Raw genomic sequence first — 144,179 nt, 5'->3', positions numbered from 1 at the left:
AGATCCGTGATCATCTTCTTCTGTCTCCTGATCAGAAGAGACACACAACTGTGATGCGTTTCAAACCTTGTTCCTATGAATTTTAAGTCTTGAGAGGGGAGCAGATAAGATTTCTCCCAATTTATAAAAAATCCATGTGTTTGAAGAGTGTCCAAAACCTTGTCTCTTTGCAGCATCACCTTTTCTGCTGAATTTGCATGGAACAGCCAATCATGTAGATATGGATGAACCAGGAAGCCCTCCTTGTGAAGAAGACCAACCAATGGAGTAAGAGCCTTGGTGAACACTCTGGGAGCGGACTTAAGCCAGAAAGGAAGGACTGTAAATTGGAAATGTTGACCTTCTATTGCAAATCTTAAATACTTTTAATGTCGAGGAAAAATGGGAATGTGGAGGTAAGCGTCTTGCAAATAAACCCACAAACATCATAAAATCTCCTGGTAAGACGATTGGAATTATCTTTTGAAGACTGTCCATCTTGAAATGGATTATCCTCACCCATTTATTGACCTTCTTCAAATCCAGTACTGGCCTGAATGCACCTGATGTTTTTTGCACCAAGAACAGTATTGAGTAAAATCCCTGTACCTCTTTTCCTAAGGGAATGGGGACTAATGCTCATTTCTGTAAAAAACTTTGAATGCCGTCCCAAAAGGCTGCTGCTTTTTGCAGGTCTTTTGGCATTGGCATAAGGATGACTCCTGATTCTGGAGGCTTGGAGTCGAATTCTATCACATAACTTCTGAGAATGATATTCTGAGCCCATTGATCGAAGACGTCTATTTCCCACTCTGGCAGGAAAAATAGAAGGCAGCCTCCAACCAGAAGGTCCTCTCTCCAGGCATAGTCAGGATTTCTGCTGCTTCTGTCGTTGTTTGAAATATAAGGACTCTGATTTCCTATCTTTCTTCCTAGGCTGAAAATGTCTCCTCTGGGGTGTAATCATCGTTCCTCTTGTAATCTTTGTAAGATGTAGATGTTCCAGATTTCCCTTTGTAAGGAAAGGCATGCTTACAGTGCTTAAAAGCCTTGGTCACCATCGTTCAAGCTGATCCCCCAAACAATGTATTGCCTTGGAAAGGGATTGTTAGCATGGCTGACTTCGATGCTGTATCTGCTTTCCAGTCCTGGGCCACATATGCCTGCAAGCCAAGACCGAGGCCCCAGAAGCCATTGCAGCTGACTTAATTAAGTCACACAAGATATTTGACAGGAACCTAGCTTGCTGTTCCATACCAACCAGAAGTTCGGACTAATCCTCCTCCTCTTGCATGGCCTCTGCCAACTTCTTAAAATCTATCACAAGGCTTTGGGCTGTAGAAGCTGCATAAGTTCCTGCCCTAAGGGGCATATTATTAGCTTCATATGACCTCTTTAGAGCTTTCTCAATCCTTTTGTCCACCTGGTCCTTCGGTGAAAAATCCTCAGGATTGATAAACATAAGCCCTATTAGATTTGCCAGCATGGCATCAATCTTAATATAATGGCAAAAATGTAGGTAAATTGACATGTTCCAAGTACTTCCATTCATGTTGTACCAGAGATTTGATTTTCTCATGAAACAGCATTCTCAGTGGAAATGATTGTGAACACTGTGGGAATAGATCATCATCATCAACTTGAGGCTGAGAAAGCTCTCAGAAAACCCAAGTTATTTCTAATGTGCTACAGAACTTGGTAGACCTCTTCTCTCCTGATAAACTTGCCACTTGCTGAAGTGCTAGTACCAGGGTCAGAATCTGAACAAGAATCATTGAACCTAACACCTCTTTTATGTTTGACTCTTTCTTCTTTTATTGTTGCAGAAAATCTCTCTCTTTAATCAGGGACTGGACATCTGCTGGAGACACATACTTCTCCTCCTGGCAAGCCCTCTTGCCCTGGTAGCTGGAACCACTTCTGGATTGGTGTCTCTCCTCCTCAGCAGAAGAAGACTATGAAGGACAATGCCCTCTCTTTGATGCACGCTTTCCTTTCATGTTGAACAAACAACCAATGAAACAGAAAAAATGAATACTATATAAATACCCACAGTGCTCCTAGAAATTGACCAATAAAAACTTGAGGTACAAACAAGCTTCAGATGAACCACAATCAGAACACCTGTAGCACTTGAAGTCCTACTTTTATTTTCCCTTCTTTTATTTCTTCCCTCTTTTTTTTTAATGGCTGCCCTTCAAGATGCTACCACCCTGCAGCAACTCAAAAGGTCACAAAATGCTACTGTGGCTTAACCAGAGAACATAATTAATCTCATCTGCCCCCTTTTTTCATCATGCAAAACAGGATGACAGAAGAAATGCTTGTACCAGAGAATTGAGCCATGCCTACCTCTGAAGACTCTCTTCAGAAAGGCAGGTTAAAAAAGAAACGAAGTGTGACGGGATTAGCAGAACCAAGCATTTGTTTTAACAGTAAGGAAAATCATCCTGCAAACAAACTAGTAAAACACAAACTTCATGAGCCAGTTTTAATAACTGTGACTCCCCAACCTGCAAACTCTACGGTTATCCCCTGACAGCAGGAAGCATGAGTCATCCACAGAGCCCTGTTGGGGAAGCCATGAACATCTGCTAACATAAACAAACAGTTTCCAGGAAAATACCGGAGTGAGAGGATGGAAAGAAACAACACTTGCAGAGATTACTGGTCCAAGGGATGAATCGTAGCAGCCTGTGCCCTGCAGGCAGCTGGCCTGTGAAGACAAAAATGAACAGGCTGTTTCCAGGTAAGCCAAAGCTATATGTACCAGGAGGGAGAAGTGGGTTTTGTGTTAAGTATATTTTTTACAGTAATTTGGGCTTATGAAAGTGTCTCTGGAGTCATTAATGCCTTATTCTGTAATGAGAGGAACAGGGAAGGGGATGAAGAGATAATGGGTCTCATTATGAGTTTGGCGGTCGGCGGACTGCCAAACTCGTTAGGACGGAAGACCGCCACGCCAGTCTTCCACCCGCCGGCCCTATTACAACTTTCCCACCGGGCTGGCAGGTGGAAACAGCATTTCCGCAGGCTGGCCTAGCGGGAAACAGGGCCTTTACATTGGGCCGGCGGCAATGTGGCAGTGCGTCGGGTGCGCCAGGACCCATTGTGCTTTTCACTGCCCATATTTCAGGCAGTGAAAAGCGCAATAGGACTGTCCATGGGGGCCCCTGCACTGCCCATGTCAAGTGCATGGGCAGTGCAGGGGCCCCCATGGGGCCCCAGATGCCCCCATTCTGCCAGCCTTTCCATAGCAGCCCGACCGCCATGAAAAGGCTGGTGGAATGGGAAGTCGCAGCAGCACCCTAGTGGATTATGACCGCCGAGACTGGCGGCAACCTGGAGTGTCAGCGGTTGGACCGGGGCGGCTCCGCCATGGTCATAATGTAGCAGCCGGACCGCCACTACTGTGGTGGTCCGACCACGAGTGTGGCGGGCTTAAGACTGCCACACTCGTAATGAAAGCCCATGTATCTATTCTTACATGAGTAACAATACAATTCACACATCAAAAGTACACACCAAATGTGAAACTCATATACATTTTTATAGTTCACTTTACACCTGTCTTTTGCCACATGTTTACGCAGAATTGTATTAGCACCATAGTGAAGTGCCTATGTAAATCACTACACATCAATAATCATCCTATCATGTGCAATGGATTTGCACATGAAAATCATCACAAATTACCTTCATAAAGTTCATGTGAGAAGGAGCATACATACCCGTCGGGCCAGCAGGTCTGCCTCAAGTGCTATCACATATGCCCATCAGTTTGTGGACGGTGGATTTCACCAATATGACTGGGAGCAAGTATTTCCTGACCTGCTCCCAAGGAGACTTCTCTCTGTTGTTCCATAGTCTTGGCTTATTCTCCCTCCAGCCCTAAGCAAATGAAGGAGGTAGTGCACAATAATCTACATTAAGGCCCCCTACCTCCCTCACATCAAAATTCCTGACTCTCCCCTTATCAAACATACTACTCACAATGACTATACCTAACTACAAATAGAAAAAAGCCCAAACACTCCTAACTCCCTTTTTTTGTGTACATCTCTGTACAGGGTGTCCACTGCCTGTAGTAGGGACTTAACAATATCAGCCTAATTTTGTGATCACAATCGAGCTTCTCTGCAAAGACCACTACATAGGGCGTAAATGCCTAGGGGGCTCTTTCTTTTGTAATCCATGTAATGGGGCTTGGGTGTTCTGAAGGACTGATTTGTACATGAAGATCTCTGTAAAGGATGGTGATGCTCTGCATTAATGTATCATAATAAAGTATTCTAATTCTGTGACACATTTGTAAATCACAAGGAACAGTATTAAACCTTTAGACAACCATTGTGTTCCTACTTTCAGTTGTTATGGTATGGCAATTAATTAAAAATGTATGCCTTAGCACATGTTCTGTGATGGATGATGCATTAGAATTATGTCAAAAGTGGCCTTGCGCTCTTGATAAATCTCATCTAGGTTTTGCGTCGCCCTTGCCTCCCCTGGTGTGGCGCAAGGGCAATGCAAAAGCTTGATAAGTGTACACGCAGTCTACTTGTATGTTTTGAAAACCCCACCTCCATTACACTTGCAGATGACTTCTTGTGAGGGAAATAATACCTAAAGTGTGACTATGGAGAGCCAACTTATCTCATTTAGTGACTACACTTATCCTGCTGTCCCTCGATATGTTACTATACTGTTTGTCTCATATGTGTTGCTTCTGCATATAGAAAATGTAATCATTTCCAATAGCTCTTGAGGACCTTCCCATTTCTCTATGGAGCAGTTTGTTGCAGTTGAAGAAGGTCACCAAAGACTATGGGGGTTATTACAACTTTGGAGGAGGTGTTAATCCGTCCCAAATGTGACGGTAAAGTGACGGATATACCACCAGCCGTATTACGAGTTGCATAGGATATAATGGACTTGTAATACGGCTGGTGGTATATCCGTCACTTTACCGTCACTTTTGGGACGGATTAACACCTCCTCCAAAGTTGTAATAACCCCCTATGACATTTTTCCTGTCAAAAAGAATGTCACAGTGAGTTAAGAAAACCTCCTGCATTCCCATTTGAACAAAGGCTAGCAATAAGTTTGAAACCATGCTAACCTCATTGATGATGAAAACCTTCAAGTGCTTAAGAAAACTTGAGACGTCATGGCTGGCTTCACTGGATGACTTGAGGTTCTCCAGTGGTTGTCATTCTCCACAGTCAACTTCTGAACATGATGCATAGTAAAACCTGTTATGTTGTGTCGAGCAAGACCAGTGGGTGTGTTTACAACACAAGAAAGGGTACAATCTGTCTTTTTATGGACATATGCAGTAAGCTATTTTATCTCGTAAGTTTTCTCAGATGTCTGCATGACCACTAACCTACGGAAATGTAGGTTTGAATGTGGTGCATGCGATTCAAATTTTTCACATAGAATTCCATGGTGTGCTTCTCGTTTAATTTGCTAGTAAATCTGCAGCTGTTACCCATCATACTGAACTATTAAAACTTCTAAGTCAATAAATCACTCTTCACTTGATCCATAGCATTTTCCACCTCATTCGTGGCTATGATTGCATCATTATTAATAAAGACTGGCCTCGTGGATCTTGGGTACCTCTGCCTGAACTCTGGCTGACTTGAGAACTGTTTGCAACCTCAGCTGCCATCGTTCCCTTTTGTTGAATTTCATCGTCCAACATTTTCAGATAAGGAGGAAACACTGGGCATTGAATGTGGTCTTTACCTGTATTGCAAGCATCCTCATGACCGTCATAGTGACCTGACAGATCATCCTCAGTATGCCACGGTTTAAATAGGTTCAGAAGAGCCACATGGAAGAACTCTCTTTTATATGCAGTTTGGCAACTGAGGAGCTTATTTACAAGCCCAGTTGGCGCAGGGTGGCGCAGCAAGTGTCTTACTGTGCCGCCTGCACCATCGGGAAAGGGCAGAAATGCACCGCATCTACAAGATACAGCACATTTCTGTTCTTTCCTTCTGCACTGGTGCTAAAACTGCTGTCTAGCACCAATGCAGGCACCCTTGCACCAAAGTGCAAGAGTGCCTGCTTTGTAGGGAATGATCATTTATGTGCAGGAAGGTGTCTCTTCATGCACATAAACAATCAATCATGCCATTTTGCTCATTCTATTTGTGCTGCAGAGTGAAGCACACATAGAAAAAGCAAAAACAAGGAGAAATAAAAGTATTTATCCTCGTTGCGCCATGCTAACTCCATCAGGCAGGAACTCCATCAGGCAGGAAATTCAAAGCACTTCAAACACAATCTCTCAAAACTTTTACTTCAAAGAAGGCACCAGGTGTAGAAATCGGACCCTCAGACCCAATTGTCAGTTTACTTTCTGGACCTGTGCAAGAACTCTCAGAGGACTGCCTGCTGCTGTGGCCTGCTGCTGTGGCCTGCTGTGTACTTCAGAAGACTGCTCTGCTGCTCCCGTAAGGACTGTTCTGCTACCTGAAGCCTGTATTGAACCCTCAGAGGCATGCCCTGCTGTTTGAGCCTTGCTCCACTGTTTGAACCCAAGATTACAGTGACTCCAAGAGATAGTTACCTGGCCTCCTGATCAAAGCCTCAGGGTCACAAAAGTCTCCAACCATCTTGAACCTGAGAGAGCGTAGCTTATATAATCTATATTAACATGGGATGTTTATGAAATAGTGTGCAATAATGCTGCATAGAAACCATATTACTAGGTTTTGCTTAAACGTGCATTTAAAATGTGACCACGGGAGTGGCCGCCAATGTATACCTGGACTAATGAAAACGACTAATGTTTATATATTATATATTAGTTGAATAGTTTATTTTAATTATTAATGATTATGTTATTGAAGTTTTGCTAATAAACCTTGTAGGCCTTAAGTTAGCATGAGCCAAAGCTTAGCTGCCTGGCTCTCATATTAAATGTATTTTTCCTAACGTGCAGTGTGCTGACTCGCAAAAGGACATGCCCTCTTGTTTTCTTCAAACTAGAAGCTGAATGTAACCATAGTAGATCCGTTCTCATGAAATTCATATTGCTTGTAGAAAAGTGTTAGCTAAAATGCAACAGTGTAGATTAATGTAATGTACAAGGTCGCTCAAACCGGTACAGACAATGGAGCTACTGACCAAAAGATGTGCAAAGAATTACAGAAGGATGAAATCATACCGGACGTGCCACCTCTGAAGACGTCAATCATATGGACCAATAAACTGTATGTGAACTAATGTGGGGTGAAAGATTTTATGACATAATCCGTTTTGTATTGGCTAAAGATAGTGGGCTGCAACATTCATTCAATTAAGTTTTAGGGGAATGTACAATGAAAAAGGGATAAAACCCCTGTCACCAGGAAGTGAATTAGAGAATTAGGGAGCAGGAGCCATTTAGATTTTGTTAGGGAAATGCCGTCGATTTGATCCAGAAACTTTGTCACTTATTGGTTTTACTTAAACCATCCTCTTCCTTAGATTGACCATTTTACACTTTACCTCCTTATGAGGGAAGTGCCCCCTTTTCTCCTGAGAGCTGAGTTTTGACTGATGGCGAATCTACTGATGTCCTGAAGACGAAGAACGAACCTGAGTGCTGACCCAAACCTTGGAGGGTAACTATATGACAATGAAATTGTGATTTGTCTGTTTGCTTTTCGTTTCTAGGTACCAACTGCTTACTTTTGACAGAGACCATAGCTAGATGTTTTCCAAATTGGTGTTCTAAATTGTTTTGCATGAAGCCCAACATGCTAATGCTAATCAGTGGTTAGGACAGGGGTTCACTAAACTGACGCAAATAGACAAATGACTGAATCTATGCTTTGTTGAACTGACGTGTTAATGACACTCTGCTGAAGTTGATTTATCTTGACGCTGTGTTATGTTCTATTAATTGCATTCTTAAAGTCTTATTCAAGTTGCCAAATTATGACAATGTTATTGAGTGTTTTGGTTTTGAGATTAACACACCTGCTTTTAGAATTGTAATCAATAGGGAATAAACTTCATAAAATTCTACAAAACTGGTGTGGTTATTCATGACTGCAAGGTCATGGTAGCGTCTTGAGTTGATTAATGTCTTTGACTAAAGTGAAATGCATTGCTGTGATAAATATTGATGACATTATTGACGTATTGACTGACATATTAATTAGCTATCTCGTCCTAAGGTGTCTCTCAACTGGGTCAAAAGATTAATTGGCCTAAAACGAGTCCTGATGTGTAATAAATTATCATAGAGGGACGCGTTAGAAAACCCAAACCTGTACCCAGTCTGAGTGAGTCTTGACCTTACAAGTGGTGCCTGGACCCTTGGAAGTGGTGCTACAGGTGCCCAGATAGTCAAAATCCAAAACATGGGACTTAAAATGTTTGGCTAATAAGTGCTCTCAGTACCAAAAGGAGAACAGGTCCTACCTGATCACTGATTCGCCCGAGGTACATCGTTGGTCCTGTAATAAACTGTTGCGGCCAGCCAGTCTCATCACAAGCTCTCATCAGAGCGTTTTGCTCCCAAAGGAGCAAAACAGCAACTGGAAAAAACACTTACAATCAGGGTGCTTTTAGAAATACATTTATACCCGCTGGACTCCCTTGGGATACCTGTTGGATCTACTCTCAATATATCTTTGACTTGTGAACCATAATTTCTCCGAAACTACTGAACAGCTTTACACCAAATCACAAAAATAACACTTTTTGAATATAGGTCTGGCTTTCGGCTGTAGCAATGTCCAAAGTTACTTATGGAAATTGTATGCTGAAAGTGCATTTTGAGAGCCCCTTTTTTTTTAAACACCACTTGACACTTCACCCCGAAACTTTCCAGAATAGAGCTGAAACTTTCCAAGAAGACGCAGAGGTGGGTGGACCTTTATTGGGAAGTTTCATGAGGATTTGCCAAATGGAGACTGGTAGACCTGGCCTCTTTTGGCATGTATCTGCTATCTTTTTGCTTTCTGACCTCCAGTTTTTATGGTATGTTGGACTCTGTTTTTGCTGGTTTATTGTCTCTGCACACTTTACCATTGCTGATCAGTGCTAAAGTGCAAGTGCTCCCTGTGTAAATTGTGTTGGTGATTGGTTTATCTATGATTGACATATTTGATTTATTAGTAATTCCCTAGTAAAATGTACTATGTGTGCCCAGGGCCTGTGAATTAAATGCTACTATTGGGCCTGCAGCACTGATTGTACCAACCACATGAGTAGCCCTGTAAACATATCTCAGACCTCCCACTGCAGTGTCTGTGTGTGCAGTCTGACACTGCCAATTTGACCTGGCAAGTGTACCCACTTACCAGGCCCAAACCTTCCCTTTTACTACATGCACTTCACCCCTAAGGTGGGCCCTAGGTTGCCCCATGGGCAGGGTGCAGTGTATTTAAGAGGTAGGACTTGTACTGGTGTGTATTACATGTCCTGATAGTGCAATACTGACAAATTCAGTTTTCACTATTGCAAGGCCTATCTCTCCCATAGGTTTACATGGAGTCTGCCTTAAAATATCTTTTAAGTGTAGTTTCACATTGGGAGCAGATAGAGATTTGGAGTTTGGGGTCTCTGAATTCACAATTTAAAAACAAATCTTTTGGTAGAGTTGGTTTTTAGATCGTCTGTTTGAAAATGCCGCTTTTAGAAAGTGGGCATTGTCTTGCTTAACTATTCTGTGCCTCTGTCTGCCTATGGAATCTGCGTCTGGGTCAGACTGACATTTGGGCTGTTTGTGAATTCCCTTTAGACATGACACAAAGGGAGCTGAGGAGTGTCCAGCATATCCTGATGAGTCTCCTGGGCTAGAGTGGGGTGGGAGTTGCTGACACTTACACCTGAAAGGGCTATGCCTGTCCTCACACAAGGCAGTCTCCAATCCAATGGAGTGTGTCTGGGGCCAGGCCTGGGCAAGGCAGGATCTTATGAACAACAGAGACTTTCTTTGAAGTTTGCCTACTTCAAAGGCTGAAATGAGTATAAGTAGTGGACCCAAAACCCCAAACTTTTCTGAACACTTCTGGATCAAGAGGAACTTCAGCCAAGGAGAAGAACTGAAGAGCTAGAGGAGGAGTACTGCCCCTATGCTGTGTGTGCTTTGCTGGGTTGGCCTGCATTTGCTGTTTCTGCCTTAAAGATGCCATAGACTTGACTTTGCTGTGTATCCTGCTTGTGAAGTTTCTCCAAGGGCTTGGAGTAGAGCTTGCCTCCTGTTGAGGTCTCAGGGATATCAAAGACTTCCACTTCATCTACCTACAGCACTGGGAATGGTGTGTTTTGTGCTGCAACTGAAGAAAAACCAACATGATGCCGCCAACAACATCGCTGAGTGCACCGTGGCCTGACGACGATGCACGTAGCTGTGCCCCGCTTCATCACCACAACACTGTTCTCACCGATGCCGTGACTGAGCAGCCGCTTGCACCGTGAGCCCCACACTCCGTATTGCCTAGCTCACATCGCAGCCTTGACATCCCTAACTATGACACTCCATGCTGACAGCGACGCCACTGCCTGCACCGTGGCCTGAGACACCGCTTGTGAGGTACACAATGCACCGTCCCCGCAGCCCCGGTCCACTGATGCCAGCGCCATCGACTCCAGCATAGTCAACAGATGCCCCTGTCTGCACCGCGACCTGTGGGCGCCGCATGGAGCCTGCCCTCGTCGTACCGTCACCCTGGGTTTTCTGTAAACTTTTCACTTGTATAGCGCACTACTCACCCGTTAGGGTCTCAAGGCGCTGTACTCATACAGCTATGGAACCCCTCCTGGCTTTTCCCTGTGAGGTGCCCACCCCAGGGTGAAGCCAGGCATCCAAGCGCTGTTGGGGCCGTTGTGGAGATTAAGCAAGCTATTGCCCAGAGTTGCAGAGTGGGACCCATTAATTAGATTAGGCACCGAGGCGAGAATTATCTGGTCCAAGGGAATTGAGCCCAAGACCTGCCGAAGCGGGACTTGAACCCTGGTCTTGAGCCAGATCTCTGCTTCAGGGTCTGCCACTCTAACCATTGTGCCACACTTCTCCTGATGGCAGCGCTTCAGCAACGACTATGCTGCTGCCTGCACAGTGACCTGAAGACGATGCACAGAGCCGTGGCCGCTTCATCACTGCAACCCTGTTCTTACCGATGCTGCCACCTGACACCGTCACTGAGCAGCTGCTTGCACCGTGACCCGTGGCCGAGCACTCTGCATCATCTAGCTCACATCGCAGCTTTGAGATCCCCAACGTCGACGCTCCATGCTGACACCGACACCGCTGCCTGCACTGTGACCTGAGACACCGCTCGTGATGTACACAACGCACCGTCCTGTCCCCGCAGCTACAGTCCACTGATGCCAGGGCCATTGACTCCAGCATAGTCAACTGATGCCCCTGTCTGCACTGTTGCCCTTTGGCACAGCACGGAGCCGGCCCCGCATCGTACTGTTGCCTTGGGTCTACTGACGGCAGCGCTTCAGCAACAACAGTTCTGCTGCCTGCACTGTGACCTGAAGACACCGCACGTCGCACCTCCCCACCTCATGCCGCCGCCCTGGTCTCACTGATGCCGCAGGACACCGTCAACGAGCCGCTGCTTGTACCGTGACTTGTGGGCACCGCACATTGCATTATCCCACTTTGCGCCACAGCCCGATACCTATATATGCTTAGTACTATGTCTGACTACCCATCTAGGTATGACACTTAATTACAAATATGAGTTTCGCATTAGAGTCCAATCAGGCAAAACATTTAGGCCCTCATTATGACCCTGGCGGTGAGTGATAAAGTGAGGGTAATTACCATCAAATTATGACCATGGCAGAGAAAACTCCCACAGACAGCCAATGTATCACACCAACAGCCAGGGTGTTAACTACATTCACCAGGGTGGTAGCCAACAACAGACAGGCGGAAGACAAAGTACCACCCACCATATTTTGACCCTTCAATCTGCCACGATTTCCAGGGTGGTACCAATGCCATCTAAAGCCTGGAGGAAACACATCACAGAAGAGCAAAGATTCACCATCGGAGACACAGGGAAGAATAATGCCGCCATGGAACCGGAACTGCAAGTCTTCCCGATGCTCATCTACGTCATGCTCCACCTGGAACACCAACGCCGAACGGTGAGTACAGCCACCTAGCACACAAGGGAGGGAGGAAGGAAAACGAGAGTGACACACACACACACGCACAAAACACACCATACACATGCACACCATACACACAACCAGCTGCAGATGAAAAACTATGGCACATGATACACAGCACAATAATGCAAGGACAACAAGAATGCAGTAATGAGAATGTATTGATATAAACAGCTACCAAATTAACCAATTGTACAAAAAAACAATATGTACAAATGTACATAAAGGGCCAATACCCAGTCCAATGTACTAAGGGCCCACATGGCCACAGGGCACAGTCCAAAGCCCAACTTGAATCCTGACTTCATCCGGATAGAACTCTGCAGGGGTATCAGTTTGCAAGTGGGCAAATACCTCATGGGGATGGGGGGTGCAGGGGCACCTCCGCCGAATACGGGAATATGCCTACTGGTTCTGGAGGGGGCTCCATGCCCATTACTCTGTCCTGGGGAGTGCAAGGGCACAGTCTCTCAGGTGGGTGACTTTCCCACTGGTTCTGGAGTGGGCTCCATGCTCATTACTCTGTCCTGGGGAGTGCAAGGCCACAATCTCTGGAGTGGGTGACTTTCCCACTGGTTCTGGAGAAGCTCAATGCCCATTTCTCTGTCCTGGGGAGTGCAAGGCCACAGTCTCTGGAGTGGGTGACTTTCCCACTGGTTCTGGAGCGGGCTTTATGCCCATTACCCTGTCCTGGGGAGTGCAAGGCCACAATCTCTCAGGTGTGGAACATGCCCACTGCTCCTGGAGGGAGCCCCTTGTACAGCAGTCCCTAGAGGGTGCCCCACATGGCTTCCGTTGGTGGTGATGGCTGCACTGTGTCTTCTGTAGGTGAGGGCTAAACAGTGTCAGCAGGTGAAGGTACCTCCTGGGCAGCCTCTGCTGGAGGTGAGGGCTGCACTGTCTCAGCAGGTGGAGGTGCCTCCTGGGCAGCCTCTGCTGGAGGTGAGGGATGCCTCCTGTTGGCCGGAGGAGGTGCCTCCAGGGCAGCCTCTGCTGGAGGAGAGGGATGCACTTCCTCAGCTGGCGGTGGGGGCCCCGTGACCACTGGTGGTGGTGGTGTCACCCTCACAGACTCTGCTGGAGTCGAGGGCCTCTTCCCCTTCATGGCAGGAGGCGTTGGATCCTTACCCTTCCTAGCAGGGGTTGAGGGCTTCTTCCCCTTCATGGCAGGATGTGCGGGTTCCTTAGCCTTCCGGGCAGGAGTCAAGGGCTTCTTCCCCTTCATTCCAGGAGGTGGGGGCTCCTTCCCCTTAATGTCAGGAGGTGTGGGATCCTTAACCTTCCTGGCTGGTGGAGTGGGATCCTTCACTGACTTTCCACCACAACTAGGTGGTGCCACCACTGTCCTTGTGGACTGTTTGGCTGAGGTGCTGGGCTGGGTCATTGGGACCCTGCTCTTATGGGCAGGACAGGGGGGAGGGGGAGGGAAGAGGTCAAGTTGGGCAAGGAAAACTTGCATGTGGTGGGGGTGGTTGAGGAGACTGGGACTGGGAAGTGGTAGTTGGAGGGGGGACGGTAGGGACAGGGACTATGGCTGCCATCAGAGAGGAGGCCAGAGCCTGAATCAATCTCTGTTGAGCTGCCAATTCACAGTGAATGCCCTCCAGGAATGCATTACATTACTGCATCTGGGATGGCAGCGCCTGGATGGCATTCAGTATGGTACAGAGATGGATCTCAGGAGGTCAATAGCCTCCTCACTCAGGGCAGCAGGGCTCACTAGCGCAGGGCCTGAGGTGCCTGGGGCGAAGGAGATGCCCACCCTCCTGGGTGAGCGGGCAACTCGCTGAGGGGCTACTGGGAGGGCGGTGCTGGCATGGGGATGACGGCTGCAGTTGGGGTGGTCACAGAGGTGTCCACCACCACCAGAGAGCTTCCATCGGAGGAGGTATCTGAGTCTGTGTTGTCACCTCCTGTCTCCACCGTGGTGCTCCCCTTGCTCTCCGTTCTACTGGTTCCCTCGGCGTCGGTGGACTCTGCCTCCTGGGTCCTGTGAGATGCACCTCCCTCTGTCGCTGGTGCCCCTGCTCCTCCGCCAGATGATGCTAATGCACACATGGACAGGATGACAGAAGAAAAAAGGGGGGGGAGAAAGGAAACACTGGGTCAATTACTGCACCAATATTACAGTTGGCATACACAGCACCGTCACACACAGGGATCAGGCTTGAGCACTATGCATTGCACTGCCAGTGATTTGGCTAGATGCCACAGCACCACACACCACCAACTACACCCCTCCTGCTACCCACAAAGCCCTGACTGACATGGAATGCTAACAAGCTAGGTTACCTGCATTTGCCATACACCCATCCCCTATGAGCTTGCTCATGCTGCAATGTCTGGCCTTGCCTGTGGGGCACCCACTAAGTCTCATCCAGCACCCGGATCCGATGCCACCTGCCAATTATTGTTGTACTCACCCCCTTGTGGCTGCTGTGATGCCCTCAAGCGCCCATCCAGCTCTGGGTAGGCCATCGCCAGTATGCGGACCATCAGGGGGGTCAGGTACCAATGGGCACCCCTTCCTCGTTGGGAGGCCATCCCCAGCTGGGCCTCCGCGGTCTTCTGTGCCCAGCATCTCAGGTCCTCCCAGGTCCTCCCACCGCTTCCGACAGTGGGTGCTCTGCCTGCCATAGACCCCCAGGGTCCGCACGTCCTTGGTGATGGAATGCCATAATCCCTTCTTTTCATGGGCACTGACCTGCAGAGGTAATACAGACAGGAGGACACCATTACACATACAATCCAGCCTGTCACACATATGGCCCACCAATCCTGTTTCCGTCACCACTGGCAAACACATCAGCAGGCGCACACCATGTTCACCACCACAAGACATTCCCCCTCCCCGATGACACGATGCTTGCACACACATCTCCATGCATCCTTCCCACATGCATTGTGCCCAAGGTGTACTCACCTGTTTGTCTGGAGGCCCATACAGCAGTCCTAACTGGGGTAGTACCCCATCCACCAAACGCCCCAACTCCTCCGAAGTGATAGCAGGGGCCCTTTCCCCGGTCACACGGGCCATGGTAGGTTCCAGACACAGGTCACAGCAGCACACGCAGTGTAGGTGTTCTCCTGTTGAAGGTCAGGAAACAAGTGAGGAATCAGATAGGAAATGGCGGTCACGTCTGCGGCGGTGTACACCGTCACCGCCGGCGCAGATCCCCATTGGCCACTTTACTCCATAGAGCCCTATATTATCCAATGAGGAATTGCACAGCGGTGCAAGACCGCCTTCCACTGCAACACCCAACGTCGGCGGAGTTACCTCACTTCCACCTGTCCCTAAATACAGGACAGGCGGTCGCCATTTCATGGTGGCAGACAACAGTCTACTCACTCTTATGTCCCTTAGATACCTGCTGCTGCGAAAAAATAGAAGGGGGAGACATACCCCTGTGTACAGACCTCTTGTGGACTTGGCTATACTGAAGGACAGGCACATTATATTCACCTATAGACTGGATAGGGCCACAGTCACAGATCTGTTTGCCCAATTAGAGCCTGACCTGATCTCTGCTATCCGTCATCCGACTGAGATCCGCCCTCTTGTGCAAGTGCTATTAGAGGTCCATTTCCTGGCAACTGGTTCTTTCCAAGTGCCAGTGGGCTTGGAAGCAGGAATGTCACAGCCAATATTCTCAATCATGCTGGCAAGAGTTTTGTCTGCCCTGGTAAAACACATGTGCAGCTACATAGCTTTCTCCCAGGTGGAAGATCTGGCCACTGTGAAGGTCGGATTCTATGCAATGGGACATATACCCAATAATATTGGGGTGATTGACTGGACACATATTGTGTTAGTCTCCCCCGCCAGAATGAATAGGTGTTCAGGAATCAGAAGAGTTTAAACTCACTGAATGTGCAAATGGTGTGCCTGGCGGACCAATACATCTCCCACATCAATGTTGAGTATCCTGGGTCGGTGAATGATGCCTTTGTTCTGAGAAATAGCAGCGTCCCAAATGTGATGGCCCAATTACAGACGCACAGGGTGTGGCTAATAGGTTAGCTATGCTCTCCACCTACTGTGTGTTAGTGTATGCCTTCACGTGTCATCCCCAAATCATTGCATGAGCTAAATGTTGTCCCTCAATACTTGGATAGACTCTGGCTATCCAAACCTATCGTGGCTGCTGACCCCTGTGAGGAATGCCAGGACAGGGACTAAGAAATGTTATAATGAGGCACACGGGCTCAGATGCCTCCATCTGACAGGTGGATCCCTGTGCTATTCACCCAGGAAGGTCTGCCAGATAGTAGTGGCATGCTGCATGTTGCACAACCTGGCCCTCAGACGGCTTGTACTCTTTCTGCAGAAGGAAGAGACTAGAGATGCCCCTGTGGCAGCAGTGGACCCGGAGGACAGTGAGGATGAGGAGGCAGAGGATGAGGATGAGGACAACCGAACATCAGTTATACGTCAATACTTCCAATGACACTCAGTTGAGACAGTGCAACTGACCATTCCTCTGACTATTGATGTTTTCTGTGTTGCTGTAGCATACACATACCATTGCATCTCAACTTACTGTCACCTATGGCTTGTCATTTTACAGATGTTGGTGAGGTAAGAACTGTGTACTGATGTGATGAGTACAGACAGCTACAGGTCAATATTTCTATGCTCTCACAGTGTTCAGATCATTTGCACTAGATGTGACTGTTTCCACAAAAGCACATTTTCAACACCAACACATATAATACTAGTAGTCAAGTTGTGTTCAATGGTGTTTATTGTAGTGCTTTGAAATTGAAGGAAAAGTGCAATGGAAAGGGGTGATGATGGTGGGAAAGTCCAGGGTATTGTTCCAGTCTGTTTGTAGCACAGGTCCAGTGTCCAGGGGGCCATAGGAAGGGGAGCAAAGGCAGTTCAAAGTCGACAAGGTGGGACACAAGGGGGACAATCAGGAGAGTCTCATTTCTTGGCGGTGGTCTTGGCAAGTGTCTCTGGCTTCTGTCTGGTTTGCAGGGAACGTTTGCAGGGTGGTTCACCTTCTGCAGGGGGAGGGGTGCTGGTGGCCTGTGGGTCCTGTGGTGGGGCCTCCTGCCCACTAGCTGCAGCAGAAGTGGAGGGCTGGTCAATGGACTGGCTAGTGGTAGGGGCCCGCTGGTGTGATGTTGCTTCCCTCATGATGTTGGCCATGCCTGCTAGCACCCCTGCTATGGAGACCAAGGTGGTATTGATGGCCTGCAAGTCTTCCCTGATCCCCTGATACTGTTTCTCCTGCAGCCGGCTGTTCTCCTGCACGTTTTTAAGGATCTGGCCCATCGTGACCTGGGAATGTTGGTAGGCTCCCAGGATCTCGGTAAGTGTCTCCTGGAGAGTTGGTTCCCTGGGCCTGTCCTCCCCCGGTGCACAGTTGTCCTCCCAGTGTCCCTGTTGGCCTGTGCCTCTGTACCCTGAATGGTGTGCCTACTGCCACTGACCCAGGTCCCTGATTGTCTTGGGGATGAGGTGTGTACTGGGGTCCCTGTACAGGTGGGCACACTGCTGATTGACATGTCCTGGGGACAGAGGTGTGGGTACGCTGGGTGGGTGCTGTGGTGTTGGATATTGATGGGGGAGGCTCTGTGGTGGAGTGTGAGTAGGTTTGGGTGACCGACTGTCCAGAGGTCCCTGATGGGCCAAGTTGTTGTTCCAGATCCTGAAGTCCAGAGTGACTGTCATCACTGGTGGCATCTTCTGTTGGGGGACTGGATAGTCATGGCACCTCCTCTCCGCTGAGATTGGCTGGGGCACCTGTGGTGATGTAAGTGATGTATTATGCTTCATGTCTGTGACATATTGTACGTCCCTGGCTTCCCCTCTATCGTTGCTGTTGCCCTGCTACCTTGGTTTGTGTATGGTGATGTATTGTGTGATTGTTAGTTTCCCTATGCTGTGCATCCTTTGGTGATGGGTGTCCATGCAGGGCTGGAAGGGCTGTCCATGCATTGGTATGACATGCAGGGCTTAGCATTGGGGTTAGTCATCTGCGTTGGTGCAGTGTGTGGGGTGGAGTGGAGTGATGGGAATGAGGGTGAGGGGGTGTGATGGCATGCAGGTATGGGGGTGATAAGTGGTAAATGTTGACTTACCAGTGTCCAGTCCTCCGGATACTCCAGCGAGTTCCTCAAGATGCAGTAATGCCAAGATTTGCTCCTGCCATGCTGTGAGCTGGGGGGAGGAGGTGGGGATCCACCGCCAGTTCTCTGTATGGCAAGCTGGTGCCTTGCTGCCACGGAGCGTACCTTCCCTCTTAGGTCGTTCCACCTCTTCCTGATGTTGTCCCTTGTTCTTGGGTGCTGTCCCATTGCGTTCACCCTGTCTACGATTCTCTGCCATAGTTCCATCTTCCTGGCAATGGATATCTGCTGTACCTGTGCTCCAAACAGCTATGGCTCTACCCTAACAATTTCCTCCACCATGACCCTCAACTCCTCATCTCTGAAATGGGGGTGTCTTTGAGGGGACATGGGTGTTGTGTGGTGTGTGTTGGTGAGAGTATGTTGAGTAATGTGGTGGGGTGTGTGTTGTGGGGTGCGTGAGGGATAATATGGGTGTATGTGGTGTGTGTGTGTGTCTAGTTGTCTCTGTGCTGTTTGTGTCAGTCTCCTAGCAGTAATTGTTGTTTGTAAAGGGATGTGGTGTGTGTTTTATAGTACTGTGGGTGGGTGTGTGTGGTGTGGGTATGAGTGTCAGGTGTGTGTTTTTGGTATTGGCCAATGTAGTGTTGTTTTGTATGTGGGTGTCCATTCTGAGCGCGGCGGTATGTACTGCCATTGGTTTACCGCCATTGAATGTCCGCTGTGGTGATCCGTGGGTCAAAATGTGATGGGTGTTGTTCTGTTGGCGTATAGGTATGGGTGTTGGTACTGCCACTTTATCACTGACCTTTGGGCTGTTGAATTTGTGTATGTGGTTGTTAATAAATCCAACACTGGCATCAGTGTTGGTTTATTATTCCGAAAAGTTTGATAAAAAACTTCCCAGTATTCAGTGTAGCCACTATGGAACTGTGGAGCTCATTTTGACAAACTCCCAGACCATATACTTAATATGGCCACACTGTCCTTACAATGTCTAAGCATTGACTTAGACACTGTAGGGCATATTGCTCATGCAGATATGCCCTCATCTGTGGTATAATGCACCCTGCCTTAGGGCTGTAAGGCCTGCTAAAGGGGTGTTTTACCTATGCCACAGGCAGTGTTTTGTGGGCATGGCACTCTGAGGGGGATGCCATGTCGACTTTGCCTTTTTCTCCCCCCCAACACACTCAATCTGCAATTGCAGTGTGCATGCGTTAGGTGAGGGGTCCCTAAGGGTGGCACAACACATGCTGCAGCCCTTAGGGACCTTCCCTGGTCATATGGCCCTTGGTACCACTGGTACCTTTTACAAGGAACTTATCCGTGTGCCAGGGGTGTGCCAATTGTGGAAATAATGGTACATTTATAGTGAAAGAACACTGGTGCTGGGGCCTGGTTAGCAGGGTCCCAGCACACTTCTCAGTCAAGTCAGCATCAGTATCAGGCAAAAAGTGGGAGGGGGGGTAACTGCAACAAGGAGCCATTTTCCTACAATGCATATCAGTTTTAGGTAGAGAGCATGGGCACTGGGGCTTGGATAGCAGACTCCAGTGTACTTCCAGAGTTATAAAGATCAGCATTGGAGCAAAAAGTGGGGGGTGACCATACAAAAGGGCTCCTTCCTGCAGTACCCTGCCCTCCTCAGTGCCTGTATACCAACCTCCTGGTGATACTCATTGGGTTAATTCCATGCTTATTCTGTATGCGCTCTTGAAGTAATCTGATTTATATGGCAGCTCTTCCTTATCACAAGACACTGACCATATGATACATTTTCTTTCATTGTAGTCGGGTGGAAAGTTGTGAAATGAAACAAAATGTTGTAATCAGTGAGCTTGGTAGATTCGTAGGAAAGCATTTTTCCATCTTCTCAGAAGACCAATAAATTCAGAAGGTTGATGCCTGACTGAGGTAAACTTCAGGGCAGGAGTCCTATTGTTGAGCAACATTGAACACATTATGAATAGTGGGCTGAAGCAGTGTTGAGTTTCTTCGTGCAGTGCCTTCTCACAGCTAGTGGGCTCCAGCAGTGTTGAGTGTCTTCCTTCAGTGCCTTCTCACAGCTAGTGGGCTCCAGCAGTGTTAAGTTTTTTCGTGCAGTGCCTTCTTACAGCTAGTGGGCTACAGCAGTGTTAAGTTTCTTCGTGCAGTGCCTTCTCACATCTGGTGGGCTCCAGCAGTGTTGAGGTTTTTCGTGCAGTGCCTTCTTACAATTAGTGGACTACAGCAGTGTTGCGTTTCTTCGTGCAGTGCCTTCTCACAGCTAGTGGGCTCCAGCAGTGTTGAGTGTCTTCCTGCAGTGCCTTCTCACAGCTATTGGGCTCCAGCAGTGTTGAGTTTCTTCGTGCAGTGCCTTCTCACAGCTAGTGGGCTCCAGCAGTGTTGAGTTTCTTCCTACAGTGCCTTCTTACAGCTAGTGGGCTACAGCAGTGCAGTGTTGAGTTTCTTAGTGCAGTGCCTTCTTACAACTAGTGGACTACAGCAGTGTTGAGTTTCTTCGTGCAGTGCCTTCTCACAGCTAGTGGGCTCCAGCACTGTTGCGTTTCTTCGTGCAGTGCCTTCTCCCAGCTAGTAGGCTCCATCAGTGTTGAGTTTCTTCCTGCAGTGCCTTCTTACAGCTAGTGGGCTACAGCAGTGCAGTGTTGAGTTTCTTAGTGCAGTGCCTTCTTACAACTAGTGGACTACAGCAGTGTTGAGTTTCTTCGTGCAGTGCCTTCTCACAGCTAGTGGGCTCCAGCAGTGTTGCGTTTCTTCGTGCAGTGCCTTCTCCCAGCTAGTAGGCTCCATCAGTGTTGAGTTTCTTCCTGCAGTGCCTTCTTACAGCTAGTGGGCTACAGCAGTGCAGTGTTGAGTTTCTTAGTGCAGTGCCTTCTTACAACTAGTGGACTACAGCAGTGTTGAGTTTCTTTGTGCAGTGCCTTCTCACAGCTAGTGGGCTACAGCAGTGCAGTGTTGCGTTTCTTCATGCAGTGCCTTCTCAGGGCTAGTGGGCTCCAGCAGTGTTGAGTTTATTCATTCAGTGCCTTCTCACAACTAGTAGGCTCCAGCAGTGTTGAGTTTCTTCCTGCAGTGCCTTTTTACAGCTAGTGGGCTCCAGCAGTGTTGAGTTTCTTTCTGCAGTGCCTTTTTACAGCTAGTGGGCTACAGCAGTGTTGAGTTTCTTTCTGCAGTGCCTTCTCACAGCTAGTGGGCTAAAGCAGTGTTGAGTTTCTTTCTGCAGTGCCATCTTACAGCTAGTGGGCTACAGCAGTGCAGTGTTGAGTTTCTTCCTGCAGTGCCTTCTCAGGGCTAGTGGGCTCCAGCAGTGTTGAGTTTCTTCCTGCAGTGCCTTCTCAGGGCCAGTGGGCTCCAGCAGTGTTGAGTTTCTTCATGCAGTGCCTTCTCAGGGCCAGTGCGCCCCAGCAGTGTTGAGTTTCTTCCTGCAGTGCCTTCTCAGGGCTAGTGGGCTCCAGCAGTGTTGCGTTTCTTCGTGCAGTGCCTTCTCTGGGCTTGTGGGCTCCAGCAGTGTTGAGTATCTTCATGCAGTGCCTTCTCAGGGCCAGTGGGCTCCAGCAGTGTTGAGTTTCTTCATGCAGTGCCTTCTTAGGGCCAGAGCCCCAGCAGTGTTGAGTTTCTTCCTGCAGTGCCTTCTCAGGGCTAGTGGGCTCCAGCAGTGTTGAGTTTCTTCATGCAGTGCCTTCTCAGGGCCAGTGGGCTCCAGCAGTGTTGAGCTTAGTCGAGCAGTGTCTTCTCAGAGCCAGTGCCTCCCAAGCATAGCAGCTCAGGCCCAAAACGATAAATACAGTTCAGTTTGTGCATCCCAGTGCAGTAAACAGCTCAGTGGACTGTAACCATAAGAAATACCATAAACGGAGTTGCAGAGCTGCTAATAGTCTCCCGCTCTCTGGAAAGCAGGAGCTACGCTTTTCTCGCTTACGCCTCTTCCTCCATCTTGCTGCTAAGCACTGCATCCCATGAGAGGATAACCACCAGTCATGCCAAGTGTCACGCACCTCGCGTTAGCCTAACGCATTTCCGGTCATTTTCTCGCATTACCGCAATGCCTGAGATTGTCACACAAGTCCTAAATTGAGTAAAACCTTCCGGTTTTTCGCTTTGCTAGGTAAACTCCGAGTAGTGTTTGTCAAGGGTCACAAGGTGGCGGTGGTGTACAACGGGAGGTATAGGATTCTCGATATATTACAATATTTATGTGGTTCCCTCGTCTTCATCGCTTGATTTTGCTTGCGAGAAAGTGTCACTCAGAGTCGTTGAATGTCACTCATAATTATACTGACATTATGAAAATGTCACACATAGCAATCTGAAACCTTGGCAGCTATGAACTGCACCTCGGTGGTCATCATGCACAACATTAAAACACTTCTCACATAGAATCGAAGTGTTATATCCTAGATCCGGGTGGGAGCGCGAGAAGGCGAGTGTTGGAATGTCTGTGTCGTGTGTGCGCGAGGAGAGGAATGTGAGTTGGAGCGGGAGGAGAATGTGCGAAGGAGGGCGGACGACGGTTGCGGAGAGAGGCGGAGGTCGGGATGTTTTCTAGACAGAAGAAGTGAAACTCAATGAATAAATAACTCGAGGCATCTTTGAAGGCGTGTTTTGGTTTCAATCTCGCTTCGATATTACACTGGCGACGAGAGGCTTTTCCCACGCCAGCTTCGGAAAACATCCTGACTGGAGAAGACATATACGGAAGGAAAAGGGAGATGTCAATGAACTTGCGTGAACTGTAACCGTAAGCTGCCTACAAGTTCAGGGTTTTCTTTGTTTTCAAACGTGTTTCGTTCGTCTTTCATACGTTTGATTTGAGCGCAGATGGTGCTCTCCTCGAGCTCACGGTTACTAAGACAACAGAAATGCTTGCTGATGTCAGAAGGATTCTCAGGCAGATGCCAGCGCATATCTAACCGTTTTTTAAAGCAACTTACATGCTTTTGAAACTTAAATCCTTCAGCGTTTCCCATGTCCAGGATAATTCTATTTCTTATCGTTGGAAGTTATATAAAGTGCTAATTTCGGAGTTCTTTGCCATCACGCAGTTTTTTTTGCCGTTCCTTCTTGCGTGCCATCTCTCCTTCGATTCCCTCGCAATATTGCCAGAAACAAACCTCTTTGGTCTAGTGTTACACTACCTAATTATATATATATTATTGTTTTTCTCCCCAACACAATGCAGAATATTGCTGCTCCACCTTTTTTTCTCTCCACTCATGGAGATCCTCCAATCAAGTGGAGCAAATGGAAGAAGGTATTTGAAAGATATTCTAGAGTTTGTGGTACATCACTTAGTACTGAAAGGAGGACTGCTTTGTTACTTCACTGCCTAGGTACGGAAGGTCAAGAGATTTTCGACCATCTTCCAGATATTCCTGACACTGATTCTATTGCCTTAAATGAATATGAAATTTGTATTAAAAAATTAGACTTACATTATCTACCGAAAATCAGCACAATTTTGGAGAGGTACTATTTCGGTAGGAGACTACAAGTTGAAGGAGAAACAGTTGAGAATTACTTAACAGACCTGAGACGTTTGGCCTCCTCATGCAAGTTTGGCTCTACTTTGGATGAACGGATTCGTGATCAGTTCATGCTAGGATGCAAAATGGATAAAGTACGCGACGAACTATGGTTGTTAGATGATCCTCATCTAGATGATGTCATTTTACTTGCAAAGAGAATTGAACACTCAGTAAAGTGTGTTGATGTCATGAAGAAACAAGAGTATAAGGAAGTTTCTGTAGTGCGGAAAGATAGTAGACCCAATAACTCCTTTCAAGGGTCTGCTAACAATAAAAGATGTTTTAGATGTGGCAAAGAAGGACATTTTGCCAATGATAAATCATGTCCGGCTGCTAAAGCTTCCTGCTCCTACTGCAAGAAGAAGGGTCATTTCTTTGCGGTGTGCAACCAAAGGAAGTTTAAGAAGTCTGTCAACTCCATTGATATTGACCTTGATGAAACTCAGAGAGTTGATGACTTCCAGTGTGGTCAGATTGTTTTACAGATTTCTGACTGCAAAGTTAAGGGTCCAGTAGATTACGTATTAGTAGATGGAGCAAGAACCTTAATGCTTTTTGACTCTGGCGCCAAAATAACAATAATATCTAATCAACTGTATCAGGAACATCTAGAAGGGAAAGTTCAACTTTTCGAACCTGACATCAGACCATGCGCTTATGGGGGTGAACCCATAGAGCTACATGGTTACTTCGTAGGTGTACTGGAATATGCTCAACGATTTGCTACGGGGAAGGTGTATGTTTCAAAAAAAGGGGATAGCATAATTAGCTGGTGGCATCAAAAAGATTTGGGAGTGATGCTTGACCCCAATAGTTCTCCTTCTATTGTTCTTAAGGATCTGCCGGATGTGAGAGAAGTAAATAACACTGAAGTAGTTCCAGATTTCATTTCCACTCTTCGTCAAGACTTCAGAAATCTATTTAGTGACAAGATAGGTTGCATGCGAGGTTATTCACACAAAATCAGATTGGTTCCTGGTTCTGTTCCTGTTTGCAGCAAAGTTCGTAGTGTACCTTTTTCCATAAGGGATGATCTTCAAACGGAGTTGATGAAACTAAAGGATCAAGGAATAATCGAAGAAGTGGAGGGCACAGAATGGTTGGCCCCCATTGTTATTGCAAGGAAAGCTAATCGCCAGATCAGACTTTGTGTGGATCTCCGCAGGCTTAACAAGTGTGTTGTTGTGGATAGGTATCCTCTTCCTAACATTACGGAATTGCTGTCTACAGTCTCAGGGGCTAAGTTTTTTTCTACAATAGATCTCACATCGGCTTATCATCAAGTCGAACTAGATGAATCATGTAGAAACTACACAGCCTTCATTACTCCATATGGCACCTTCAGATTTGTACGATTACCGTTTGGTCTGATCTCTGCTGCTTCTGTTTTTCAAAGGTTGATGGAACGTGTGTTAAAAGGTTTGTGTGGAGTATGTATATATCAAGATGACATACTAGTTTATGGTAAGGACTTCAAAGAACATATGACAAGACTCAGAGAGGTACTTAAGAAGTTAACAGAAAGTGGTCTAACAATAAAGGCTGAGAAGTGCAAGTTTGGAGTGGAGGCCATTGATTATCTAGGGCACACTATTTCTGGTGGGGGTGTTTTACCCAAGAAAGAACTGGTTGACTCTATTCGGTGTTTGTCTTCCCCCACTTCGAAGGAGGAACTAGTGCGATTTCTCGGTATGGCTGAATTTTACGGTAAATTTGTCAGGAATTTTGCCAGTTCATGTTTTCACATGAGAAGTTTGCTAAAAAAGGGTACTGATTTCAAGTGGGATGAAGAGTGTGAGAGGGAATTTAGCAGTATCAAGGAGTCTTTGGTGATAGCGCCTGCACTCAAGAATTTTAATCCTAATATGCGTTCTATTTTGACGACCGATGCCAGTAACAAAGGGTTGGGAGCAGTTTTACAACAAGGTGGTTTAAATCCTGAAAATACCATTGTCTTCATTTCTAGGAGTCTTAGAGGTGCTGAGAGCAAATATTCTGTGATAGAGAGGGAAGCACTGGCGGTATTTTGGGCGATTAAGAAGTTAAAAAAGTTTTTGTGGGGAGGTTCTTTTGTCGTGCGGACTGATCACAAACCTTTATGTCAAGTTCTCCACTCTAAGGGAATTCATGCTGTCTCTAGTAGGATCACTAGGTGGATTGTTGGGTTACAGGAATATGATTTTATTGTAGAATATGTTCCTGGTTCTCACAACTTGTCGGCTGATGTTTTGTCTAGATTGGTTTCTACAGAAGGTAGGAACAATGAGAGTGAATGTCTGGAGGGTGATGATACAGAATGTTTTGATCAAGTGTGTGAAGTCAGTTTTGAAATAATCCCTGAGGTCAAATGGCGTGAAGAAACCTTAAAAGATGTGGTGCTACAAGATGTCATCAAGTTGATACAAGATGATTGGAGGATTAAAAATAAAAGTTGTGGTGGAAGTGCTGAATTTTGGAATGTGAGAAATGAATTGGTTTGTGTTGATGGACTGTTATTGAGAGGTACGAGGTTGGTTCCTCCTAGAAGTGTGAGGAGTCAATTGGTAAATCAGGCTCACGATAGTCACATGGGCATATCTAAAACCAAAGAGAGGTTGCGTTCCTCCTATTGGTGGCCAGGAATGGACATGCAAGCTGAAAGGGTTGTCAGAGATTGTCTACAGTGTGCGGTGAGTGAAAAAGCTTTGAAACCTCGTTTAACCCATGGTCACTAAGGAAACTCCAAAAGGACCGTGGCAAGATATTGCACTTGATATCTTAGGACCCATTCATAGTGGTGGTATGGCTGAATACGTGATTGTGGTTATTGATATGTTTTCAAGGTGGCCTGAGGTAAATTTTACTGGTAGTATCGAAACTAACAAGGTGATTAAATTTATCAAGAAGTTAATAATTCAAGAAGGCTTACCCACTACCATTCTCACAGATAATGGAGTGCAGTTAGTTTCAGGAGAAATGAATGAGTTTTTGCATGGGTGTGGTGTCAAACACAAACTCTGTTCGTTGTATCATCCCGAGGGTAATGGTATGGTGGAACGTTTCAATCGAGTTCTCAAAGAAACTATTTCAATTGCAAAAGATAACCAATTGAATTGGAAGGAAGAAGTGCTAAAAAAGGTTTATCTCTATAGACATACCCCTCATACGTCTACAGGGGAAACACCTTTTACTCTGTTTCGAGGGAGGCGTGGAAACTCTGAATTGGAACCTTCTTGGGTTAATAATTTACTTGATGGCAGGGGTAGGATGATGGTGAATGATGAGTGGAGGTCCAGGGAGTGTGCAAAGAAGGTGAAGAGTAAAATAAATTTTGATAAAACCCATGCTGTGAAGAAAACGGAAGTTCATGTTGGTGATTATGTTCTTATCAGAAATCCTCTAATGAAAAAAAAACTCTCTGGTCCCATGAAGGTTGTGAAGTTGTTTACTAATGCTGTGAAAACAGATGATAATAGAGTTTGGAATTTGAATAGAACTGTGAAATTTAGAGGAAATCTCAATTCCTTGTGTAGGAATGTGTCTCATAAGAAGGCCATTGGAGTCTCCACGCAGAAATCAGACTCAAGTAGTCGGAAGGATATCGCTGAAGAGTTGCCGTGCGGTTCAGATGTGAGGAGATCGAACAGATCTGTCAAACCTCCGTCATATCTCAAAGACTATAACTTGTCGTGAAGAATCTATTGTACAAAATACAGTAATTATTTACAATTAGTTTGCATGTTAAAAAAAAAAAAAAGGTTTATGTTCTGTTACTGTTGTTTTGGTTAAGGAAGGGAGAAGTGTTATATCCTAGATCCGGGTGGGAGCGCGAGAAGGCGAGTGTTGGAATGTCTGTGTTGTGTGTGCGCGAGGAGAGGAATGTGAGTTGGAGCGGGAGGAGGCGGAGGTCGGGATGTTTTCTAGACAGAAGAAGTGAAACTCAATGAATAAATAACTCGAGGCATCTTTGAAGGCGTGTTTTGGTTTCAATCTCGCTTCGATATTACACGAAAACAAAGCCAACAACCGTTAAACCATCACAACACAAGGGGTTGCCTCCTTTCCCAGAGAAGCATATTGGCCATCTGATCAGGTTTTAGCATTCTAGAAAGCAGAGACATGATTGAAGCCAGGTCCTGACTATGAAAAAGGAGAACAACTTTTTTATGAAATATATAGGGCCATATTTATACTCCGTTTGCGCCGAAATTGCGTCGTTTTTTTTGACGCAATTTCGACGCAAAACTAACGCCAACTAACGCCATATTTATACTATGGCGTTAGAGGCGAATAGCGCCAAAGTTCCCGGAATGTGCGTCATTTTTTAGCGTGAACCCCTTCCTTGCGTTAATGATATGCAAGGGAGGCGTTCCCGTCTAAAAAATGACTCCCAGGCCTTTACGTGGTATTTATACTCCCGGGCAAAAGCGACGCCCGGGAGTGGGCGTGGCTAAAAACGGCGCATTTGCGCCGCTTTTTAACGCCTGGGTCAGGCATGGCGTTAAGGGACAAGTGGGCTCAAAATGACCCCAGAGTGCCCTCCCCTGCCCCCAGGGACCCCCCCTGCCACCCTTGCCCACCCCAGGAGGACACCCAAGGCTGGAGGGACCCACCCCAGGGACATTCAGGTAAGTATTTTTTTATTTTTTTTTTATAAATTTTTTTGGCATAGGGGGGCCTGATTTGTGCCCCCCTACATGCCACTATGCCCAATGACCATGCCCAGGGGACAGAAGTCCCCTGGGCATGGCCATTGGGCAAGGGGGCATGACTCCTATCTTTACAATGATAGGAGTCATGTTGATGGGGGATGGGCGTCGTTAAAAAATGGCGCAAGTCGGGTTAAGACGATTTTTTCGACGTAACCTGACTTGCCCCATTTTAAGACGCCCATGCGCCATTTTCCCCCTACGCCGGCGCTGTCTGGTCTACGTGGTTTTTTCCCACGCAAACCAGGCGGCGCCGGTCTGATTGCGCCGTCTAACGCCATTCCATAAATACGGCGCCCGCATGGCGCTTCAGAATGGCGTTAGACGGCGCAAAACTTTTTGACGCTAAACTGCGTTAGCGCAGTTTAGCGTCAAAAAGTATAAATATGGGCCATAATGTCCTTGTTTACTTTAATTATCAGTCAGGGGCCATAAGGAGAGCTCTAGAACACATCCTAAAGTGTTTTCATCCTACATTTACCATTTACCTATGTACTCAGAAGGGAAGAATGCACCATGCATGATAACATGTTGAAACAGGAGAGGGAGATTAGTAAAAACATCGGGGTATTTATTTTTCTGATTGAATAACATGTAATCACTGCAGAGAGAACAAGGTTTCACTTTCCCTTTGCACCGCGACCACGGCCGTAGGCTGCAGAGGTCCTGTGTTGGTCTATGGCGCCCTCGTGCGGATAGTGTAAGCACAGCGTTGCAAAAGCTTCCTTTAAAGTGAAGGGGATTTCCAGGGCGGAGCTGGGAGAAGCTGGAATTTACAGCAAAGGTCTCCAGGCAGTGATGAGAGCTGAGTGCCTTGGTGTGACATCACAGCCCCCCCAGGCAGGTAAGCGTGCCTCTGCAAGGCTGGTGTGACACACTGCCCCCCAGGAGGTAGGCATGCCTCTGTCAAGCTGGTGTGATATCCCAGCCCCCCCCCCAGGCAGGTAAGCGTGCCTCTGCAAGGCTGGTGTGACACACTGCCCCCCAGGCAGGTAAGCGTGCCTCTGCCAGGCTGGCGTGACACACAGCCCCCCAGGCAGGTAAGCGTGCCTCTGCCAGGCTGGTGTGACACGCAGCCCCCCCAGGCAGGTAAGCGTGCCTCTGCCAGGCTGGCGTGACACACAGCCCCCCAGGCAGGTAAGCGTGCCTCTGCCAGGCTGGCGTGACACAGAGCCCCCCAGGCAGGTAAGCGTGCCTCTGTCAGGCTGGCGTGACACACAGCCCCCCAGGCAGGTAAGCGTGCCTCTGCCAGGCTGGTGTGACATCACAGCCCCCAGGCAGGTAGGCGTGCCTCTGCCAGGCTGGTGTGACACACTGCCCCCCAGGCAGGTAAGCGTGCCTCTGCCAGGCTGGCGTGACAGCAGAGATGTGTTTGCTAGACCTGGTTCTGTTTGCTTCTGTATTGTTTCAGGAAGTGGGCGGTGGTTTCCTTTCACTCCGGTGCGTCAGGGCTAGGTGTGGTCGCCACCTTTGCAAGAGAAAAAACATTCCAGCCAAGTGTTGTCAAGCGCTTGATACAAACTCCAACTGTAAACAAAGGTGTATGTATTCATTTGTAACAGGACGTTTCTCTTTGTTTACTTTCACTATTAGTCACGGTCACTAATGCAGCTCTAGTACACGTTTAAAAGTGTTTTTATGTATTTGTATTTGCTGTATTAAGTATGTGTAGATGAAAGCCAAAAATACCAGTGTTAGGGGCTAGGGCATCAAAATAGCCGTGGTGCCAGTAGAACCATGGCTAGGTGCAACCCTGGGTACCCGCTGGACCCGGTCAACTGCCTCTCAGCACTGTTTCACATCATCTGCCTGAAGCTACTTGGGGTGAGGTCAGCCTTCCCCTTCTGTGTCTGAGGACCTAAGGGAGCTGCACTGCAGGTAGTGATGTCTGTTCAATCAAATACATGTCAGTGACTTGCCATTTGGTGCTGCTGGGAAGCAGATGCATAGTAGGTGGAAAGTTCATGGTGGTTATCAGATATGGAAGGGAAACCCAGGCCCTGCATTCCCACCAGAGACGGTTTGAGGCCTGGGGCTAGTGGGCTCCAGCAGTGCTGAATTTCTTCGTGCAGTGCCTTCTGAGGGCTGGTGGGCCCCAGCAGTGTTGAGTATATTCCTGCAGTGCCTTCTCTGGGCTAGTGGGCTCCAGCAATGTTGAGTATCTTGCTGCAGTGCCGTCTGAGGACTGGTGGGCCCCAGCAGTGTTGAGTATATTCCTGCAGTGCCTTCTCACAGCTAGTGGGCTCCAGCAGTGTTGAGTATCTTCCTGCAGGGCCTTCTCTGGGCTAATGGGCTCCAGCAATGTTGAGTATCTTGGTGCAGTGCCTTCCCAGGGCTTGTGCGCCCCAGCAGTGTTGAGTATCTTCCTGCAGTGCCTTCTCTGGGCTAGTGGGCTCCAGCAGTGTTGAGTATCTTGGTGCAGGGCCTTCTCAGGGCTAATGGGCTCCACCAATGTTGAGTATCTTGGTGCAGTGCCTTCTCAGGGCTTGTGGGCCCCAGCAGTGTTGAGTATCTTCCTGCAGTGCCTTCTCTGGGCTAGTGGGCTCCAGCAATGTTGAGTATCTTGGTGCAGTGCCGTCTGAGGACTGGTGGGCCCCAGCAGTGTTGAGTATATTCCTGCAGTGCCTTCTCACAGCTAGTGGGCTCCAGCAGTGTTGAGTATCTTCCTGCAGTGCCTTTTCACAGCTAGTGGGCTCCAGCAGTGCTGAATTTCTTCGTGCAGTGCCTTCTGAGGGCTGGTGGGCCCCAGCAGTGTTGTGTTTCTTCCTGCAGTGCCTTCTCACAGCTTGTGGGCCCCAGCAGTGTTGAGTATCTTCCTGCAGGGCCTTCTCTGGGCTAATGGGCTCCAGCAATGTTGAGTATCTTGGTGCAGTGCCTTCCCAGGGCTTGTGCGCCCCAGCAGTGTTGAGTATCTTCCTGCAGTGCCTTCTGAGGACTGGTGGGCCCCAGCAGTGTTGAGTACCTTCCTGCAGTGCCTTCTCACAGCTATTGGGCCCCAGCAGTGTTGAGTACCTTCCTGCAGTGCCTTCTCACAGCTAGTGGGCTCCAGCAGTGTTGAGTTTCTTCGTGCAGTGCCGTCTCACAGCTAGTGGGCTACAGCAGTGTTGAGTTTCTTCGTGCAGTGCCGTCTGAGGACTGGTGGGCCCCAGCAGTGTTGAGTTTCTTCCTGCAGTGCCTTCTCACAGCTTGTGGGCCCCAGCAGTGTTGAGTTTCTTCGTGCAGTGCCGTCTGAGGACTGGTGGGCCCCAGCAGTGTTGAGTTTCTTCCTTCAGTGCCGTCTCACAGCTAGTGGGCCCCAGCAGTGTTGAGTTTCTTCGTGCAGTGCCGTCTGAGGACTGGTGGGCCCCAGCAGTGTTGAGTTTCTTCCTTCAGTGCCTTCTCACAGCTAGTGGGCTCCAGCAGTGTTGAGTTTCTTTCTGCAGTGCCTTTTTACAGCTAGTGGGCTACAGCAGTGCAGTGTTGAGTATCTTCCTGCAGTGCCTTCTCACAGCTAGTGGGCTCCAGCAGTGTTGAGTATCTTCCTGCAGTGCCTTCTCACAGCTTGTGGGCTCCAGCAGTGTTGAGTTTCTTTCTGCAGTGCCTTCTCACAGCTTGTGGGCTCCAGCAGTGTTGAGTTTCTTCCTCCAGTGCCTTCTCACAGCTAGTGGGCTGCAGCAGTGTTGAGTATCTTCCTGCAGTGCCCTCTCACAGCTTGTGGGCTCCAGCAGTGTTGAGTACCTTCCTGCAGTGCCTTCTCACAGCTTGTGGGCTCCAGCAGTGTTGAGTATCTTCCTGCAGTGCCTTCTTACAGCTAGTGGGCTCCAGCAGTGTTGAGTATCTTCCTGCAGTGCCTTCTCACAGCTAGTGGGCTCCAGCAGTGTTGAGTATCTTCCTGCAGTGCCTTCTCTGGGCTAGTGGGCTCCTGCAGTGTTGAGTACCTTGGTGCAGTGCCTTCTCAGGGCTTGTGGGCCCCAGCAGTGTTGAGTATATTCCTGCAGTGCCTTCCCAGGGCTAGTGGGCTCCAGCAGTGTTGAGTACCTTGGTGCAGTGCCTTCTCAGGGCTTGTGGGCCCCAGCAGTGTTGAGTTTCTTCATGCAGTGCCTTCTCAGGGCTTGTGGGCTCCAGCAGTGTTGAGTATATTCCTGCAGTGCCTTCTCACAGCTAGTGGGCTCCATCAGTGTTGAGTTTCTTCCTGCAGTGCCTTCTCAGGGCCAGTGCCTTTCAAGCAAAGCAGCTCAGAACCAAAACTATAAATACAGTTCAGTTTGTGCATCCCAGTGCAGTAAACAGCTCAGTGGACTGTAACCATAAGAAATACAATAAACGGAGTTGCAGAGCTGCTAATAGCCTCCCACTCTCTGGAAAGCAGAAGCTACGCTTTTCTCGCTTACGCCTCTTCCTCCATCTTGCTGCTAAGCACTGCATCCCATGAGAGGATAACCACCAGTCATGCCAAGTGTCACGCACCTCGCGTTAGCCTAATGCATTTCCGGTCATTTTCTCACATTACCGCAATGCCTGAGATTGTCACGAAAGTTCTAAATTGCTGTAAAGCTTTTCAGATTTTCACTTTGCTAGGTAAGGTCTGAGTAGTGTTTGTCAAGGGCCACAAGGTGGCAGTGGTGTACAATGTTAGGTATAGGATTCTTGATATATTACAATATTTATATGGTTCCCTCGTCTTCATCACTTGGTTTTGCTGGCGAGAAAGTGTCACTCATAGTCGTTGAATGTCACCCATAATTGCACTGAAATTATGAAAATGTCACACATAGCAATCTGAAGCAGCTATGAACCGCACCTCGGTGGTCATCATGCACAGCATTAAAACACTTCTCACATAGAATCGAAAACAAAGCCAACAAGTGTTAAACCATACACAACACAAGGAGTTGCCTCCTTTCCCAGAGAAACATATTGGTAATCTGATCAGGTTTAACATTCTACAAAGATGAGGCATGATTCTTTAGTATAACTTTGTTTAATTAAACTTAAACTGAAGTCAGGTCCTGACTATGAAAAAGGAGAACAACTTTTTAATGAAATATAGGGGCACATTTATGAGCCCCTAGAGCCATTCAAACTCCACATTAGTGTAATTTATTACGCTAATGTGGCATTAGAAGGCCAATACTTCTGCACCATATTTACAAAGTGGCGTTTCCGCTACATTGTACCTGCGGCAGGCATTATGAATGCAAAGGGGATGCTTCTCCATTGGGGAGGGGGGCTGAAAAAATAGTGCATGGAGATCTAAGAGATTTCCTTGCACTATTTTTTTCGGCACTTTTAACGCCTGCTCAGGGCCGTCTCCAGCAGCCTCGGACGGCTGCCCACTGGGGAGGATGCTGGTGACTGTAGTTTTGGCAGCTGCCATGCAGGTGGCGGTGCAGATGGCGGTGCAGGTGGCAGTGAAGGTGGCGGTGCAGGTGGCGGTCGTTGCAGCGGTGCTCACCATGGTACAGGTTGCTGGCCTGTCATGAGAAATGGGGTCACCAGTCCCTCACCAGGAGGCTCCGTGCCCTGAGGTGACTTTCTTTTGCTTTTGTGTCCTTTCCCCACCATGGTAGTCACTGCTGGGACCTTGGCACTGTCCTCTTTGGTTCTGGATGAGGTCTTGCTGGGTGGCTGGTGCGTCTTTTCCCTTCTGCATGCTGGCCCCTTTTTTACCTTGGCAGGTGGCGGAATCGGGTAGTCCTTAGCTTCAGTAGTTGGCACACTGGCAGCCCTGATGGGTGCCCCCTTTGATCCTCCCGGACTTGCAGGGACCACAGTGGACGCCAATTTGGTGGCTGAGGTGCTGGTCTGGGCTCTGGACATCCTGGCTCTAGACAGGAAAGGTTTATTTGACACACTGGGACAGGAAGATGGAGGGGGTGTGGGAGTGGAGGAAGAGGTAGTGGTTGTAGGAGGTGTACGTCTGCTGAGTTTGGGTGAAGGTGCATGGGCTGGATGCTGTTGAGAGGTGGATGGCTGTTGGGTGGGTGTGTACCTGAGTTTGTGTACCTTGGGAGGAGGGCTCACAGACACACTGGGAAAGGACACTGGGGATGTGTGAATGGTAGTGTGGGTGGTGAGTGCATGTGAGCGGTGTGTGGTGATGGGCGTGCTGGTGATGGAGGTAGTGGCTGAGGATGTAGTGCATGCAGGTGTGAGTGGAGACGAGACAGGGAGGGAGGAGGGAGACGTGGAGGAGGGGGACACACTGGGGGGAGTGGATGTTGGTATGTGTGCATGGTAAAGATGCTTGTGTGAGTGCCTGTGGGATGTGTGGTGCTTATGTTTGCCTGAGCCACCTTTGTGTGTTGATGTGTGTGCATGCTGGTCTGATGGTGTGCTTGGGATAGGCAGAGGTAGAGGGGATTGGGTCTGGGTAGTGGAAGTTGTAGGGGGGAGGCTTGACACAGGGACCATGGCTGCCATCAATGCTGAGGCCAGAGCCTGAAATGCTCTCTGTTGGGCCACCACGCCAGAGTGAATGCCCTCCAGGTATGCATTTGTTTGCTGCAAATGCCTCTCGACACCCTGGACGGCATTTAGAATGGTTGACTGCCCAACAGTGAGGGTTCTCAGGAGGTCAATAGCCTCCTCACTGAGGGCAGCAGGGAAGACTGGGGCAGGGCCTGAAGTGCCTGGGGCGAAGGAGATGCCCTCTCTCCTGGGTGAGCGGGCACAGGAAACACACTGAGGGGCTGCTGGGAGGGCGGTGCTGGTAGGGGGGATGGCGGCTGTACCTGTTGTTGCAGTGGGCACATAGGTGCCTGCCACCGCAAGGGAGCTCCCATCAGAGGAGGAGTCGCTGTCGCTGGTGTCCCCTCCTGTCCCCGTCGTGGAGCTCCTCTCGCCCTCTGTCCCACTGGTGCCTTCAGACTCCATAGATTCACCCTTCAGACTCCATAGTTTCAGACGCATAGGAAGTGGAGCAATGGCGGTTTAAGGTGGACAGGGTGACATAGTGGGACAGAAGGGTGACAATCAGGAGAGTCTTATTTCCTGGCGGGGGTCTTGGAAATGTTCTCTGTCTTGTGCCTGGATCGCAGGGACTGTTTGCGGGGTGGTTCTCCTTCTGCAGGTGGTGGGGTGCTGGTGGCCTGTTGGTCATGGGGAGGGACCTCCTGTCCACTAGCGCCGGCGGATGTGGAAGGCTGTTCATCGTTCGGGCTGGTGTCAGGGACCCAGTGGTATGCCACTGTCTCCTTCATGGTGTTTGGGTGGTGTTAATGGACTTCAAGTCCTCCTGATCCCCAGGTCCCGTTCCTCCTGCAGCCACTGGGTCTCCTGAAACTTGGCCAGTACCGTGCCCATGGCCTCCTGGGAATGGTGGTATGCTCCCATGATGTTGGAGAGTGCCTCATGGAGAGTGGGTTCCCTGGGCCTGTCCTACCCCTTTCGCACAGCAGTCCTCCCAGCTTCCCTGTTGTCCTGTGCCTCTGTCCCCTGAACCGTGTGCCCACTGCCACTGACCCCAGGTCCCTGATCGTCCTGTGTTAGTGGGGTTGCCTGGGATCCCTGTAGTGGTGGACAAACTGCTGATTGATGTGTCCTGGGCACAGTGGCATGGGCCCACTGGGTGGATGCATGTGGAATGCAGCTCCCTCGGTCGCTGGTGCCTCTGCTCTTCCACCAGATGATGCTAATGCACACAAGGCCAGGGTCACAAAACAAGATGGGGGAAAGACAGAGGAGACACATGGTAAATGCCAGCATCATCACTACTGTTGGCGTACACAACACACAGGGAGCAGCCCTATGCACTAGGCCATGCACTAGCAGTTAGTAGGAAAAACACCTGCCCATGGGGGACTATGCCTGACCCCATTTGCTGCACACCTGGAACTCACAGGAGGCTGACCAGTTGTAGATGGCTACTACCACCATTGGGGTTGGAGTGCCACAGAGCCTACCCTACGAAGTTCGCCCTGGCCTAGGGGAACCCACAGCCCACATCCCCCACCCAGACATCTCGTAAAGCGTGCAGAGTCAGCTGAATGAGACTGTACTCACCCCCTTGTGGCTGCTGTGATGCCCTCAAGCGCCCATCCAACTCCGGATATGCCACTGCCAGGATCCAAAACATCAGGGGGGTCATGGTACGACGGGCACCCCTTCCACGTTGGGAGGCCATCCCCAGCTGGGCCTCCGCCGTCTTCTTGCTCCAGCGGCGCAGGTCCTCCCATCTTGCGGCAGTGGGTGCTCCTTATATGATAGACCCCCATGGTCCGCACTTCCTTGGTGATGGCACGCCAAATACCCTTCTTCTGGTGGGCGCTGACCTATAGGAAAGGTATTGGATGAAAGGAAATTACTCCCCCATCCGGTTCGTCATACTCATTGCCCACCACTTCCCACCCATGCCCTGACACACATACACTCACCATCCTCACATGCTGGCCTCAGCCCCCAACCCCACATGTATCTTCCATCCACACCACTCCATACATTCATGTCCCACACATCATGCTCACAGTGTACTCACCTGTTTGTCTGGAGGACCGTAGCGTGTACTGGGGGAGGACCCCATCCACTAGTCTCTCCAACTCCTCTGAAGTGAAGGCAGGGGCCCTTTCCCCAGACACTCAAGCCATTGTCACCTACAGACTTGATCGTGCCACAATCCAAGAACTGTGTGCCCAATTGAAGCCTGACCTGATGTCAGCTATCCGCCATCCCACAGGTATCCCCCCTCTAGAGCAGGTCCTGTCAGTGCTCCATTGCCTGGCAAGTGGTTCCTTCCAAACAACAGTGGCCATGGCATCAGGGATGTCTCAGCCAATGTTCTTTAACGTGTTGACCAGAGTGTTATCTGCCCTGCTGAAACACATGAGCAGCTACATCATTTTCCCCCAGGTGGAGGATTTGCCCACAGTGAAAATTGACTTCTATGCCCTGGGACTTATCCCCAACATAATTGGTGCCATTGATGGTACATGTGGCATTTGTTCCCCCGCAGGAATGAACAGGTGTACTGAAACTGAAAAAGCTACCATTCCATGAATGTGCAGATGGTGTGTTTGGCAGACCAGTACTTCTCTCATCTGAATGCCAAGTATCCTGGCTCTGTGCATGGCGCTTACATTTTGAGGAATAGCAGCATCCCTTATGTGATGGGGCAACTCCAGAGGCACTGGGTGTGGCTAATAGGTGAGTCCATGGTCCCCACACAGTATGAATAGGTGTCTGGGTATGGGGTAGTCCCTAAGGGTTAGTGTGTGTCTAACAAATATCCATCGACATTTGCAGGTGACTCAGGTTACCCCAGCCTCTCATGGCTACTGACCCCAGTGAGGAATACCAGGACAAGGGCAGAGGAACTCTACAATGAGGCACATGGGCGAACTAGGCGTATTATTGAGCGGACTTTCGGCCTCCTGAAGGCCAGATTCCGGTGCCTCCATCTAACAGGTGGCTCCCTATACTACTCACCGAAGAAGGTGTGCCAAATAATCGTGGCATGCTGCATATTGTACAACCTGGCTTTGCAACGCCAGGTGCCTTTTCTGCATGAGGATGGGCCTGATGATGGTATTGTGGCAGCTGTGGAGCCTGTGGACAGTGAGGAAGAGGAGGTAGAGGAAGAAGATATTGACAACCGAAACAACATCATCCTGCAGTACTTCCAGTGAGACACAGGTATGAGACTGAAATATCTGACTACTGTAGGCCATTGTATAAGTCAGCCTCTTAACCTCTGTGTATGGACCCTGACAGTTCACTTTGGCTTTCCATTTCACAGATCTGGGGATCTCATTCTGCCTTCTGCTATGTTTACTGCTGCCCAAGAACTGTTATACATTGGTATGTGCAAATGAACATTAACATTGATATTTGTCGAAGAAGTTGTAATAATACAGTTGTGAAAGTACAGACTGACTCCAGATTGTTTTGTGATTCAAGGGTGTTTATTTAAGTGCTAATAAGTAGAGGGGGATGTGCAATGGGCTGAGGTCTTTTGGTATCACAGGTGCATTGTCCAAGAGGGCATAGGAAATGGAGCAATGGTAGTTCAAGGTGGACAGGGTGACATAGTGGGACAGAAGGGTGACAATCAGGAGAGTCTTATTTCCTGGCAGGGTTCTTGGCAATGTTCTCTGTCTTGTGCCTGGATGGCAGGGACCGTTTGCGGGGTGGTTCTCCTTCTGTAGAGGGTGGGGTGCTGGTGGCCTGTTGGTCATGTGGTGGGACCTCCTGTCCACTAGCGCCGGTGGACGTGGAAGGCTGTTCGTTGTTCGGGCTGGTGTCAGGGGCCCGGTGGTATGCCACTGTCTCCCTCAACGCATTGGCCATGTCTGCCAGCACCCCTGCAATGGTGACCAGGGTGGTGTTAATAGACTTCAAGTCCTCCTGATCCCCAGGTACTGTTCCTCCTGCAGCCGCTGGGTCTTCTGAAACTTGGCCAGTACTGTGCCCCATGGTCTCCTGGGAATGGTGGTATGCTCCCATGATGTTGGAGAGTGCCTTGTGGAGAGTGGGTTCCCTGGGCCTGTCCTCCCCCTGTTGCACAGCAGTCCTCCCGGCTTCCCTGTTGTCCTGTGCCTCTGTCCCCTGAACCGTGTGCCCACTGCCACTGACCCCAGGTCCCTGATCTACCTGTGTTAGTGGGGTTGCTTGGGGTCCCTGTAGCGGTGGACACAATGCTGATTGATGTGTCCTGGGGACAGTGGCATGGGCCCGCTGGGTGGGTGCAGTGGTGGTGTTTCCTGAGGGGGGAGGTTCAGTGGTGGTTTGGGACTGTGGCACGGGAACCGACTGTCCAGAGGTCCCTGATGGGCCAGGCTGGTCGTCTTGATCCAGGCGTGCAGAGCTGCTGTTGTCATTGTGAGCCTCTTCTGTGGGGGGACTGGATATGGCTGGCACCTCCTGTCCAGTGATGTTGTGTAGGGGTCCTGTTGGGGTGTAAATGCATTGTTATTGTATCTGTGTGTGCCATTTGTGCAATGGGTGTGTTTCCCTCTACTACTGTACTTGCAATATCGCCTTGGCCCTTGTGGGAGTGGTGATTGTGTGCCCTGGGTGAGTCTCTCCCTTGGACATGCTTTGGTGATCGGTGTCTATGCAGGTCTGTGATGGGTGTCCATGCATTGTTGTCACATGCAGGACTTGGTTTGGGATGTGTGGGTTGTGATAGTGGGGTGTATATGTGGTGTTGGACTGATGGGTGTGAGGGTAGGGGTTGGGGTTTGTGATGACATGCAGGTAGGGAGGGTATGATAGAAAAGATATGACTTACCAGAGTCCAGTCCTCCTGCTACTCCTGTGAGGCCCTCGGGATGCATGATCGCCAAGACTTGCTCCTCCCATGTTGTTAGTTGTGCGGGAGGAGGTGGGGGTCCACCGCCAGTCCTCTGTACGGCTACCTGGTGTCTGGATACCACAGAACACACCTTCCCCTGTAGGCCATTCCACCTCTTCCTGATGTCGTCCCGTGCTCTTGGATGTTGTCCTACTGCGTGGACCCTGTCAACAATTCTCTGCCATAGCTCCATCTTCTTTGCAATGGATGTCTACTGCACCTGTGATCCGAATAGCTGTGGCTCTACCCAGATGATTTCCTCCACCATGACCTTGAGCTCCTCCTCAGAAAACCTGGGGTGTCTTTGAGGTGCCATGATGTGGTGTGAGTGATGTGTGAGGTGATGTGTGATGTGATGTGCGGGGTGATGTTTTGGGGTGTGTGGTGTGTTGTGCGTGGATGGTGTATGAGTGATGGTGTTGTGTGCCGCTGGATGCCGGTTTTGTCTTTGCGTTTCTGTCTCTCTGCTTCTTCCAAAAATTTCGTTGTAAGGGGTTGTGGGCAATGTGGGTGTGTGTTTTATAGTGGTGTGAGTGCATGGGTGTGGTGTGTGTATGTGTGTCAGGTGTGTGTATTTTGAATTGTCCAATGTGGTTGTATTTTGTAAGTGTGTGTGTATTTTGAGCACGGTGGTGTGTACCGCCAATGGTTTACCGCGGTTGAAAGACCGCTGCATTGATTCGTGGGTCGTGATATTGTGGGCGTATTCCTGTTGGCGTGACAGTGTGGGTTTTGGTACCGCCAGTTTATCACTGACCTTTGGTGTGGCGGACTTGTGTGGGTGTCTGTATTGTGGAGGATTTCTAAGTGTGGGTCATAATACCCGCAGCAGATTTCCGCTGTGGACACGGTGTGTTGGCGACCATCAGCACAGCAGTCAGCAGACTTTACCGCCAGGGTTGTAATGAGGGCCATTATTTTGAAAGTTCATGGCGATTATCAGATATGGAAGGAAAACCCAGACCCTGCAACCCCACCAGAGACGTTTTAGGGCATAGCAAAGTGGACAATTGCAGAGGGCCCCCACTTTCCAGAGGCCTCCAATAGTTCTTAAAATGACACTGCCGCAGACAGCAAAGAGGCATTTGTCACCCACTAGGGAACAAACCTCTGAATTATTAGAGTCTGACATGCTGGTGATGCCCGGAGCAACAATATTTGTTGGCACCCTCAATGACCACCTCCTCCACGGATTCTCTTGCTATCACCCTTTAACAGCGCCCCTCAAGTCTCCACACCCACTCGCTCACAGGTGCATTTATTTATTTTTGTAGTACCACTCATACCAGTGTAAGGTGTCAGAGCACTTTACATTACACACACATTACACGGAGACAATCATGATACATGTGTGTAAATCAGTGTACAGGAAATGTTACACCAGACAGAGGACTGCAAGATGTAGGAGTCACATGTCATCAGTACCGGTAGGGAGCTTAGTCTAGAGAACCACAAACTCAATATTTAAAACGTAACACCATGGTTGGGGGTTCTCTTTGATAATAAGAATTGATTTCTACTCAAATGAGCCCGTTTTCCAACATTAGTTTAATAAAAGCCTAGAGAAAAGATCATAACGCTCTAATCTATCCCTTGCAGTGTGCATGCAGCTTTCCGATGATGATTAGGATCTTAACTTAGAAACTGCAAGCAAAAAAAGGATCTCTCTGAAAAAAGCAGTAATGCACTGACCTATTCACATTATATGCAGTTTGTGATCTGCATGGTAGACCTTCTTTGCAGCAGGCATATTAACCCACTGTGCTACCTTATTATGAGTCCAAGCTTCCACTAGAAAAAAACTCCATCCCTCTCCAAGAAGAACATTAATCACCAGAGTGTTATCTTGACATTTTTATTGTTGCCTGAAAACTTCATGAAGACTTCAAGAAATGCAGCAACAGGTGCTTTTGAGACCATAATATAGTTGCAAACACTGCGCCACCCACCCTTGAAATCAGCACCCAGTGCAAAGATTGAATAGCCCTAGGGGCATATTTATAAAGAATCCATGCAGAGCAGCAAGTAAAGTTGCTGTGCTGCACTGTGAGAAAGGAGGACCGCAGAACTGTGCCATATCTGCAGAGAAACGGCACTGCCCTGCACCCTCCTGGTGCTGGCACCCTTTCTGCTGCCTAGCGCCAAGGCTGGCACCCTTGTGCTACAGTGCATGGTGTCTGTGCTATGCGGATGATGTGTGTAGAAAGGGGCTTTTTCCTCTTTGAGTGCAACCTGCAGAATGCAGCAGACCTGCATAGAGGAGAAATAAACATGTTCCTCATTATTACCCCAGCCTAATGCAGGCACACCAGCCCAACTCCATGTATACATCTCTTTGTAAAGTGGGTTTTCATAAAAATTCTATGGACGACTCATGGAACGCTTACCTGATGCAGAGTAATGCAAGGCTGTGTTACTTTTCCTTACATAGCCACACAAATCGACTTTTGCGCGGCTTTGTAAATTCCAAAAAGGATGTTGCATCAGGATGTGTAAAAAAATGATGCAACACTGACACAAAATCTTTGTAAGTCCTGGTCTAGGTTTGTGTTTTTGTTTTTCTTCATAGTGACTAGACCACTGGGATTTGACTCATTGATTATTCCACAGAATCTATTCAGGGTGAGTGATGGTCACCGGGTTTTGAGGGCTGGGTAGACCAGAGCCCATCATCACTTGTGTTCACCATCACTTGTGTCCACCATGTATCTGATGCTTAGCATCTACTAGCAAAGATCTTGTTTATTGGCTGCAGCCAGTAACAGGTATCCTAGAAGTACAACACGGCGTATATTCTCAGGAGACTGCTCCCCTTGCAAAGCTAACCTTCTCTTTTATACAAAATATTATGCTTTAGGCAAACATTCCTTATTTTACAGTTGACCATTCACATATTTTCACTACAAAGAAATAGCAGGGTTATGATGACAAGCCCATATTTCAGTTTATCCAGCCCTCCATCAATTACCCGGCAAGGCTCAGTACTTTCATCAGATATCGACGGACCCCCAATATAAACAGGCACCTCCTCCTTGTAAAGCAAGTCATAAAGAAAGAAACAGGGACAGGTGTGTGTAAGATTAGGCATGGTTTGTGTGTGATGAAATGTTAATGATGTGTTGTGCCTTGATACTAATCTCATTCGGCCACTGGGAAAGAAACTGGCCGAACAGGTTTGGCTTCAGGCAGTGGAGTCAGCTTGCCCAGGTCACAGAGGAGTCAGCAAAGGTGTACGTGTCCTTCAGACTCGTTTTCAGCATTAGACATTGGCCTATGTGAGGGCAATCACAAAATGGCTGTCGTTTAAATGGAACACGAGGGTTCAGGACGGAAACTCTGATATTCGGGTGATTTCGTTACCCAAATATGAATACAATGCTTGTGCATACTATTCTAATCATTTTCGGTCTGCTGATACCAAAATCGTTGTGATACGACGATGTTTATAACACGGGTCCAGAATTTTCAGTACCACAGACCCTCCTTTTGCCCTTACATAGGCAATAACCTATACTCGCGCTAATCTGAGTCTAGGTCTATATTCATAAAGTTGTTGAGATGTTGCTGTAGCATCATCCTATTACTTAGCTCGTCCCTTGATACAGGTTTCCTTACACACGATGTAGCACAGAGGCCACATATTGCAGGAGCACACTGTACACACAGACAGGACAGGAAAAGAATGGCTAAGATCATCCCAATGACTACCAGAGTCTTCCATCCCCAGGCGGATATCAGCTCCCAGAACCACCCCATCAATGACCAATCTCCTTTATCCACATGAATAGATTCGGAGATCTTATGCAGTTTGGAAATGGCCTGGTAGACTGTCGGAGCGTTATCTGGGATGAAAACACAGCAACTTGATTGGATCACTTTACATACCCCACCTCGGTCTGCAAGTATGACGTCTAATGCGACCCTGTTCTGAAGAGTCATAAGGCGTTCCGACTGGAGCTCAGCAGTCAAATTACCAAGGGCACCGGCGGTTTCAACTACCGTGGATTCAACCACCTTTGTCAATTGCCTTATGTTCCTGCTGTTAACCATAGGACCCCAAAACGGCAGAAAACCCTTTACGAAATCTCCAAATTCTTGTCCTGTAGTGTCTTCTTTACTTATGACACCTCTAACTATCCTTGTCTTATGGTAATCTGCCGCGGCCGTGTAGGTGGGAGGTAACAGGAACGAAACAAAACATGTGCCTGAGAAGTCAGGGGGCAACCATGTATAGGCTCTATTATGGCAGATGAAATAGGTACCCTTAGCTGCTAAGAACGAAGGAGAAGTCTGAGACGCAAAACATATGTTTCAGTGCAGATACTTTTCCCTAACTGAGCTCTGGGATTCTTGCCATTACCTTGCAGACATAGGTGACCCTGAAGGGGTACAATCCAAATCGGGGAGGATCTCTTTGCTCGCTGGTTCCCACTCAGAGTAACTCCATATCCTGTTATGTTCCATCCAATATATGCTAGTGTCTCATCTCTCGGGATAGTCTCATAGAAAATATCTTCCCTAATCATAAATCAAATCAAATCAAATCAAATCAAATCATTAACATTTATAAAGCGCGCTACTCACCCGTGCGGGTCTCAAGGCGCTAGGGGGGAAAGGGGGGGTTATCGCTGCTCGAACAGCCAAGTCTTTAGGAGTCTCCGGAAAGCGGAGTGGTCCTGGGTGGTCCTGAGGCTGGTGGGGAGGGAGTTCCAGGTCTTGGCCGCCAGGAAGGAGAAAGATCTCCCACCCGCCGTGGAGCGGCGGGTGCGAGGGACGGCAGCAAGTGCGAGGCCAGCGGAGCGGAGGGGGCGGGTGGGGACGTAGAAGCTGAGGCGTCTGTTGAGGTATTCCGGTCCCTTGTTGTGGAGGGCTTTGTGTGCGTGGGTGAGAAGACGGAAGGTGATCCTTTTGCTGACTGGGAGCCAATGCAGGTGTCTCAGGTGTGCGGAGATGTGGCTGTTGCGGGGTACGTCGAGGATGAGGCGGGCCGAGGCGTTTTGGATGCGTTGCAGGCGGTTTTGGAGTTTGGCTGTGGTCCCGGCGTAGAGGGTGTTGCCGTAGTCCAGGCGGCTCGTGACGAGGGCGTGGGTCACGTTTTTTCTGGTGTCGGCGGGGATCCAGCGGAAGATCTTACGGAGCATGCGGAGAGTGAGGAAGCAGGCGGAGGACACGGCGTTGACTTGCTTGGTCATGGTGAGAAGAGGGTCCAAGATGAAGCCGAGGTTGCGGGCGTGGTCTGCGGGGGTCGGTGCGGTGCCGAGGGCCGTGGGCCACCAGGAGTCGTCCCAGGCGGACGGGGTGTTGCCGAGGATGAGGACTTCCGTTTTTTCAGAGTTCAGCTTTAGGCGGCTGAGCCTCATCCAATCTGCGACGTCCTTCATACCCTCTTGTAGGTTGGTCTTGGCGCTGGCGGGGTCCTTGGTGAGGGAGAGTACAAGTTGGGTGTCGTTGGCGTAGGAGGTGATGATGATGTCGTGCTTGCGTACGATGTCGGCGAGGGGGCTCATGTAGACATTGAAGAGTGTCGGGCTGAGCGATGAGCCTTGAGGTACGCCGCAGATGATCTTGGTGGGTTCTGAGCGAAACGGAGGGAGGTAAACTCTTTGGGAGCGGTTAGCGAGGAAGGAGGCGATCCAGTCCAGGGCCTGGCCTTGGATCCCGGTGGAGCGTAGGCGGGTGATTAGGGTGCGGTGACAGACGGTGTCAAAGGCAGCCGAGAGGTCGAGGAGAATGAGGGCGACTGTTTCACCGTTGTCCATCAGGGTTCTGATGTCGTCTGTGACTGAGATGAGGGCGGTTTCCGTGCTGTGGTTGGTTCGGAATCCGGTTTGTGAAGGGTCGAGCAGGTTGTTGTCTTCCAGGAAGGTGGTCAGCTGTTTGTTGACGGTCTTTTCTATTACCTTGGCTGGGAAAGGTAGAAGAGAGATGGGGCGGAAGTTTTTCAGGTCGCTTGGGTCAGCCGTAGGTTTCTTTAGTAGGGCGTTGACTTCAGCGTGCTTCCAGCATTCGGGGAAGGTAGCAGAAGAAAAAGAAGAGTTGATGACGGTCTGGAGGTGCGGGGCGATGATGTCGTCGGCTTTGTTAAAGATGAAGTGCGGGCAGGGGTCCGAAGGGGCGCCGGAGTGGATAGAGTTCATGATGGATTTGGTTTCTTCCGTGTTGATGTGGGTCCAGTTGTTGAGGGTGATGTCCGGGGAAGCGGGTTCAGTGGTGTATGGTTGGGTCTGGTGTCCGAAGCTGTCGTGGAGGTCGCTGATCTTGCGATGGAAGAAAGTGGCGAGGGATTCGCACAAATCCTGTGAGGGCGTGACGGCGTTGGCGCTGGCGCTGGGGTTGGAGAACTCTTTGACGATGCTGAAGAGTTCTCTGCTGTTGTGGCTGTTTTTGTCTAGTCTGTCGGTGAAAAAGTTCCTTTTGGCAGTGCGGATCAGGTGGTGGTGTTCTCGTGTAGCGTTCTTGAGGGCGGTCATGTTGTCAGCGGTGTGGTCCTTGCGCCAGGCCTTCTCAAGGGCACGACAAGTTTTCTTTGATTCTTTGAGGGTGTCGGAGAACCAGAGAGGTTTTTTGGTGTTGGTCTGTCGATGCGTGCGTTTGAGGGGAGCAAGGTTGTCAGCGCAGTTGGAGATCCAGTTTGTGAGGTTGAGAGCTGCGTCGTTGGGGTCGGTGGTGAGGGTGGGTTGGTTGGCGGCGAGAGCGGAGAAGAGTTGCTCTTCAGGGATCTTGTTCCACTGTCGATGAGGGATGGGTTGAGTGCGGAGGTGGGAGGTCTCGCGTCGGAATGTGAAGTGGACGCAGCTGTGGTCGGTCCAGTGTAGGGCAGAGGTGTGGCTGAAGAAGACGTGTTTGCTGGCGGAGAAGATAGGGTCGAGCGTGTGTCCGGCGATGTGGGTGGCGGTGTTCACTAGTTGTTTGAGGCCGAGGTTGGCGAGGTTGTCGAGCAGGGTGGTGGTGTTGGGGTCGTTGTTTTGTTCCAGATGGAAGTTGAGGTCGCCTAGGAGGATGTAGTCCGGTGAGGCGAGGGCGTGCGGGGAGATGAAGTCGGCGATGGCGTCGCTGAAAGAGGCGCGAGGTCCGGGAGGACGGTAGACGAGGGATCTTCTGAGGGTGGTCCTTGGGTCGGTGCGAATCTGAAAATGCAGGTGTTCAGCGGCGAGGGGGGGGTCTTCGGTGGAGGTGGTGACGCTGATGGAGTCTTTGAAGATGATGGCGACACCTCCTCCTACTTGGTTGGTGCGGTCTTTTCTGGAGATCTTGTAGCCTTCGGGGATGGCGGGTAGCGATGTCTGGAGCAGAGGAGGCGTTCATCCATGTCTCCGTGATGAAGGCGACGTCCGGGGCTGTGGAGTCCAGGAGGTCCCAAAGTTCAACGGCGTGCTTGTGGACGGAACGAGCGTTGATCAGGATGCACTTGAGGTGGTTGATGGCGCGTGGGCTTGTGGTCGTGGTAGTTGCGTGGTGGAAGATGCGTTTGCAGGAGTTGCAGGCGAAGGGTCCATGGGTGCGTTTGGGGTGAGCTAGGAAGCAGGTTTTGGAGCGCCCTGGGTTGAGGGCGTGGAGGGTGGTGGGGTCGTAGCGGATCAGCGGGGCTTGGGGGAGCTGGGGACCAGGGGTCGTGGCGCTGGGCGCGGGCCAGGCGCGGACGGGCGCAGACGGGCTTGCCTCTGGCGCGCCTCTGGCGCGCCAGCGGCGTGCCCGCTGCGCAGTCGCGCAGCGGCCGCCATAAGAGGTAGGAGGGGGGGGAGGGGTCAGCTGGGGGCGAATGGGAGCTGGGGGGCGGGGGCGTGCAGGAGGTCGCGGCGGGAAAGCGCGAGGGAGGGGGGGGACAGGTAGAGTGAGAGGAGCTGGGGAAGGGGGTTTAGGGTGGAGGAGGGTGAGTGTTAGGAGGTTTGGAGATTAGGGAGAGAGATAGGAGTAGGGTTGTGAAGATAGGGGAGGGGGGGTTGTAGAGATGGGTGAGGGAGAGAGGTAGAGTGAGAGGATAGGGAGATAGGTAGTAGAGGGGGTGGCGGGAGGGGGGGAGAGATAGAGAAATAGATAGAGAAAATAGATAGAGAAGTCGATAGATAGGGAAATAGATAGATAGACAGATAGGTAGGTAGGAGGAGGTGGAGAGTGGGGGAGTTAGATAGTGAGATAGGGAGCTAGAGAGATAGGAAGATAGGAGGAGTGAGGGAGGTAGATAGCGAACGGGTTAGCTAGGGGTGAGAGAGGGGGAGGCGAGTGAGGGAGGGGGATGAGGAAGGAGCAGGAGGGCAGGCTCGGGGGACGAAGACGGAGGAGGTAGAAGAGCCGAAGACAGGAGAACAGAAGACAGAAGAACAGAAGACAGAAGAACAGAAGACCGGAAGAGCAGAAGACAGAAGAACAGAAGAACAGAAGAACAGAAGAACAGAAAAGAACAGAGAAGAACACAGAAGAACCGAGAAGAAGAACACAGAAGCACCGAGAAGAACAGAGAAGAAGAACACAGAAGACCGGAAGAACACAGAAGAACAGAAGGGAAGAACAGAAGAACAGAAGAGAAGAACAGAAGAACACAGAAGAAGATTGCAGAGGGGGAGCGAGGAGGAAGAGACAGAGAGGAGGAAAAGAAGCAGGAGCAGGAGAGAAGGTGAGTGGCGCGGGGCAGGGCGAGGGGCTGGGAGGAGGGGGGTACTTACAGTTAGGTGGGTCTCAGGAACACAGGAACTCGGGAACTTGGAGGAGCTGCAGCGGCAGGGGGAGCGACCTACCCTTGGGTCAAGGGTCGCTACCACTGTCGCGCAGCGGCCGCCATAAGAGGTAGGAGGGGGGGGGAGGGGTCAGCTGGGGGCGAATGGGAGCTGGGGGGCGGGGGCGTGCAGGAGGTCGCGGCGGGAAAGCGCGAGGGAGGGGGGGGACAGGTAGAGTGAGAGGAGCTGGGGGAGGGGGTTTAGGGTGGAGGAGGGTGAGTGTTAGGAGGTTTGGAGATTAGGGAGAGAGATAGGAGTAGGGTTGTGAAGATAGGGGAGGGGGGTTGTAGAGATGGGTGAGGGAGAGAGGTAGAGTGAGAGGATAGGGAGATAGGTAGTAGAGGGGGTGGCGGGAGGGGGGGAGAGATAGAGAAATAGATAGAGAAAATAGATAGAGAAGTCGATAGATAGGGAAATAGATAGATAGACAGATAGGTAGGTAGGTAGGAGGAGGTGGAGAGTGGGGGAGTTAGATAGTGAGATAGGGAGCTAGAGAGATAGGAAGATAGGAGGAGTGAGGGAGGTAGATAGCGAACGGGTTAGCTAGGGGTGAGAGAGGGGGAGGCGAGTGAGGGAGGGGGATGAGGAAGGAGCAGGAGGGCAGGCTCGGGGGACGAAGACGGAGGAGGTAGAAGAGCCGAAGACAGGAGAACAGAAGACAGAAGAACAGAAGACAGAAGAACAGAAGACCGGAAGAGCAGAAGACCGGAAGAGCAGAAGACCGGAAGAACAGAAGAACAGAAGAACAGAAGAACAGAAGAACAGAAGATCGGAAGAGGAGAAGAACAGAGAAGAACAGAGAAGAACACAGAAGAACACAGAAGAACACAGAAGAACCGAGAAGAAGAACACAGAAGCACCGAGAAGAACAGAGAAGAAGAACACAGAAGACCGGAAGAACACAGAAGAACAGAAGGGAAGAACAGAAGAACAGAAGAGAAGAACAGAAGAACACAGAAGAAGATTGCAGAGGGGGAGCGAGGAGGAAGAGACAGAGAGGAGGAAAAGAAGCAGGAGCAGGAGAGAAGGTGAGTGGCGCGGGGCAGGGCGAGGGGCTGGGAGGAGGGGGGTACTTACAGTTAGGTGGGTCTCAGGAACACAGGAACTCGGGAACTTGGAGGAGCTGCAGCGGCAGGGGGAGCGACCTACCCTTGGGTCATATCATATCTACTATACCCTTAGCTAGAGCACTATTCTTAGAATTATCTTTCACAGAACGTAGGGGGTTGGCTTCATACGCGTATATGAACACCGTTCTATATGCCCATACAGAACCATTATGGCTGAAAGGCAGGACCAGATAAGGGATACCTTTATCAGTAGTATGAGGCATAAGACCACACACCCAACAGTTAGTTGTGTTCACTACTAGTTGGTGTTGGTGTAGAAGCTGAATGAATGAATTGTTGACAAATTCTAATCTTCTGGCAGACTCGTGTTCAGGCAGGGGGTGAAAAGAATGCGAGGAAACAGTAGAAGGAGGTATGGGCTGTGTAATGGGTGCAAATGTCACTTGAAAAGAGAATAAAACATATCCTATTAAAAACGTCATTACACTAAGCAAAATGAAAATACATAATATCAAAAATCGTTTCTTTGTCATTATTATACACATTCTGGCTTTAAAGTCCATCTGTCTGGCAGATCTCTCATTCTTGAAAAACTCCATCCTCTCTAATTGCTGCTCGTGGTGGTAGGGTGTTCTATGCTAGGGAATGCTTCTGTCAGTCCAGGGCAACTCCCTTAGACCGACCAGAACTGTCGACCTAACGTCTTCAGCTGCACTCCAAAGACTTGGGCAACCACGACCCTACAGCTGAACCCGGATGGCGGTTCGAAAAGAAGAAAACAAAAATAAGAAAGTTTCTCAGATGAGAGAGCCGCACTTTAAAAAAAATAGCAAGGGAACGGGAAAATAATTATTTGTCCTTAGTTCTTGGTCTCAAATTATAACGGCTTTTTCCAGGTACTGTCTGGTTCTGGAACAAGAGTTCAGGCTCTGTAGTGTTCAATCGAATTGACGGTGGCACAGCTTCTTGCAAATTATTGTCACTTTCTCGTTCAGAAATTGTTCCTTTTACACGTGCATCGCTAAATGGCAAAAAACGAGGCACAGTCTCAGTCTCAGAGTCAGCGATCCCCTCCTGGACCCATCGGTCGTACGGTAGAGGAAAAGGGACTCTCTTGCAGTGTACGCCGTGTATCCAGTTCTTTTTCCCTTCCACTCGAACAGCTGATCTTGTTGAGAGAAGGACGAGGTAGGGGCCGGTCCAACGGGGCTGGTCATTCTTTGTCCGCTGGAAGTTCTTGACCAGCACCCATGATCCAGGATCGATAAGATGTCCTGGAGCTTCAGAGACCTGAGGCAGAGTATCGTGAACCTGTTGGTGTAGAACACGCAATTTAGCCGTCAATTCATACAAATAATCAAGCAGTACAGGGTGTTCGATCTCACTGAATTTTGTTGGTCTTGGCACTCCCCATATGTTGGCCGGGCGGCCGAACACAATTTCATAGGGACTAAGTCCCACTCGCGAATGCACAGTCATTCTTGTTGATAGGAGTGCTAGAGGCAGAGCGTCAGGCCATATAAGACCAGAGCTCGCTTGTATCTTTGCCAACTTCAGTTTTAGCGTGCCATTATAGCACTCTACTAGTCCAGCTGATTGGGGGTGATTTGCAGCGTGGAATTTTTGCTGGATACCTAGCCCCTCACATACTTTTTTCATCACTCGACCCACAAATTCACTCCCATTATCACTCCAGACCATTCTCGGCATTCCAAACCTAGGGAAGAATTCTTTGGCAAGGGCTTTAGCTGTGGATAAGGCAGTGTTGTCTTTTAAGGGATATGCTTCTACCCATCTTTTAAAAGCACAAACAACAACGAGTACGTATATCAGATTGTTGCACCTTTCCATGTGGATGAAATCTAGCTGCAAAACCTCGAACGGATACGTTGGAGGCGCAAAATGACCAGCTGGAGTTGGGGTTCCCCTACCAGGATTGTATTTCAGACACACCATGCAACATTTAGGAATTCCAGCATTTTGCCATACTGGAGCCAACAACTTACAAATCCCTTTCACACTGATATGGGCCATTCCATGAGCCATTGTCACCACTGCAAGCACATACGCATCGGGTAACAACCATCGCTGATGTTCTGACAAGTCAACCCAACAACCATTTTCATCCAATTTACCCGTACTTTCTTTCCACACACTCAACTCTTTCTCTGAAGCTTCAGCTTGAAGAGACTTCACACCGTCTATCGTATCTTCACATATTCCAACGTCACCAACCCATCTTGCGGGGCCTGCAACATACATTCGATTCATCACATCTTTTGCTGTTTCTTTTGCGATTTCGTCAGCAAATGCATTGCCACGACCGACATCATCAGTAACCTTCTTGTGTGCACTGCATTTCACAATCGCAACTTGTAATGGCAAGGTCAGTGACTCAAGAAGCTCATTCACCAACTGACCATGCTGAATTTTAGCTCCATGCGAAGTCAGGAACCCACGTTCTTTCCACAATCGTCCAAAACTATGGGCCACACCAAACGCATACTGGCTGTCGGTATATATGGTCACTTTCATTCCTTTCGATAACACACACGCTCTCGTAAGTGCAATCAGCTCTGCTGCTTGAGCTGAATTATGTGGTATACGTGCAGCTTCAACAATCGTATGCAAAGTTGTGACAGCATATGCTGCAGTCGTATCACCATTCGGAAGCTTGAAGCATGAACCATCCACCCATAAGGTACCATCACACTTTACAAGAGGAGTATCTTTAAGATCTACTCTCCCTTTCATTTCTTCTTCTGTCCTAAGAAAACAATCATGTTGTTCAACATCATCTGTCTCTACTGAAATCGGCAATAACGTGGCTGGATTCAACGTACTGCACCTCTTTATGTGCACATGACTCGCTAACAGTGTCAACTCGTAACCTGACAATCGAGCACTAGTTAAATGCTGTGTCTTGGTCCTGTTTAACAACGTGTCCACTGCATGTGGAACCATCACAATCAACATATTATTCATCACTAACCCAGCAGACTGTCGAATAGAAACAGCTGCTGCCGCTGTGGCTCTCAAGCAACTCGCCAATGCTTTAGCTACCGGATCCAAAGTCGATGAAAAATATGTGCATGGGCGCTGCTTGTCTCCAAAAGACTGTGTCAGCACTGACAATGCACAACCCTCTCTCTCATGGACATACAGTGTAAAGGGCTTACTGTAGTCGGGGGTACCCAACACAGGAGCCGAACACAATGCATTACGCAATTCGGAAAAACTTTTCTGACAATCTTCAGACCACGGAACGGGGTTTGGTGTATCTTTATAGGTCAATGCTACCAAAGGTTTGGCCAGCAAAGAAAAATTCGGTATCCATTGTCTGCAGTATGATGTAATGCCCAAGAAAGCACGTACTTCTCTCTGTGTCCTTGGCACACTCAATTTTGCAATTGCCTGAATTCTTTCTGAGGTCAGTTTCCTTCCCTCCTTCGATAAGAGATGACCTAAGTAGGTCACTTCTTGTCGACAATATTGCAGTTTTGAAAGGGACACTTTGTGATGTAAATCAGATAAATGACGCAACAACGACAAGGTGGCTTCTTTACAAATCTCTTCAGTATTTGTAGCGACTAGCAAATCATCGACGTCCTGAATAAGGGTAGCGCCGTCAGGTAAAACAATTGCATCAAGCTGTGTTTTTAAAGCCTGACTATATATTGATGGACTTTCACAGTAGCCTTGAGGAGCGCGTTTAAAGCGGAAACTTCGGCCTCCTAAACTGAATCCAAAAATATCCCTGCTCTCCTCGGCAATCGGGATGCTGAAGAAAGCATTCTTTAAGTCAATCACCGAGAACCAGGTGGCGGAAGCTGGAATCATAGTCAATATGGCAGTGATATCAGGAACAACTGGAAACTGTGGCACAACTATTTTATTTACCTCTCTAAAATCAATCACGAGCCTGTAAACAGGTGGCTTAGAGGGGTCAGTACGTTTCAAAACAGGCAGAACAGGACTATTACAAACATTGCCTCTTGTCTCTTCAATTACATCTTTTTCAATTAAATCATAAATGATCGCTAGCAACGCCTTTTCACCTTCACTAGAGATCTTGTATTGTTGAATGAGTGGTAATTTAACATTGGCTTTCAATGTCACAACATAAGGCGGTATTTCCAACAGACCCACGTCATTAGGACCAGTAGCCCTAATGGCATCAGGAAGAAACGACAATTCGGTCGGAAGTTTATCCTTCGACAAATACATTGGAGAGACCATTTTCCTACCCAGTGTAAGTTGTACTCCTGAAGGAGAACAATATAATGTTGCATACAATCTTTTCAACAAATCCAATCCTAACAAGTTTTCACCACAACCTGTCGTCAGAATAAGGGGTGCTTCCAATTCACAAGGTCCAACAGAAAGGGACATAGGACTAGAAATCGGGTTCCTAACCGGGGCGCCAGAAAAACCTACTGAAACATTCATCTCGCCAGACAAAGGTGCGCCAGGGAGTTTTGAGTGCATAATAGAACTCTTTGTAGCACCAGTATCCAACAGAAAAGGCTCCGACACACCTGATGTAATCACCTTAACATAAGGTCCATTCTGATCCACTGGAACTAAAAAAACTCCCTCTCTTCGTCTATGGCTGTCCTAGCAATTATTACCTTCCAAGTTCTCATCTTCTGCATAGTAGTCGTCAGCATAGTACTGAGCCGTCCTACCAGAAGCGTTATGTTGCTGGTCAAAACTATTCATTGAGTTTTGAGACGGAAAGGAACGCGTGTTCTGGGGGAAACTTCCACGTCCTCTACCTCTAGGAGCTTGTTGAACACCTCGACCTCTTGCGCCAGAAGCACCATTTGTACGCTGTAACAAAATAGGACAACTATACTTGAAATGACCCTCTTCTTTACAATATGAACACTGATTGGGACCTACAGGAACACGTGGTTGAGAAAACTCGAACCTTTGCGAGTTTCTCTGGAACTGTTGAGGTTGCTGATAGTTACTCTGACCACCACGTGGCGGATACGCCTGTTGTAAAAGAACCTTCTTCTTTAATTCTTTAGTTTTCTTGTCTGCTCTATCCTTCTCATCTTTATCCCTATTTTCGTAGTACTGTGCAGTAGCCAATATTTGTGCTGAGGAGGAAACGGCCCAAGAACTCTCTGAATCCTTCAATTTCTTACACAGCTCGGCAAGCAAATTGTGCACAAACTTGTCGACGAACAACCGTTGACCACCTTCTGTACTCATATCTTGACCACTGTGGTCAATAAACGTTTCCTCAAACCTGGTGAAGAAATCAGACACTGTTTCATCTTTCTTCTGCTTACACGCAGACAATTTATCCCAATTCACACGCATCGCAGGCATTAAAGTCTTCATGAAAGTAATGATCCTAGCAGGCAGTTCTGCTACCAAAGGCTCAGGCTTGGCACTACCAACTTGTCTATCATTTGCAGCACTAATATTAGCCCATGAGTCACCTAACTCTTGTGCATGATCTGTATGGCGAATCAATCCCCACAAAGGCTGTGGAACAACATTCCCAAATAACATGTCTATGTCGGCTAAATTCATAATGCATGAGTCTGCAGTCTGTGATAATTCCTTATAATACCCTGCAGGGTTTTTACGGGGATCAGGCAAAGTCTGCTTAAGGGCTAAAACTTCAGCTCGCTTCCACGGAACATGTACCCAAACACGCTGAAAATGAGCTGGGACAGCATCAATTTGATTAGCAACATCAGCCTCAACGGCGTCCTTCTATACCGGAGAGACTTCTCTCATTGGGTACTGTTGCACCTTTTTTTTAACAGAAGAGTCATGTTGGAACAATGACTGAGAAGGATCCTTATTCCTAAAGGACAACAACGTCGCAACTGCTGTTTCAACATCGGGACCCACAATCGTGCAAACTCAAACCGTACACGGCACAAATCAGGCGGATTTGTTTCCAAATCATTATCTTCCAATTCCTCACAAAGGAATACACACATTTTCTCAAAAACGTATCTTTGTTTTGGTGCTCCCCATTGACGGAAGACATCCATAACAGACTCTACATCGTATCTTAAAGGGTAAACAACCCATTTACGCGCCATACGGTCAAACATTTCTCTTTCTTGAGAATTAGGCAGTTGACTACGCAACTGTTTACGCTCCGAATCTGGGGTCACACCAGACGACCCAAAGAGAGGAAATATAAGGCTGGCAAAAGTATCTGTCATTCTCTGTCGGACAGAAGGAGAAGTTGATGAAAGAACAGGAGGAAAAACAGAGGGAGGCAAGGCAGACGCAGAAGCAGACGCAGAGGCAGTATCAGGAAGAACACCAGAAGAGGCAGTCGATGTAGTACATAAAGTCGCAGGAGGTACAGATGGAGCAGGTAGCGAAGTCGGCGGCCCTTGAAGGGGCTGCGCCATAGTAGTAGGAGCCAACTGAAAAGGAGCTGGCGGCTGTGGAAGAACCTGAGGCACAATAACCGGAGGTTGCACAGCTAAAGGTTGCGGAGGTGCTGTAGCATTCTGCGCATAAGGGGGTGGAGAACTCAACAAGTGTGACATTAAAGGATCTTTCTCAAGTTCTTTTGCTGCATCTTGCTGAAGAAGCGGAAGAACTGGATAACATTTATCGGTCACCAATTTACGTTGCCTGTGCAACTGCTCATTCATCTGTTCTTCTTCATCATCTTTAAACTGCATAGCAGCTTGCATTATCGAGATACCCTCTTCCCTCTTATTTCTCTTTGCTAATTTAATTTCCTTCTGTTTGGCTTCCTTACGCCATAGGCGGAAAGAGTCAAACATCGCCGTCCGGGCTTTCTTCTTAAAAAGTTTAACCTCCAGATTATCCAGAATCTCTGTGTCAAAACTACCATATTGGGGCCATTTCAAAACTCCATCTTTCCTGGTGTATCGGATCCATACTTCATTATATATGATGGGGCCTATGCCATGTTTCACATATAGTTCATAGGTTGGAGTTCCAATCGGAGGAACCGGACACAAGTCCTCCAATCGGGAATCCCTATTATAACCAAGACAAAACAAATTTCCATATCTGCTAAGACCAGGCATCTTCGCTCTCTAGTCTAGCTTCAAACTTCAAAGGATTATCGAATACGATAGTCTCGTGAATACACGAATCCCTTGGCTTTGGTACTTGCAAGTTCCAAATCAAAGATCCCAAGGGGATACCAAGCTAAGAACCAAACTAAGGACTGGGAGACGCTCCACTTATACTTAACTGAGGTATCGATGACGTCACCAGAAGACTCGTTTATCGTTTCGCTCTGCCAAATCATCAAGGGTCCAAAACAGGGCGATAGTCAGGGCAGCAGTCCTTCGTAGCTGTTGGAAAGCAGGGAACCTCGCAGCAAAAACTTTCGGACCACGTCGACATACAGGGGTCGATGAAGTGGCGGCCTTCCTCCAGAATTTTCACACGAAGCTCCTCACGAACCTCTAGCTTGGGCCGGTACCGCTGAAATCACCCCCCGTTGGGCGCCAACTGAAGTACTTGGTTTTTCAGAACCCAGCGGTGCCAGGGAACACACCCTAAGACTTCGAGTCCTTCCTGTTTCAGACTACAGAAACACAGAGTCTTCTTGGTGAAGTCAAAGATCTTGTTTATTGGCTGCAGCCAGTAACAGGTATCCTAGAAGTACAACACAGTGTATATTCTCAGGAGACTGCTCCCCTTGCAAAAGCTAACCTTCTCTTTTATACAAAATATTATGCTTTAGGCAAACATTCCTTATTTTACAGTTGACCATTCACATATTTTCACTACAAAGAAATAGCAGGGTTATGATGACAAGCCCATATTTCAGTTTGTCCAGCCCTCCATCAATTACCCGGCAAGGCTCAGTACTTTCATCAGATATCGACGGACCCCCAATATAAACAGGCACCTCCTCCTTGTAAAGCAAGTCATAAAGAAAGAAACAGGGACAGGTGTGTGTAAGATTAGGCATGGTTTGTGTGTGATGAAATGTTTATGATGTGTTGTGTCTTGATACTAATCTCATTCGGCCACTGGGAAAGAAACTGGCCGAACAGGTTTGGCTTCAGGCAGTGGAGTCAGCTTGCCCAGGTCACAGAGGAGTCAGCAAAGGTGTACGTGTCCTTCAGACTCGTTTTCAGCATTAGACATTGGCCTATGTGAGGGCAATCACAAAATGGCTGTCGTTTAAATGGAACACGAGGGTTCAGGACGGAAACTCTGATTTTCGGGTGATTTCGTTACCCGAATATGAATACAATGCTTGTGCATACTATTCTAATCATTCTCGGTCTGCTGATACCAAAATCGTTGTGATACGACGATGTTTATAACACGGGTCCAGAATTTTCAGTACCACACGGCGGGCGGAAACCAGGTTTCCGCCCGCCGGCCCAGTGGGGCTCTCATAATGGCTGTAGCGCAGGTGCGGCTGCATTGGCGGCCGCCCGGCGGTCAAACCTTGGCGGGCGGCTTCAGCCATCCGCCAAGGTCGTAATGACCCCCTAAATCTGTCTTATGCTTACCAGGACCAGATAGTTATTGGGGACAGCAGTTTAGGGTAAGGGAGCTGACTGAATGCACACCCACCTCTCTTAGCCTGGTGGTGTTCAGCCTCTGCTGGTGACGTGAATACATTCTCACACTATGTCATGTGCAGGGCATTGATCATTAAAGGGTCAAGCCCAGTGTTCCAGTCCAGTCACTGCCACTGCAGTCAAGTGGGTAGCACATAGTTCAATATGACACCACTACACGCATGTTTAACATGCTCTGACCATGACTGTGTCATCAGCCACTAGATAATTGGCAATGGCAGTAAGGAGCATCCATGGTCCTCGTTAAGGCTGGCTGTGCATCACTGTAAGACAAGGAGAAACTGTTAGTAGTCGGCTTATCAGTACTTCTGATTTTGTGATGATCTCAGATCCTTGCAGTGATACAAGAAAACATTGCAAATGCGTAAATCTAACATGATGTGTAGAACTTGGCAGCACTATTCCAGAACTTTCTATTATGACGTGGGTGAGGTGCCTTTTCTGTACTGTGTGTAATGATACATGGAGGCTGGTCAGGAGAATGCAAGAACACAAAGACGCTTGTAGCTGGTACGAGTAGTAGTACAAGGAAAGAAGACAAAGACTCCACTCAGCTCAACTTTGATCTTTCTGCTTTAGACACACAGCTCAGAACCTCCAGCACATCACATTCTGTGATGTCATGGGGAATGGAGAAGGAAAGATAGTGCATCTGGGACATATGTGAGGAAGGATACCAAACTGTGTTTGAGAATGTGGATGTTGTCAGCCTTCCTCTAGTATATTTCAGGGCTGGGTATGGGACATCCATGTACTGTGTTCGAGGACCTTCTTTCATTACTGATTTGGCAACTTTTTTGAGATGTCTCTGTACATTGCATTTTAGGTTACTGACAGGGGCTACTCGATCTGTGTGGGACAACCTTGTGAGGTGCCTTCCGGCAGTGTGTTAGTAACCCTGGCCTGTGTTATAGGGCATACTGTGTTATGGGCAATTTTAGACACCCTGTTTGTGTTTAAGAATCTGAGTGAAGTACTTTCCTGCAGTCCTTAAAGACCTGCCTGGGGAGGTCACAAGTGTGTTTATGCAGAAGGATCTGTTTTGCTGTCTTTAAAAAACTGGAGACACTACAGAGAGCTCCACACTTTATACTCTGGGTTTTGTGAGCTGCAATAAATCCTCCCTATCTAACCTAGAGGTAATGGGGTGTTGTTTGGTAAATTTAGGGCCATGGAGGAGAGCAGGGTGAGCTCCAAGATACGGTTTGCAAGATGGGTCAAATGAAGGCCCCTGGTGCAGCCTTTAGCCCTTTGAGGTGCATAAATTAAGTACCATCATTCAGTATTTTTATCACCTCCTTGGAAGTTACATGGCCTGTTATGATCAGTGCTGAGCTACATGCCTCAGAGGCAATTAGGCAATTTATCTTTAGTCTTTGAGCTATAGATAGTGACAAGCGAAGCATTGTTTCCTGGAGATGGATTACATTTAGACACTCAGGGCCTGATTTGGAGTTTGTCATCCCGGCCGCTGTATTACGATTTCCATGGGATAAAATGGACTCATAATATGATGGACACGATATCCATCACATTTGTGACGGAGTAACCCCTCCTCCAAATTCTAAATTAGGACCTCAGATACAAACAAGACATTAATGACAATCAGCTGACTCCCAAGCAGTAGTATTGTTGGAAATGGCCTTTCTGCAGGGTCCCCCCAAACTTTTTGCCTTCTCCTTCTTTTTTTCTGACACTGTTTTTGCTGGCTTAAGGGCTCTGTGCACTTTACCACTGCTAACCAGTGCTAAAGTGCACATACTGTCTCCCTTGAAACATGATAACATTGGTTCATTCCCAAGTGGCATATTTGATTTACTTGTAAGTCCCTAGTAAAGTGCACTTTATGTGCCAGGGCCTGTAGATTAAATGCTACTAGTGGGCCTGCAGCACTGATTGTGCCACCCACATAAGTAGCCCCTTAACCATGTATCAGGCCTGCCTTTGCAAGGCCTGTGTATGCAGTATCACTGTCACTTCGACTTGGCACTTAAAAAGTACTTGCCAAGCCTTAAAATCCCCTTTTTCTACATGTAAGTCATCTCTAAGGTAGGCCCTGGGTACCCCATAGGGCAGGGTGTTATGTAGGTAAAAGGCAGGACATATACCTGTGTGTTTTATATGTCCCAGTAGTGGAAGACTCCTAAATTCATTTTCCACTACTGTGAGGCCTGCTTCTTTCATAGGCTAACATTAGGTCTGCCCTCATATACTGTTTGAGTGGTAGATTCTGATCAGAAAGGGGTAAATAAGTCATGTTTAGTATGGCCAGAATGGTAATAGAAAATCCTGGTGACTGATGAGGCTGGATTTTATATTACTATCCTAGAAATGCCACTTTTAGAAAGTGAGCATTTCTCTACACTTAAAAACATCTGTGCCTTACAGCCTGTCTCCAATCCACATTTGGGCTGGGCTGGTTGACAGCTCACTTGTGCATTCCACACAGACAACCACAAACACAGGCTACTCAGTCAGACCTTCACTCATCTGCATACTGAATGGGTCATCATCATATACTTTATTCGACCATAGGTCATAAAAGTTACACATTAAATCGTACAAAAAGGGTGCGTTTGTTCCATTATGCTTTCACACTGGCTTAAAATAAATTTTAGAATAAAAATAGCTTCTCTAAAACCTTCAAAATCCGACCAAGATTTAAAAATTTAAAGTGCTAGGTTGATGTTACATAGTGATACAGTTCCTTGATAGTTTAGATAGCATACTTTGACATGAAGAGCCTGCTCCCGGCGCAATCATCATATAATGGAACATTTTTTCCTAGGTCCCTTGGATAACACCATCAGTTTGGTTTTGTTAATATTAACCTCCAACCCATGATCGCTACAGAATTGGTTAAACCGGTCAACAAGGGTTTGCAACCCCATTGGTGTCTTAGAAATGAGGAGTGAATCATCAGCAAAGAGCAGGATAGGGATTTTTTGTGTATTCAGGGAATGGGCATCATTCTGGCCTATGGACACAGCCTTTACTACTTCGTTGATAAATATGGTAAACAGTAGGGGGGCTAGCACACAACCTTGGCGAACTCCCCTTCTGATTGGGATCCGCTCTGTCAGTTCGCCTTGTTCACCCCACCTCACTTGGGCATAAGTGTTCTCATGTAGTCGTTTTAATAGGAGTAATAGATCCTCTGGGACTCCCAATCTACCCAGCACTTCCCACAGTTTGGCTCTCGGGACCAGATCAAAAGCCGATCGCAGGTCTATAAATACCACATACAGGCATTGCTTGGCCACAAGAACATATTTCCAATGCAATATGGCCAATCGGAAGACCTGGTCTATCGTGCTAGTTTTTGCACGAAACCCTGCCTGTAAATGGGAAAGGATTTGATACTCCTCAACCCAATTGATTAGCCTCTGCAAAATTTGTGTAGCAAAGATCTTTTGTAGGTTGTCTATAAGGCTAATTGGCCTATAGTTAGCTGGAAGATTAGCATTTCCTTTTTTATAAATGGGTATGATCTCTGCCCCCTTCCATGTACCTGGAATTTGCCCCCCTGCAGCTATGCTATTTGAAATGGCATTAATATACCAGGACCAGATGTATGGTTCCGATCTATAAAGATCTCCAGGAAGCTTGTCTGGTCCAGGTGCTTTACCAGGTTTTAGGCTATTTATAGCCTCAAGGGTCTCTTCTACTTTAAAGATGAGGCAACCCTCAGGAACACACTGGGCCTCCACTTGGAGGGCCATGCTGGAATTTGATTCCAACAATTTTGTTGGAGAGTGGACCACATTGGTGTCCATTGGGCCCTCTGGTAGGGCGTAAAGAGTAGTAAAATGCTCTACCCAGCTTTCTGGTTGAATGTGGTTGCTGGGACAACTCCTACCTCCATTTTCTCTTTTAGACAGGAGTTCCCAGAAACACTTGTTATACTTCTCTACGGAAGCGTCTAATAATTCCTGCCATAGGGAATCCTCCCACCGCTTTTTTGCGTTAGACAAAGTTACTTTGTAAAGGGACCCAGGCCCGTATTTATACTTTTTGACGCTAAACTGCGCTAACGCAGTTTAGCGTCAAAAAATTTTGCGCCGGCTAACGTCATTCTGAAGCGCCATGCGGGCGCCGTATTTATTGAATGGCGTTAGCCGGCGCAAGCAGACCGGCGCTGCCTGGTGTGCGTGGAAAAAAACCACGTACACCAGGCAGCGCCCGCGTTGGGAAAAGTGGCGCTAGGGCGTCTTAAAAATGGTGCAAGTCAGGTTGACGCAAAAAATCGCCTCCACCCGATTTGCGCCATTTTTAACGACGCCCACACGCCATTTACATGACTCCTGTCTTAGTAAAGACAGGAGTCATGCCCCCATGCCCAATGGCCATGCCCAGGGGACTTATGTCCCCTGGGCATGGTCATTGGGCATAGTGGCATGTAGGGGGGCACAAATAAGGCCCCCCTATGCCACCCAAAAAAAAAAAAAAATTTTTTTATACTTACCTGAACTTACCTGAATGTCCCTGGGATGGGTCCCTCCATCCTTGGGTGTCCTCCTGGGGTGGGCAAGGGTGGCAGGGGGGGTCCCTGGGGGCAGGGGAGGGCACCTGTGGGCTCATTTTGAGCCCACAGGCCCCTTAACGCCTACCCTGACCCAGGCGTTAAAAAGAGGTGCAAATGCGGGGTTTTTTGACCCGACCACTCCCGGGCGTGATTTTTGCCCGGGAGTATAAATACGACGCATTTGCGTCGCCGTCATTTTTTTAGACGGGAACGCCTTCCTTGTATCTCATTAACGCAAGGAAGGCGTTCACGCAAAAAAATGACGCTGTTTGCCCATACTTTGGCGCTAGACGCATCTAACGCCAAAGTATAAATATGGCGTTCGTTTTGCGCCGAATTTGCGTCGAAAAAAACGACGCACATTCGGCGCAAACGGAGTATAAATATGCCCCCTAGCTTGTTTAATTTCCCCCTGGGAGCCAGACATTACTGCTACTCTTAACCCAGACTTAGCCTTTGAGCACCTCTCGTCAAACCATCCCTTGCGTGCCCCTTTCCCTTCATGTGACTTTGACCGCCCTGTTTTATAAAAGAACCCCCGTAGCTGAGTTGTCATGCTGTCGTGTATTTCGAGAATCGGAATATTCCCCACTGCCTGGTCTTCATACTCAGCCAAACTATTTAAGAAAAGCTGATATATTGCCCTAATATGGTGAGGGTTGGACATCACTTTTGGCCAAGTAATCTTGGTTAATTTATTGTTCCAGCAAGGTGGCGGAATTGTTGTAGCATAGTTGTTAAGTGTTCTCCTGAACATTTGTCCAGAAAGGGTAAGGAGCAAGGGGAAATGGTCACTATCACATCTAACTTCTACTTTCATGTCTACCAAATGGGGCCACAACCTAACATCGACCAAGAAGTAATCAATAGTGCTTATCGACATGCACCTTTTAAAAGTAGGTGCGCTGTTCATATCGGATGGAGTTCTACCATTACAGGCCCTAAGGCCATGGTTTAAACATAATGTGGCTAGTTGCATGGCCACCCGAGATTTTTTGCAAGGCCGGGTAATAGATAATTGTGCTATCCCCCACTGCTCATCTTCTTCATCAGTTAAACCACTTGTGAGAATAGAAGGCTCGAAGGTACAGTTAAAATCTCCAGCTATGATTAAAATAGTTGAGGGGTGGAGGCTTCCCACAAATTCGGACAGAATAGCCAGGGTGTGGGACTCGGAGCCATATGGGACCGATCGTATATAAGCATTAACAATAACAATTGATAATCTTCTGTTGAACGTAATACACATGGCTTTTAGATCTACGGAATCAATTTCCAAAGGCTTATAGTCACACTGCAGATTCTTGTTAACAAGTAATAAGAGCCCACCTTTTGCCCGGCACCTCCCCTTCTCTGGAGGTATAGCAGGTGCACTAAATGAGAGAAATCCATCTATATAAATAGCATCCTCCGCCCAAGTTTCCTGAAACAAACATATGTCTATTTTTTTAATAAAAGAGGCCCATTCACCATCATCTAGTTTCTTTGCCAGGCCGGCAACGTTCCATGAGAGTTCCGTATTGAGAGTACTGAATGAGTCATCCTGGGCTGAAAGGGTGGAGGGTCTGGCACTTACATTTCAAAGGCTAGTGGCCTGCCCTCACACAATGGACTACCAAACCCCCTACTGGGACCCTGGCAGACAGACTTGTACTGAAAGGGGATCTTGTGCACTTCAAAACCACTCTTTGAAATCTCCCCCACTTCAAAGGCATTTTGGGGTATATAAACTGGGTCTCTGACCCCACCAACTGAGACACTTCTGGACCAGATCCTGCAACCTGTCAAGAGGAACTGCCTGACTGCACAAAGGACTCACCTGGACTACTTTGCTGTGAAGGACTGCTGCCTTACTGTTGCCCTGCTGCCTTGCTGGCCTCTGCCTTTGCTGAGAAGTGCTCTCCAAGGGCTTGGATTGAGCTTGCCTCCTGTTTTCTGAAGTCTTAGGGCCAAAAAGACTTCCTCTAGGTACCGACTGAAAATTCGACGCACATCCATACCAGATCGACGCACAGCAGCCAGACTTCCTGAGGGAAGAATCAACACAGCGCCTGCCGTGCGAGGGAAAATTTGACACATCACCATACCGGATCTTTGCAATGTTTTGTTAAATAAGCAATATTTTTTAGGACTTTCAAAACAGAGTGGGTGAGAGTGTCTGTGCGTTTTTGTCTGTGTGTATAAAAGAATTCCTGGTGAAGCCCGACAGACATCTCACCGTACCTGACTGAAAGCACCTGTACCCAACTATTTATCAGAAATTACATTTATTTGGGGGGTGTAACACGCCCCCTGAAGCTATGCCCCTGCCAAGAGCATGTTTGGCTTTCAAGGTTACAAGAGACTTGAACCCATAGCAGACATGTTATTTACCACCCAATTTGGCATTTCCCATTCTATGACAATAATTATTAAACTCCATATCTAAGGTATGTGAGATGTTAACCAGACAGAACTCCAGTCAAATCTAAATGGAAGGCAGCTGCTTGGTACATTTAAAATATTTCCAGTGCAAATTCTTTCCAAGGCTTTGATTGAGTCCGTCACCAAATGTGAAAGCCCTAGATGTCACAGATAGAACATAGAGCTCTTAAAATAGAAAAGACTGAAATACTCTGTAAATTAACGTAAAGTCTTCTTAATGACAGTTGAAGAAAAGCTTATTTTAACTTGGTTCAGATGGGGTTTGCGACCAACCTCCTATCCTGCTATCCATGAAGGTATTACCCAGAGTCCACCAGTCTATTTTTTTCAGTCCCAAATTCCAGTTAAATCAATCAATCAATCAATCAGGATTTATAAAGCACAGCAAATCACCCGTGAGGGTCTCAAGGGACTGGAGTTGATGGCTGCTTCGTGGTGCTCTGTTTATTCGAACAGCCATGTCTTGAGTACTTTCCTGAATTCACAGAGCGGTGCATTTCTGAGGTGCAGGGGCAGGTTGTTCCAAGCTTTGGCCACCAGGGGAGAGAAGGAGTGCCCTCTGCTGTTGGATCGGCAGATCTGGGGGGTGTCTGCGAGGAAGAGGGAGGCAGATTGCAGATGTCTGGTTGGTTGGTGGAAGGTCATTTGTTTCTTGATGTATGCTGGTCCTTCATTGTGCAGGGCTTTCTATGCATGGGTCAGCATTTTGAACAGGCATCTCTTCTGGTGCGGGGTGATAAGAGTCCACCTGGGGAGGTTAAGGATGAGTCTTACCACTGAATTTTGTATTGTCCTTGGTCTCTTCAGGAGGCATCTAGTGATTCCTACGTAAAGAGTGTACCTGTAGTACAGCCTGCTGGTGATGAGAGTTTGAGTGATGGTCCTTCTAGTGTTGATTTGGAGCCACCTAACAACCTAGGCTGATAGAGGTAGCTATAGCAGAGCAGCTTAGGCCAAACTAGGGGACATGCAAAGCTCCTACTATACCACTTATATCATAGAGCACTATATCATAAGAATCACAATACTCAGAGTTCCTAAAAATAAAGGTACTTTATTTTAGTGACAATGTGCCAAAAATTTCTCAGAGGATATACTCCCTTAGGAGGAAAGTAAAATACACAAAATATACACACAAACCAAAATCAGGCAAGTAAACAGTTAGAAAAGTAATGCAAACACTGTAGAATACAATAGGATGCAATAGGCCTAGGGGCAACACAAACCATATACTAAGAAAGTGGAATGCAAACCACTTAGGGACCCCAGGCCTAGTGTAGTGTGTAGAGGGTCGCTGGGAGTGTAAGAAAACACTAAGGGTGTCCAAGATACCCCACCCCAAGACCCTGAAAAGTAGGAGTAAAGTGACCCTACTTCCCCAGAAACACACTAAAGTTGTGATAGGAGATTCTGCAAAGACAACAACTGACTGCAAAGCACTGGAGACGGATTCCTGGACCTGAGGACCTGCAAAGGAAGGGGACCAAGTCCAAGAGTCACGCAAATGTCCAAGGGGCGCAGGAGAACACTAAAACCCGCATGAAGGTGCAAAATGGCTGCCTCCGGGTGTAAGAAGCAGAAGATTCTGCAACAACATCTCCTTTGCACAGAAGATGTCCTACGGCGTGCTGGAGGATGCAGAGTTCTTTCCACGCAGAAAGACCGCAAACAAGCCTTGCTAGCTGCAAAGGTTGCTGTTGAAGAAAATGGATGCTGCCCGCACCCAGGAAGGACCAGGAGGTCACCCCTTGGAGGAGGAGAAAGAGGGGCCTCTCAGCAAGACAGAGAGCCCACGCAGAAGCAGGCAGCACCCGCAGAAGCAATTGAAGAGGCGTTCAAGAAATCTGAGCACGGCAGTCATCTCAACACTACAAAGAAGGGTCCTACGAAGCCGGTGATCCACTCAGCGAGTTGAGCAATGCAGGACAAGTGCTGGGGACCTGGGCTGTGCTGTGTACGAAGGATTCCTTGCAAAGGTGCACAGAAGCCCTAGCAGCTGCAGTTCACACAGTACACAGGATTACTGTCTGGTGTGGGGAGGCAAGGACTTACCTCCACCAAATTTGGACAGATGGACCACTGGACTGTCGTGGTCACTTGGATCCAGCTCCTGTGTTCCAGGGACCATGCTCGTCAAGATGAGAGGGGGCCCAGAGGACCGGTGAAGCAGAAGTTTGGTTCCTGCGTTAGCAGGGGGAAGATTCCGTCAACCCACAGGAGATTTCTTCTTGGCTTCCAGTGCAGGGTGAAGGCAGACAGCCCACAGAGCATGTACCACCAGGAAACAGTTGAGAAAGCCGGCAGGATTAGGCACTACAATGTTGCTGGTAGTCTTCTGGCTGCTTTGTTGCAGTTTTGCAGGCGTCCTGGAGCAGTCAGGGGTCGATCGTTGGCAGAAGTCGAAGAGAGAGAGGCAGGGGATCTCTGGTGAGCTCTTGCATTCGTTATCTGAAGAGAAACCCACAGGAGAGACCCTTAATAGCCCTCAGAGGAGGATTGGCCACCTATCCAAGTAAGCAACTATCAGGAGGGGTCTCTGACGTCACCTGCTGGCACTGGCCACTCAGAGGCCTCCATTGTGCCCTCACACCTCTGCATTCAAGATGGCAGAGGTCTGAGACACTGGAGGAGCTCTGGGCACCACCCCTGGGGTGGTGATGGACAGGGGAGGGGTCACTCCCCTTTCCTTTGTCCAGTTTCGCACCAGAGCAGGGGCTGGGGGATCCCTGAACCGGTGTAGATTGGTTTATGCAAGGAGGGCACCATCTGTGCCCTTCAAAGCATTGCCAGAGGCCAGGAGAGGCTACTCCTCTCAGGCCCTTAACATCTATTTCCAAAGGGAGAGAGTGTAACACGCTCTCTCAGAGGAAATCCTTTGTTCTGGCTGCCCAGACCCCAGGAGGGCAGAAGCCTGTCTGTGGGTTGGCAGCAGCGGTAGCTGCCGTGAAAATCCCAGAGCGCTAGTTTGGCATTACCCGGGGTCCATGCTGGAGCCCCGGGGATGCATGGGATTGGCACCCCAATACCAGATTTGGCATGGGGGGACAATTCCATGATCTTAGACATGTTACATGGCCATATTCAGAGTTACCATTGTGAAGCTACATATAGGTATTGACCTATATGTGTTGCACGCGTGTAATGGTGTTCCGCACTCACAAAGTCCAGGGAAATTGCCCTGAACAATGTGGGGGCTCCTTGGCTAGTGCCAGGGTGCCCTCACACTAAATAACTTTGCACCTAACCTTCACCAAGTGAGGGTTAGACATATAGGTGACTTATAAGTTACTTAAGTGTAGTGTAAAATGGCTGTGAAATAACGTGGATGTTATTTCACTCAGGCTGCAGTGGCAGTCCTGTGTAAGAATGGTCTGAGCTCCCTATGGGTGGTTAAAGAAATGCTGCAGCCCATAGGGATCTCCTGGAGCCCCAATACCCTGGGTAACTAGGTACCATATACTAGGGAATTATAAGGGTGTTCCAGTGTGCCAATCAGAATTGGTAAGAATGGTCACTAGCCTGCTGTGACAATTTTAAAGATAGAGAGAGCATAAGCACTGAGGTTCTGGTAAGCAGATCCTCAGGGGCACAGTTAGGCACCACACAGGGAACACATTCAGGCCACAGACTATGAGCACTGGGGTCCTGGCTAGCAGGATCTCAGTGAGACAGGCAAAAACAAACTGACACACAAGTAAAAATGGGGGTAACATGCCAGGCAAGATGGTACTTTCCTACACTAACTATCTGCCCCTATCTCTTCCATTTGCAGTAATGTTGTCTGTATTGTTGATCAATACCAAATGCTTGTTTTGTTATATTTGTACAGTGCACCGAGAACCTTTGCAAGGTAAACTGAGTCATCAGCATACTGAAACTTTGGAACATGTTGGCCTCCAATTTCCAGCTGAAAAGTTCCAATTCTCAGTCGATTTGCTCCCATGTCAGCTGTGATAGCTAACAGAAGGGTGGCCAGTGCACAAACCTACCTCACTTTGCAATTTGTTGCAACTCTTTTGGTCACCCTGAGGTTGTTCCCCTATTTACGCACATCCATATGTTAAAATAAAGCTGAAGAATGGGTCTCAGAAGCCAGAAAGGGGTTCCCCATTTGAATAATTTCACCCTATCAAAGGCTGAGCAATAATCTACGAAATAACCATGAATCAGGTTTCTGGTACCTCCAACTACTCACTGAGCCCACACATTATGGTTGATGATGTTATCAGGAGTCTGCCATCCTTTCCTAAATGATCCTTGGTGGAATATCAGGTGATTGGCTTCGTCCACGCCAGCTTCCAGTTCTTCCAAGAGAATCTGGCACTAACATCTCTAGCCCAACCTTCGGCCTGTACTGAGTTTATCTCATTCTTGGCTGCTTTTCTTTCTAGATCTGCAGTTAAATCACAGAATTTCTTTGAGCCTTGTGCCTGTGCCAGTCTCATTTTGTCTCTCCATCGCTTTAGCTTTGCTCTTGTTTCGTGGTTTCAATGACGTTTCTCCATTTTCTTTTGGTCCTCTCAGATCTTTACACCCAGTATTTTTTGTTGTTATTTTTTTGCTGTATTATTTATTTGCCATTTCCTCTCTCTCAACTCCTGTGCGAACCCAGAGGTTCCAATTATTCTTAGAGAGCTTTCTGTGGATCTTAGTAGTATTTAGTTTCAATGAGACACTGTTGTATTATTTAGGTAGGGCAGCAATATGGCTATCAATTTTCTCCATATGCTCATCAGTTTGTCTGCTGGAGACCCTGATGATGTTAGAAGTGCTGTTAGAGGTCACATTGTTACTGTTTCCAAACTTCATGCTCATCCCTGTTGATATGAGACCATTTTAGCCATTTTAACATACTGAGAACCTCAAGGTGACCCACTGCTTCAGGACTCTGGTCACGCTCAGTCCCTTAAATTAAAATGGGCAAAAGGAAAGAACTTCTCCGAATAGAAGCAGAGAAGGTAAGGAGTAGTCAAAGATATTACTTGTGGCTCTTACATCGTGGGAAGCTTTTGCAGGCATGTCTGGTTGTGATCCTACATTAAGATATCTCGGGGGAACCCTAAAAACTCATACCAAAATTGATTAGTATTGCCATTTGTTTTTGACCCTGGAGAGAACTGCAGAATGATGCAGATGGTGTCAACACTCTTGGTAAATGCTGTCACTGGATTGCATGGCACGTAAACATCAATGATTAGCATGTTAACATTTCAGGCCACAATTAGCATTTTACTAATGATGTTAGTAAGAGCCTTTTGAGTAATTTCTTTTTGAATTTGTAACAAAGGATTCGCATATTAAATCTGATAATATTTAGGCACTGAGCTCTAGTAGTCAGTTTAACCTTCAGCTTCACAGCCTGGATGGAATCTGAGTCAGTATTTGCAGGGGTAACATTCAGGTACCATGAGGATTGAATAAATTTAGGTCACCCGATGGCCATCCTTCACTTGAAAGATGCAGAGACAGGAAGACTTCACTATTGTATCAAAATACAATTACATGCATTTGCTGAACACACTGGCGTACTTCGGCATTGTTGAATGAGACCTGTCTGTGGTGTCTGCTGTGTGGAAAGAAGTCAGTACTTTCTAGTTTGTAGTTGTCTCTGGAGTGTTATTGCTGTTTCCTTCAGCTCCCCCCCAACATGCTCAGCTCCAGCTTGGGAATGATGGCAGCTCTTAACTGGTGTGTACTGGAACAGAGGAATCTGGAGTCTTGGAGGGCAAAGGGGGGGGGGGGGGGTGCAGTCATTACCTGTAGGAACATAAGTATGGTTGGCATCCAGATAGATGTTGTAGTGTCATAGGCCTGAGGCAACATCTGTGGTATGGAGGTGGGGGACAGCAGAGGAGCAATTGTAAGACAAGCACTAAGCATAACTCAGCCTCACAGGTGACACCAAGGTGGGAGGAGTATGGTCTCTATACTCTTCTTCTTCACACCTCATGGATTCAGCACAACAGAGCTTCTACCTCAAATAGGCGTGAAGAGAATGTCAACAGTCTGAGTACCATTGGGTATGTTTGGGCATTAGGTACTACAGGAGTGTATTAGTATTTTACGATGGTTCCTGGGTAGTCGACACAGTAATACTCCGATCTCAGGTAAGCTTCTCCTCCTGGCAGCAGCATCATTCAGAGCTGCAAAGCACAGAGGACCATGTATCTCATTCTCCTTCAGACCACAGCAGCACCCTCAGTCCAAGCGCCTGGACCTCATTCTATGGGAGAGCAACTAAGATTCCTGTTTGTGGTCCAATCTGCTGAGTGGTGCACAGATTCTACTGAACTTGACATCCACTGCCAGGGTCAGTTTACAGTGCTAAATTGTTTCATTGTTCCAGCCATTCAGATCCTGTGCAGCACCTAAAATGTTGGAGGAATTCAATCAAAGCAAAGTGGATCTCCATTTATGTTTAGTTTAATCCTGTTCAACATCCCATGATGTTTACACTGTCTATCGCTGCATGGTGGTTTTGGTGTCTGTGATTACCTACATCACACAACACTTCTACTGAATGCCTCCATCTTTCTCTCTCTCTCTATCTCACTGTTTCTTGCTCTCTCTTTCTCTCTCCCTCCCTTCCTCCCTTCCTCTCTATCTCACTATCTATCTATCTAGCTATCTATCTTTTTCAGTGTCGTTCTCCCTATCTGTCACTGTTTCTTTGTCTCTCACAGTTTCCCTCTCTCTATCTCACTGTTTATTTCACTCACTCACAGTTTTCCTCTATCTCTATTTCACTGTTTCCCTCTTCACCTCACTGTTCCTCTTTCTCTCTCTGCCCATCACTGTTTCTCCGTCTCTCTCTCTCTCTCTCTCAGTCTCTCTCTCACTAGCTATTTCACTGTCTCTCTCTCTTTCTCTCTACCTCACTATTTCTTTCTCTCTCGCTCTCTCTCTCTCCCTCCATTTCAGTGTCTCTCTCTCTCTCTCTCTCTCTCTCTCTCTCTCTCTCTCTATGTCACTGTTTCTTTTTCTTTCTCTCAAACTGTCTCACACTGGCTCTCTCTCTCTCTCTCTCTCTCTCTCTCTCTCTCTATCTAACTCTTTCTCTCTCCCCTCTCACTCACTGTTTCCCTTTATCCCCTGTCTCTTTCTCTATATCTATTTCAGTCTCTCTCGCTCTTTCTGTCTTCATCTCTCCATCTCAGTCTCTCTCTCTCTCTCTCTCTCTCTCTCTCTCTCTCTTGCTGTTCTCTTTGTCTCACACTCTCTCTCTCTCTCTCTCTCTCTCTTTCTATCTCACTGTTTTTTTCTCTGTCTCTCTCTCCTCTCACTCACTAGTCCTTTCTCTTTATCTCCTTGTCTCTTTCTGTATATATATATATGTATATTTCAGTCTCTCTCTTTCTCTCTTTATCTATCTCACTGTTTCTTTCTATCTCACTGTTTCTCTACTTCTCTCTCTCTCTCTCCTTATCTCAATGTTTCTCTTTATCTCTCTCTCTCTCTCTCTCTCTCTCTCTCTCTCTCTATATATATATATATATATATATATATATATAAACAAACAAATACAGTGTCTCATAACTCCCTGTCACTGTAGGAAAGCACCCTCTTTCTAGCTTGGTTACCCCCAGTTTTTGGCCTGTTTGCCAGTGTGTTTGTGTTCACTGGGATCCTGCTAACCTGGAGCCCAGCGATTATGCTCTCTCGTTTGAAATTGGTTATTGGTAACATTTCATCCCACAATTGCCATACTGGTGTCCCCATGTAAGCCCCTGGTATATGGTTCCTAGGTACCCAGGGCATTGGGGTTCCAGGGTCCCTATGGGCTGCAGCAGTTATTCTGCCACCCAGATGGAGCCCATGCAAAGGGTTCTGCAGGCCCACCCTTTCAGTCTGCGTGAACTGGGTGCATGCACCCGTTTTCACTGTAGGTCACTGCACCAGGTCACCCTAAGTCACCCCTAAGGTAGGTACTCTCAGCCAAGAGGACATGGTGCAGGTACCAGTGTGTGAGGGCATCCTTGTACTAGCAGAGGTGCCCCCACAAAGTCCAGCCCCACTTTGCTGGACTTTGTGAGTGCGGGGACGCCATTTTACTTGTGTACTGAACATAGATTACTACCTATGTCCAGCTACATAATGGTAACTCCGAACCTAGGCATGTTTGGTATCAAACATGTTGGAATCATACCCCATTACTTTTGCAAGTATTGGTTGTATGATTCCATGCACTCTGGGGGCTCCTTAGAGGACCCCCAACATTGCTTCCACAACCTTCTGAGGTTTTCCAGCTAGCCCCAGCTGGTGCCACCTCACAGGCAGGCTTTTGCCCACCTGTTGCTTGAGCAGCTCAAGCCCAGGAAGGCAGAACAAAGGATTTCCTGTGGGAGAGGGGTGTTACTCTCCCTTTGGAAATCAGTGTTTCATGGCTTGGGAGGGGCAGCCTCTCCAAGCCACTGGTATGCTTTGAAGGGCACATTTGGTGCCCCCTGTGCATAAACTAGTCTACACCAGTTCAGGAACCTCCAGTCCCTGCTCTGGCACGAACCTGGACAATGGAAAGAGAAGTAACCAGTCCCCTGTCCATCACCACCCCATGGGTGGTGCCCTGAGCTCCTCCAGAGGGTCCCTGGGTTCTGCCATCTTGAGTCCAAGGTTGGCAGGGAACTCTGGGAGCATCTGAGTGGCCAGGCCAGGCAGGTGACATCAGATCCCCCTCCTGATAGGTGGTCACCCAGCTAGGTGACCAATCCCCCTTTCAGGGCTATTTAGTCTCTCTTTTGGGTGGTTCCTCAGATTCGGCTTGCTAGATTCCAGCAGGATACCTTTGCATCCGTTACTTCGACTTCTGACCAAAGAAAGTGCATCTGGACTCTCCAAGACCTGACAATCTGCAGCAAAGACCAAGACTTTGCCTGCAATATTGTTTCTCCGTCTCCTTCCAGCTTCTGCAACATTTCCCCAGTCGTGCAACCTCTGAGGACAGCTCATCTTCAGCCTGCACAGGAAAGAAGGAATCTCCCTTAGAGTGAAGGATTCACTCCCCTACATCTGCAGGCACCAACAGCAATGACGACCGGCTGTGTGGATCCCCTCTCTTGCTGAGCTGTTGGATCCTGAAACATGGGTGGTGGTCGGAAGTGGTCCACACGATCCTCTCTACCAGCTGTCCAACGTGGGTGGAGGTAAGGCCTTGCCTTTCCAGGCAGGACAGTACCCCCATTCACCGCGTCCTTTGCAGATGCCAAGGCTTGTTGGCACTCCTCCAGCCCCCAGCACTCCTTCCTGCGACGCACAGCTCCCTGGGTGATTCTCCTGCGGCGTGGTACTTCTTTTCTTAGTGCTGCATGGGCTCCATTTGCACCTTGTGTGTCCCCGTCCTGTGGGACTCCTGTTTGTGGTGCTTGTGCTTCTGTGGGCTCTCTGCAACGCTGAGGGTCCCCTCTGGCTCCCCCTCCTGGGTTGAATCCTTCTGGCCCTTGCTGGTCCATCACTTTCCACCAACCGCAGGTTTTGCCTGTGCCAAGGCTTGTTGATATGCAAACCTGACTGCAGTCTTCCATCTGGCGTGAAACATCACCGCATCATCCAAGAACTCGACTTTGACTCCAGGGCTGAAGTGCACACTTTCCTTCTTCATCGTCGACAAACTCCTGCAGTCCTCAGCTTGGTGGGTAGGGGCTCCTTCCCCACTGGACTCAGCTGTGTCTTCTGGACTTGGTCCCCTCTTTCCACAGATCTTCCTTTTCAGGAATCCACTGTTGGTGTCTTGAAGTCATCTTTTGGTTTTGCAACTCTCTTCATTTCTTCTAAGTGGGTGTTCTGGGGAAATTCTAGTAATTTACTCCTGCTTTCCTGGTTGCTGGGGGGTGTTGTGGTACTTACCTTTGGGCTTTCCTGGTACCCCCATCGACCCTCTACACACTCCACTTACCTGGAGTGTGAGTTCCATTTTTTAGTATATAGTTTGTGCTCCCCCAGGTTTACTATTCTTTATTGTGTTTTACACTATTTGCACTGTTTTTGAACTATTCTTATGCCCTTTTCTGACAACAAAGTGTATATATCTTGTGTATTACTTACCTCCTAAGAGAGTATTGCCGCTAAATTAATTTTGGTGTTGTGTTACCATAATAAAGTACCTTTATTTTTGTAACACTGAGTGCATTCCGTCATGTGTGTAAGTAATGTGTGAATACAGTGGTGTTGCATAAGCTTTGCATGTCTCCTAGATAAGCCTTGGCTGCTCATCCACAGCTACATCTAGAGAGCCTGGCTTCTAGACACTGCCTACACTACACTAATAAGGGATACCTGGTATAAGGTCTAGGTACCTTAGGTACCCACCACACACCAAGCCAACCTCCTACAATCAGTTCCACCCAAACGGGAGCGGGTGTGAAAAAATGGCGATGTGCCACCGTATAAATGAAGAAATGTTTGACAATTCGCTTCCGGCCACAAGCTTCTTAAGGAGCTGGTTCTTCAGGGCACAGGCTGTCTGTCCACACTGACTTCTGCCACTGAGGTGAACACAAAGACTCCTCCCCTCCTCCTCGGGCACTGTAACCGGACCTGGTTACAGTGCCCAAAGAGGGAGAGAGGCCAGCTGGATTCAATTCGGTGACAAGTTACTTAAAATGCTCACAAGCCAATCAATCAATACTTGTAAAGCCTGGTTTATCACCCGCGGGGTCTCAAGGCGCTGTTGTAGGCATGCTAATCACTCAAAGAGATCCCTCCTGAATTGCTTCAGTAATGCGGCCTGTGTGAGGTTGAGTAGGAGCGTGTTTCATATCTGGGCTGCGAGGTAGTAGAAGGATCTGATTCCAGCTGTGTTTTTCCTGATTCTGGGGATGGCGGCGAGAGTGAGGTGGGAGGGTCTGAGTTGCCAGGCAGGGGTGTAGAAGGTTAGGGGGTGGTTGAGGTAGTTTGGCCTGATGTTGTGAGGTGCCTTATACGTGTGGGTCAATAGCTTGATGCGTTTGTCGACAGGGACCCAGTGGAGGTCTCTGAGGTGGGCGGAGATGTGGCTGTGGGGGGGATGTCCAGGATGAGTCTGGCTGCTGCGTTCTGGATTCTCTGTAGTCCTGCTTGTAGCTTCGTTGTTATGCAGGCATAGAGTGCATTGCCATAGTCGCATTTGTGGCTGACAAGAGCGTGGGTGACCATCCGTCTAGTCTTGGTGGGGATCCACTTGAAGATCTTTCAAAGGAGACACAGGGGGTGGAAGCAGGCCTATGAGACGGCGTTGACTTGACGGGTCATGGAGAGGTGGAGTCCCGTATGATGCCCAGGTTGTGTGTGTGGTCTGTGGGGCGGCTGGCCACCAGGAGTCATCCCAAGCGGAGGGGGTAGAGCCAAGTGCTAGGATCTCTGTCTTGTCCAATTTGAGCCTGAGGCAGCTGGCTTCCATCCAGGTGGCAACTGCACTCATACCGTTGTGGAAGTTTCTCTTGGCTGTGGATAGGTCGTCGGTCAGGGAGAGGATCAGTTGAGTATCGTCGGCATAGGAGACAATGTTTAGTCCATGCTGTCTGTCGATTTTGGTGAGCCGGGCCATATAGATGTTGACTGGCCTGGCTTAATGAGGATCCCTGGGGTACTCCGCTGCAGGTTTCTTTGGGCGCCGAAGTGTACGATAGGAATCTGACACTCTGTGTTCTTCTATCAATCAATCAATCAAGAAATTTGTATAGCGCGCTACTCACCCGGAGGGTCTCAAGGCGCTGGGGGAGGTGGGACCGCTACTGCTCGAACAGCCAGGTCTTAAGTTGCTTCCTGAAGGAGAGATGGTCTTGGGTCAGACGGAGGTGGATGAGGAGGGAGTTCCAAGTCTTGGCTGCCAGGTAGGAGAAGGATCTTCCTCCCATGGTGGCTTTTCTAATGCGTGGCACGGCGGCGAGGGCGTGGCTGGTCGATCGTAGCTGTCGGGTGGGAGTGTAGAAGATCAGGCGGTTGTTGAGGTACCTGGGGCCCAGGTCGTGGAGGGCCTTGTGTGCGTGGGTGAGGAGGCGGAACGTGATTCTCTTGCTGACGGGGAGCCAGTGCAAGTCTCTCAGGTGTCCGGAGATGTGGCTGTGTCGGGGGATGTCAAGGATGAGGCGTGCGGAGGCGTTCTGGATGCGTTGGAGTCTTTTCTGTAGTTTGGCCGTGGTTCCGGTGTAGAGGGTGTTGCCGTAGTCCAGTCGGCTGGTGACGAGTGCCTGGGTGACCGTCTTCCTGGTTTCGGTGGGGATCCATCGGAAGATCTTTCGGAGCATGCGTAGGATGTTGAAGCATGATGATGAGACGGCGTTGACTTGTCTGGTCATCGAGAGGGAGGAGTCCAGGATGAAGCCCAGGTTGCGTGCGTGGTCCTTTGGTTTGGGTGCGCTGCCCAGGGCAGGGGGCCACCAGGAGTCGTCCCAGGCAGAGGGTGATGATCCAAGGATGAGGACTTCCGTCTTGTCTGAGTTCAGTTTCAGGTGGCTGTTCATCATCCTCTTGGCTACGTCTTTCATCCCTTCGTGCAGGTCTCTTCTGGTCAGGAAGGAATAAATCCATTCCAGTGCTTTGCGTCATGGAGTCTGGTGCAAAGGGTGGGATGGGAGACTGTGTCAAATGTGGCGAAGAAGTCGAGGAGGATGAGGGCGGCCGTCTTACCATGGTCCAGTATGGCACGGATGTCGTCGGTGGCTGCGAGGGGGGCTGTCTCGGTGCTGTTGTTGCTCCTGAAACCGGACTTTGAAGGGTTTAGGATGTGTTTTGACTCAAGGAACTCCGACAGTTGCATGTTAATGGCCTTTTCTGCTACCTTGGCTGGGAAGGAGAGCAGAGAGATGGGTCTGTAGTTTTTCATCTCCCTTAGATTGGCCTGAGGGCTTCTTTAGGAGCGGGAAGATCTCTGTGTGTTTCCAGTCGTATGGGAAGGTAGCTGTTTCGATGGAGCGGTTGCCAGTGTCAGCCTCGTCCAGGAATTATCTTTGACTGGTCTACCATGGTCTGGCACGCACCCTGCACAGCATAGGTGTGGGCCGTGCACAGTTCATGGCATGGTCCGAGGCTATAACACAGACAAATGTTATCAGTGGTTATATATGAGCTCAGCAGTGATTTGCTATGTCAATGATGATGTAATTTGTGATGTTATCTGTGAGACCATGTATTTTGGGATTATAGGTGCATAGCTACCTAAGTGGCAAATCTTTTTTTTAATTTTTTCATAACAGACATAATGATGTAATCTAAACACAGAACTAAATTCTTTTAATTGTATTTCTTCCAAAGTGTTTTTCAGAGGCTCTGTATACTGATGTATACACTATTTAAAAAAATTTCAGCAGAGCAAACTATGTCGGTCATTCTGACCCTGGCGGTTGAAAACCGCCAGGGCAGAGTGCCGCGGTAGCACCGCCAACAGGCTGGCGGTGCTTCATGGGCAATTCTGACCGCGTCGGTAAAGCCGCGGTCAGAAAAGGGCAACCGGCGGTTTCCCGCCGGTTTACCCCTGCCCCAAAGAATCCTCCATGGCGGCGCTGCTCGCAGCACCGCCATGGGGATTCCGACCCCCTTCCTGCCATCCTGGTCCTGGCGGTAAAAACCGCCAGGAACACGATGGCGGGAACGGGTGTCGTGGGGCCCCTGGGGGCCCCTGCACTGCCCATGCCACAGGCATGGGCAGTGCAGGGGCCCCCTAACAGGGCCCCATAATGATTTTCAGTGTCTGCTTTGCAGACACTGAAAATCGCGACGCGTGCCACTGCACCCGTCGCACCCCTTCGACTCCGCCGGCTCCATTCGGAGCCGGCTTCATCGTAGAAGGGGGTTTCCCGCTGGGCCGACCGCCGCCCGCCGAAGTAGGAATGACCCCCTATATCATTAAACACCAGCAATGTGAAATATTTGTTTCAATGTCTGGATACATCTTATTATATTATCAACACTACAAAGTCTCAAATGTCTGGAAGTGCTCGCCTTGATTCCCAAATTGAGACTTCAGAATAACACAGGGCAACAAACAACACACATTTTGAACATATATGTAGTGGTAGAGTTTAAGCATGTGACTACATTCAAAATTGATGTCCTAATACGTGTATTGTGTTTTTAAGCATTTATGGGCTTCACTTCACTTTTTGTCTGTTTCAGGGTACATTTTCTTAATATACTGTTCGTTTATCCACAATGTCCGAGAGCGGATTGCCACGTAAGTTTATCAAAAACTCTTTGCTGTTTTATTTTTGGTGTGAACTTTGTCCTCTGTCATTGTATCCTTTTAGGTCTTGCTCAACAGTGCAGTTGCCGCCAGACCTTATGAGATCAACCTAAAAACAGGGCTTTAAGGAGCACTACCAGGAGAGGGGCTTTGGGTCCACCCACATGATTGGGCAAAAGTTGTGTCTTTCCCCATAAAAAGTGCTTGCCATCTACCAGCTGTCATCATTTGTGTATTTATCCAGCTGCCTGAACCAGCAGCAGAAATGCTATTAAAATGCCTTAGATTTCTAGATAATATATGGTATTTGTTTTTCTCTCGCAGCACCACAGATGTGAGGAAGGCAGTCATTAAATTTAGACTTCAGAGTGCAGTTTTCTGTTTGAGAGCCCAGGGCTGCACTAAACTACATGGAATTTTAGGTTTGACTTGATATTGGAGCTGGCATAAGACCTTCTGTGAGCAACAATAAATATCTTTCAGAGCCCTACTGAGAAAGGGGCTTAGGCTCCACCCACATGTTGTTTCCTCATGGTACAGATTTTAATTGCACCAAATGTATGTGCTTTCACTAAAAAGACTGCTGGTGTTACACTTTTTAGGTCTCACCTAGACTTCTAGACATTTTGTTTACTCTTAGTGGGCTTAAACACTGCGCATTACGTACCACTCTCAATTGCTTGCTTCCTGCTGGTCAGCTCTGCGGGTGCCACTTCCCCTCTTCTCCCATGTGACTTGTGTCCTTACACTGCTCGCACTTTTGGGAGCTATTTTTTTATATTTTTTTGAACCACTCTAAGGAGTGCATATTTTGTAGCTGTCTCTGTCGTCTGCTACCTCCCACACTCCCTTTATCTGTGTTTGCTTGTTCCCTCCCACCATGTTTTTCGTGTTGCCCTACCTCCCATTGCCGTGTTTCCCCCCAATATAACTAGAGGGCATTTAGACAAGATTTATTGTGGCTTGACAATGGCAGATACCTGACCTCTAAAGCAAGTCTGCTGAGCAGTGAACCTTGCATTTGTAAGCAGATGGGTTGCAAAACGGAATTATATGGGGGTAGTTGTCCGAAAACTGCTTCAGAAAAGCATTAGTGGCTCAATTGAATGTTTTCAGTTAAAGTATGTTGTCTGTGGAAAGGCAATTGTCACAGTGGAATTTGTTTATTAAATGTACCTTTCCACTGATTTGTAAAAAAGAAGCTTTCAAAGGAAAGTATTGTGAGAAAAGGTCTCCTTTTGACATGGTTAGCCCCCACTTTTTGCCTGGTGTATGATGTAGCCTAGAAGTTGATGGTGCCCATGGCTCCTGCTATCCAGGTTGCCTGGGCTAGAGTTCTTTTCCTAAACTCTTGTGATGCATTGGCACAATTGGAGACAACCTTGGCAGCCACTATAAGCCCCTAGTAAATGGTACTTAGGTGTCCAGGGCAGGAGGTACTAAAGGTAGGCTCCTGAGGGCAGCAGCACTGTGCCACCCTCTAGGGCCCTGCATCCAGGTGCATCCAGCATTGCCATTGCAGGCTGAGTGCCCCGTGCAAACCTAATGTGAAAATTCGACATGGCACACTACCTGTATGCACTACCCACACCACACTGCCTACCAAATAGGTAAGTCACCCCTCTGCCAGGCCTTAAGCCCCAAGGCAGGGTGCACTATATTGTATGTGAGGGCATAGTTGCATGAGCAATATGCCCCCACCTTGTCCTAGCCAAACCTGGGACATAGTGAGTGAACAGAGCAGCCATCTTTATACATGTGCTGGACACTAGTCAGTACGAGTTTCACAGCTACATGATGGACACTCTGAACCCAGGGCTGTTTGGTATCAAACAACTCAGAATGATGAATTCACACTGGTGCCAGTGTTGTATTTATTATAAAAGGTACCCAGGCGTCACCTTAGAGGTGCCCCCTGCAAAAGCTAACTACCTTGGCTTGCCACCTCCAGACAGCCAATCTACAAACCTTGGGGCAGAGATCCATCCCTCCGGTTTGTAGAACAAAGCCCTTCCTTGGTGGAGGTGCCAATACCCCCTCCCTTAGGAATGTGCACTGCCCTGGCAGCAAGCTTCAAAGGGCTAACCACCTTTGAAACTCAACCCTCAGGCCTGCTGTTAGCAGCAGATGGTAACCACTGTGCAACCCCCCACTTCTGGCGGGAACAGCAGTAGGAAACACCAACAAAGGGTAGGGGGAGTGGCCCCACCTGGCATGCACCACCCCTAAGGTATTGCCTGCACTCCATTTCATTTTCCTCCATCTTGGATGGAAGGAAAATAGCCAATCAGGAATAGGGAAGTGACTCTTCCCACAGGAAGTGGTCACTTTAGTGGGTGTGGCCACCCAAAGGTAGATGATCCATTGGTCACTACCAGGATCCCCCTAAAATGCCCACAAAATACAGTATTTAGTGGGCACTCCCAGACCAGGAAATCTGGTTCAATGTAAAAAAGAAGACCAGCACCAAAAAGATCCTAAGCACGAGAAGTGTGGACCTGCTGCACCCAAGAAAAGGTGCCAAAAGGTGCTGCACCCAGGACCCGACAATCACTGCTGAGGAGCTGCTGGATAACTGGACAACTCTCCAAGAACCCCAGAGGACCTCCAGGCTTCAGAAATCACCCTAGAACTCCCTTCAGAGTGGTGATACCACTCTACAGCACAAAGAAAACAGCAAGCCAGTAGGGGTCACTTCACTGACCAGCCACTTACTCCCGAACCGAATGTCGCAGCTGGCCCAAACTTCATCCCGACGAGCGCGATGACAAACCCTGCCAGTGTGCCAAGTGTGGTGGCACTGCAACCCCTAGAGGCCAAACCGACGATGGGTATCAGTCAGCTAATGTTGGATATCGAGCAAAACCTGAGCCTGCAACTGGACCAGGAGGAAGCTTGAGTTGAGGGACTTCAGGAATACTCCACACCTCCCGCCAGAGTGCCCCCATTGTCCTGCACACAACCCCTGAATCAACTTACGTCCTGCTCTAGAGGGCATCCTTGCGCACAGCTCCTGGCTTACCAATTTGCTCTGCACTTGGCTGCCCTGCGCCCTGCACCTAAGAACCTGCAGTGCCCTTAGGGTCCCCCACCCTTCGCAACCTTGAGACTCTAAGGTGACTCTAAAGAGCAAACTTTAAACTTACCGGTGCTGTGCTTTTCCCAGTGGTACCCCGCCGGAACCGGGAGCCGCCCAAACTTCTCCAGCTGACACAGTGTGCCCACCGACAACCACAACCAACCTGCAAAAGAAGAACGGGGTAAACCAACTGTATGATTTTATGTGTATTTTTAAAGATGATCCACCATTGATTCCTATGGTGCGTAATTACGCACAAAAATACTATTTTCATTAAAGTTCAAAAATTCATATCTCAAAAAGTACTTAAGGAATTTTGATAATCTTTTTCTTAAAAATTATATTAAAATCTGAAGTATTTGTATAAATTGGTCTCAAGTCATTCCTTTGAGTGTTTGAATTGTTAGATTGATGCTGTGAAAACAACAAATGCTTTGCACTTCCCCAAGATTGGCCTAACTGCTCGACCAAGCTACCTTACAAATTAGATCATTAGGTGATCTAGTTTTTACCCCTGTTAACTAACGTGTAGTTGTCTGTTCCCGCGCACAGTGTGCCTAGCTTTTCTTCCTGCCCGTCCCTATTTCTTCTACCACTGCCACCTCATCCCTGTGTTTCCTCCCCCTCTCCTTACTGCCCCTGTCCGTGTCTCTTCTCCCCATCACACCCCTGCCCCTTATAAGACCCCAACACACAGAGGGAAAAAAAGCAAAGACGCTGGTTAGATGGATCACCAATGTCCTAACTCAACTGGTCCATCCAGACAAGTGTGGCTTTAACTCCAATCGAGGTACAATCCCATTATCTCCGATGGAGATTGCAATACGGTGGGCAGGATATCCGTCACATTTGTGATGGAGTATTCCCTTCTGCCAAGACCTAAATCAGGCCATAAGTCTCTTCTGGCCCCTCTGTGAGGAAACAAAGGAGACACAATCTGGCAGCAGACCTTCCTATCAAATGCCTGAGATTCAGAAATCTGGTGACCTACCTGACTTAGTAGAATGACTTGGAGCCTTAACCAAAGACCCTTAGCCCATGCAGTTCAGGAGGACTTAGATAGCTGGGAAGTATGGCCTTATATAAAATGATGATCCTTCAACATTTCTTATATTCTCTCCAAAACGTTCCCTTTTCCATCACAAAGCACTGGTTTGACACTATCACGTCCATGGCACACAAATATATATAGGCCAGTAATACCCCCAGAATCACCTTTGATAACTGAGTTAAGTCCACATTCCAATGAGTGGGTTAAGGGGGATGGGAGGACCGTGCCTTTAGAATGGAGGTCTTGCTAATCGGTCTTGATATCCCAACCGTTCTGTTATATGGGAGGCCAATACCTTGAGACGTTCCCGAAACAACCAGGGTATTTCCGAGCTTGGAGGGTGATGCTGCGATGGACAGAACGGGAGAGGGGTGAGAATGTAAGGGTGACTGGTAGATGGCTGCACTGGGTGTCGGATCTAGAGGGTTTCAAGTGATTGGATAGAGTTTCGAGGCATTGATGTACGAGGTGCAACCATTTGAGATCCTTTATTACCCTTCAAACTGAATTCTCTGTTACTTTGAGCTCCGGTAAGCCCTAGCAAGTCACCGGGAGGTGCTTGATGCACCACCGGATTGCAACACATTGGAGGCACGGATACTATTGGGCTCGCTGGATAAAGGGGTCACAGATATAGATGGATTTGGTGAATCACTCACCCTGTGCCCTGTCGGAGCTGCGAACACGGTGGCTCGACAGTAAGATTGCAACTGAGATACAAGTAGAGGGTGCGGCTGCAGAAGGTGGAGAGAAGTAACAGAAGGACTCTCTGTTACTCAAACTAATAGGCTGATTAAATTCTTACTTATTGTTGTGTTTTATCTGCGTATTGGGGATGGCAGCCGTGCTTCTTGAAGAGCAGAACCCTGAATAGAAGTGAGGAGGATTGACCCTTTCCAGTGAGCCTTGTGGCACTCTCCCTCTAAATCTGATTCATAATGTATGGAACTTTTGAGTTTCATTAGCAAGCCACAAACGTAATTTTCGAAAAGTAATCAAAACCTGGCTTTTTAAACTTTAGTTCCCTGCTCTGGCTCCTGTTGCTGTCCTTTAGCGCTGCGAGGCCTCCTGGTAGTCAGGCGCTCTACAAGTTCAAATAGAATAACATAATAGGTCACAAAAAGACCTACATCATAAATATTAATGAGGTAGGCCACAATTTGTGACCCACTACCATTACTGCTATCACAGGGATGGTAGCCTGGTGTGGTCAGCAGGCAATATGTCTGTGATTGCTTTTAAATAAAGGAATCGTTTTTTGTTTGATGCAGCCCATTTTGCTTAAAGGAAAACTGGATATATTCACAAAAAAAGTAATTTTTGAAGTTTTTTTTGTAAAGAGTATGCAGTATGCCTGCTCTTATAAAATATTGTTCAGTGTAGGAAAGTACCCTCTTTTTGGCATGTTACCCCCAATTTCTGCTTGCTGTAAGTGTGTTTTGACTGGGTGACTGTGATCCTGCTAGCCAGGACCCCAGTGCTTATGGTTTGTGGCCTGCTTGTCAGCATGTTTCACTGTTTTTGAAAGTATGCTTGACTGTGTCACTGGAGTCCTGCTAACCAGGACCCCAATGCTTACGCTCTCTCTCCTCTAAAATTGATCACTACATACTGGTAACCCCTGTATTTCATCCCAAATTGGTCACCCCTATAAGTCCCTAGTATATGGTACTTAGGTACCCAGGGCATTAGGGTTCCAGGGGATGCCTATGGGCTTCAGCATTACTTTTGCCACCCAAAGGGAGCTCATGCAAAGGCTTCTGCAGGACTGCCATTGCAGCCTGCATTAAATGGTGCATGCACCATTTCACAGCCATTTACACTGCACCAGGTCACTTATAAGTCACCTATATGTCAGGCCTTCCAACCCTGAAGGCTAGGTACAAAGTATCTGTGTGTGAGGGCACCACTACTCTAGCAGGGATGCCCCCACGTCATCCAGGACAATTTTCCCAGACCTTGTGAGTGCGGGGACGCCATTTTACCCGTGCACTGGACATAGGTCAATACCTATGTCCAGCTGCACAATGGTAACTCTGAATATGGCCATGTGAGGTATTTAACATCTCGGAATTGTACTCCAATACTGATTCTAGTATTGGTTGCACAATTACATGCACTCTGGGGACTCCACAGTGGATCCCCAGTACTGCCAAACCAGCCTTCTGAGGTTTTCCAGGCGGCCCCAGCTGATGCCACCTCACAGACAGGTTTCTGCCCTCCTGTTGCTTGAGCAGCTCACGCCCAGGAAGGCATATTAAAGGATTTCCTTTGGGAGAGGGGTGTTACACCCTCTCCCTTTGGAAATAGGTGTTACAGGCATGGGAGGGGTAGCCTCCCAGAGCCTCGGGAAATGCCCAGGGTTTTGCCATCTTGGATTCCAAGGTGGTGGGGCACTCTGGAAGCATCTGAGTGGTCAGTGCCAGCAGGTGATGTCAGAGCTCTCCCCTGATAGGTGCTTACCTGGTTAGGTGACCAATCCCCCCTTTCAGGGCTATTTAGGGTCTCTCCTCTGGGCTCTGGGTGTTTCTTCAGATTTGGCATACAAGACTCCAGCAGGAATCCTCTACATCCTTTACTTCATTTTCTACCGGTGAAACCGCAGCTGAACCCTCCAGGAACTCTACAAATTGCAACAAAGAAGTGAGGGCGGCTTCTGCAACATTGTATCCTCAGCTCCTGCCAGCAACTGCAACAGTTTCCAGGTTGTGCATCCTCCGCGGACTGCCTGTCTTCAGCCAGCACAAGAAAAACTGAAAGAATCTCTTGTGGAGTGACTTCCCTGCTTCAGCAGACACCTCTCTGCAGTGACAACCGGTGGCGTGGATTTCCTCTCCAGACGATGAGTGTGGATCCAGCAACACAGGTGGTAGACTAAAGTGACCCAGACAGACCCAAAGTCTAGCTGTCCAACTTTGGTGGAGGGAAGAGCTTACCTCCCCATGCAAGACAATACCCCCTTGCACTGCGTGAGTTGCAGTTGCCAAGGCTTGTGTGCGACCTTCCAAGACGTTTTTTTGTGCACAGCACAGCTTAGGCCCCGAGCACTCCATCTTGCGACTCACAGCTTCCTGAGTGGTTCTACGGCGGCGTGGGATCTCTTTGTGTCATGCTGTGTGGGTCTCTATTTGCACCTTCTTTGTTCCCATGCTGTGTGGACTCCTGTGCATGCTGCCTGGTTGTCTGTGGGCTCTCTGAGTTGCTGAGAGCCCCCTCTGTCTCCCCCACCTGGGTAGAGGCCACCAGGTCCCTTCTGGTCCCGGGCAGTGCCATTTTCCGCTAACCGCAAGCTTTGCATGTGACAAGGCTTGTTGGCGTAATCCAGCGACGCAAGCCAGACTGCAATCATCCATCCGGCATGGAACATCATCTGCACCAACCAGGAACCCGAATCTGTCTTCCTGGGTGCATAACTGACTTTGTCTTCCCACCGGTGGTTCTTCTGTTGCACCTTCATCTGGGTTAGCAGAGGCTTCTGTTCTCCCTGGACTCTTCAGTGCTTCTTGAATTGGTCCCCTTCTTCCACAGGTCTTCACGTCCAAAAATCCATTGTTGGTGTCTTGCAGTCACTTCTGGTTCTTGCATAATCTTCTATCACAACTTCTTGTGTGATTCAGGAAACTTACTGTGATTTACTCCTGTTTTTTCTGGCCTCTGTGGTGGGGTCTATTACTTACCTTTCATGTTTTCTTACACTCCCAGCACCCCTCTACACACTGCACTTGCCTAGGTGGGAAACCGACTTTTGCATTCCAATATTTTAGTATATGGTTTTTGTTCCCCCTAATCCCATTGCAACCTATTGTGATTTTCACTATTTGCACAGTTTTCTAAATGTTTACTTACTTGTTTTTGAAAACTAGAGTATATATTATGTATATTACTTACCTCCTACGGGAGTATAGTGTCTAAGGTATTTTTGGCATTTGTGTCACCAAAATAAAATACCTTTATTTTTTGTAACACTGAGTATTTTCTTTCATGTACTGTGTGACTAAAGTGGTATTGCAAGAGCTTTGCATGGTTCCTAGTTCAGCCTTAGCTGCTCAGCTACAGCTACCCCTAGACAGCTTGGCTGCTAGACACTGACTACAGGTCACTAATAAGGGATAACTGGACATGGTATAAGGTGTAAGTAGCTTTGGTGCCCAGTAAAAAAAAACAGGCCATCCTCCTGCATTCAACCATTCTGAAAGGGGAAGGGGGTCCGCTGGAGAAAAGAAAACAAATAACAATTTGACAACACGTTTTCTAATGCAAAAATGCTGTGCACATCTAGTCCTTAGTTCAATCTAAAGATGTAGATTCACGTTGCTTATTTCACAATCATGCTTAAAACCCTAACTATATTTTTATACTATCAGAAATGTTATTGCGGCTGTTCATGTCTGCCCGCCAAAGCAATATATCCCTTTCTCATCTCTGTAACAGATAATAGGATTACTGTCTTACTCACACTAACCTTCTTCTCTTTCTTTCCAACCCCGGTATGCAGGTCTGGGGGATTTACACATCCAGCACATACTGACTTCAAATCTGTCCATGGACAGTGAATCAGAATCAGGTAAGTTGTGCTGTGACCCCCGGATTCTGGGCAAAAGAGACAGGAGCTCCTGGAATAGGATGACAGAGAGTGCAAAGTCCTTCTCATATATATGTTTGAGGGTTTTCTATAGTGGGGCCCTATCCAAAAAAGGAGCAGAGCTCTGTATGTGGTCGAAGTCCAGCATAAAGTGCAACAAGTGATAGGAGAGGTAGCTGGTTTGTGGACTGTTAACGCATTGTAATGCTGTGTTCCTTAACAAGGTGTGTCTCCAACTCGTTCCTAAACTGGCGCTAATGGACATGAGTGTGTTGTTCCAGATCCTGGATGCACAGATTGAAAAGGCCTGCTGCCTTAATTTTACTTTTTCACACTGGTTAGACTGCAGTCTGGTGGAGTCCTGGCTGCAGGAATGCTGAGCACCATCAGAGATAGTGAGCTTGTCTTCAAGATAGATAGGGATGCTGGTCAAGATGGCATTGCAAATGTTGCATCTGGCAAAGGGAGCCAATGGAGTTCCACGAAGTTAGGGGGGAGGGATCATATTTCTACAAACCAAGATGAGATGTGCTGCGGCATCTAGGTTTAAGGGGTACTAAGGTGGGGAGCTAAATCAGGTCATCTTTGTGCTTTTTTGCAGTTAAAGCTCATGTCATTCAACCTCCTTTGTACTGTTTCTTGTTTTTTGTTCTTGGTAAATAGCAGGAATTCTGCCTTGGTTGGGTTGAGCTTCAGGTAGGGGCTAAACATCCAAGTATGAATAATGTGAAGGCTTTGTGTGCAACACTGGATGTCTGAAGAAGAGAAGACTTTCAGATACAGTTCTATATCAATCGCTTCTTAGTGAATCGTGATGCTGTTGTCTGTGAGAAGAGCATCAAGCAGCTTCATGTAGGGGTTAAAGGCGATAGGGGAAAGTACGAAACTCTTGGGGTCTCTGCATTTCATAGGGATCTTTTGGGACTTGAAAGTGCCCATTTGGTGATGCTGGTGTTGATTGGAAACTTAAGAGGAGAACCAGTGAAGGGCATCTCCAGTGCATCCCTTTCGAGACTCCAGGATGCATTTGAGGGTAGAATGGTCAAGGTGTGAAAGCTAGCTACGATGTCCAGCAATATCCGGAGGCAGGGTTCATCCTGGTGTGTGGTGCCGAGGGCATCGTCTGCGATGTGTGAGGTAGCTGTTTCCATTTTGCAGCCTGATCTAAAGCCAGGCTGGCAGCCATGCAGAAGATTGTTAGCACTGGTGTGATCTTGGAGTTAAGCACTTATTGCTTTTTCTGTGAGCTTGCACTTTAATGGAAGGTAAGTGATGTGCTGGGGGTTGGCAAGGTATCCAGGGACTACTGTAAGTTTCTTCAGGTGTGGAATGATATGCCCCATTTGAAGATGCCTGGAGTAATGGGGGCATTGTCAATGGTGAGTAGGTGTTAGAGAGTATTCCCAGAGATAGCTCTCATAAATGACAAACAAAGACATTAGAAGAGGCTTTGACAGACTTGACTATGTTGGTGCAAATTGGGAAAGAAAGGTTTTTGACGGATGGCATAAGAGATGAAGCAGGACTGGTGCTGTTGATGTGCTGTTGAATCTTCTGCATTCTCTGAAGAAGAGGTTTATTCCATTGCATTTTTCTGTGGATTGAGCAATATGTGTCCTGGCAGGTGGTTGATGCAGTGCTTGATTGTCTTGAAAAGCGTTCTGATTCTATTAGTGGGATCACTGAGGGTGATGACATAGTACTTTACTTTAGCTGATGTGGTGAGCTGTCCACATGCAGCATGGAGACATTTCAGTATCCTAAGGTCACTACGACATTTGTTTTTCTTCTATTGTTTTTTCTGTCTGCATATGGCTCATTTAATGTCAACAAGGTCTTTAGAGTACTAGGGTGCTGAAGGATTTGGCTTTCACTTGCGTATTGTAATTGGAGTGTAGACTGTCACATAGCTTTCCAAACATTGTTGAAGTTGTTTAGAAGGATGTTGGTGTTGGATCTGGAGTTGATAGGTCGAGAGATCAGTTCACAATTTAGAAGGTCTATGGAAAAGTGTTTGAAGAAGGTGAAGGTGAAGGTTTGGTCTTGTCTTTTGAGGCAAAATAGTTAGTCAGGTCCAGGGGCATGGAAGGTTTACATTGGATTGTTGGTGATGTTGAGAAGACAAGTGTTTTGGTTGTGTGACAAGCTGTAGTGTGGCAGGGAGGTTGAGGATGTTGTCTCTTATTTTGTTTAAGCTTAGGTTGTCTTTTAGGTTAAAGGCACCTTAGAGGGTGGTTTGGGATTGTCAGATAGATGAGGTGGCTAGGTGGCTAAGATATCTGAAAATTCATCAATGAAGACCTTGTTCTGCTCTGGAAGCCTGTAGATGAGATGGAAGGTGGTGGTCTGAGTTGTAGAAAGTGGGAAATGGCATGTCAGCAGCTCCATGGAGTTTAGTGTCATTTGCTTCTCTTGGGTGCAGGAACAAGAAGACGTAGGATTGTTGGTGATATCTCCTTCTTTCTTATGTGTGCGGACCACACAAAGGCTACTGTAGCCTGTATGAAGACGTATGACTAGGCTCCATGGATGTGGGATGCACCATGCTACCATGATGAAGGGGGCATCAAGCCTGTGATAGATGATAAAGTCTGTAATATCTGTTGTGTGGAGTACTGCAGCAATAGCGTCAATCAGCATGAGTTTGAAGGTGGATCTGGTTTAAGGGTAATTTATATCTGTGTGTGATTCTGATTGACAGTGTGAGATGCTGGTGAGGGACAAGGTTATATCTTACCTTGTAAGTTTCAGGGAAGCAAGAGTTGTAGTCCAAGACCCTTCCTGATCCTACCAGGTCCAAACCATCAGTACTCTTGCCTGTGACTTACATTTGCTGGGGATGCCCTGGTGATGGAACCCTGATTTGTTAATTGAAGATGGGAGAAGGCAAGAAGTAATATCACTTGCTGTAATCTGGATGATGGGAAATGGAGTATTGCCACTTCCTGCGGAGATGAATGATGGGACATGAGGTCCTCTTGCGTGGATGCTTCTTTTAAAGATGTTTTTTGTTGGAAACCAGTGATGGCACTTCCCGTGGAGATGGTGAAATTCTCCTGCTAGAAGGCATTTTTCCATCTTAGTGTGGGGCATACATAGTCTTGAATATTTTATGTAGTGTTTTTCACATTTATCTTAATCTACATTTTTTTGTTGGCAGCTCAACTTCACTCCATGTTTGTGTGGGAATGTGCACCGCTGTCCATTTCTTTTGTCGAGGTAGCAGCTGCCTAATTAAAGCCTTGAGCATCCTGATTGGTTTGTCACACTGATTCATGATGTGTATTAAAGCCTGGGCCAAGTACTTTTAGGAAATAGGGGCCTTAGTTTTGAAACTAGAAAGTCAGTCTGGCTCATGGACTTTGTGGGTGATCGACTCCCATAGGCCCAGCAGAGCAGAGAGCAGGGTGAGTTGGACATCTGCATTTTTTGTCAGATGCCGTGTCACTGATGTCCTCCAAGTTAGTCTTCATCCTTAAATGCAAAAGAAAAAATAATGAAAAAACTTTAATAATAAGGCCTTAAGATCAAAGCTATTTTGGAATCACAAAGGCTCCGAATCACAAAATTAGAGCCTTTTATGGGTGCAAAACAGTTTTAGGTATGTTCAAAACCCAAACTGCAATTCAGTAACTTGTTACTCAATTGCAAAATAGGTTTGCAATTACATACATAAAAATGCTGTGTTTAGGGCATCCCTTCCAATTTGTTGTTCTTTTTATGTTATGTACCAATGGGTTGAGAGTGGTCACCCACTCACTTTGTCTGAACTGTGTAAAACATTTTTATGATTGGGCAGTAGTGTCTGGGACCACTGCTCCCTCCTCAAAAACGTTTTTGAAACTTTTCTTGTTTTTTTAAATACATCTGTATTCCTCTAAGGAAAGCAGGCTGCGTTTGTAAGAAAAGTTTGCTTCATTTTAAAGGAACCACGTTCATGATGATGGCAGCGATTTGTTGTGGGTCACAATTAACAACCTGCCTCATGCATATTAATGAGGTAGGTCAAATTGCGAACCCCTTCAAAACGGAATTTTGTTAACAAACATGTTTGAACAAATGTTGGTTCACAAATAACAAACGCATTCGGTAAAAGTCAGTGCACAAATGACAATCACTTTAGCGAAATGCATTGTACCAATATAAGGCTCAAAATTCCTAGCATCTTTTAGGACTGAAATGCAGCCTGTATCGATTTTATAGCTCTTAAAAACAAAGGCTTCATAACTATCAAACAATAAAGTTATTGTCCAGTGATTGCAAAGACTTTTGAAGCCTTTATAGCAGTGGTTCCCAACCTTTTGATTTCTGTGGACCCCCACTTTAACATTACTGGAACCCAGGGACCCCCACTAAATTATAATTGGAATCCGGGGACCCTCTACTGAGTCATTACTGAAAGCTGGGGACCTACTCTGTTAACATTTTTTTATTTTCTAAGCAGTCACGGAAACCCCCTGAGGAGGCTTTGTGGAACCCCAGGGGTCCCCGGACCACAGGTTGGGAACCGCTGCTTTATAGTATCTCCAAATGTGTAAAACTCAGTATCAAAGGAATAACTTAGTCAACAAATCACAGGCAAGATCAGATTCTATAACCAGGTATCTCCATCTGTCTGACCTTTCCGCTAATTGCTACGGTTGGAAGAAGACGCAAGCTAAAACTCAGCACATTTTTCCCTGCTACCATCAAACCTGGAAACAAGGCCCTGTATGAAGTATGAGGCGTCGGGTGGGGGACAAGTGGTTGGCGTTGGGTAAATCAGCGGCAGTTTCATGGTGGCACAAACATGCAGATGTCATTGAAGAGATGGCCATTGGTGATGGCTGATAAAGTGGCTCCAAATGTTGTCACACAGGTGTCTTCATAACGTCATGGGCCTGTGTATAGGCCACATGCCCTGCATTTTCAGCGGTGCACATGGATCACCATTAGCAGCAAAGAGACCCTGCTGTAGACCAGTGTGACCTTCCCACATATTGGTAGTGATGCCTGGGGTCTTCAGTGTGGGGAAAGGAAATACAGGCAACCCCAAAAGTGATGCACAGCACTTTGATATCCAGGAACATAGGTGTGATACAGGAGGAATCAAGTGTTAGTCTGCCCACAGTCTCCACACACTCACTGCCTCATCGCCCCGCCACCACGGAAGGTAAGGCAGCATGCGGGGACTGTCAGATTCACATCGTAGGAGGCAAGCTGACCTCCCAGACAATGTGAGATTGAGGTGTGTAGATGTTGGTTCTGTTCAGCTGAGCTGCCGGTCTTGTTAGTCCTTGTGGCTGCTGGGCTGGCTCTCTTCCTTGTGTTCATGAATCTCCACCACTCTCTGGGCCAGCCGCAATCCTCTCTTCTTGGCTGGAAAAAACAGCTTTGGGGATTCAATTCAATCAGTTCCATTGTTTGGATCTATGCAAGATTCTAGTATTTTATTGCTTTACATCCAGAATCTGCGGCCCAGCTCCTTCCAGATGGTGCTTGTTAGACTTGGCATCCTTGTCGTGGTCTCCCCTAACTTTTTGCCTCTGTTTCCCTTTGTTGTTGATGTGTGCTGGACTCTGGTTTTGCTGTTTTTGTTACTCTGGGCACTTTACCACTGCTGACCAGTGCCAAAGTGCAAGTGCTTCTATATAAAATGTGTATGTTATTTGTTTTCCATGATTGGCATATTGGATTTCACTAGTAAGTCCCTAGTGCAGTGCACTATAGGTGCACAGGGCCTGTAAATTAAATGCTGCTAGTGGGCCTACATCACTGTTTGTGCCACCCACATAAGTAGCTCTGTAATCTTGTCTCAGACCTGCCACTGCAGTGTCTGTGTCTGCAGCTTTGAACTGTAAATTCGACTTGTCAAGTGTACCCACTTGCCAGCCCTAAACCTTCCCTTTTATTACATGTCAGACAGCCCTAAGGTAGGCCCTAGGTAGCCCCATGGACAGGGTGCAGTGTATGGTTAAGGTAGGACATACAGTAATGTGTTTTATATGCCCTGACAGTGAAATACTGCTAAATTCGTTTTTTACTGTTGCAAGGCCTGTCTCTCTCATAGGTTAACATGGGGGCTACCTTTAAATATGAATAAAGTATAACTTCCCTTTGGGAGTAGATGGACATGTGGAGTTTGGTGTCTATGAGCTCACAATTTAAAAATACATCTTTTAGTAAGGTTGATTTTAAGATTGTGAATTTGAAAATGCCACTTATAGAAAGTGAGCATTTTCTTGCTTAAACCATTCTGTGGCCCTGCCCTGTTTGTGGTCAGTTTGACAGTTGGGCTGTTTGCACCTCTCTCTAGACAGTGACACAAAGGGAGCTGGGATGTAGCCTGCATATCCTGATGAGCCATCTGTGCTAGGAGGGAGGGGAGGAGTGGTCACTTACATCTGAAAGGGCTGTGCCTGTCCTCACACAATGCAGTCTCCAACCCCCTGGTGTGTGTCTCGGGCCTGGCCTGGGCAAGGCAGGATTTCACAAACAAGAGAGACTTTTCTTTTAAGTAAGCCTACTTCAAAGGGCAAAATGGGTATAAGAAGGGCACCCAAAACCACAGACTTTAGAAGACTTCTGGAAACCAAGAGGAACCTCTGCCTGGAAGGGAGCTGAAGAGCTGAGCTGCCCTGCCTGTGACTGCGCTTTGTGGAGCTATCCTGCAGTTGCTGCTTCTGCCTGTGCTAGGAGACAAAGATTGGACTTTGTGGTATATTCCTGCTTGAAGAAGACATCTCCAAGGGCTTTATTTAGAGCTTGCCTCCTGTTGTTTGAAGTCTCAGGAACAGCAAAGACTTCTCTCGGCCAACAACTGGAGCCTCTGCTGAGACTCCTACCCTGCAAAGTGGTGCCCATCCAGCTCCTGGGACCCTGAAAGGAGAAGCTGGCAGAACAAGAAAAAGAAATCCACGGACAAACGCCATGCGGGGAAAATTTCAATGCACTTCCGATCCGCTGCTGAAACATTGATGCACCGCCGGCTTCGTGGCTGAAAATCGGCACACACCTGCAGCGTGACTGAAAGATCGACACACGCGGCTGGAGAAACGATGCACAGCATTGCAGACAGAGGCTGGTGCGATCGCAACCCACGTAGCGGGGTTTTCGGACACCGTGCAGCCAGATTTCGACATAACATCGCTGGGAGCAGAAAAACGTCGCACACCGACCCAACCGGAGGAGGAGAAAGGACGCACAGTCTTGCTTGCGAGTGAGAAATCAATGCATCACTAACCTTTTTCGACGCACACTCGCCCGTGCGTGTAATTTTGACGCTACCCAGGTACTTTTCACGCTAACAGCGTTAGCGTTGTGTTTAAAAGGACATGAAGATTCTTTTTACGTTTTAATTGATAACTTGACTTGTGTATGTTGGATTTTTGTCGTTTTGTTTTTGTTTTATTTAGATAAATATTTCCTTTGTTTCTAACCCTGTGTTGGGTCATTTTGTAGTGTTTTTACTGAATAACTGTGTGTGTTGGTACAAATACTTTACACCTAGCATTCTGAAGTTTAGTCTGGCTGCTCGTGCCAAGCTACCAAGGGGGTGAGCGGGGGCTAGCAGAGGGTGATTCTCTTTTACCCTGACTAGAGTGAGGGTCCTTGCTTGGACAGGGGGTAGCCTGACTGCCAACCAAAGACCCCATTTCTAACAGAGCTCCAACACAGTTTTCCAAATGTGGACAGAAAAATAGTTTGTCTAAAAGTTTTTCTTTGTGATTATGCAAGTTTTACAGACCCATTCGTTTTAGGAATATTGCTGCACACCCCTGATACATTTGTATTTTTATACGCTCTGATCCTGGAACATAACATCCTAACCCCATCAAAATCTTATGATCCGATCACAGTTTACTTGCTACTGGGGTAGGAACTAAAGTCAATAAGCGCTATATAAATGCAATTTCAAAACAATTCACAGTAGGGTTATTGAATTTTCAAGTGCAAAAAACCATGATGGGTCATTAACGTCTACGTATGACATATCTTTTACAGTTGTATATTCTCACACTGCATGTTATCTGAAGGAGGCTCCTTCCACTGTATTCCTAAAACCCTGCATGAGAAATTGACCTTGAACCACAACTTTTTTTATGGTTCCCCTCCATCCTTTCCTCCTAATATTTTCTGCAGGTTACTCACACCCCACCAAGGACCACACCATTTCCTTCTTTGAAACCACATCTCTGTAACCCAATAACATTTCGTGATCTCCTCCACCCAATTAATTCACTCCACTAACTCTTTGTACAAACCCAAATAGCCCATTCTAACGAACACATTGAACTCATATTCATCTACCAACAAGAAACTGGAATAAATACATGGAATGGCTTCACTGGTAGTCACCAGCAACCAACAATAATCAATAACCCCTGTGTTAATCCCAGCAACCAACAATAACCAAAAACCTCTGTGTCTATCCCAGCAACCAACAACAACCAATAACCCTGTGTTAATCCCATCAGCCAATAATAAACAATACCCATGAGTTAATCCCAGCAGCCAGCAATAAAAAATAACACCTGTGTTCATTCCAGCAACCAAAAATAAACAATAACACCAGTGTTAATCCCAGCAACCAACAATTAGCAAAACTCTATGTGTCAGTCCCAGCAACCAACAACAAAACAATACCACCTGTGTTAATCTCAGTAAGAAACAATAATCAATAACCCCTGTGCCAATCCTAACAACCAAGAATAAGCAATAACACATGGGTTAATCCCAACAACCAACAATAGCCAATAACCCCTGTGTCAATTTTAGCAAGCAACAATAAACAATAACCCCTGTGTTAATCCCAGCAATGAACAATAAGCAATAACACATGCTAACCCTAGCGACCAACAATAATCAATAACCCCTGTGTTAATACCAGCAACCAACAATAAGCAATAACGCCTGTGTTAATCCCAGCAACCAACAATAAACAATGACCCGTGTCAATCTCATCAACCAACAATAATCAATAACCCCTGTGTTAATCCCAGCAACCAACAATAATCAATAACCCCTGTGTAAATCTCAGCAACCAACAATAATCAATAACCCCTGTGTCAATATTAGCAACCGACAATAAACATTAACACCTGTGTTAATCCTGGCAACCAACAATAAACAATAACCCCTGTGTCAATCTCAGCAACCAACAATAAGCAATAACCCCTGTGTCAATTCCAGCAACCAAAAATAATCAATAACCCCTGCGTCAATACTAGCAACCGACAATAAACAATAACCCCTGTGTTAATCCCTACAACCAGCAATACACAATAACACCTCTGTTAATCCCAGCAACAAACAATAAACAATACCCCCTGTGTCAATCTAAGCAACCGGCAATAAACAATAACCCCTGTGTCAATCCCAGCAAGCAACAATAAACAATAACACCTGTGTTAATCCCAGCAACCAACAATAAGCAATAACCCCTGTGTCAATCTAAGCAACCAACAATAATCAATACCCCTGTGTTAATCCCAGCAACCAACAATAAGCAATAACCCCTGTGTCAAACTCAGCAACCAACAATATTCAATACCCCTGTGTCAATACTAGCAGCCAACAATAAATAACAACCCCGGGGCTAACCCAGCAACCAACAGTAAACCATAATCCCTGTGATAATTCCAGCAACCGACTATAATCAATAACCCCTGGGTTAACCACTAATTTTGCATTCCAGAGTAGCGTACTAACCATTGTAGAGCTCTTCAACACCTCATCTGTGGTAGTATGCACTATATAAATGCAATAACTATACAATACATTTAATAAAACTTTTTTTTTTTAAGTAACCTTGGAAACAAGCCCTCCTCTGGCACCCCCACTGCATCTCTGTGTCCCCCTGCTGCAAATACTGGAATAGCATGCAGTACTGTGTGCATCCGACTTGGTGTTTACCACCCCTCTTTTCCCTTTGTGCCTTTTCTGCTGATGTGATTTTTGAGACCCAGTGGCCATGTGAGCAAGAACCTCTTTTGACATGGTTAGCCCCCCACTTTCTGCCTGGAACATGATGGACTTCAAACTGTAAGTTTCCTGGACCCCTGCTAAACATATTTCCAGGGCCAGACCCCTTTCCCCTAAAATTATACTGTGATTGGCACTTCAGCCACCCTTGTAAGTCCCTATTAAATGGTACCACTAGTGTCTAGGGCTTGGCCACTGAAGAGTGTGCCACAGAGCTGCAGCACCAATTGTGCCTCTCTGAGAGGCCCCACACCAGCCTCATGCAAACTGCCATTGCAAGTGCATGACAAGGTGTACCCAAAGTTGCAAACTCTACATGGCACCCACCATAGGTACAATGTCCACTAACACTGCATGCAATATAGGTAAGTGTTAGAAATGGGGTTTTTGGTTGGCAGTCAGGTTACCCCCTGTCCAAGCCAGAACCCTCACTCTAGTCAGGGTAAGTCACACACAAACCAAATTATCCTGTGCCCACCCTCTGGTAGCTTGGCACTGAGCAGTCAGGCTTAACTTAGAAGGCAATGTGTAAAGCATTTGTGCAATAAATCATACAGAAACACACCACACAGTGTTTAGAAAAATATATAATATTTATCTGGGTATTTGCAGGTCAAAACGATCAAAGATGCAATATCAATTTGTAAAGATATCACTGAAAAGTGATATAAAGTGTCTTAAGTCTTTAAAAAGTAAACAAAGTCTCTTTCAAGCACAAAGTACCTGGTTTGGAGTGGAAAATCTCCGCAAAGGGCCACAGAAGAGGAGATGTGTGGAAAAATGGTGTGTGCGTCGGTTACGCCCCTTCACACACGGACTTGCGTCGTTATTTTTCACGCAGGGAGACGTGCGTCGTTCTACAGGAAGAAAAATGGTGTGTGCATCGGTTTTGCCCCTTCACACACGGACTTGCGTTGTTATTTTTCACTCGGGGAAGACGTGCATTGTTTTCCGGCATGCAGACCGTCTCCTTCTATGGGTCGCGGGGTTACCAGATGTCCCAGGGTCTGTGCGTGGATTCCTCGGCTTGTTATCCGGCTGCACGTCGTTCCGGGGGGCTGTGCGTGGAATTTTCTTTCTCACGGCAGGCGTTGCGTCGATTTCCTCTATGGAAGACGGGCGGCGTTGTCCATGCGAGGCCGTGCATCGAAGTTCCGGTCGCCCCGCAGGCGTCGCGTCGAGCAGCGTCTTTCCGGATCGGCGTGCAGTGAATTTTTCACTGCGGAGCAAGCTGTGCGTCGAATTATTCGCTGCACATGGCGTCCAGTTGAAAAAGAGAAGTCTTTTTGGTCCTGAGACTTCAGGGAACAGGAGGCAAGCTCTATCCAAGCCCTTGGAGAGCACTTTTACAGCCAGACAAGAGTTCAGCAAGGCAGCAGGTCAACAGCAAGGCAGCAGTCCTTTGTAGAAAGTAGTCAGGTGAGTCCTTTGAGCAGCCAGGCAGTTCTTCTTGGCAGGATGCAGGTTCTGGTTCAGGTTTCTTCTCCAGCAAGTGTCTGAGGTGGTAGGGCAGAGGCTCTGTTTTATACTTAAATGTGCCTTTGAAGTGAGGGTGACTTCAAAGAGTGGCTAAGAAGTGCACCAGATCCCCTTTCAGTTCAATCCTGTCTGCCAGGGTCCCAGTAGGGGGTGTGGCAGTCCTTTGTGTGAGGGCATGCCCTCCACCCTCCCAGCCCAGGAAGACCCATTCAAAATGCAGATGTATGCAAGTGAGGCTGAGTACCCTGTGTTTGGGGTGTGTCTGAGTGAATGCACAAGGAGCTGTCAACTCAGCCAGACGTGGATTGAAAGGCACAGAAAGATTTAAGTGCAGAGAAATGCTCACTTTCTAAAAGGGGCATTTCTAAAATAGTAATATTAAATCCAACTTCATCAGTCAGCAGGATTTTTTATTACTATTCCGGCCATACTAAATATGACCTTCCTACTCCTTTCAGATCAGCAGCTACCACTTCAACATTCTATGAGGGCAGCCCCAATGTTAGCCTATGAAGGGAGCAGGCCTCACAGTAGTGTAAAAACGAATTTAGGAGTTTTAAACTACCCGGACATATAAACTACACAGGTACATGTCCTGCCTTTTACCCACACAGCATCCTGCTTTAGGGGTTACCCAGGCCACACATTAGGGGTGACTTATATGTAGAAAAAGGGGCGTTTTAGGCTTGGCAAGTACTTTTAAAGTCGAAGTGGCAGTGAAACTGCACACGCAGGCCTTGCAATGACAGGCCTGAGACAAGGTTAATGGGGTACTTAAGTGGGTGGCACAACCAGTGCTGCAGGCCCACTAGTAGCATTTAATCTACAGGCCCTAGGCATATATAGTGCACTCTACTAGCGTCTTACAAGTAAATCAAATAGCCAATCCTGGATAAACTAATCACCAGTACAATTTACACAGAGAGCATATGCACTTTAGCACTGGTTAGCAGTGGTAAAGTGCCCAGAGTTCAAAAGTCATAAACAGCAGGTCAGAAAAAATAGGAGGAAGGAGGCAAAAAGTTTGGGGATGACCCTGTCAAAAAGGCCAGGTCCAACAGTAAGTCACCCCTCTGGCAGGATGCACTATAATGCATGTGTGGGCACATTTGCATGAGCAGATATGCCCTTACTGTGTGTTTGTTAATTCTTAGGCATAGTGTACAGGGAAGCCATAGCAAATGCATGTGCCGGACACTGGTCACTACAAGTTCTCCAGCTACATGAACCCTGGATTTTTTCAAACAACTCAGAATAATAAATCCCCACTTGGGATTTATTATAAAATGTACCCAGAGGTGCCCCCTGCCCAACCAGCCTGATAACCACCAGACATGATTCTGGACTCCTGGGGTGACAGCCTTTGCTCTCAGGAGCTGGAAGACAAAACCTTTCCTGGGCAGAGGTGTAACACCTCTTTCTGCAGGCAGGCACCGTGCTCCAGCAGTCAGCTTCAAAGGCCTTGCCGCTTTTGAAATGTTACAGCCACCTCTGCTGCTATCAGGAGAAGGCAACCCAATGGATTTACCCCCACCATAGGTGGGAAAACTGCCGGGAAACTTAGCAAGAATAGGGGGAGTGGCCACACTCAGCCTGCATCACCCCTCAGGTGTGGCAGATGTGGTGACTAGTCCATTTAATTTCCTCCATCTTGGATGGTGGGAAAAATCAGATTCAGGGATGTGTCCCCTTCCCACAAGAAGCCACCCTAAGGTAAGGTGCCTTTTGGCCCCTACAAGGTACCGCCCTAATTCCTTCTAAATACAGTATTTAGAGGGCATCCCCTGACCAAGACTTTAGATTCGATGAACACCAGAAGACCAGGAACAAAGAAGACCCATGGCACAAGAACTCAAGCCCTGCCGCACAAAGAAAAAGGCGCCAAACCCTGCCTGCTGCTCCAAGAACTCAATAAGCATTGCTGTAGTGTCACCCAGAAACCTGAAGGACTCTACAAAACCCCAGAGCACCTCTAGCCTTCTAAAAATTGACAAGGACCTCCCTCAGAGTGAAGGTATCACTCTCCTGCACCCTGCTGGCAAGGAACCTGTGAAGTCCGGTTTACTGACATGCTAGTGACCAACAAATCAAACCCAGCAGCCCAGCCAAAAACCATACAGCAGTTTCAGAGTGCCAGACCTGCCACTGAGCCAAGTTTGGTGGCATTAGGACTTTCTAGGGCTGTGGCGTACCAGTGCCTGGGGTACTGGACACCGACCATTGGACACCCAGAAGCAGAATCCTTTCCCGCCCCCCAAACGTACAGGAGCAAGCACCCATCAAGGGACTTCAGGACACTTTAGATCCACCCCTTGAGTGGCCCTGCTGACCTGCAAGCCACCCTCAAAGCTGCCTGCCACTGACCACGAGGACTCCAAGATGCATGAAGTCTGGCTGACCTATCTGTGCTGCATTAGGCCTTTCTGGCCCCTGCTCCAACCAACCAGCTATGCCCTTGTGGTCCTCAAGCCCCTGCAACCTTCTCCCTCCAAGGGGACCCGGCAGACTTACCTTTAAGTCCCTCTGTGCAGTGTGTTTCCAAGTGGTCCCCTTCTCTGTGTGCCAGTTCCAAGACCTTCACCAAACGTCTCCAGCTGGACCATAAGACCTCTCCACGACCTTAGTGGAAGGGAATACTCCATTGCTAATGTGATGGATATCCCACCCGCCGTATTATGATCCCATACCATCCTATGGAGATCGTATTCCATCCAATGAGATATAAATCAGGCCCCTAGTCTTGTTACAGATTAACCACAGAACCTTATCAGTGAGTGATAAAAATACAGTTGAATAAGGTCTCATCTTCTTGAAATACACATCACTGCCTGGACATTAAGACCCTCATTATGATCTCAGTGGGGTACGCTGCACTGACATTCGACAGAAGACCGCCAGCTCGAAGAAACCCCGCCAGCCACATAATGAACTTCCCGCTGGTCCGGCGGGTGGAAACAGTTTTTCTGCCCAGCTGGAAACAGGGCCATAATTCGGGCAGTGAAATGCGCGATTAAGCTGTGCATGGAGACCCCTGCACTTCCCATGCCAAGTGCATGGGCAGTTCAGGGGCCCCCTGGGGGGGGGAGTCACTCATTCTGCCAGCCTTTGCCTTGCAGTGTAAACTGCCAAGGAAAGGATAGTGGAATGTGACTCACTATCCAGAGGGCAGCACTGCTTGCAGCTCTGCCCTGGCAGAGCTGAAACGCTGCCACCTCCAGGCTGCCTGGTGGTGGGAGCCTGGCGGTGGCGGCGTTTCCACCGTGGCGGTTCAGCCACGTTCAGAATATGGCAGTCTGGACCTCCATGCTGTTGGCAGCAATGACCGCCACCGCTGGCGTGGCAGTCCAGACCGCCATGTTCTTTATGAGGGCCTATGTATTGCAAGTGATGCATTTTGTGTAGTAGCCACTCTGCACCATGCCACCATCCAAGGGTAAGCCTTAACTGTTCGACTGAAGTACATTGGATGAAGAAAAGGTGCTTGACTATTCAGCAAGCTTGCAGTAGTTGCAGACATCTGCGGTCCCATGTCCCATGTACAAGGATGCATTGATTGCCTAATTGTCCAAGTTTCTCAGGCCAGGAGAATTTGCCTGAAGTACTTTTCCACACAAGCTCTGCTGCCATGTTAACCTCTCAATGATTCCTGATATTAGTATTTTGAGAACAAATTAAGCTTGTGTAATTCAAGGTATACATATTCTGAAGAATACTAATATTTTCAGATTCCTCAATATGTGAATCCCCAGCAGTCCCAAACAGAATCCAGAAGAGCTCCACAGGTTTGACAGGGTGCACACCATACCATGCAAGCCACGGCTTTACCCCTTTCCCTGGATCTCATCTCATGGAGCTGTATAAGGCACCACCTGATGCTCTGGGGTCAGTTCCATCTTTTTCCATACTCTCTTAGATGCAGATCCAGAGCTCCTCTCTATCGTTTTTGCTGACTTCTTTTAGATTCTACACTTTTGGGAATGTACAGTTAGGGCAATGCTGCTTTCAAAGATCGCAAGCTTCAAGAAGTGCCGCCATGTTGTCTCCCTCGACTCAGGATCTTGCACAAATTGTGCCATTAACCACTCTATTCATTGAAACCATTTATTCTCCAGATCTCCTTCGACAGTAAGTCATCCAAGCAAGAGCATTCCCAGGAAGATTCTTCTTTCAGCAAGCACAAAAGACATCACAACCAAGAGTACTTCTGCCCTTGGCCTTGTTGTTCCAGGGAAAGGTCTGAGCAATTGAGGGGGAAACAGCATAGTTTTTTGATTCTGGCATCATCTAAACCAATTTTCATGCTGGGGAAGCTGTGTGTCAAATTTTCTGGGACATCTGCTAATCCTTTGCAGAAAACAACCTTCACTCAGGCCATGTGCCTTCTATTCCCTTCTTTCAGACACCCTCCAGCATACTTTGTGGCTACATGGATCCATCTGGTTCTTTGGCCAAGTTTCCATCAGCGGCTCCTACCTCAGGATGTTATCGGTGCTCTAGCGCTGGTGTCAGCAGTGGGCTCAATGCTAATGGTACTGCTTTTAGGTACTTCAACTGATCATCTGTCAACCAGTTTTGGCACACCACTCGACACTGATTACAACAATGCTAGAATTGACTCTTTCTGTCTCAGAAATACTGGCTATTGTGGTCAAAACAGGTGATAAAATCAAGCTGTCTTTTAGGATTTCTCCTTGTGTGAACCTCTGCCACACGCCCAATAGACCAATAGGCTGGATGAGATATTTGACACAATGTGAATTAAATGCCGCCATTTTTTCCATACATTGATAATGATGACAGTGCAGCTGGCAATCTCCTTCATGCTTATAACACCGATCTTGACCTTGACGTTGCACAGCAGAATACCCTTGGCCTGGACACCTCATCTATGTGAGATTTAGCTGTCATTCTCACCCTCCCTCTGAGAAGGCTAGATTTTTTTAGAGCTGTGATCCATAAAGTGGCTGAAGTTCTGGAACTACCTATCGATGAGACCAAGGCAAACATGCAGGCAGAAAAGCATCAGTGTTCTGCAGAACTGCTGCTACCTTTTAGAGCCCCATTCTTGTGATCTGGGACAAGTCCTGCAGTCATTACGCCTGGCATCCTTGATGTCAGGTGATCTAGAACTCCTTTCTGTTCGGCCTTCAACTGGGAATCTGGTGGTGCAGTCTTCCTCTTCTGAGCAGAGCCCCAACACTTTCCCCTTCAGTCCCCCAATCAGGAGTCCAAGCTCATAACCACTGCATTAATAAATGTCTGTGTGCTGGTTCTTGCACTCCTCGAATGTCACAGGCTTGTTGGGGTGTGGCTCAGTTGGCGAGTGGTGTTACATGAGGGGGCCCTTTTTTCAGACTGATGAATGATGGCTGGGGTGCGAAAATACACTTCCTCCTTTCCAAACTAGACATGGACTATTCTGTAGCCCGGTTAATGGGCATATCCATAGGGATCCACTGACATGTCTGGATATGATCTAATGGCCATGTGTTTAGATGAATCCTGGCTCTTTGATAACAAGGCTTGCTCAGCCCTAGCAGATTCCACGCAAACCTGTGCCATGATCTTCCCTTTGGGTCTGGCATCTCTAGCATGCCAGTTTTACCACCAGCATCACTGACAAATAGTTATGTCCTGCCTTTCAGGAGCCTTACTGCTACATTCCATCTGGTTGTTTTTCCATGTCAGCACAAATATATTCTACTCAAAGAGATGCTGTCTCTTCTAAGCAAGGTGGCCATAGATTTTGTCTCTGAGGCAGAAATAGATAGGGATGTTAGTCTTGCTACTTTCTGGTCCCCAGTTAGTATGAGGGCCTTTGAATCAGAATGTTTGCCTCTGCAAGGAGAAGTTCAAGAGGCTCTCACTTACCCAAAGTCGTGTTGCCCTTGAAGCCCTGAAACTGTTTGTTTTCATTCTATCTTCAGCATGTGCATTATTGTCAGAAAGTGATCATATGGTTGCGCAAGGTGTAGCTGCGATGTGTGGTGGGCTACACCCCCTACCAGTGTGCAGTGCTTCTGTTTGCTGTTACATTAGTGCCTCTGTTCTTTACAAAGGTCCTCTCCGTGGTTGTGGTCACCTTCACAAGTCAGGGATACACAATAACCTGTAACATGACTACCGTCTAGAAGGCAGGCTTACTGCAGCGGGGTGTTCAGCCACCTTCAAAGCAGGGTTGCCATTATCTTTAGCATAAGGTTATTGATCAGCTACCCCTCCTCGCACCGCCTACCCATCCAGTGCCAGTGCTTCATTCTGTGATGTCTATGAGTGTTCTTTGTCTTTCTGTCTGGAACATTCAGGTTATAGTGGCGGTGTTTCAGGTAGGGGTTTATCTCCTGGTCTGCTGTAGATAGGAGGTGCCACATTAACATTCTAGAGCTGCTGGTGGCTTAGTTGGTCCTCAAGGCGCTTCTGCCTTCTGGTCATGGTTGAGCATTTGAAGACCTCAGAGTCTTCATGACTGTTACCTGCTACATCAAGCAACAGGGAGGTGTGGGCACTCGTCTCCTGTGTGGTAGCACTGAAGGTATAGCACTGTCAGAAAAGTCACAATCTCTCACTGTCTAGCAGTCATTCGACAGGATCCCTTGATACGTGGGTGGATGATTTGAACAGTCATCATCTTTGGCAATTACAAATGGTGGTTTCAGCTGAGGCACACACTCTGGGGTGTTCCACAGGTGGACTTGTTTGTCACTCACAAACATGCTCACTGCCTGCTGTTCTGTACTGTGCAGTTTTAGACTGAGGGTATTAGCCAGTGTATTCAGTGTATTCACACTGAGTTCCCTCTCACACCCTTTGCTCATCCTGTTCTGAGAAGGCTAAGGTTGGACAGTGTGCAGGTGATCCTGCTTGAGCCATACTGAACCTGAAAGCAGTAGTCTTCAGAGCTGCTTTGCTTCTCTCCTTGCCCTTTTCTTCTGCTCTAAGAGGATGTAGATGGAGGGCAGGTCTTTTAACTGAATCTTCAGAGTATCAATCAAGATTGAACAATGCAATTTGAGTGGCTTCCGTTTAGATCAAAGTTTCTGAATATCATAATTGCTGCTCTCTTCCCTCCTCAAAAAGAGTTTATTCCACCCATTGACAATGTTTTGTTGCATGATGTTTCTAAAAATAGTGGATCCGCTCAAGGGGCAATTGTCTGATGTTTTGTGATCTTTTTTCCCTGGCAAGGCTTTGCAAAGGGTACTGTGAAAGTTTACCTGTCATCTTTGTCTGCTTTTGGTTGTGTACCAGATCTTCCTTCTTCGTTCACAGTACCTGTTCTACTCAAGCGAAGATCAATACTTATATTAACTGCCTGCCTAGCCCAGGAAGGTTTGCCATTTTTTTTCTTTACGTCTTTTATTTCATTTTACTGTTTTCTTACACATATGCTCTAGTCACATTTCATTGTCCCCTGCATGAGTGTCAGAGGATAGTTGTACTTCTCCTTGTTGCTACCTCATGTTTGGTTGCTAAGACATCTAAGCTCTGATGAGGAAATGTAAGGGGGGTATGTTGGGAACTGCTAGGGAATACTTCTACAGAATTTTGTATTTCACAGAAAGGTAAACTTAAAATTGCTTTAGATGGTCTTTATCCAGTGCTGCTGTCTGCATGGAGAGGTTGTGTGCTAATACCTGCATTTTCCCTAATTTCTGCCTCGTTTGTGTCCATTTATGTCTGTATGTACAGTGCATCGATGTTGTTCTATTTTCCACTGTATGGTCAGGTGGGTCATTCATCTTCTGTATCATGACAATTATAAATCAGCACTTATCTGTGCTTCGTTAGGAGAATTTAGGAGAATCTCTAGCATTACCATGGACACTTGAATTTTCATTGGCAACACCATGGTTGGTCAACACAAAGACCCCATGCGTACTTGGTTTTCACACCGTACCTCTAGATCATGAGAACTTTTTTTAACTACAATGGTGCATGTAGACTTTGCTGAGTTACAAACTACTTAAACCTGGGCTGCCTTTTACTAAGGTCCACACCTCCTCGGTGTTGTGCACGTTCATCAACCCCTTATTCCTATATCATCTTTTTCACAGACAAAAGCATGAATGATTATCAGTAACCGTCTTCTCTTTATTACAGATTCTGAAATGGAAGACTTGGATGATCTGGATTCCCTGTACAGTTTTAATGAAGATCAGTCTTTTGCAGACCTAGATTCCTTCGGTATTGAGTCTGGATCAGGTAAGGACGAAGGTGCCTTCCAGGTTTGGATAACCCTAGAAGAGCATTAGGAACAGTGTGTGTAAGACTACATCTTTCTTTGTACTTAGATTTTGCTGTCAGGAATTAAAGTTAATTAAAGGGGCTCCAAGATTTTAAGGGGCTACACCCAAGATTTGATTACCCGATACCCTGCATTCAGATGTCACTCCTATTCATTCTCTCTTCATCTGAAAGCTGTAGGAGCAACAGATGTAAGTTGTAGCAAATTGCTCAAAGCTAAAGCTGCTAAGCCTTCTTTGACAAAATGATTGACGTTACTCGCCCTTGCTTGTGTATAGGGATCATGCTTATAGTGTAATCAGCCCATTCCAATGAATGCTTTCCCTGAAGCATTAGGAGGGAGGCCTGAAGTGCTAGTCTGATTTCTCTCAATCTCAAGATGTTTCTGTCATAATGAGGCTCCAGAGTGACCACAGGACATGAACAAAAAATTCCACTAGATGAACTACCCAGTCTTTTAGGGAAGTATCCATCTGGGGCTCAGGAGCTCCAGCAAGCACCATCTCTTTGTTCCTGGTGTACATCACAAGCTGCGTGACTTAAGAGTGTTGACGAAAATTGTTTCATGTGCAGGCAGGTTTCATGGGATAAAGAAGATGCACTAGACATCAGTTGGAGCAGAAAGAAAACTTTCCTGACCAGAAGGGATTGTCTCTATCGCTAGTGTCTGTTCCTCATTCTGAAGAATCAAAGGTGATTTCTCCCAAGCCTCTGAGCAATCTAGGGTGTTTAGAAGATTTCAGGTGACATGCAAACGTTTGGGAGCTGCTGGCACTGAGAAGGCTTGCACTCTCTGCTGCTGAATTGTGCAGACATCTCTGCAAGGCATTTCAAAGAGATCCTCAAAGCAGATTCTAACAAAAGGTTAGAACCTTGAATTGGTAGTGGGAATCCCCCACCATTGGATATATTTGTGATGACTTCTCCTGACCAGGAAGAGGCAGTATGCATCTATACGTCTGTTGTAGAGAGCACGTCTTCCGGATTGAGAAAAGGGGAATTGATTGATTCATGACTATTTGGAATTGTACTTATAGAAAGAACTTGTTGAGATGCCAGATAATAGTAAGAACTTGTTGAGATGCCAGATACCTAGACCAAGTCTCCTCATCACATCTGTCCATTCCCCTTGTTCGCTATAGTGCACCTTCTCCACTACACGTCTTCCAAGAAGGGCCACAACCATGTCTTGGATGAACAAAATATGCTGGACTTAGCAGATGTGAGTTGAGTGGTTCTGTCTGCTTTGGGTGAACCCGATGATAAGATTAGGACTCTGGCAACATTATTCATGTCTTCACTGATTTTAGGCATAGCACACATAGGACACTGATACCACTTTTAAGTGCTCTGCGATGTCTTGAAGGTATGGTTCAGCATGGATTCTGCACAATGGAGTGTGGTTTTCAGAGTTTTATTGTTTCTAGTGTTACTTGAGAAATTTTTGCTGGGTCGGGTAGCCAAGGAATGATCAGTAGTGCTCATCTGCTTGAGAGCTCCTTTGGTGGGCTGGTGGACCAATAATGGGCTTCATTATATGATGGTTGGCTGTGTCTGATAATGTATAGGCAAGGCTGATATGGCCTATGGATGTATTTGTGTGTAAGCTTGAAGACTTGAACTGTTTCATTTTGTTTTCTTTCAAGTTGATGATTATCCATCATCTTGTAAGTTTCCATGACGTCTTGAAGAGTAGTGGTGTACTTTTGGGTGTTTTCAGGTAGTTAAGTGCTGCATTGTTTTCTGTTGTTTTTGTGTTGGATAAGATGAGGACTGCCTTTGTCTGAGTCAATTTTACATTTCTACAACCTCTCTGTACTGTTCTTAGTGTGTGAAATTGTGCTTCAGTTGAGTTGACTGCATTGTTTCTCTGCTGTAGCGGTCAATGCTCTGTCTTTAGTTTCTGAGTTATTTTGTATGAGTTGGGGCATTCTGGTTGTATTGAGCCATTTTAGAAAGCAATGATTTAGACTATTTTTTTGCTTTTTGTGCTGTATTGGTTGCTGGGAGTGTGTTGATGGCATCTCTAGTGTGTTGCTTTGATGTTGCTGTGGCTGGGATGCTGGCAGATGGGATAAGGATTCAGTGCTGTATCTTGTGTCTTTTAGTTGTGTTGGGGAATTCTAGTAATTTTTAGTGGACTTGTAATTTGAAGGGGCACTATCTGTATAGCCTTAATGATTCATGGTATTTTTTGACCTTTGGTAAGCCTAGAACATAATTTCTTAAAAATGCAAGAGAGATGAAAAGCTGTTAGTGACAAGCATGTTGCGGCTCCTAAGAGAGGGCCTGGTTCATCTTTCGTGTTCTACATAAAGGATAGTGCTTGGGTGGTTATGGGAACATCTCATTTGTATGAGACTCATCTCCAAGCTAATGAAGGCCACAAGCTGCTCTTGGGAAAATATCATTCCGTTCAGTGGGGTTAGTAAATGGTCCTTATGCAAAAAAGACAGTAGCGAGTTTGGCGGCTTGGCCCACCCATTTGTTGGCATAAAAAAGCATTTACGGTGGTGGTCCATCCGAACATTTTTTAAAGGACAACAATAAACATGATATACTGACTGCTAGCGGTAGGAACACTCGCTGTGATGGTCACATGTTGCTTATGAAGAAGGGACTGCAGTACGTATGGTGCAGCTATAGATGGCAGTAGAAGTGTGCGTGCACCTGCAGTCCAATGCTGCTTTGGCAGAACAGACATCAGTAAGTATTGCGCCACTATAGATGGCAGTAGCGGTGTAAACAACCTACGGTCCATTGCAGCTGTGCGCAACAGAGAGCTGTTAACATGGTGCATGCATTGTTGGCTCATACTGCTGGGAAAGACCTTGACGTGGGTTACAGCACCAAACAAAGCAGCCCAAACTCAGGATCTGCCTTTAGTGCAGCATATGTGGGTCTGGGCCTGCCTTTCTAACAATAAGACCAGCTTGAAGTCTATTGCTGCTGAAAGAGAAATAAGTATGAAGACGGCTAAGTGATAGTTGTACTACCCTGTGTAGCACCACTCTGCCAGATATGTTTCTGAGTCATACGGTCAACTCTCACCAATTCTCAGAGGCACTCCAACAGGTTCTATTTAACACTACAGATCTGGCTACAGGAATCTTTTGTCTACAGCCAATCTTCACACCTTGACACATTCACTATACACTACTATCAGTGTACACATAGCACAACAAGCACAGCATTGCACCACTTCCTAATACCACCTCCTGGCCACCCCATACTACTCCCTATGAGCCCGTCATCACCACTCTATCTCAGTGGTACTGCACTGTACCACAAAACCACCCACATTTTCTGCCCTACCCTCCTGCTTTCTACACTAGTCTTTACCTTACCATCACCACACTACCACACCCCAACAAATGCACTACCACCTCTCAGCACCACACATCTACTCCATCACCGTTCTAACCCCACATCACTGCAGTCCACGTCATATTACTGATCTTCCACTACCGATAACCACAGTACAAAGCACAAAATGTAAGTCCTCCCTCAAGCCCACTGACAACATACAAACAAATCCATAATTCTAGACTCCACTCCACCCATAGCACAACTAAACTAAAACATAGCAAACTATCAAGCCCTTCATACAGTTATCACCAACACCACAAAACCACCTCATAGGAGAATGTGTTCATCACCACCTCACTGCCACACTCACATCACTGTACTGTGACTTCACCACTGTACTACCACCCAACAGAACTACAATGCCAGTCACCATCACCACTTACCAAATCCTGACACTTTGCTACCATCCACTATAGTACCATGCCCAGCAATGCATCTAATAGCACCATGTTATCAACTTTCAACAACAAACTTCTTCCTCCTCTATGCTATCTCACTGCATTATCAGTTCACTGACTAAATAACCATGTTTAATGCCCTGCCACCCCTAAACAGTTGAGGTATAGAAATGTCGAAACACAGCTCCACCAGATTGCAATATCACAACAACACATAACATGAAAATACAATAGTCCATAATACAAAGCAACAACCCACAATATAACCACAATAACCAAACATCATATCAACATTACAACCAACAGACAACAGCCGGCATTAAGCACTACACAATAACTACAGTACAGCACATAACATTAAGTGCACAACAACAACACATTAGCACAACACAATAACAACAGTCCAGTGTCCCCTCACACTACCTTGAAATAACGACTTAACACACCACTACAAAAACACAAAAGAGGAATGCACGACAAGAGCCACACAACATATAACAATGACACAAAAGACAATACAACACAAGACAACAAAACAGCACAACAATTCAAGTGCTTTGTGTGTTTTGCGATGGTAGGTTGTGTTATTTTTATAGTGTGTTGTTTGAATTGTTATTGTGTTGTGTTTATGTTGTATCTTTCTAATGTGTTATTTGTGAGAGGCAGTGTTGTACATTGTTATTTTGATTTTGTGTTGTGTATTGGCTTCAGCTGGCACTCCTTTGGCATTTTAAAACAGTGTAATAAATCAGGTCCTATTGTTGGACTTAAGTGGCACAAGTTTTTTTATAACTTTTTGAGTGTTTAGGAAATGATGTGTTGCCAATACTATAGAAAGTTAATGTTGGTGTATTTTTGACACGCTACACATTCCTTCAATGAATGTGGATTTAACTGTGACTAGTAGGAGGAGTATGAATTACCCCATGTGGGTATATTGTTGACATCCATGGCATGATGGGGCCCACCAATTGCATAAATCAAGCTTTGGTGAATGATGGTAGTTGTGGACATCCATGACGGATGGTAGCCGCTTACGGTATAATGATATTATGACAGCAATTCCTGGCCTAAAGGTGATCATTTTTAACAGAACTTGGTGATCCATGGGTGCTTGTGCCCACCCAGGTACAGTGCTGGTATGGCATATTGGTAACAGTTCCTAAGATACAACTGAAACCCATGGCATTGCCATTGCTGTGTCATTTGTTTGTATATTGTGAGCATGATTGGCCCAATGGTGCCTAGTCCTAGAGTGATACTTGCACATGCATAATATTAGTAAGTCTTAGCATTTTAATATGGCTTCTATAGGGTTTCTGGTCTCTAGCATTGTCTGCATTCAGTCTGTCACCATTTTATTTAGCTATCCATCCATTCACAACCTTGTTCCTGATTCATCTGTGCATTTCCCTGTTCAGTAATGCATCCATGCATTAACACATTTATTATCCAGCATGCAATGGCCCATTTATCAATTTAAGCAAATACACATTAATCCAAGATTTTAAACAGTCCATATTCACCAAATCATCTACTCAAAAAGGCACACAAACTTGGAAGTCAGGGACAAAATAATTTGTTTAACAAAGCAAACAGCCAATCAAAGTAGCTTTGCCAATGCTTTTTACATCTTATTCACTACTGAAATGATTCTAACAGTCTTAGCAATTACGGTCTCTTTGTCAGATTTGAATTCCTTTACCTGTTTTTGTCTACAGATTTTCCTAACTGTAGTAAAGATCCAAAAAGAAAGCAATTGAGAATAATCCTTGTTGGCAAAACCGGAGTGGGAAAAAGTGCCACCGGCAACACCATCCTGGGGAAGAAAGAATTTATTTCAAAGATGCAGTCTAAGTCTCTGACCAAGGAATGCAAGAAGGGAAGCTGTGACCTTGATGACAAAAATGTTGTGGTGGTTGATACTCCTGGGTTTTTTGACACTGAGGTGTGCACCGAGGAGGTCCTTAAGGAATTTTCTAAATGTGTTGTCCTCAGCTCTCCCGGAGCCCACGCTATTGTCGTTGTGATCTGCATGGGACGGTTCACTGAAGAAGAAGCGAATGCGACTAAAATAATCCAAGATCTCTTTGGGAAAGAGGCTGTGAAGTACATGATTCTGCTCTTCACCCACAAAGAGGATTTGGATGATGAGGACCCAGACATGCCTCCCCTAGATGCCTACATTGCAAACTCTGAAAGAAAACTCAAGGATTTGGTTGAAAATTGCGGGAACCGTTATTGTGCTTTCAACAATAAATCCACTGGAGAAGATATGGAAAACCAGAGGCGTGAGCTGATAGCGATGGTAGAGGCAATGATCCAGGTGAACGGTGGCGAGTGTTACTCTGCAGAAATGTACAAGGAGACTGAGGTTGCCCTGAATAAAGTAGAGGCAGAGATGATCTCTGATATCAGAGAAGAGAAGGAAAGGGAAGATAAAAAAATATTATCCCAATCCCAAAAATTAATTAATAAGATAAAGAAAGCAAACCAAGGTCAAATAAAACCAGACCAACTACAGAAAATTAAAAAAAGAGCTTGGTGGAAAAGGAGACAAAATGACTTTGTCTACCAAAGAAAAGTAGAAAATGTACGCAACGAAGCGGAGTCTTTCATTTGCAACTCTATAGTTGCAGCTGTACGTTGCATTGTACCAGATACTGGCTGTCCCCTTGCAGGGGCCTTATTGGGTGCAGCAAAAGGAGCGAGTCTTGGCCAGATGATTCCGGGACCAATCGGACTCAAGGTGGGAGTAGCAGTACTTGGAGGACTGGCTGGAGCAGCTCTAGGAGGCATTTCCCAAACACCTCTTTTAGCACTTATTGGACACAAGATTGGAAAAGGTGTGGGAGCAGTAGCCGCAGGAGTAGCCGGATTGTTCTACCATGTATTTAACAAGGTATGCTGGCTATCTCCTACATGTATTGTCCTTCTTCTGAGTGTTGATTCTGTTTTTATCATGTTTTATTCTTTTGCCCTACACACAGTATCAGTGTTTAACCATTCCAATACTGTCTAAAACCTGTTGCAAAAGGAACTAGCCGGAGCATACCAATTTATGACAAATAGGACCTGCAAGGTCTAGATAGTGAGAAAAGTAAGAGCCTCATTTACGAAGCCCAAGGGCCACCGAGCTTCACTTTTTGCGACGCTCCCGTGGTGCTGTGAAGTGCACCATATCTACAAGGTGGTGTTAAGCCACTTTTCCTGGCTTAATGCAGCCTTGTAGATATTTCTGCCCGATGCAGTTTTCTGCGGCTAAGGGGCGTGGAATCTGTGTCGCTGTGGACGTACCCACGCATAACCCATTTCTTTTTGACACTGCCTCAGATTTATGAGAAATCGTAAACTTGAGGCAGTGACAAAAACTAATGCCTCCCCAGGGGAGATATTAGAGTGGCACAACAAGGAGAAATACTTTTATTTCTCCCCATTGTTTGCTCTTTCAATGTGTGCTGCAGTTTGCAGCACACATAGAAGGAGCAAATCCCTTCCTGCACAACAACAATCTCGCCCACATTTGGCTCCGTTGGTGCTAGGCAGCCAATTTAGCCCCGGTGCAGGGGAAAATGAGGATGCATCATATTCTTTCAAATTCAGTGCATCCCTGAATTTTGAAAATGACGCACCTTTGTGCAGCAAGAATGCTAGCCGCACCGCGCTACGCATTTCCTTGTAGATGAGGCCCACAGTATTTCCTTTAAGGCTGTAACTGCAACTGGTGTAGCAGTAGACTCATGCATCCAGTCTGAGATCAATAAAATGAGTGCCAATAGGTAGTGTAACAATAACATTTCTTGTCTGATAGAAGTGCCAAAAGACCTCCTTGAGGTGGATGTGTGGTCTACAAATAGGCTTGGTCTGTTATAACAGATTTGTTCCTATCTTCAACTATTTTATCCCCAGGGATTTTCTGTTTAATTATATTTGAAAGATTTTGCATCACCACTACCCAGGAAGCGGCGAGAATAATACCATGTTTTGCTTTTTAGCATCACAGTTTTGCTAGCAAAGTATACTATTGGCAGTTGCATCCAAACAGCCTTTATTCCTCTTGAAACGAGGAAAGGCTTTAATGAGCCCTCCTCATGTGCGACTGGTGAGTACCATGACACCAATGTCAGTGGCAAGCATTTAAACATAGCAAAGCCTTTTGCTGCCAGTCCATCCATTGGACGATAGATTCCCCCATATCCAGAATCCTAGGTGGTGCAGAACAAACCTTTCTCTCCTTATGCACCATGCAGCTTTCACATTCACTTTCATTTCTTTGAGAGGCTGATATTGGACCCCTCTCTCCAGCCAGGGAAACCGAATTATTAACAAATGTGGAACCATGGAAGCCTTTACAATGAATGCTTTACGACGAAACAGTCTTTACAACAACTGTTTTAACAACAAAATATTTGACCACGAGTATGCTTTTACCACGCATGCCTTTACAACAAATATTATATATTAGGGTTTTGGATGGGTACTGTTTTTTTGGTGGTAACAGTAAATTTAGTGTTTAGAGTGGCCATGGATTTTGGGATGGCAATGATATTTTTAGGGTTTAGAGTGGCTATGGGACTTGGGTGGTAAGATAATTTTTAGGGGTAGGGTGGGTATGTGTTTTTGGGTGGTAAGGACTTTTTTAAGGTTTAGGGGATATGGGATTATGGGTAGAAAGATACTTTTTAGGGTTTAGGGTTGGTATGGGGTTTGGTTAGTAAGTGAATATTTATCAATCAATCAATCAATCAGTCATTTGTTCATCGCAACACTGTCACCCCTAAGGGTCTCTGGGCACTGGGAGTGCTGTGTCTCAGGTCAAGAGCCATGTCTTGAGCCTTTTCTTAAATACCACTAGGAAGGGGGCTGTTCGGAGGTGCTAGGGTAGACTGTTCCATGACTTAACTGTGATGTGGGAGAAAGATCGTCCGCCGCTGCAGGTATGCTGGATGCGGGGGGTTGTGCGAGGTTGAGTGTGGCAGAGCGTAGATGTTTTGTGGGGTTGTGGCAGTTTAATCTGTGGTTGATGTGTGCCGGACCTAGATTGTGTGTGGCTTGGAAGGTCAGGGTGAGGATTTTGAAACGGCACCTCTTACAAACTGGTAGCCAGTGTAGTTCTCTGAGGTGGGGGTGATGCTGGCACGTCTAGGAAGGTTCATGATGAGTCTGACCACTGCATTCTGTAGAGTTTGTAGTGTTTTGAATAGCTGGGAAGGGATACCGATGTAGAGAGTGTTGCAGTAGTCATGGTAGCTGGTAATAAGGGCATGCATGACCATTTTTCTGGCATTGATGGGGATCCAGTTGAAAGTCTTCTGGAGCATCCAGAGTAAGTGGAAGCAGGCTAACAAGTTTACTTGACATCTCAGTGACAGTTGGTTGTCTAGGATAATGACAAGTTTGTGAGTGTGGTCCGCTGGGCTGGGCGTTGGTCTGAGTTCCGCTAACCACCAGCTGTGGGCCCAAATGCTGGGGTTGCTCCCAAAAATCAGGACCTGGGTTTTGTCATTGTTGAGCTTGAGGAGCTTTGTCGTTCATTGTTCATTGCATTATGGAAATTGGTCTTGGTGTTTTGGGGGTCTTTGGTGAGCGATAAGATCAGTTGTGTATCATCAGTGTAGGAGTTTGTAAGGTGATGATGTCTGCAAGGGTGGTCAGCTGAAAAGTTAAAGAGAGTGGGGCTGATCCTTGGGGTACACCGCAGTTGATGGATTTGGGTGCGGAGGTGAAGGGTGGAATGCGGATGATTTTTCTGTGGCCTGAGAAAAAGGAGACAATCCACTTGAGGGCATCTTGTTGAATACCAGTGTTATGGACTCTCTTGAGAAGTGTGTGGTAGGAGACCATGTCGAAAGCGATAGAGAGGTCCAGTAGGATTAGTGCTACTGTTTCTCCTTGGTCTACAGGGGCTCTGATGTTATCCGTGGCTGTGATTAGTGCCGTCTCTGTGCTGTGGTTTGCTTGGAATCCTGATTAGGAGTGGTTGAGCAGGTGGTTTTGTTTTAGGTGTTCGTGAGCTTTTTTCTATGACTTTGGCGGGGTACGGTAGCAGAGAAATGGGTCTGTAGTTTTTGAGGTCATTTTGGTCAGCGGAGGGTGCTTCTTGAGGAGGGGATCTGACCTCTGCATGCTTCCATAAGTCCAGGAAGGATGCCATGTGGATGTAGGTGCTGAGGATTCTGTTTAGTACTGAGCTGATAGAACTGGATCCAAGGTTGAAGAGGTGGTGGGACAGGGGTTGGAGGGTGTCCCTGAGTGTGTGGAGGCCATGATGTTGTCAGTGGTCTGCATGGTGAATGGGGTTCAGGTGGTCAGGGCGTGGCCTGAGGATGTTGCTTGAGGGAGGATGTCTAAGTCGGAGGTGGTGGATTAAAATTGTTTTAAATGTCGGTGATTTTGCTGTGAAAGTAGTTTGAGTGGAAGTCGCAGAGTTCCTGGGATTGGTCAAATTTGGTTTCTGTGGCTGCAGTATTGGTGAATTCATTTATGATTTTGAATAGATCCTTGGAGTGGTTGGCTGCAGTGTTGATGCAGGAGGTTATGGCTGCTCTCTTTGTTGGCTTGATGAGGTTGTGGTAGTTGCTGGGGTCTTCCTTGAAGGCCGCTCTGTCAGATGGGTGTTTGGTAGTGCACCATTTTTTTTTGTCTGTAGTAGCTGCATTTGTTGTTTCTGAGCTCTGTGGTGTACTAGCTGGATTGCTTGATTGGGTTGTTAGATTTGGCTGATTTCAGAGGTGCAACTTTGTTGGCGCAACTGGTTATCCAGGTGGTGCAGATCTTTACAGCCTGTTGAGGGTGCATGCTGTGAGGCATCTAGGGTTTGAGTCCATAGGCCCCCGGTTATTTTTCCCCAGCTGTGGCAGGGGCCACTGTGGAGCTTGGCAATGGAGTGGTGGGCATCGGCGATTGAGAAATGGATGATGCAGTGGTCTATCCACGTGAGGTCCGTGACATGGGTGAAATCGATTTGATCGCTGGATGCGAAGATTGCATTTAGTGTGTGCCCAGCATTGTTTGGGCTTAGTGATCAGCTTGGGGAGCCTGACGTTACTGAGGCTTTCCAGGAGTGTGGTTGAGTTGGTGTCATTGGGGTCTTTGAGGTGGAAGTTGAGGTCACCCAGTAGGAGATAAAGTGGGGAGTCGATGGCGAGGGATGTGGTGTTTGTGTTGGTCTGGATCCGGAATTTAAGGTGTTCCATGAGGGGTGTTTGGTCATCATCAATGATGGTATAGTGGCTGGTTTTCCTTGATAATGATGGCGAGACCCCCTCTGCGTCTGTTAGTGCGGTCCCAGTGAAGCATCTTGTAACTGGCTGGGGTTACTGTGGTGATGTCGGGGCTCAGGAAGGATTGATCAATGTTTCGGTGCTGAATGCAATGTCTGTGACTAGAGTGGTGATGGATAGAGAGGGGGCGTTGAGCAGGAAGCATTGAAGGGGTTTGTGGTTTATAGTTGTCTTGTGTGCTGATCCTCTGGGGATGTTGTTGTGCACTGGCTGGGGTGCATTGCAGGAGAAACAGCAGTGCTGGCAACTGAAAGGTCTCTTGGTTAATCATGGGGAGGCTGTGCCACAGGAGTTGTTGCAGGGTCCGGGGTTTAGTGTCTGCAGTTCCTTGGTAGTGTAGCAGCAGATCATACGAGGTCCACGCATGGACAGACGCAAATGGGCTTGCCTTTGGCATGCCTTCGGCGCCACGAATGAGCAGCCGCACCACGACTGGCATTATCTGTCCTCACGAGTGGGTGGGGTCTGCATGGGAGGCGGGAGTCTGGACAGGAAAAAGCTCTTGCTTGCAAATTAAGTTGCGCTGGCAGGAAAGACTACGGAGCGGCTGGGGAGCTGTGGCCTTAGCCCTGGAGATCAGACACTGGGTTTAGGGTGGGTATGGTTTTTTGGGTGGTAAGGGGATTTTTAGGGTTTAGGGTGGGTTTGGGTTTTTGGGTTGTAAGGGTAGGGACACCATGACTGCTTAGCTCTGATGCTGGGGCCCCAGAGGGACCCCCAGGGCTTAAAAAGCACTTTAAAAAAAACTTTTGGTGCAGATCTGCCAAAAATTACAAAAAAAAAACAAGTGCTGGCTCCCACACTTGTTTTGTAAACAGCCCATTGATGAGTCAGGTTCTGGGGGCAATTATATTTTGCACAGGGGGTGTCCAGGCCCTCCCGCCGCCCCAGGGACCACCACGTCCCTGGGGCTCTCTTGAAATATAGTGCAGGAGGGCCGTGCAGCTCCCCACAGCCCCAGGGACCACCACCTTTCCAGGGCACTTGTTAAAATGGATGTGGGGGGCCTGGGGCACGTATCAAAGTGGATGCAGGGCCGCAGCCCCAGGTACTACCACCTCCTTGGAGCAAGTCATTGGAAGAGGGGCGCTGCCCCCCCTTGAAGAGCAAGGGTTGGCCCTGGGGACTGCCACCTCCCAGGGACATCTTCTGCTATGTCCCGGGGTGCCCGGGCATGGAGGAGAAACAGCAGTGCTGGCAACTGAAAGGAGCAGAAATTGCATAAGTAAGTATAAACCCAATATACAAATATATATATTTTAAAAAGGGTTTTATACTAACCAGTAAAATGCTTACATTTTCATGGTAAAGGAATTGGTTGTAAAGGCACATTTGTTGTAAAAAAAACAATAGTTGTGGAGACTTGCGCTGTAAAGACACTTGAATTTCGTTCTAAAAGCATTTGTTATAATTGCTATCGTTGTTCCGTCACACATCCCTCTTTCCAGACTGTGAGTGCACCATGACATGGCTACGCTATGGTGACAGCTGAATTATAGGTGTGGGGTTCAGGCCTTTTTACTTTCATCCTAGGAAAGAGATTGTATATGTACTTTCCTGGGGAAATCTGTATAGGCTAATGACTGTGCCACTGAAGCCCTTTGAGGCTGTGAGGTGTGTGTGAAACAGTAATTGAATACTTGAGGTGTGGTATCCTCCATAACCCCTCTAAGTCTGTGTGGCTTTCCAGATGTTTGGTGTTAGTTGGAGTGGTGGTCTTTCTTTCCATGCATGTCCCCTGCACTGCTGTCCATTCCCACCTGTCCTTGCTGTATGTGCTGCTTTAGACTGAGAGAATTTCAATGAAACACAAGGTTCATTTTGGTCACATTCCCTGGATGAAGCTAGTTACAGAAGGTCAGCCTGCAGCTTGAGGGAGAAGGCTTGTGAGCAGAGAACTGTGGCCTATGACATGAATGCTGGTACACTCTTACAAACAGGTGATGGGCTGTTTGCTCATCCCCTGCTTCCTGTGGCCTTATCTACCCAGGAACCAAGAGCCGAAAAACAGCCCCTGATTGCCTCTGATCCTCAAGCCAAATGGACCTGAGTGGCAGTGAACCTTTCATAGCCAGGAATTCTAAGCACAACAAAGAGAGTAAGCAGACTGCCTGGCATAGCAGTGCACAATTTGCCCAGATGCATTGTGGTAAATGCAGTGCATGATAGTCCCATTAGTTGAAAGCCAGTCCTGTGTGTGTGTTTGTTGTGTGCTGAGGCACTGTCTTTGAAGCACAAGTTGTACTGTGCACAGCTTCGCCCAACCCATCATGCTTGGATGGCCCATCCTGACAACAGCCAGTCCCTTTATTGTGTGGCTGTCTGCAAGGAATACACAAAGCTCAGCTGCCAACTACACCTAGTCATGTTACCCAGGAAATAGGCTGCAGACACCAACTGGTTAGGACAAGAAAATGCTAACATTCTTGTTTCTGGTCCAGGGGGGACCTCGGCTTGAAGTTCGGGCTGGACTGTTCCCAGAGGAAGCAGGCTCAAAACTGATTTGCATATGACTGAGTCGTACTAAAAAGACATGGCCCATACTCAAGCTAGCCTGGCTGATGATGGGTGATACCCTGAATCCGGTCCCAAGATACTTGTTTCCAGTCCAGGGAGGACCTAGCCTGGCAGTTTGGGCTGAACTGTTCCCAGTGGGAGCAGGGTCAAGATTGAGTTGCATATGACTGGGTCAAACTGGAATGGCATGGCAAACAAAATAACAATGTATTTAACCCAGATATGTGACCGTGGGGGAATATTTGATTTGTTCAGCATTGCACCCATCATCTGTTCTTTTTGCATTTGTTGCCCTAAATAGGAAGGGTATGCCTAGACGTGGATCCCATGCTCGCTATGCCACCGGCTTCAAACTAGCCTGGCTGATGAAGGTTGATACCCTGAAACTGGTCCCAGGATGCTTGTTCTCGGTCCAGGGAGGACCTGTCCTGGCAGTACAGGCTGGACTGTTTGCATGGGGAGCAGGGTCAAGACTGATTTGCATATTGATGAGTCAAACTGGAATGCCATGGCGAGCAAAATAAGGATGGATTTAACCCAGATCTGCATCTGAGGGTGAATGTTTGATTTGTTCAGCATTCCGTCCATCATCTGTTCTTTTTGCATGTGTTGCCCTAAGTGGGAAGGGTATGCCCAGACGTGGGTCCTGTGCTTGCTATGCCACCGAATTCAAGCTACACTTACTGATGAGGGGTGAGACCCTGAAACCGGTCTCAGGATGCTTGTTTCCGATCCAGGAAGGACCTGACCTGGCAGTTCAGGCTGGACTGCTCCCAGAGCGAGCAGGGTCAAGACTGATTTGCATATTGCTGGGTCATACTAGAATGTCATGGCCCATATTCCATCTAGCCTGGCTGATGAGGGGTGATTCCCTGAAACCGGTCCCAGGCTACTTGTTTCTGGTCCAGGGAGGACCTAGCCTGGCAGTTTGGGCTGGACTGTTCCCAGGGGGAGTAGGGTCAAGATTGATTAGCATATGGCTGGGTCAAACTGGAATGGCAATGCGAGCAAAAGCACAGTAGATTTAACCCAGATCTGTGACAGGGGTCAATGTTTAATTTGTTCAGCATTCTATCCATCATCTGTTCTTCTTGCAACTTTCTAACAGTGGCATTTTCAGAATTGTAGCTTAAAATTCAATTTTCCCATTAAAGAGGATATACAATTACAATTCTGTAGACACCAAACATGACATTTTTGCCTGCTTCCAAACAAAAGTTATCACTTATTAAATGAAATAAGGTAGCCAAATGTGATCCTATGGGAGAGGCAGGCCTCATAGTGGTGAAAAACAAATTTGGGAGTTTTTCACTACCCTGACATGTAAAACTTAAAAGTACATGTCTATCCTTTTAAATACAATGCACCCAGCCCTAAGGACTGTTTTGGGTCTACATTAATGGTGACCCTATGTAATAAAAAGGGTGTTTTAGGTCTTGCAGGGGGTTTAATTTGCAAAGTCTTATTAGCAGTTTAACACTATGCACAGGCTGCACTGCCAGGCCTGAGGCATGTTTTAATGAGCTACTTACGTGGGTGCCACAAAAAGTGCTCCAAGCCCACTAGTAGCATTTAGGCCCGTATTTATACTTTTTTAGCGCCGCATTTGCGCCGCTTTTTGACGCAAAACGGCGCAAACCTACAGAATACAATGGTATTTTGCAAGTTTGCGCCGTTTTTCCGTCAAAAAACGACGCAAATGCGGCGCAAAAAAAGTATAAATACGGGCCTTAATGTATTTGCCAGCCTTGGGTATATGGTATACTACTTTACTAGGTAAGTATAAGTAAATTAAATATGCCAATCAGGTTTAATACAATTTGACCATTTTTTAGGGAGTGAGCACAAGCACCACTGATTAGCAGAGGTAAAGTGCACTGAGTCCTAAAGTCCAACAGAATCAAGTTCAGAAAACAGGAGGGGTGAAGGCAAACAGTTTGGGGATGACCTTGCAGAGAGGGCTAGTCCAACAAGGTGAAAGTAGAAGTTTTGGTGTTTGAGCGATATGTGTGTGGAGTATTTTTACTATATCTGTAAGAAGAGTCAGTCCCTAGACCAGGAAGATTGGAGATGCTGAGGGTTTGACGGTGCCTAGAATCAGTGGTACAAAGGAGACACATTGCAGACTGAAACAATGGTTGACGTGCTGCTACTGTGTGGGGGACTATCTGATTCCATTGCTCGGGCTGGTAGCAGATGGTTATTATTCCCTGCCTGCATGTAGGTTTGGCGTGGAAGACCCAGGTGACGCTCTAAAACCTGGGCAGCATTGCTTTGAATATTAGTCTGTCCCTGGCACTGCAGCTCTGAAAGTTGGGGAGCCTTAGATGTAGTATTAAAGGGTGGATTACTGTCTAGTCTTAGTGCGTTCATATTTTGAGGGTAGGATTTAAGGGAAACAACACATAGGTGGGAGTGCAGGGCATTTGTCTTACTTCCTGTCTGGTCCTATGCTGAGCTTTCTTTTATCACCTGTGAGATAAACACACTATCACGCAGTGCTATCCACAGGGAATGAAGGGATGGATTATAGAGAAATGGGTTAACAGAAAATGCAGTTTTACATGGGTTTCCATTTCCTGTGCAGTCACCAGTTGTTGCTGCTGGCACTCACGGCACAGTTCAAAATACTTGTAGCTCATTTTCTAACATCAAATATTTCATGGCTCTGCTTCCGACTGAGTTCTGCCCATGCTCTAGATTGTAATGCAAGTAACAGATATCTAACACATTATGCTGAAAATGATAAAAGTCTGTACGAACTTCTCTAATACCCTTTCCTGTTTTCAATTTACAGGCGCAAGAGTCATCACCACAATATCAGGGATACAGAGGAGCATACCACTGTCTTCTCAATCCTTCTACACCTCTTTCTCTTGAAACCTCACATAACTGGCATGAAAACAGTCTATATCATCCTTTTCAAAACAGCCACACTCCAAAGGTAAGGAAGAGGTTGTAAGACCTTGTTAACTTTGGACACAGGAAAGGGAGAGCTTGCTGACATGGTCCAAGTCATACTTTGGGAAGAGCAGTTCACATGCAGCGTAAGGCATGCCCCCCTACGCCTGCAGGATGTGGATGCCATGCAGGGTCGGTACAGAATAAGATATGCTCATCTTTGCTGCTGCACATGAAGTTCATGTGCGGTCATCTTACACTTTGGTGTCAAATATATGGCACCACAAGAGAAGTATGTTATCTGTGGCTGTGGGTGGGTGTTTCCTGCTGCTTAGAACAGGTCTTTCAGTTATGAAGAGAATGGTTTGATCATCACACATTCTCATCTTGACTATTGGATGCAGAGTTCTTGAGGGACAATGAGATGGTAAGACGTCTGTTTTTTACTGCTGAACATGGAGTCTATCTTTGGCACTGAAGTTTATGTGGTATTCCTGCTCCACAGTTGACCCCTAGCAGGGGTCTGTATAGGGATACATGATTACCATTGTCCTTGACAGGATTAAATCTCTAATAAGTGTTACCCTTATTACTGAAAGGTAAACTTAATCTGACATACCATTACATCTTTGCCACTAAAAACTAAAACTAATTATATTTATTCCAAGAATAATGGACGAAATAACATTTAATTATTAACTTTTGCTTAATCCCACTGTTACCCCACAGCCAAACATTTCTTTATATTATGATTACATAAATAAAATATTCAACCTTAATATAATTATACATTAACTTTAAATAAAATAAAATTGGTTTGAATAACCTTAACTTGAGCGTGTTGATAACCAAAGCTCTCATAATTAATTATCATACCTGAGAGCATATTCAGCCTTGACACAACACTACATTAAATATATCTAAGGAATACTTTCAAACACCTCTCACACTCAGAGATTGTATCAAGGAGTCAAGAGATAGTCTCCACACTGAGGTGCAAGTACTTAAGGAAGCAAAATAAAATTGTGGAAGAATGGAATGACAGTGGAGGATAAGCTTTGACCCTAATTCTAGAATCCTATATGAAGCAGCAATTAGAAACTGTTGGACCTGGCCCTTTTTACAGGGTCATCCCCAAACCTTTTGCCTCCTTCCTCCTATTTTTCCTGACCTGTTGTTGTTGGCTTTGGAACTCTGAGCACTTTACCACTGCTAACCAGTGCTAAAGTGCATATGCTGTCTGTGTAAATTGTACTGTTGATTGGTTTATCCATGATTGGCATATTTAATTTACCTATAAGTCCCTAGTAAGGTGCACTGTATGTGCCCAGGGCCTGTAGATTAAATGCTACTAGTGGGCCTGCAGCACTGGTTGTGCCACCCACTTAAGTAGCCCCTTAACCTTGTCTCAGGCCTGCCATTCCAAGGCCTGTGTGTGCAGTTTCACTGCTACCTCGAATTGGCATTTAAAAGTACATGCAAAGCCTAAAACGCCCCTTTTTCTACATATAAGTCACCCCCAATGTGTGCCCTAGGTAACCCATATAGCAGGGTGCTGTGTGGGTAAAAGGCAGGATATGTACCTGTGAGGCCTGCTCCCTTCATAGGCTAACATTGGGGCTGCCCTCATACAATATTGAAGTGGTAGCTGCTGATCTGAAAGGAGTAGGAAGGTCATGTTTAGTATGGCCAGAATGGTAATGCAAAATCCTGCTGACTGGTGAAGTTGGATTTAATATTACTATTTGAGAAATGCCACTTTTAGAAAGTGAGCATTTCTTTGCACTTAAATCTTTCTGTGCCTTACAATCCACATCTGGCTCGGTTTAGTTGACAGCTCCTTGTGCATTCACCCAGACACACCCCAAACACAGGGTACTCAGCCTCACTTGCATACATCTGCATTTTGAATGGGTCTTCCTGGGCTGGGAGGGTGGAGGGCCTGCTCTTACACAAAGGACTGCCACACCCCCTACTGGGACCCTGGCAGACAGGATTGAACTGAAAGGGGACCTGGTGCACTTCTAAGCCACTCTTTGAAGTCTACCCCACTTCACAGGCACATTTGGGTATAAAACAGGGCCTCTGCCCTACCACCTCAGACACTTCCTGGAGAAGAAACCTGAACCAGAACCTGCACCCTGACAAGAAGAACTACCTGGCTGTCTAAAGGACTCACCTGACTGCTTTCTACAGAGGACTGCTGCCTTGCTGTTGCCCTGCTGCCTTGCTGAACCCTTGCCTTGCTGCAGAAGTGCTCTCCAAGGGCTTGGATAGAGCTTGCCTCCTGTTCCCTGAAGTCTCAGGACCAAAAAGACTTCTCTCTTTCAACTGGACCCCTTGTGCGACGAAAAATTTGACGCACAGCTTGTTCCGCGATGACAAATTCACCGCACGCCGAATCGGAAAGACGCTGCTCGACTTCGCGGGGAAAAGATCGATGCGGCGCCTGCGGTGCAACCGGAACTGCAACGCGTGGCCTGTCTGGACAACGCCGCCCGACTGCCAGAGGGAAAATCGACGCAGCACAACGCCGCCCGACTTCCAGAGGGGAAATTGACGCAGCGCCTGCCGTGAGGAAGAAAATTCCACACACAGCCCACCGGAACGACGCGCAGCCGGTCAACAAGCCCAGGATTCCACGCACAGACCTCGGGGCGTCTGAAAACCCTGCGACCCACAGAGGAGACCTGTCCGCGTAGCGGAAATCGCCGCACGTCTTCCCCGCGTGAAAAATAACGACGCAAGTCCGTGTGTGAAGGGGCGAAACCGACGCACACACCATTTTTCCACGCATCTCCTCCTCTGCGACCCTTTGCGAAGATATGTCAGTCCAAACCAGGTACTTTGTGCTTGAAAGAGACTTTGTTTGCTTTTTAAAGACTTAAGACACTTCATATCACTTTTCAGTGATAGCTCTACAATTTCTTACTGCATCTTTTATCGTTTTGACCTGCAAATACCCAGATAAATATTATCTATTTTTCTAAACACTGTGTGGTGTATTTTTGTGGTGCTATATTGTGTTATTGTATGATTTATTGCACAAATACTTTACACATCGCCTTCTAAGGATTGACTGACTGCTCAGTGCCAAGCTACCAGAGGGTGGGCACAGGATACTTTGTATTGTGTGTGACTTACCCTGACTAGAGTGAGGGTCCTTGCTTGGACAGGGGGTAACCTGACTGCCAACCAAAGAACCCATTTATAACAGAAACTCACCCAAAAACACTTTCACCATAATTAACTCCTTTCTTCGTCCCCTAGCCTTCTAAAAGACCACCCATTCTTCTAATGAATTATGTGATAACCCTGTTCTATTAAAACCTCCACCTTTACTGATACCTTTTTCTCACAAATTATTTCAGAAAACCCCTTATCTGTACTTTCTCAGCCTCAGGTCTTCACTACAGTGGCTTTACAATTTTAGTCTGATTACAATGGAGGAAACCAGATTAGCCTTGGCCAAGAGAACGTCAGTCTCTCCCATGGGCTCCTGCTTCTCTTCAGTCAGGAATTTAGGTCTGGATTGTATCAGCACCTACCTTTGTCAGCTCCTATATTTATCTTTAGCTTGGCAATAGTTGCTGCACTGTGGAAAATAGACTTCTTAAGAGTATCTTTACTTCATTAACCCTGTTATGGACCCTAAGAACTGTCAAACTTTAGGCCCAGCACTCAAATTTTTCTTGCCTTAAAGGCATTGAAAAAATAATTTAGCCAATAAGTATCACTCTTTGAATCAGCTTAGTTACTCAGTGTCTCTCATTCGAGACTCTGACCTATGTGCTCTTTTAGCAGTACATTTCTTCAGTATTGGACTGCGGAGTTGCAGCGGCACTCGTCCTTCTTGACTTCTCTGCAGCCTTCAATACGGTCTCTCACCAAATGTGCTGGGACATCTGCATCAGCTTGGAATAGGAAGTCCTGCTCTTGCATCATTCCTCTTAGATCACTTTCAGATAGTTGCTCTTGCTTCCTTTACATCTTTTGCTAGGCAACTAAGATATGCTGTTTCCCATATTTACTCCTTAAGCCCCACCCTATTCACTCTGCACATAAAGCAGTTAGCCAGTCTCCATAGAGGATGTCAGACAGTCCCCAGATTAGCGGCGGATGTAAGAAAACTATCTTAAGCTAAATGGTAAAGAGAATAAAATACATTTATCTGCACATCCAATTTCAGGTCCTCCGCATGGTGGCCCTCGGAATTAGGCAATGCCCCTACCTTAGGCAGAGCACTTAGAATCCTAACTCCCACATTTGACCAAGATATGTCTTTGAAATACCAGATTGTGTCTATCTCTGCCATGCTTCACTCTGCTGAAAGCATTAAGGGAAATATTTGACATTCCGCCTCCTTCTACTCGGGAAACTATAGTCCATTCATTAATCACACCTAGGCTGAACCTCAGGAGCGCCCTATATTTGGAGCTCTCTATGTATCTTATCCTGGGTCTGTGGATTTTGCAGGTAGATTCATTTTGAACCTACCCAAACACCACTCTATTTCTTCATGGCCCAGATACCTCCATTGGTTGCCTAATCAGAAAAAAAATCATCTTTAAGGCACTAGTACTTACTTTCTGTGCCTTATACAGTAAAGGGCCAGAATACCTCCGGAGCTTTATCCTGCCCTAGGCGTATACTAGAGCTCTCACATCTTCATAGTCTAGACTATTGAAAGTCCCCCGGGTCAAGCAATCAAGACTTGGTGGCTTTGCTTTCTCTTGTGTGGCACCAAAGTAGAACACGCTACCACATGAACTTCATCAGGTCCCTCAGAAGCATTCTTTAAAAGCATCCAAAATCTTTTGTATTCCATTTAATTTTCTTTCTGTATCAGCCATAATCTCTAGTGGCAGGATGCCCCACCTTGGGCAGCAGCAGCTCTCTGCAAGATCATCCTTCATTCGAGTAAAACCGATTGTACCTCCTGATGATAGATCAGTTGCCACCAAGCAATAGTCGTGCCTTGGCTTGTTCATGAGGACTGTAGTCACCAATGTCAAAAAGAGTTGTACTGTGGATTAACTTCTAAAACATCTTTCTGGGACTCAAAGCAGGGGCTGTTGGTCCAGGAAGACACCTGGAATGATGAAATGAGGAGCAGGAACTGTTTCCTACATATGTATTTACTGTTTCACATGTGAATATCAAGTCTACTATACAATAATGAAGCTAACCCCCAACACTGTTCAGTGATAGATATTGTTGTATTTGGTAACATTTTGTATCTCTTTGGAGCTCTTTCATTTTATTAGTGTAGTAAAAGTGGGTTGTAACCAGTAGTCTTGAGAGGTTGACTCTAAGTAAATGGGTTGAAGGTTTGGCACAGTCTCCCTAGAATGGACAGGCTGGGGGTGTTTAAAGTAACGATTGCCAAAAATGCCCGAATCAAATATCGAATTTCCTCCCAGCATCAGTTCTCCTATCACAGAGTTTTTTGTACAGTGATGGGTGCTGTATTTAAAACGATAGATAGTAGTTGACTGTGGTACATTACTAGAGGCATTCACACAACAGAGACATATTGTAGACTTAAACCAGTACATGGGGGGGCCAGGGCTCATGTGATGCAGGAGAGACAGTTTCCTGTCCCATGCTGCTGATATACTGTGGCTGCTTGGGGTGTAGGCAATGTAAGATAATGAGACCTTTGAGGTAGTGAACAAGTACCCATACGTAGGGAAACTTTTTTTGAGTTCCCTACATGAAAAAGACCATGTAGGACATCTTTGGAGAAGACTGCTTGTCATGCTGATGTCCTTCGATTGCTCTATAATTCTTTGAACACTTTGACTATAGGGTTGTGGTGCATCGTATAAAGGTCCCTTTGACCCTTTCATATACCACGGAAATAGTCAAAGTAGGGAAATTAAGCTTCGTGGATAAAACTGAGGGTCAAGTTTTACGAAGATTGTGCTCTCTGAACACTCACGCACCCGTCCAAGCTCTTAGGCTGAAAGGCGGTCTGGTTAGTCTTTAGCACAGGTATTATTGGCGGTGATTCATTAGGGGAAACTTGTCTTATGTATTGGGGAGACTTAACAAGATACTTTAAAGATCTGGATGGCAATTCAAAAGTCTGTTGACAAAATGTGTAGGTAATTTTAGTTGTGTGCTCAATAGTGATTTCTGCCCAAAAATGTATATATTTAATTTAATTGCTGTTTCTCTAACTCAGAATAGACCTCAACAGTTTCTAACCTGGAATTTAGACCATGGAATTAGCCATTTGTTTTTTTCTACTAGGAATGAATATTTTACACTCAGATACTTAACAGATACCTGGGAAAACATGCCAGCTAAAGATAGAATTTGTGATTCATGTAACAATGTTATCCAAGTTTTTAAATATTTTGTTTTTATATGTGCAGCAGTACACTTACTTTGTCAATTTTTAAAACCTAACGTGTGATCTTTTGCAGAAGCCCAACAGTTGCTATTTTCACCAGTGAATGAAATGTATTGTTTTAAAATATTTGAATTTTGTAGAAGTTTTATAAATTTGTATTAATCATGAATTCACTGTATTGTGTTGTTTCTGTGGACCTCTTAATAGATGCAAAACTTGAAATGGACTTGGCTTGACTTGCTTGTGGGTTAGGCCTGAGAGACCAAGCATTGAATTAATGTGTGTCAGGTGCTGCTCTAAAACCTTAGGAGTGTTCTTGGAATATTTGTTCATGGCTGGTAGGTGCAGCTCTAAAACCTGAAAAGTACTCTTGACATATTAGTAGGATGCTCACATGACTGGCTTCAAAACCTGAGGAATACTCTTGTAATATTAGTGTATAGCTGGTAAGAGGGCTCTAAAACCTAGACATACTCTTGAAATATTAGTATGTGGCTGGTAAAGGGGCTGCAAAATCTGGAGAATACTCGTGCCATATTAGTATATGGCTGGTGGTCTAGCACTAAATTCTGAAGTTTACTCTGGGAATGTTATTATTTGGGTGGTAAGAAGGCTTTGAAAACTGAGAAGTACTCTTGGAATATTAGTATATGGCTGACAGGTGTGGCTCTAAACCCTGAGTACTATTGGAATATTAGTATGTAGATGGTAAGTGCTGTTCTAAAATCTGATGAGTACTCTTGGAATATAAGTACATGACTGGTAGGTGCTCCTCTAAATCTTGAGACGTACTCTTGGAATATTAGTATGTGGCTTACAGGCACAGCTCTGAAACATGAGTACTCTTGGCGTATTAGTATGTGGCTGACAGGAGTGGAACTAAATCTTGCAGAGTACTCTTCAAATATTATTACTCATAAGTCCCTGATATATAGTACCTGAGGTGCTCAGGACCTGCAAGTTTATTAGTCCCATCAGCACTGTAGCCCAAAGCCCCATTTCTAATGTAAAGTCACCCCTAAAGCTGGCCTATCAAGTCCTAAGGCAGGTGCTGTATATTAAAAAGCAGGACATGTATTTTTATATGTCCTAACAGTAAACCCCCAAATTGTCATTTTTATTATAGAAAAGCTAGCTGCTGAGTACAGTGCTACCTTATGAATGGAAGTGCTAAAGTTGGTACCTTGAGCTAAGGTTTAGCAAATAGTTTACAGACCCAAGTTGGTTTCTTGAGTGTAATCCACAGTGAGTGCGCAAAACCACACAATATAATACATCACAATTCTTCACATACCGGTGGGATCCAGAAGATATGTTTAGCAGTAGCAGACAATTAATAAGTTAGTAGCCACTTGAAAAATCCACCAACTCGACACCTAAGAAGAACTTTTTAAAGTTTTTCCAAGTTCTGAATATCCAAAGCAAGTTTCCAAAATTTGAAAAAAAGTTTCCTAAAAGCTTGTGAAGGTACACAAATCCCTTTATGAGGATCAATGACCTGAGGGCACTGTGCAAGGAAAGAAAAATCAGTTGAGCCATCTCTGCCAAAAGTGTGGACCCGTAGAAGACCCTCAGGACTTAGGAAGAAACCAGGAGAGCCCAAGAATGACTTGAACATGAAATCACTCCTGAAGAGGAGGACAGAAAAGTAATTGAAGAAGTGGATGAGGAGGGTTCAGTGACAGCCTGACCCCTCCTATCTGTCCAAGGAGGCCCTCCCCATCTGGCAGTGAGAAGAGTTTCAGTAGAGAAAGGGGGCCCAAAAACCTTGAGGTCCGTATAAGTCTCCTGGATTTTGAGGGGAGGAAATTGGCCTTGACAGAGGAAAAGTTGGCTAGCATCCTGTGAGAGGGCTTGAAGGATGAGAGGGGTGGGTGCCCGACACTGGGGGTCCCTTTTGTGGAAACTGGTCCCAACAGTGTGGATGGCTAGGGCCTTAGCACTCGAGGATGAGGTAGTGGAATCTTATCTCCACATTAAGGAGGCACTCTTTGAGTTGTTTAGTCTTACTCAGGAAGAGTGCAAGCAAATGTTTAAGGACACTCGCAAAGGGGCTATACAGATATGGGTGGACTTTGTTGATGCTTTTGTGAAGTCACTGGAGGGCTGGATAAAGTGTAACAGAGTTAACACTTATGAAGGGTTCTATATTTTTTTCATATTTCCTTTATTGATTTTCAAGTTAACATTGACACAGTACAATAGTAACAGCCCCCAATCCCCCCTTCAGAGAGCCAGTGGACAGTCACATTTCCATTGTTGTTGTTTGTATCGAGCCAGAGCTCAGCATTCATCCTGTGACAATCCTTCTACATATGTCCCCTAGTGATACTACTGTACCCAGTACATCCCATCTCCCCTGTTACTCTCGGATCATTGCTGGGCTACTCTTCCCCAGCATCTTGTGCGTTTTCCGCATTCAATCTTTTGGACTCTTGCTGTATCCGGATTTCCATCCTTGCCCACTCCCGTCTACCTCCTTGATTGTTCCCACTGTATATCAACTGATCACAGACTCCGCATTCTGCTTTTATCCACTGTGTGAATTCCCATAGCCATTGCTTCCTGGTAGGAGACCGTTTGGTCATCCAGCATTGAGCTGTGAATTTTTTTTTTAGCAATGGCTAGGCCTAATTCCAGCACCTTTTCCGCATGGTTTTTCTGCTTGGTTCGTGTCACAAAACCCAGGAGGCACATCTGTATCGTGGGATGCTCCTTGCTAGACCTGGCATCCTTGGTGTGTCTTTTTGCCTCTGCTTCTTGTATTTTTGACTGTGTCCTGGACTTCGTTTTTGCTGATTTTTGGTACTCTGGGCACTTTACCACTGCTGACCAGTGCTAAAGTGCAAGTCCTCCCAGTGTAAATTGTGTCTACGATTGGTTATACCTGATTGGCATATTTGATTTAGTAGTAAGTATTTACTGGCACATACCACATTTTTATTATTTTTTGTGCTTTCAGCCTCCTTTCAGTTAGTGACAGAGATGGGTGTGAAACCAGTGCTGGATCCTGGACAGCTAAAAAGTTCTGGAAAGTAGACACAATTCTGAATTCAGCAAGGGGTCATTTGTGTAGATCCTTGAGTGTTTCCTACAGAAATTAACAGCTAAAATAAAAAAAATGAAATTGAGGTGAAAAAAATAGCCCTTTCTGTCTAAACTTTTTTTCTATTCCCTTTTCCAGCTATGGCAGATTTTTGAAAGCAATATACCGTTACGTCTGCTAGACTCTTCTGGTTGTGAGGATATATAGGGCTTGTAGGTTCATCAAGAACCCTAGGTACCAAGAGCCAATAAATGAGCTGCACCCTGCAGTGGGTTTTCATTCTATACCAGGAATACAGCAATTCATTTGGTGAAATATAAAGAGTGAAAAATAGGTATCAAGGAAACTTTTGTATTACCAAAATGGGCACAAGATAAGGTGTTGAGAAGCAGTGGTTATTTGCACATCTCTGAATACCGGAATCCCATACTAGAATGTGAATTACAGGGCATTGCTCAAATAGATGTCTTTTTTACACACTGTCTTATATTTGAAGGGAAAAATGTATAGAAAAAAAAGGGGCAATAACACTTGTTCTTCTGTTCTGTGTTCTCCCAAGTCTCCCGTTAAAATGGTTAAAATGGTACCTCACTTGTGTGGGTAGGCATAGTGACAGAAAAACGCAACATGGACACATCACATTTTTACATTGAAATCAGACGTGTTTTTTGGAAAGTGCCTAGGTGTGGATTTTGGCCTCTAGCTCAGCCGACACCTACGGAAACCTAGCAAACCTGTATATTTTTGGAAACTAGACACCTAGGGGAGTTCAGGATGGGGTGACTTGTGGGTCTCTCACCAGTTTCTATTACCCAGAATCCTTTGCAAACCTCAAAATTTGGCAAAAAAAACACTTTTTCCACACATCTTGGTGATGGAAAGTTCTGGAATCTGAGGGTAGCCACAAACTTCCTTCTACCCAGCGTTCCCCCAAGTCTCCCGATAGAAATTATACCTCACTTGTGTGAGTGGCCCAGCTGCCTGCAACAGGGAAGAGCCACAAACATGTAGAGATTGAGGGGCTAGCACAGCAAGTTGATAAGCACAATTTTTTTTATTATACATTTTTAGGCTGACTCTGGTTTGGGGACCCACACAAGTGAGGTATCATTTTACTTGGGAGACTGAGGGAAATGCTGGGTGGTAGGGAATTTGTGCCGGCGTGGTGATCCTACAAAGAAAAGTGAGGAAAATGATTTTTAAGGCAAATTTTGAGGTTTGCAGAGGAGTCTGGGCAAGAAAATGTTGAGCGATCCACAAAGCCACAGCTCCCCGGACTCCACCGGTGGCCAGTTTTCAAACTAATCTAGAGTTGGTACTTTTTCCCTAGAGAAGAAGTAAACACACTACAAACACTCTTACTTCTGTGTTGATCCAAACACTAAAATTGTGAAATGAAACGCACTTAGGTTATGTTTAAAAGACCCCTCACCCACCAACCTAGTTGGTGGCATGCTTCATCATCGGGGTCCCACCCGAGACAGCTAGCATGTCACGGGTGTGCTTCAATGCCTGATTACAGCAGAGGAGGTTTTTTCCTTTTTACAACACATACTTGTTGCATTTGGCACGAGGGTGAGTGATGGTTCAGTGGATCAAATTTTATTAACAAGAGATTTCACAAAAATGAAATGCACTGCTAATAACCGAAAGGCCACAAAACTGAACTAATGACTCACAGCTTGTGAGCTGTCAAGCCACATCAAGGCACCAACCGCTCCATTCACACACCTTTCATACATGACATGCACAAGACCATTCAGGCCGCCATCCGCGGGCCCAGCGCATTACAACACTCGCATCAACAGTCACTGACATTCAAGGGCCCATCACTTTCATACGCCCACATGCCTGACAAAGCAATCACACCAGCTGACAGAGTCTGTGGACTGGCGTTTGGCTGGCAGTGTGTTGTAGTGGCCAACAGCTAGTAACTATTTACACCGCTAGAAAAGCGCCACTCCACGCAAACCGCCATCACTTTTTTTAAACAAAAAAACACACTTTGTTTAACAAAAAAGAAACCACTAACTAATTGTAAGTAAATACAAAACTACAAACACAAAAGCTCTAACTAAATACATGACAGTAATGCCAATAGTGAAACTGAACATATGAAAATATAAAATAGGCAGTTTACGCTCACGGTAGTTCCCAATAATTATTTTAGGTGTGGTAACTCCTGACACAGCCGGCCACACACAGCCCAGGCTTTGAAGGACAATCGGGGCAGTACATTCGTGTCTCCCTCCGGATACCTCTTCGGGTGCAGACTCTACATTTCTTAGCGGGAAAGTCTTTTTTGGGCGTGGGAGGAATGTACTCAGGAAAGTGGCGATCTTTCAATTTAGCCACATCCTCCACCACTGCTTCGCTAGGAACTCTTGCCACCACAACAAGGCTCGCTATGGCAGACTCCTGAAATTTCACAAATGTCATCCTTGACTCTGGAGAACTATCCTTGAACACAACAAAAGCATTAAAAGTTGCCAAATGGAAAAGATGAATAGCTAACTTTTTGTACCAAAGGTAAGCCTTACGAACAGCAGTGTAAGGTTCCAACCTCTGATCTACTCTATCTACACCACCCATGTGCTTATTGTAGTCCAAAATGCACGCAAGTTTGTGAACTTCAGCAACCTGACCCCAAACAGTCACAGGGGAAGTACGCTTACCATGGATGGTAGTCAGCATGTAGACATCCCTCCAGTCTGCAAATTTCACAGCTAGCAGCTCCTCATTACGCAAGGCACTGCACTGTCCCCTCTCTAGTTCTTTACAGACAAGCTCCCTTGGATAGACTTTACGGTTAGAACGGATTGTGGCACAAGCAACAGTGTCCATTCTGAACAATTCCCTGAACAATTGCACTCCAGTGTAGAAGTTATATAGGTACAAATGGTGACCTTTGTTAAACAGTCGTCTACCAAATTCCCACACAATTTTCTCACTAACTCCAAAAGTGGGCAGACAACCAGGGAGGTCAATACTGGAATCCCTACCAGTGTAGACCAGGAATTTATAAACATATCCTGTATTACTTTCAGACAGCATATACAATTTAATTCTATACTGTGCCCACTTGTTAGGAATGTACTGCCTAAAAAACAAACAGCCCTTGAACAGGACCAAAGACTTGTCCACAGCTATTTCTTTCCCTGGAACATAGACCTCAGAAAACCGAAATTGATCAAGGACAGATCTAATCGTAAAAAGATGGTCAGGATCAGGGTGATCTTGTGGCAAGACTAAAGCATTATCAACAGAATGCAGCATCCGAAGAAGAAGCGCATAAGGGCTACCACTCATAGTTGCAGGAAATATAACAGTTGCCATCAAGGGACTAGTAAACCGATATGAAGACAGTGACAGTGTCCTTATCAGCACCCTCAAAAAAGTTAAACCCAAAAACCTTTTCAACTCTTCCAGATTTGGGGGAATCCACCGGCTAGCTCTAGAGTGTGGCCTAAGTCTGGCACCGTTGTCCCTCAAATACTGCTTTGCATACAAATTAGTCTGCTCCACAATCTTTTCCAAAAATACATCATCCATAAACAAAGCAAATAAATTGACAGGCAAAAAGTTTTCTGTATTCACTCTACACCCTGGGAGACCAGTAAACGCAGGCAACTGTGGCTGCTCCATGTTTGGGGCAACCCAGAGTTCAGGTCTTTCAATGGGAAGCCTTTCAGCCGCTGGCTGCTGCACCATTGGCACATCACTGTCCGCCTCTAAAACAGGCCCTTCATCAGCACTGCGAGTGGCTTCATCACCAGATGATTCCTTTCTGTCAGAAAATTCACTTCCAGAATCCTGCACTTCCTCCTCTGCCTCAGATGCAGAGTCAGTCTCATAATCATGGTCAGAAGACGACTCAAAAAGCACACCAACAACCTGCTGAGCAGTCACCCTGCGGCTAGCTATGATCCTTCCTACGAAAAGTAACTGTACAAATGCACCACTAACAACCAGCACTGTGTGGCATTATCACTAAGAGTTATAAACTCAAAAACAATACCACTCACTTGCCTGAAAAAGCTAGACTCACCACCAACTACTTTGCAGAGAAACAGCAATCACCAATTATATCCCACTAAAAAGGAAAAAGAAAAGAAAATTACACATACGAGAACACATATCATTGTGCACAAATCGAAGGACAATTTCACACACATCCTGCATTTAGTACACCAGTTACAAAAAATAATTCATGTATGGCAACACAATTAATTTGAAGTAAATTGTTTTTTCATACCTAAAACATGCAACTACGCAAACTGCTGGTCAATAACTGCCAAAACCGCAAGGAGTCACAACAAAGGAAGCAAAAGCTTTGAACTAAAACAAAAAGGAGAAATAAAACATTATAATCACAAATGCAAATACTTTGCCAGTTGACAAACACCCCGCCACCAAACATTTAGAAATTTCCCCTGGTGTCTAGTGATTTCTGCCCCCCTTAGGGGCAGATGAGCCTAAAAATAATAGGCCAATCTGCCCCCAAGGGGGGCAGAAATGGCCAACAGTCATGTGCCCCCTTTGAGGGGGCGACCCTTGTCCAAGATGCCGCCCCCCAAAACAAAACAATAGAAACAAAAACAATCCCTAGCACCTTAGTTGTTTCTGCCCCCCTTGGGGGCAGGTGGTCCAAAAACAAAAACAGTTGTTTGCCCTCTTTGGGGGGTGATCCTTGCCCAAGGGCCCTCCCCCACAAAAAAAAACGAAGAAATCCCTGGCTCCTCACTGGCTTCTGCTCCCCTTGGGGGCAGATGGGCCTACAAATAATAGGGTGGTCTGCCCCCAGGGGAGCAGAAATGGATAACAGTCATATGCCCCCCTTTGGGGGGGCAACTCTTGCCCAAGGGGCCGCCCCACATAAAGAAATGAAACAAAAAGAATCCCTGGTGCCTTAGTGGCTTCTGCCCCCCTTTGGGGCAGATGGGCCTAAAAAAAAATAGGCCGATGTGCCCCTAAGGGGGGACAAAAATGGTCAACAGTTGTGTGCCCCCTCTAGGGGGGGTGACCCTTGCCCAAGGGGTAGCCCCCAAACAGAAAAAAAAACAAATAAAATTAATCCCTGGTGTCACCGTGGCTTCTGCCCCCCTCAGGGGCAGATCAGCCTACAATTAATAGGCCGATCTGCCCCCAAGGGGGGCAGAAATGGCATAAAAAATGTTCCCCCCCAAAGGAGAGCTACCCTTGCACAAGGGGCTGCTCCCGAATACAAGTAATTGATCAAAGTTAAATCCCTGGTGTCTAGTGGGCATTCCTGGAATGCTGAAAGAAACATCGAGGGAAAGGAAATCCCTTTCCTTTCCCCTGATGCCTCTTTTAGAGGAATCCCCCCCCCCCCCGGCTGGAGGAGACACTTACCTCTTTCTCCTAAGATGCTCTGGAAGCAAATGGCTTCCAGCATGACTGGCACCCTCTAATGATGTCAGCGCGCGATCGTGCACTGATCCCATTAGATGGGGGTCATGAGTAGTAGGGGAAGTGATTCCTCTACCATCCCTGCCCTGGGGGGGGTGAGTGGGAGGCCCATGGGGGGAGCGCTAGTGCTCCCCCCATGGGCTGGTACCAGGACCAAATGGTTATGTCTGTGGCGCCCCAGTGTTGTGCCACCGGACGTAACCATTACATCCTTGGCACCCAAGGTGTTAAAGGGAAAATGGTGGACACACACAAGAGGGGCTGTTGTTTTGTTGAAGTAGACAGGTTGGCGTCGGGAACAGAGAGGGGAAGCCAGTAGCCAAATCGTTTCTTCCATGGGGCATGAAGCTACCCCGCTAGTGTGGGCTACCATGCTCTGCACACTGAGGCATATATTCATACTTTTTGACGCAAGACTGCGCTAACACAGGTTTGTGCCAAAAAGTATAGTGCCGGCTAGCGCCATTCCTAGACGCCAGTTGGGTGCCATATTTATGGAATGGTGCATGCCGGCGCTAAGGACCTGTTAGCGTCCTCGGAAAGGATGGTAACAGGGCCGGGGAGGCATAGGGGGAACCAGGGCTTGGGTGCCAAATTATGGCGCTACACTGTTTAGAGGCAAAACAATTGGCTCTAGGCAATGTAGCTCCATTTTCTGGCGCATAAGCCCCATGGACTTGGCTCCTGTCTTAGTAAAGACAGGAGCCAAGCCCACCACCCCAATGGCCATTCCCAGGGGACAGCTGTCCCCTGGGCATGGCCATTGGGGCCAGTGCCGTGCAGGGGGCCCCAAGTCAGGGCCCCTGAGCGGTGTTGGATGAAAAAATAAATACTCACCTGGACTTACCTTGGATGGTTTCCCCATCCTTAAGTGACCTCCTGGTGTGGGTAGGGGTGGGTGGGGACAGGGAAGGGCACCTGTGGGCAATTTCCGTGGTCTCTGACCATGGAAATCTGCTTACAGGTCCCCTTACGCCTGCCCAGACCCATTATTTAAGGCTCCCATCCCCTGTGCTGGATTTTAGCACGGGGGATAAATATGGCGCAAAGGCCATATTGTCCTTTTTCTGGATGGAAAGGTAGGTTTTCTGATGCAAGGTAGGTTTTCCCCTCCAGAAAACAACGTAAACTCCATAACTTTGGCACCAGACGTGTCTAGCGCCAAAGTATAAATATGGAGTTAGGTTTACGCTGAACTAGCGTAAAACAAAATTACGCTAATTCAGCTCAAACCGAGTATAAATATAGGCCTGAGAGAGGTATCCAGCCATCTAGGCAGTGGGCAGAAAAGTGCATTCTAGTATACCTAGATGCCACACTGTGCAAGCAGACCTCATCGGTGGGAAAGGTCGCAGTAGCCCTTGGGATAGTAACCATCCTATCCCACATGGGCACGTTCTGGGCATAAATATGACAATCTTGGCATCCATACCTCAGCTCACAACCGGACTAGCAAGAACTGAATAAGGACTGCTGGTTGTTCCCTGGACCTGGCAAGAGAGGCTATACCAACCTCTGGATTGCATCTGCTGATCCTTGTGCTATTAAAGGGAAGACTGTGACTGTGGTGCCTGGCTCAATAAAAAGTCACTCTAGAGCCCCAATCAGAAAAGGTGAACTCCAAAAGCGAGTTGGCTGACTTGCTGTTACCCCACCAGGGCCACAAAAGCTGAAGTAGCCTACTGTGCCCAGTAAGTAGCCAAAATCGCCTAACCAGTGGTGACATGCAGTCCAAAAGACGATGTCCTGATGCTAAACAATTACGCCTGAGTCCTGATCATGGGAGAATTGTTAAAGTGCGGTTTGGTTGCCCAAGACGGACATTAGCCTTCACCCAAAGGGAACCACTGATTTTGCTGTGACCGGAGACAAGTAGTCCAGTGGCAACTGGAATTTTGCTAGACTAAAAAAGACTTCAGGGGACATTGACCCCTGTGGCCAAAGTTGCCCAACCTGGACCATGATCGAAGAGTAGCTCCAGAGAGACCTCTTTCAACCGCGAAGCATCCTCAGCATCTTAAAGCATTTTCAACATCCTGTACCCCTTGCACCAAGACCACTCCATTGAAGTCTATGACAGTTTGCCGATAGCTTGTGGAACTGGACTGAGGCTACTTTGGTGCTTAGGTAACTATCTTATTACTCTTCATTGGTCCACCTGACCTTCCTCCTGTCAGCTTTGGTTGCCCAAAGCAAACCGAGCAGCTACACAAATCTTTATAAGTTTTGCAAAGCTTGCTTACTTTGCACATATCAATGCTTGTTTGCTTTTTTAAGTGAGACACCGAGGTTTACTTTTCACTCCTGTATCTCCTGAAGTTTCTGGTGGATTTTGTTCATTTTGTTTTTTATTTATTGATTTCTAATTTCATTTGTGTTGAGCGACTTTTTTATTTCATTTTTTTGGTACTTCTAAATACTTCACACTTGTTGCTTTGGTTAAGCTTAACTTTTCCAAGCTGCAGTTACCCAGAGCTGGACTAATATTTAGCAAACAAGCCTAACTGAACCCAAGTTGGTTTCATGAGTGTATTCCACGGTGAAATTGCAAAACCACACCATGTAATACACCACACGTCCTCACAAGGGGCTTTTATGTGAGGGTGGAAAGGACTGAAAGGTAGGCATCTCTGCCCAATCATAGCGTGCCACGTCATTGTCATCCCCTGCTTCAACCCTCCTGTACAGCATTCTCTGACATTTAAAGATGGAGATTTGAATTGCACTATGAAAAGACCTTCCCTGAGAGCCTGAGCCCCACCCCAAATGGCATAACTGCCTAGTCCCTTCCCACTAAAATTTCAAACAGGAACCCCACTTGTGTTTGGCTTCTGAGATCTAGCTCTCTTCCTTTGTTTCTATGGATTTGGGCATGCCCATGTCACGTGCAGTAAGAAGGTTTAATTAACACATGCAGATTTCCTCCCTACCCATTCCTTTCCCAGTAACTTGGGTAAGCTCTGTTATGTGGTGAGGCCTTTGAGCCTCCTGCTGGCCACTAAAGTACTAACTTGCCCCAGTACAGGGCACAAATGCATGAAATCCGATTATGGCTGTCAGGAAAATAAGACAATTCTTGCAGTGCTATAAAGAGCACAGATACCACAAAAGTGAAAGTGGATCTGCACGCGGTGTACCTGATAACCCTAAAAGTTGATAACTGACGGTGAAGTTACACAGATGTTGTCCACAAGGTATAACGCACTGAGCACACTGACTTTTCAGACATCACTACAGATGTAGAGTACGTATGTATTCTCACATTATAGGGTCTGCACCAGGTCACTTACATTCCCTGAGGGGTCCCTTCTGCAACACACTACCCTGGCTCAGATACTGGGCTGAGCTAAAAAGTATTTCCACACTTTCAGCTCATACACATAGATGCACGTGTGTTCACGTGTAGCCAGCCCAGAGCTTCTGACCTCAGCTGTGTGGCAGCTGTGTTATCTTAATAGGTGAACACTGAGAGTCAGGACTCAGTCGACTTTCTCAGAATTTAGAGTGAATGAGACTCAGGTAGTCAGAGTCACGCACAGTAAAAGTCCAAAAGTGTTCTCCTTTCCTATTGTTAGGTGCTTGCTTGAAAGGTTCTGTAAAGCATGGGCCATTTGCAGCTCTACTTTGGGGGTGATTCAGAGATGGGTGCTAACTGTTCATACGACTCACCAGAAGATGAAGTTTGAATCTCTGATTGATGAATTGTACAACAATAGAAAATCTACCAACTTTATTATCTTTAAGGAAAGTAAGGTATTCAGGATACAATGGTGATTTTAAACAGGCTGTCAGATTCGTCTGTATTTTTTGCTAAGATCCCCATGAACCACCCGCTCCTCTGATTCTCATTTAACAAGCTGTACATGCTATACAAAGATACCTTAAATGAGAAAAGTCATTTTAATAGATTATCACAAAATGCTGAAATATTCACGACTGAAAAGCCTGTAATTTAGAGTCATTAAATGAAACCTGTTTATTTTCAGGCACTTAAGTTTCTTCTTTTGCTCTTAAAATAAAAAATCTGTGTAAGTTCCTAAAAACTGTGTAACTGCTGACAATGGGCGAGACCTTGTACGTTTATATGGTCCACGATGCCATGCCAGACTATTGCTGAAAGATACCCCTGTACAGTACTTTACATAACTGTTATTTTAATGGCTCTAATGGGCCTTGATTTCCCTTCTCTGCAGACCTACTTGATTCCTTACCCCTGGGAAAATTCCAAAGGCTTCACTTTTCCTTCTCTGCCATAAATGAAGATGGATTTGGACCACTTTTAAATAAGAAGGATGAAGATGGGATGTCACTTCACTGTAAAACTAGATATTAATAATTCTCAACTTTTTCACACTGCAATTAAATAAATTTAAAAAAACTGCTTCTCATTTTGCAAATCATGATAATTGCAGACTATCTCACTCTCGATTTGAATAAAGTTGAAACTACAGTTCATCTCACTACGTCATAAATTAATATAGATTAATATGTGTGCTTTACTGTCCTAACACTGAATTCATTGATTTGGGATGGGCGTGTTGTTGCTGAATGAAGATCGATATTTGCATTTCATTATGTGACGTGAAATAAACCTGAATAAAAACTCCCATCTCTGTGTAACTGATGAACTATTTTGATATATAGTATATATATGTGTGTCACTGCATGTTAAAGATGAAATAAAGTAATGTATAGATTACCCCTCTTAAGTGTCTCATATTTATTTGCATGATCTGCTGCATTAGCCTTTCCTACAACAGTTTTAAAATAAAGTTTGAAAAGAAATGAAAGTTAACAGTGCTCATACTACCACATACATAGAAATTTCCATATAGACATGGAGAGATTTGGAAATGGTTGTACATACTGAGGTGGTTTCTGTTAATTAAATATATAAGAAGGAGAAATGAGGAGTCATAGCATTCTCTGCAAACGCCACTTCACTTCCTGACCACTCCATCCAATAATGTACTTGAATCACCCCACGACCTTACTCTGTCACAGAGCCGCTGTGAGCAGGGTGGTAGCTAACCACTCACAATGGGAGAGTGGAAAGCAAGGGATTGGTCAGGGAGAGCATGGGATGGTCTGGAGGGTTTTGTGGGTGGGAGGAAGGAGTCCAGGTATTCTATTTTTTTAATTAACTACAGGCGTTGGTTGGCAATATTCAGAGGATGGTGGGAGTGGAATGCGGGGAGAGAAGAGGGCATATGTTGGGGTGGCTTCCTCAAGGCTAGGTATTTGCATTTAATATTTAGATTTGTGTGTGGGTGGACATTGTTGAGCTGGGTGGTAATAGGTGGCAGGTCAAGTATTTATTTTACAATTTGGGGTG

At 46.8% G+C, this 144,179-nt stretch overlaps 1 protein-coding gene across 1 annotated transcript; it reads left to right on the top strand.

The window, feature by feature from the left end:
* Positions 1–29,172: 29,172 nt before the first annotated feature.
* LOC138282975 (GTPase IMAP family member 4-like) lies at positions 29,173–143,545 on the top strand. Its single transcript, XM_069221063.1, has 7 exons — positions 29,173–29,261; positions 79,075–79,132; positions 87,767–87,835; positions 107,396–107,497; positions 113,028–114,208; positions 123,904–124,050; positions 143,038–143,545. Exons 2-7 carry the CDS (start codon positions 79,111–79,113, stop codon positions 143,098–143,100), a joined length of 1,584 nt encoding a protein of 527 aa, XP_069077164.1. The 5' UTR covers positions 29,173–29,261; positions 79,075–79,110; the 3' UTR covers positions 143,101–143,545.
* Positions 143,546–144,179: the final 634 nt, after the last annotated feature.

Source organism: Pleurodeles waltl, chromosome 2_2, assembly GCF_031143425.1.
Source record: "Pleurodeles waltl isolate 20211129_DDA chromosome 2_2, aPleWal1.hap1.20221129, whole genome shotgun sequence".
Classification (NCBI taxonomy): Eukaryota; Metazoa; Chordata; class Amphibia; order Caudata; family Salamandridae; genus Pleurodeles; species Pleurodeles waltl.
This window is presented reverse-complemented; position numbering and strand designations above follow the sequence as displayed.

Coding starts and splice junctions, on each gene's coding strand:
- LOC138282975 (XM_069221063.1), top strand. CDS start 79,111: ATGTCCGAGAGCGGATTGCCAC. Junction 79,133..87,766: donor GTCCGAGAGCGGATTGCCAC/GTAAGTTTATCA, acceptor CCCGGTATGCAG/GTCTGGGGGATTTACACATC. Junction 124,051..143,037: donor AAAACAGCCACACTCCAAAG/GTAAGGAAGAGG, acceptor CCTTCTCTGCAG/ACCTACTTGATTCCTTACCC.